Below are 130,000 nucleotides of genomic sequence, written 5' to 3'. Positions count from 1 at the left end.
AATAAATAATACAGACATGCGCCGAACCGTGAAACCCTTCCTATAAGTGATAACATGCTGTAACATAAAATCTTAAAAGTTGTTGTGACTGACTTAAAAATCTTAAAATAGACGTTTCGGCTAAAATACTATAACCTTCTTCAGTGATGAAATGAATGTTAATGGCGTCTAAATGTAAATGAGATGTTTATAAGAATGTGAGGAACTCGCTAGGGATTAATTTACCATTTTGTAAATGTCTGGAATATGCGCGTGGTCATTAATTGAGTTCGGTTCGCAAATGGGATGCCACGCTTCCAAGAACAATCTACGCAACCACAAGGGACAGCGGTCTATGACCTTGACATTATTAAAATCAAATTCGTGGTTGTTTTTCATACAGTGTTGCGCCAAAAGAGAGTTCTTGTCATATGTGAGGACGGCAAACCTTCACGTCAATCTAACATAAAGAAAGACCAGCTTGAAACATTGAAAGCACTATCGAAAGAAGCAAACCTTCACGTCAATCTAACATAAAGAAAGACCAGCTTGAAACATTGAAAGCACTATCGAAAGATCCATCAGTCACCATCCTTCCCGCAGATAAAGGCCGCGCAGTAGTAGTGATGGATAGCAGCGACTATCAACAAAAGATATATGGCCTGCTACAAGATGAAAACACGTACACAAAGATTTCAGACCAGCGCAAAAATCCCGCGTCGAACCCAGAGAAATCTCTGAACGTTCTGTTCCAACAAATCAAAGATCAAAAATCAATCCATGATCCCGGTGCGCAACAACTCGACGACAAATTGTACTACAAACTCCGAAGCACTGATGCCACACCAGCTACTTTCTATGGATTACCAAAAATACATAAACCCGATGTCCCACTGAGACCCATCACCAGGTCCATCAACTGCCCCACCTATCAGGCTTCCAAATACCTAGCTTCTATTTTGTCTCCGTTACAACGCAACCAATTCACTGCTACGAACAGCAACGACTTCGTGAGAAAAATCTCTAACTGCACAGTCGAACCGCATGAGATCATGGTGTCTTTTAATGTTGTATCGCTTTTCACATCTATCCCCACGGCACTGGAACTCGAGGTGACTAAGACCAGACTTGAGTCCGACTCGACCATCCTTGAAAGAACCAATATGTCCGTGGACAAAATCCTGAAGTTGCTTGAATTCGTGCTTGACAACAACTACTTTGTCTTTGGTGGCGTTTTCTACAAACAAATATTCGGCTGTCCCATGGGTTCACCTGTAAGCGCCATCTTGGCAAATTTGGTGATGGAACACGTCGAAGAGAGAGCGTTAAGTACTGCACCACACCCCCCTAAGTGGTGGTACAGATATGTCGACGATAGCCATGTTTGCCTCGCCCGTGAGCATCTCACTGAATTTCACTCCCATCTTAACTCGATCAACCAGCACATCAAATTCACAGTCGAAGAAGAGAGTGATAGATCCATCACATTCCTCGACACGAAGACAACCAGAAATGCTGATGGATCAATTAAAACCAGTGTTTACAGAAAAGCGACCCATACCGACAAGTATCTCCATTTCAACTCTCACCACCCTTTGCAACACAAACGTTCAGTGGCCGGAACCCTTCTTGACAGAGCAAAGAATATTCCGTCGACTGACGAAGACAAAAAATTCGAAGTACAACACGTGATGAACGCACTCAAAACCAATGGTTACACGGACCAATTCTTAAAAAGCTGCCAAAGAACCGAACCACCTAAAGCATTAAATCAGCCCCAAAATAATCAGCTTCAAAGCCACAGAGGCTTTGTTACTTTGCCTTATTTTCAAGGAATCTCTGAAAAAATTGTAAGAACTTTGGGACAATTCGACATTAATGTTGCTCATAAACCCGTCAAGACGGTTGGTTCGATCCTGAAGAAACCGAAGGACAAATTTGATCAAGACCTGTCAACTGGTGTCGTGTATAAAATCAATTGTAAAAAGAACATAAAAGAGCCGTCCTCACATGTGACAAGAACTCTCTTTTGGCGCAACACTGTATAAAAACAACCACGAATTTGATTTTAATAATGTCAAGGTCATAGACCGCTGTCCCTTGTGGTCGCGTAGATTGTTCTTGGAAGCGTGGCATTCCATTCGCGAACCGAACTCAATTAATGACCACGCGCATATTCCAGACATTTACAAAATGGTAAATTAATCCCTAGCGAGTTCCTCACATTCTTATAAACATCTCATTTACATTTAGACGCCATTAACATTCATTTCATCACTGAAGAGGGTTATAGTATTTTAGCCGAAACGTCTATTTTAAGATTTTTAAGTCAGAGACAACAACTTTTAAGATTTTGTTACTATGCCTGACTACAATTACAGTATTTTTATGCTGTAACATGTTATTTTATAACTTAATAAGTGTTTTTTGCGGTCATCTTCCAAACTGGGGATAGTTCTTGGCAATAAATTTTTTTTCTTTAATATAATTTTTAAAAAGGAAAGCCTTCATTGTCTTCACACTTCGCGCGCGAAATTTTAATATCAAATAACAACACGTATATACAATATGATGGAAAAATCATCTAAGAACAAGTGAATAAGAATCTTGTAGCAATTAAATTAAATAATGTCAGTGTCCCCTACACGTGCAATGTGTTTTAAATACAAATGAAGAACAATCGGCGAATACTAACGGGAAAAAGTGAAGAGTCATTTTCGTGACTGCTTGCCCGTTTACTTTTCTTGTCGCTGTTTGGGTAGCTAGTTGACATAATATGTAGAAATCAGTGTGTGTTCTCCCTTGAACATTGAAAACATATCAGGATGAAGGAACAGTTTGGTTTTAAGTCTTCTACCCTCTTTAATTTCCTTTTCCAATTTCTTGACCCCGTGAAGAGCCTGCGTCTTCGGAGGAAGCGTTTCAAAAATTAGCTGTGATTTGTCAACGCTCAGCCTATATCGTCCATTTTTCTGCTATAATCATAAAAATTACAATTTCTTAAATTGTGATTAGTTTCAAAAACTCCTATTTTCCATTAATTCACTTGCCAAGTTGTTATCGAACAGTTTGTTATTGGACAGTTTGTTATCGGACAATTCAATAGGCCAATCGCATTCAAAGTTGTAGTTACGTGCGTGAGGACGCGCGCCTGCTTTTGTGTTTTTGGCGCCTAATTGCCGGTAGGAGGCGCGGTGGCCTTAGGATGTTTACATCTCCTTTGTAGGTATTTTAATACAAATTTTTTCTGTCTTTCATAACTTGGCTATTCTTCTTTTCTCAGAAATTTTTAGTTTTTATGATTAATTGGTAATAAGACTTAGTGTCGTCTAATTCGGTCTGTAATCATACTCGTGATATAAAAAAATCGGACGACCGCGCAGCGGGAGTCCGATTTTGTCATCACTCTTATGATAACCGACCGAATTGGACTCCACTCAGTCCTATTACCATTACATGTTATAGTCTAGTCAGGTCAAGTTTTTTTTATTAGTTTAAATTACTATTGCCATTGCTATCAAAGTCAGATCAAGTTGTAGCTAGTAGTTTATAATACCTTCTGCTACCCAGAAATGCGACGCTTCAGACCAGGACCGCGGATCGAGAGCTCCGGCTAGAACCAAAACACAAAGTCAGCGAATCACGCACTGAAACAACAGGGACAACAATTGAAAGAAACTAACCTTACCGCAGTTACGAACAATGTGGTCCCAGTCACAACTCTCGATTCAGGGATTGCGGCTCTGGGAACTAGAATGTTTATAGTAGTATCACCACTGTTGTAAAAACTATATCAAGTTGAGTTCCTGTTTAATGGTAATATTTGTCTAGTCAACGAACGTCTATTACTACCAATAAATCAAAAGTTGAAATACAAGAATTTCAAATTATAAAGTGCAAAATTAGAACTTGTTTTTAAAGTTACTATTTCCTCACATTCCACACTTTTCATTGGCAAGATCTTTTACCATAAGAAATAAAATTGCAGGCTAATGCACATATAACAGTCTAACAGGTGGGCTATGGTGTTTCCATCAGGAGGGATTACATGCTGGCGAAAAAATATTTGAAGTCTTTTGTAAAAGTCATAAAAAATAATACAAAAATATCTATCTAAAGATCAAAGGTTCTTTACTGGGAAACTGATTTATTATGAGGATTTAATGTCTTGCATAGTAAGATGGAAGCAGTGGCAACATCACAATTCACGAGTTCTTTGTATCCCCAGTTGATTCAAACAACTAGGCACCTTTCAACAGACATTATTTTTTTGCGTATTCTCTGAGCTCGAGAAAAGCACGCGGCACGAGGCAAGCTTCTCCCCTCGCGTGAATCCCTCGCGCTTGTCTTGCCTGCTCGAGAAACGTATAAGAAAAAAGGCTAACGACGATAGACTGAAACGTTTATAGGTTGATATAAAGACCTTGACTCATTTCACGCCCTAAAGGCCGGCAAACGAGTTATAAGCTATTTATCAATTCCAAGAAATGCAATCAAAGATAGAATAGCTTGCAAATGCAAATCTGCAATACCCCTCCGCAAGTACATCGCTGTGACTGAATTTCACTTAGCCCAATTGCATTATAGCGCTTCTCGTTATAACGACTGCCTGGGTACACTCAGCAAGGCGTGTACCTAGTTCAGTATTTTAAGCTATTGCGGGCCGGTTGAAAATACTTCTGTAGCCTTAAAGTTTTGATTTAGAGTGTTTTTTATTTCTAGGACTGTCGGCGATTTTAACCACTTCGATGACAACGTCACCAAAACACCACTGGAACAACACCACAACGCCACCCACAGAGCAACCAACAAAGCCACCCATAGAGCGACCCACAAAGCAACCCACAGAGCGACCAACAAAGCCACCCACAGAACTACCCACAACACTACCTACACCAACTGAGACACAACCTCGCATTTGTAATACAGCAAAGTGCTATCAAGTTGCTGAAGGTTTGTTATTAAGTGTTTTTTAAAGTAAACTGGTTTGAATTGCGCGTTTTCTGCTGGAACTTTAGATTCAGTCGAGCAATATCGCTACACATCCTGTCGCCAGAATTAAGTCATATTTCTTGCAGTAACCATTTAAACTCTGAACTCTTTGTATGAACTTAAATTCTTACAATATTGTAAAAGCATGCATCTTAGCAAAACAAGAAATAACAACAATGTAATAAAATTGATAAGGGAGATTAAAAAATCAACCCGCAATTCTTTTTGTAGAAACAATTTACTGGTTTCTCAACAATTTTGTCGTAATTTCTTTCAAGTTATTTCCAATCAGCTGAACAAGACTATGGATCCGGGTGACGATTTTTATTCCTACGCATGCGGAGGGTTCTTCAAAACCCATCATCTCGGTGTGAATCAGAGTAACGTTGGTGGCTTCACTATCGTGAACGACGACAACATGGAGGTTTTAAGACGAGCTATGGAGACTGCTGCTTCAAACTATTCACAGGTATGGCATGAAGTTGACCTCAGTTGACGGAGTACGTTTCCTCGGGAGCTCAATTCTTCTTTTACACGAGCTGCGTCTATGATTTGACTCAAAAATGTCTTTTCTGGTGACGTAGTTCCACCAGGATCCGTGTGGTGTATTTGATTCGTTGTTTAATAATTGCGCGCGAAACTTCAAAACCGAGATAGAAACAACACAGTCGCATTGACAGACCAATGATCTCTACAGCAGCCAAATGCCAGTACCGTAAGTGGATTTTTTGTGTCAAATCTGAGACGGTTCTCAACGGAAAAATAATGAGTTCAATAGGAACGTCTGTTTATTCTGGTTAGAAGTATTATAATTGCGTTTGTGACCGCAAACTGTTCTCGATGATAACGTATTACCATCTTGAATACATACTTTTGTTCAACTGAGGCTGGTTAAATGTCTTTGGTATCTTGTAGAGCTCATCTATTGTGAAAAGTGCCAAGATCTACGATACATGCGTAGATACTGCTGCCATTGTGCGTCGAGGGATTTCACCTTTGGAAAACTTAATAAAGCAGTACGGTGGCTGGACAGTGACTGGGGGTGGAACGAACTTGTCGTGGACAGTGGCAGAGACAATGGGTGCCGTTCTAAGAGACTTGAATGTACAGACCTTGCTTTCGGTATCCGTTAGTGCAGACCCACAGGATTCAAGCCAACACATTCTGAGCGTAAGTATAATTACGATATTCCTTGTTTTTTTGTACCACATAGCTTTATTATAATTGAATCTACATGTATATCAATCTATATCTATATGGTAGGGTGTCACTGTGGTGAGGTAGGCTAAATCACGGCCCGCGGGAGGCGGAGGGGCAGAGTAAGTTAGAAAGAGTGTGTTGAGTAGGGTTGGGCGTGTTGGAAGGGTAGTTTGGAGTTGAGTGGGTAGGATGTGAGGTAGGATAAGGCAGGGTTGGATTGGCTAGGTTAGTGAACAACAACAAGAAAAACGTTACGGCATTGCAAAAGCCTGAGGCAACTAATGCTACACAGACAAATTAACATAACGGAACAACAACAAACAAAAAACAAGCACTAACTATGGACGGTGCCTTTGTGTCTTTGATGCAATTTGGTGGCAAATTTTGTTCATTTTAGAGGTATTTGTTGCATACGAATTTTTTCGATGTCGGTAATTGGCTTCTCCCCAAACACAGAGAGAACACTATGGACGGGTGATTGAGGCTTGAGTGAAGTGAGTGAGGTGAGTGAAGGGCAGCGCAGGGTGGGGTAAGGTATGATGTCATCCTTAATTCTACCTGGAATTTCTGAGGTTAGAGTAACTTACTCACCCTTCATTGTCTCTTCATTCTTATCTTCTGTTGTTAGATCAGTTTTTCCTCGTTGGGACTGGGTATTACCTACTACTTTGATGACTCAAGTGAGGGCGTAAAGGTTTGTAAGAAAATAAATTATTATCGGTCTCAAGTCGAAAAAGGAATAATCGAATTCGAGTCAATGAAATTTGTACAAGTCTATATGGGTGAGGTAAAGATGTGATATTCAAGTGAAATATAAACAAACCTAAACATACTAGGTACGAAATATTGCTTACACTCTATGCACGGTGTAGTAGATAACTCCATGATTCTCAGTCCATAATCGATCATCCAAAATCCGAAACTAACAAACGGTAGAGGTTACTAGAATGAACTAGCAATAATAAATTTTGCAAGTGAACTAAAAAGAGAACTGCGAATATCACCGCTTTTGAGTCCTTGATTTTGCGTTACCACACTAAGCGATTGGTTTATAAACCTCACGTCACTTTGTTATTCAATCAGTAATAAATCAGTAAAAAACCAATCGTGACACGCTCGGCCACATTTGTTTCCGTCGGGTGTTTTGAGGTTTCATTAGTTTACTGGATTCCGTGTAATTTGTGATAGCTGAAGTGATAACTTTTTCCCTAACAAAAGCCGCCTTTGTACTTATTCAAACCATAGGTCCGGAAGGCGTACAAAACATACATGAAAACCGTAGCACGTCTTCTTGGAGGAGGGACGGATTCCGATCGGAAGATGATGGACATATATGATTTTGAGAACAAAATTGCTCAGGTAAGTTTAAGAAAATCTAAAATTTAGTATTGAAAAGTTAATTTAAGTGTTAAGACAACGTCGATTAAATAACTTTGGTCTTCGTCGTGAAATATACAATATCTTACAATTTATGTCTTTAATGTTACACTGAACTTCTCATTTTATTTCATTATTTTCTTCCCTTTTTTCTTTTCTTTTCTTTTCTTTTTTTACAGTCCGTGAATCCAGAAAGAATATCAGGAGATATAATAGAATCACTCAGGGATGACCACCGATCAGGTCGATCTCTCGACTCCTTGGACAAAACATTACTTGATTTTTGTACGGACTCAACTTTCAGCGTACGTAAAACAGCAATTCCCTGTTCACTCTGTTGGTCAAAAGCCTGATTGAATCACTCGCATAACTCCGAACTATCGCCCAACGTAACAGAATGTAAAGGGTCATAATTCAAAACAAATCTTACTCTCTCCTTGCCATCAATATTTTCCTTATTTTTAATAACCCTCACTGAGAGGATAAGGAAAAGGGTTCTACTGTCATCTAGTACACTTTGGGGTTGTGATATTTCTGATTTTGACTAAATACATTTTAAATTGAAACACGACAAAGAAAATACATTTCACCTATGCCTTAAGTTATTTTCAGATTTTAACAACTTGATGTGCGTGTATTTTTTTCCCTCAAAGATGTTGGCGAAAAATTGGTCGAGTTCTTTCCTTATAAGTTTAAAAAGTAAACCTGTAGAAACAATATTTCCCAATACGCAGCGAAGGAGCTGGGTCAAAATAATTTTTTTTTTAATATTATGATGGCTCTTTTAACTTGCTGATAATAATTTTTTCCAGCGAGCGTTAAATTTGAAGATATACTGTAATTCGTCCCTTCTGATTAATTTTGGGAACACTCTTGTGAAAACTTAAGGTCCGGTGATACCGGCAACATTTTTCTTCAACTTGTCTCGCAACATTGTTGCATTGCAAGTTGAAACCCTCTGTTGCGCGTATTACCACGTTTGTGACCAACTTGTCTCGCAGCAAAATACAGTGTTGCAAGTCTGCGGAATTCTACACGTATAACTGATCAATCGTGTGTAAATAAAGATGGCTCCTTCTTTCATATAATTTAGCGTTTCGACGAACTTCCACTTCGACTTCTGGCCGTCATTTTATTCTTAATTTTCAGTGCCAGCGAAGTTCTCTCAGTATGAAGCTCAGTCTCATTTCAGATAGCTAGGCGAAAAGTTGTATTTTTGCGACAGCTCTTCCAAGCCTTTTGCCTTTTTTGCTGCTTGTTTTTGAAGGGACAAACGAGGTGTCCCAAAGACTATGATAGCCCTCGAAGTCTTTGTACAGGGCAAATTTATGACTTTCTGAGAGTTACTGGTCTATTTCGAATTCAGGCTCGACTTCACCGTCCGCCATGTTTTTTTTTTTATTTCCCGCGCTTCGTGTCAGCCAATTACAAGGGTCGAATTCAAATTTGTTGCGAGACAAGTTGTCGCTTCAGTGGTAATACGAGCAGCAAAACTAAAATTTGTTGCAGAAAGTAGAACTCCAGTCTACTTTGTGCAACATGTTGCCTCAACCTGCAATACTGTATTTTGCTGCGAGATAAGTTGGTCACAAACGTGGTAATACGCGCAACAGAGGGTTTCAACTTGCAATTCAACAATGTTGCGAGACAAGTTGAAGAAAAATGTTGCCGGTATCACCGGACCTTTATTGCAATTCGCAACCCGCAACTCCACAACTCGCAAAGTAACCAGTCCCGTTTAAAGTAGTTATGCTATTGTCGTGGTAAATTTTAAAGTCAAGAAAATGATCTAACTTGCAGTAACCAATATTTGTGCCCTTTCGTTTTACAGTTCAGCTTTATGGAGGATTTCCTGAACGTTGCGTTTTCCCACCAGAAAATAACTTTCAATAGATATGATTCAGTCTATTATCCATCGTCACAGGCGTACCTCAATTTGTTCCAGACTATTGCCAACGAATACCAATGGACGTGAGTTATTTAGCCCAAAAGGACCATGTTAAATGTATGGGTAATAATGTAGAGGACAATAAAGCGCACCCTATTACCCGTATTGTAAAGTGGCTGTGTTCGGTTTTGTTTTCTATATTGCGGCGCTACTGTGGAGCGATGACGAATGCATTCTTAACGCTAGAACTGTTCCGACTGCGTTTACACATTTCTAGGGACTACCAGAAACTCAAGGATCATAAGAACAAATTTAATAAGCCACTAGAAACTCCTACAACAAGTTGAGAAATGCATGAATGTGGTGGATCTATGCAGCTTAATTAACGTCTGGGCGAAAGGAATTTGTTTTGTTTGTTGAATAGCGTTGCGAAAACGATGATGAATTACCAAAACGTAGCCAACACGATTAACCATTTAAAACTTGTGATACGCGGGCATAAAGAAATATTTACACGCTAGGTTTTGTGAACGTTGATTCCTGTTTCCGTTCTACTTTAGATCCAAGGACACTATCAAGAACTACATAATGTGGCGTGTTGTGGACAAGTACGCTATGTCAATGCCTCCTCAGTTTGTCCAGGCTAAGCGACAATTCCAGGAGGCCATAATTGGAGTAAGAGAGTATAAAAGGTGGTCTTACTGTCTGGAGAGCATGATAGAACCAATGGGAATGACTTTAGGAAGATTGTTTGTGGATGCGAATTTTGACGAATCTTCAAAAACAACGGTAAGATGCAACTTTGACTAACATTCTTCAGGTGTTCTGATTGCTTCACAGGTATATAAATTATCAGTCTCGACAAACCATCAGCTTCTTAATTTGTTTCTGCAGTGTCTATCGCTTACCGTAATTTTCGTACGGAGACAAAAAGCGTTGATGAGAAAAACGTATTTCCCAGCAAATTACAGTCAAATGAATTAATCCTTGGAGTACTTTTGTTGTGTTAACGGTTGACGTAATTGTTCTTACAAGTGCTACTTTTCCAAACGACTTCTCTTTGCAACGTTTTTCTGGTTCTCTAGTAGCCAGAATAATTTTACCAGCCGAGAGTCAGTACTTAGTGTTTAATTTTAGGTTATTTGTTTTACTTTTTATGTACCACCATTGGAAGGGGAAATACGTCATATTGATTTTACTGCCCCTAATGAAAAGTTACAAATCACATTATAAAGAAACGTGGTCCTTTTTTTTATCAAAGAAGGACGAGTCTGTAGTGCCAGCGGCTACCCGCATTTTGGAGACTGATTAAACATAAACATACGTAGCAATTCTTATTAGACGCTTCTGTCCAAGGGGAAAAGGTGCAAAGAGGTTAACCCTTTGTGAAGCACCAAGCCGTAAAATAAGGCAAGACCAAAACACCGGGGACTCCGTACCCTATTCTTTGCGATGAGTGTGTGAGTTCTTTAACTTTCACTGCTAATCATGTAACACTGAAGATGCAGGAGACGGGGACATGACTGTTTCGTTTTTAACTTGGAAAATACTATTTTCTAAGTTGTTATGGTGAGGGGCTTTCACTCCATCACTCATTCACTCCTTCACTCCTTCACTTCCTGTTAGACATTTGAAACCCCGGAGGAGAATTCCCAAATGAAAAGATCAGGGATGCTCGTCGGAAAATTTGAATTTAACTCCTAAAGGAGACTAATGTGGGAGTTGCTCAAGCTTCATTAGACCCTCAAAAGATACCACTTAAAACGGAATAGGTTCGATTACCAGCCACTGTTCAATAAAGGATTTCGCGCGCACTTGTAGACCAGACTCGCGTACTCGAGAGAACAGCGAAAATCAAGCGTGAAAACAGAAATTAAATGAGAACGTTGCTTTTAATTGTTATTTCTTCGAGTGCACCCTAAAGGATACTTTGACAGCTAAAAATTGTGACGTCTCGACGTCAACACCATAAGTGAGACCAGAATCCTTGTTTCGTACCTGAGACGACGAGCATCCCCGTCCATTCATATAGGAGTCCCCCCCCCCCCACCCGGGGTTTTCAAACATCCGCTGTTTAAGGCCGTTTTACAATCGCTTGCATCGTGTCAAGTTCGTTATTCTTTGAATTTCTCAAGAAAGTACTCAATATCTTTCCGCAGAAATGCTCTACATTTTCGTACGAACGTTTTTGTAAATAGAAGCTGCCTGCAATTATATAAATAGCTCATTTCCCGAAGGTGCCCGCTCATACACTAGGTTTAACCATACTCGATTGCCCAAAAAGAAGACATTGAAAGTCACAAAATTGACGAGCTGTGTGAATTTTGGAATGATTCAAGCCGTGATCAAATGTTTTAGATGATCAACAGTCAAGAGAATTGAGGAGAATTCGAACGACGTGTTCCGCTGTTTATTCAGTTGTGCGATGAGTGTAAATAAATACACATAAAGAGGATCAAATGGTCGATAAATAGGAGAAACAACATTACACAAGACTGGGAGTTCTGCAGTCTTAAATATCGTCTTGGAAAAGGAAGGAAAAAAAACGAAATTATTACAACACAGGGTATTCGTACTTGGTTACCCATCCAAGTACCAACCCCGACGAACAGGGATTAACTTTGTTGAGCGGACGAGACGTGGTGCAGTCCTTGTGGCATCGTGACTCTACGCTGAACGCTTTTTTTTTTAGATGAGAAAAGGTAACAAAGAGAGAAAAAAAATCACTGATACTGGCTGAGAAAATAAAGAACGAGAATTATTACTTGCTTTGGTGATCGGAAAAGAAGCGGTACTTTCTTTATAATTGTTTCGGTCTCTCGGACGAGGATAACTCGGTCTTTTGGACCGATAACTTCATGAGTGTTTTCAACAGTGTTACATCTCCTCTTGTATTCTCTTGCCGTTGCGTTTTGAACTATTTCTTAACAATGCCACTGGGCTTTAACTTTAACTTAACCTACGAATTAAAACCTCAAGTCGGTGGCATCAAAATTGTCACTATTTACAGACGATCCATTTTCCAAGTTGAGTTGCTCATAGTCACTTTGATTATTATTATTATTATTTTTTTAGGTAAAAGATATGACTTCCCGACTTCGTAAAGCTTTCATTGACAACCTCAAGTCTGCAGACTGGATGGATCACGCGACAAAGAAATCCGCCAAGAAAAAGGTACAGAGAAGCCAAAACATTATCCAACAAATTCATAGGCCGTCTCATCATTTGACCATCTATAATCTTTACTGAGTTAGTTCTATTTAACCTTGGTATATAGAAGGCACCGCGAGATTCTTCTCCTCTATAAACATTACCAGTTTTTATTAGCTTTGCGGTGTGTTTAAACTATCTTGTCCACGCCAGAGGAAAAAAAATAGCAAATGGTAAACGCCATAGCGTGCACTATTGAGTTATGGATGCATGCGGGAGGTTGCTAAGCACGAAAGAAGCGTAAGAGTCGCACGAGGCGATAGCCGAGTGCGACTCTAGCTTCTTGAGTGCTTAGCAAACCTCCCAAGTGCATCCATAACTCAATAGTGTACGCTATGGCGTTTACCATTTGTTTTATAACATAACATTGGGACATTGGAACAACAGAAGTCCTTTTATTGAGCTACATCACAAAAAAATGTCCGTGTAGTCTTACATGACAAGAGAAAACAAGCGCGCGAAAATTCATTCATGACAACCGACTGCACACCAGTAACTCGATAAAGTTTCATCTTCAGACAACTGTGAAGACAGTTTCGCATTTCTGGCAGAGAACGTCGGCCATTACTTTGGAAACAATGTCTGTCAAAAGATTTGCTTTGTAAACATCAGCACACACGTCAGCAGCGTACACCCATGGGCAAATAGTAGACGCTAAATTAACCAATCAGAGCGCACGCTTTGTTTTAGTTATGTTATAAAAATTGTTATGTGTCATTTCAGGCCAAATATTTTGAACTTTAGTTGTGGGAACCAGAACTAGGCTAACTGCAGCATGGAGACTTTTTTACTTCTGTAGTGAGATATTTGTCAGGTCAGGTTCTGATTGAAAGAAACATTTCCAACGTAAATAATTTTTTAAGAATTACAATGGACGACCAGGCAATTCCCTGACGTTTATCTCTTATGTATGGAGTTCAACCCCAAAGAAAATGTTTGCCATATTGCAAACAAGCCATTTCCATGCACGTACAGTTGCTTGCTGTGTGATATTTACATCCGTCAATCATGCTACACGGCCAGTTTCGAACTGGAATGGAACTAGGCCTGGGTAAATTATGTTCGTATATTGGCACATTATCACTAACAGCTGGCATACAGTTCATCGATAACCTTGTTTATTTTGTGTGCAGTTCTGCTCGGAAAATTAACACTTTGGTCGTTCACTGCGAATAGCTCAATTTCCAAATGTCAGTGAGTAATGCTAAGTAATGTTGACACTTCTTTGAGTGTTCCCATCATTGTTTCATCGGAAGCAGTACGAAAAACGCTTTTAAAAGCAGTGAAGAGAATCTTAGCTATGGTCGACCACTCAAGTTTATACCTCGCCTACTACCAACGCTCAATTTGAGTGTAGACCTTTGCATAATAGGTTTTTAATCGTTTTCCCTTATTTCCGGTGGAGAAAATCCATGAGAAGCAATGAGAAAAACACAGACATAAAAAGCACAGAAAGCCAAGCAAATCTAACAATGGTTGTTTGATCTTAGGACATGGTACATTATTTAGGTTGTCAATTTATGTAATAAAATCTTGGTTTGTATTTCGTCAATCCAGGCTCGTGCAATCAAAGAGGACGTGGGTTACCCTCCTTATATCAAAGACGACAGCAAACTTGACACCCATTATTCAACGGTGAGTAATCACCCACACACTAGAATTATCTTTGTCCTTCTGGACAGCAGAGTCTGCATCATACATATGTCTTATCTTCTATGATGCTTCATTCATATAACTACTGTTCACTTGATGTTACTATAGTATGTTTGTTTTTTTTTCCTCAGTTAAACGCAAGCAATGATTATTTTGAAAACAGCGTGGCAATGAACAGGATGATTGTGCAGAAAAGTTTTGACGTGCTTCGCGAGCCGGTCAACAAAGATTTGTAAGAATGAAACTCTGTGGAGCTTTTATTGGTTAAGTACATACGATGGGGAAAATTTACTGGATTCGCTATTACATCTCCACGGCATAACTTGGAAGATTTGTGAAAATTGCAATAGGCCATTTTCGAAATATTCTGATGTGGCGTCGAGGCTTAGCGATCTGAGACAAGAGAATTCATTTATTCATCCCTCGATCTCGAAATTATTTTTTCCCTAAGGCTCGTTGCCATGTTAGACTTTTAATACTTCAACAATAGCTCATTGCACAGAGCCTTAAACCGAAGCCCTGTGTTTATAAAATTACTAGAAACCAGGTGTTGTACATTGCCAGTCTGTGCACTGAAATGATTTGAGAGGCTGTAGTATCTTTGGCTACATATTCAGTGAGAATCTTTGTTGAGTTAGTGACGTACGGCGCTGGCACATTTAGTTCTAACTCATTCTGACTCTGGTAAAAATCAGGAAGTAGAACAAGGAAACTCCCTCACTTGCTTTGTAAAATTACTTAACTGTGTTTGTGATAGAGGAGGGAAACATGTTGTAAAACATGCGAGCACTAGGTGCTCGAGTCTCGAGCTCGAGTAAACGTGGGTAAAGTTGACTTTCGCTTGCAGGAAACGAGAGTTAACTTTAACTAATACTTGTAGGAAACTCAGGCTGATAATTAGTTGATACCATAGACCTGGGTACACTCCGTCCATGACATTGAGGCAGTGAGGACGTACTATATATATTCCCTTCTCTTCTTCTACTTCTCTGTGCTTTGCTACCACTTGCAGCGTCATGTTGTATTTGTCATACCGCTTATAAGATTTACCATTGCACGCTCTCCTTAGATGGGCCGAAAGTCCTGCAGAGGTCAATGGATATTACAGTCCACAGCAAAACCGAATAGGTGGGTTAATTTTCATCATTAAAAAAATGACGTTTTTTTGGAAACTGGCCGCTGTACTTCAAATTAGGAGAATTAATATCAAAGATAGAGCATTCAGTCTACAAGACAAATTTTCTTTTTGTTTCTCAAACATTCTTGCCAAATTAAAGGCTTTGGATATTTACCTCTTTACAAATTGTTCAGCTAGATGATGCATTACGGCAAACGTCTAATTACTAAAAAATTGTTGGTAAATCTATATAATTAATAATTATTTCGTCTTATTATTGTTTTTTTCTTCGCAGTATTTTTGGCTGGAATCCTGCAATCTCCATTTTACAGAAAAGGTTACCCAAAGTAAGTAATAATGAAAACGTTCACTGGGATTCTAAGAAAGACTGGTATGGGGTCAAGAGATACACGAACTATTTTCCTTCCTCTTTTCTCTCTGGTCGAGTTAGTAACACGACAAACCTAGCTATTTTAATGTTATTTGCGCTATCAGAGACGTTGTTAACTTAAAAACTCTTTAAGTTAAGCTATTTTTGAAACTGATCTAGAAAGATGTTCTGAGGTGTTATGCTGAGGTGCTATGATCTAGAGATCAGAACACTTTTTATTAAAATTCAAAACAAATTCAGGCTGTCACATTCGACGTTCCCCATCACTGCTTTCCACTCAGTGAGATTCGTTCTTGTACAATCAAAGTTGAGTGGAGTATAAAAATTTATCTCAGTAAAACTCAGTGTGCGATGCTGTCCCTATAGATATCTCAACTATGGATCATTGGCAATGGTCATTGGACACGAAATTACACACGGATTTGACAGCACAGGTAGCTATAGTTATATATAATGAATGTCAATTAATTTGATCAGTAATTGGTGGGTTATCTGTAGCTGCAACCTATTTTTAGTTTTGCTCGCCTCCCATGCCTTCCCGAAATGTTTGGTGAGAGTGAGACACCCAGACTGCAAAACCTCTCGGTCAATTTATAACTAATATGTATGTTTTTCCACACCGCATTCCAAAGCTGACCGCTCAAACCTGTACTATGATTCAAACCACATTTGCATAAGATATTTGATCGTCTCTCTAGAAGTCTGATGGAAATTCGCAGAAGGCAATGTTGAAAGTTTTATACCGGGAGATTATTACCCTCGTGAAGAGCCGTGATATTACTCAAATAGTCAAGGATAAATTGTGGAATTTCTAAAAGCTGCTAATAAATAATTTTCGTTTTTAGGGCGATTGTTTGATAAAAATGGAAATGTGAAGGATTGGTGGTCTTTCAGTTCGACGCTGGATTTCGAGAGAAGAACTGAATGTCTGGTTAATCAATACAACAACTACCAAGTGTTTGGAAAATATGTAAGTAAGACAAAACGTCACGCTTGCACAACATATTAATAATCCTAACTCTGTACATTTTAATTGGTCACACATTCATTTGTCGATTCATCACACATTAACAGTTAGAACCACCTCGATTTATACATTGTACTTCCTGAAAATATTGCTCAATGGCTTTCATATTATCATTCCTGCCTCAGGTCATCATTCTCTCTCACTGAGAGCTATTAGAAGATAAATGGCCGTAATATATTTTCTTTGACATGCTTCAACCATGTAATAAATACTATCTTACATATTCAACCCGCATACTGAAAGTTAGCTTGAACCGCCTTGAAATTGTATACATGCTCAGTACCTTTTACTTTGGATAGTCGCACATTAGGATCTCATCCACAAACTTGTAAGTTAGACGTAAAACAGATTTGTCTTTGTCTTGTTTTGTTGTCTTGCAGATAGATGGCAAACAAACTTTGAATGAAAACATAGCTGATAATGGAGGGATAAAGCTTGCTTATGAGGTAAGCCACCATTTAAGCAATTTATTTTCTGATTTTAGTGAGCTGAAGATAATAGTTCACCAGAGAAAAATAACTTTATACTGCCCTAAAGCGTTGCTTCATTACTGAAAGGTCATATTTTTGTTTCGCACTTAACACCTTATACATTAACAATCTCCATCTTGATCCTCTCTAATTGAAAATTTAGGCTTATCAATCTTGGGTCAAGGACAATGGAATAGAGGGGCGGCTACCTGGCCTGGATCTCAGTGTGGACAAGCTTTTCTTTATCGGATATGCTACGGTACGTTTGCCACTTTTTGATATTTCCTTTGTGCTTAATTATTAGACGTGCTACTAGCGTGTAACGTACTCTGCGAAAGCCAAAAGAATGAAAACTGCCTTAAGCGTTCTGCAACCCCAGTTTTCCCTTGGAGGGTCCTGCTGCTTAGTAACGATTTTTGGTTGCGTAGTTGTTGGATCAAAATTAGTCTCGTTAATTTGTCACGGAAAATTCAAGATTCGAAAATGAGAATGCACACGCAGTTTGGACCAATAAATGCATACAATAATCGTTGTTAGGCCATCAAACTCTCCACTAAATAACTGAGGAATCGTCTCACTCATTTGAACGAAGACGCTTACTGGAACTTGGTAATAAGAAGGTGAACCTCGCATACAATCACAATCACAATCACAATCACAATCACAATCACAATCACAATCACAATCACTCCGACGAATGAACGTCGTTACGCGGAAAGTATTTTCTTTACATCAGTACCTAAAACATGACTCTTTTACTTCATGTTAGCCATGGTGTAGCGTCTACAAGAAGCAAGCTGCTCTTTATCAGTTGAAGAATGACGTACATTCGTACCCAAAATACAGGTATGAATCTTTCAACCTTCAATGCTGCGTTTTCACTTATTTAGCACAAGTAAAGAAAAACACGATTTGAAGGTTGTTAGCAGAAATTAAAGAGAGATGATCTTATCCTTAGAAAAGGTTATCTGGAAGCATTTCAACTCCGTATCCCGGCATTATGGTGAAATATTTATATGCCGAATTGCTGCCTGCCTCCCTGGTTTTAGGTTGTGTGATGGTTTATTCCTTTGAGTCTGTGCTAGAAGAAGTAGACACTCGGGTTACTTATTCAAATTGGTTGTACATACACTTTCTACGCCAGAGCAACATACCATCTTCGAATCATTTACCATTCATTTTAAAGTCCTGGGCGTTGTTTGTTTACATTCCTCACATTCATTCGCAGGGTGCTTGGTCCGCTGTCCAACTTTAACAAATTTGCAGACGCTTTTGGTTGTAAGCGTGGAAGTTATATGAACCCGCATACCAAGTGCTCGGTGTGGTAATCACGTGTTATTACTTTTATTTTTGCTTGTGATTAATCCTTACATCTTATGCAATTTAATGAACCATTTTTGTATTCTCGGTATTGAACTTGAACCAGATTGCAACTGAAGCTAATGCGGGGAATCATCAAATGCAAATGACGTTATTCTCTGTGAAAAGTGAGCTGATCAACATGACACGAGCGTGGGACAAGGAAAAAATCTGAGTCTCCGACAGGAATCGAACCAATGACCTCCCAAATACCGGGCCACTGAGCTACGAAAACTCGTAATACGTAAGGTTATTGTTGCCTCCGTTGACTTACCTACGATATTTTCAACTATAAACCCCTGTATACCATGCTGAATTACGTGCGCCAATTATTCAAAATCAAGGTAGTTTTCCACACGTTTTTATCTCTGAAACGAAGCCCGTGACCCCCCATTTTTTTTTTTTTTTTTTTTTTTTTCATTTCTGACACAAGTAACTCATTATCTGACTGCAGTAAAATTTGAAAAAAAAAACTATCGACTGGAAAATTTTCGCGCGAACGTCCTTAACTGAGTTCATATGTGACAGGCGTCCTGCATACTGCTAGGATTAGGACTATCGAAGTCACCGTGAGTGTGATAAATGAATAAAGATGGTGAATTTTAACCTCGGTAATGAAATGTGAAAAGTGAACTGATCAACATGACGCGAGCGTGGGACAAAGAAAAAACAGACGTTATTCAATATTGTTGTCGTTTTAACGATATTTGGCAGCATGAGCCTCCATTGCAAGCTAGTTCCAGTCCAATACCGAGAATATGAATATGTCTTGTTGCAACAACGCAGCAGGTACAATGTTACAGGGTCTGGAATCTAAGCTATAAATTCGGTCCATTTTCCAACTATCAGTAAATTTTGCAGCTGTCAGATTTCAGGTGTCATTTCAAAACCAGTCAATTCTTATTTGGAATAAAAAACTTTTTCAAATCTTTTCCAGACCCTCTTCTGCTAGAATGAATATACTGTAGTGAACTCACTCAAAACGGTCACCATTGTTTGAAGCTGACATCTGGCTAGTCTTAGCCTCTTCCAGGCGTCCAGTTAGCTGGGTCGCAGCGCGAAAATCAGCGCGGAAAAAAAATAAATAAATAAATAAAAGAAAAAAATAAAAATAAAAGCAAAGCGCGGCGAGAGGAAGCGTTTTTTTCTTTTTTTTTTTTTTTTTTTTTATCATTATTTTTTCGCGCGCTGTTTTCCGCACTCCGCCCCAACTAACTGAACGCCTGGAAGAGGCTAGGCTAGTCTTGGCCATATTATACTCCTTTGCTTCAAACTAAACTTTTTAAGACTTTCTAAGAGAGTTTCAAACTTCCGGCCGTTTTACACCGCCCTCATTTAGCAAGTGAATAGTTAATAATTTTGCTCAGTTGCCAGGTAACCTTGTTCAGTCTCGTGGCGATAAATGGTTGAATACGGGAGCGAAGGTCGCAGTATCCATCACTGTTCAAAAGTTGACTTTGACGTTTGATATGGATGGTCCACTTGATTTTTTCCGTTAACTCCCACGTGTTCAAGACCTAAACAGCCCGCCCCACATATCCTACTACTTATTGCCAGTTCGAAAGGTGTAAAATGCTCAAAAGCTTCGAACTTTGCTTTGTGAGTAGAATGTTTTCTTGAGGTACGCTACTCTACTGTCAAGAAAAAGTTTCCATTGACGTACAAGTAAAACAGTTCCCACATTTAGTTGTCACCCTTAGGTATTGAAATTGTGACAAGCCGGTAATTTCTAAACTGCATGACATTGGTTTCCATACAAACGAGCCATATGTTACGAGTCACGACAAGTAACCTTATTATCCTCTAATAACGCTAAATAGTTTAGCTTGTCATACGTTTCATGTGCTTTAACTAGGTGGTACAATGATAGTTTTTAGTTTTCAAGAACATAATACCCTAGGCTACACGGTATGGATTTCTGTAGGCCAGGTAACGTACGGATGCGAGTGCAATTAAGGATACTCACTACGAGTGTTATTAAAACATTCTCTCAAAAGCGTAAGACCCTTTAGGCGCGTGCAACTTGTGCGGTTACGTTTTTGTAGCTAATTATTTGTATTCTGCTCTTGTTATTTTCAATTAGGAAACGTCTATAGAGCAGTTTTCAATTGAGTGTCGTAAAACCAAAACCAAACCAGTTACTTAGCAATTAGAGTACTCAGTCAATCTTCAACCATAGTAAAACCAAAACCAAAACCAAAACCAAAGTAATTAGATGATTTCTTTCGTCACTCAATTTAAAATCGCTCTAAAAACGTCTTAATTAAGTTAATAAATGTGTTTGCTAATGTTAGTAATATAATTACTTAATAATTAGGGTTTGTGCTATATTTTATACGTTTCCTTTTTACTTTAGTTAGCAACCATTATACGTTGATTAGATTTCGTCAGATTTCAATAGAAAAATCAGTTAGTCTTGATTTTTTCATTTCGTATTATAGATCAATTTTTTAATGTCAGCAATCGTATTGCCAGGTATCTCAGCAAGTTCTCTCAAACGTTCTAAGGGACCTCTCCCCACCCCTCGAGATTTCGTATTTTGAATTTTTTATGTCGCTTAAAAACTTTCGACAAAACGGCAAGATTGCTTATTGGAACATTTTACTGTTGCGATTTAAATTAAGATAGTCAGGTAGGTTTTTTATTTACAGTGGCGTAAAATAGGAGATTGTTGTAAATGTAACGTATGAGCGGAGTTTGTTTTGAACATTAAAGACCGGGTAAAAGAAACAAAGTATACATTTGTATTTAATTGATTGTTATGTAAGAACAAACATTAAATTGTCATATTTGTTATTCTAACGGTTTTTTGTTTTACTGAACATAAAAGAATAGTAAGTTACGATTTTGGAAAACGATTGTATTCTTTCTTCCTTTCTTATGGTATCAATAAATGTTGGTGTTGTTGGTGTTGTTGTTGTTGTTAATGTTGTTGTTGTTGTTGTTGTTGTTGTTGATGATGATGATGATGATGATGATGATGTCGTTGTTGTTGTTGTTGTTGTTGAATACACCAAGACGAATTTATGTAAGCCACTAGGGAAAATGTAAGTGCTAAGTCCCGTAATGAAACCCTTTTTAAACATATAATAGTCATGTAACGCTTTCTAGTGGTATACCATGGAATATCCAACGAGTCACTTGTATTTTCTGGGTATATACACGAGCCTTTAGGCGAGTGTGTACACCGCGAAAATACAAGTGATACGTGGATATACCATATACCAGGGGAAAGAGAGCTGCATCACTATTTTATACCACGCTATAGAAAATACAGTGGCCAACACAATCAATGCGACATGCGCGCGACGCATGATGGGAAGGTTGAATGTAATACCGTCAAAGATACAACGACTCTTGTAATCTGATTGGCTATATTTTCTATGGCATGGTATAAAATTTAATATTTCTGAATTTTTTGCAATTAATTAGTATGAAAACAACTTTTTTTTGGTGAAATTCAAGCGTCTCGGTTTCTGTTTTTGTATAGGTGAAAACCATGCTTCAGTTAGTAACCAGACAAAAGATTGATGTTAGATGTGGCGAATGAAATATTGTACAGCGCCGTAAAAAATGTCAATTGTATGCTTTTGGAGAAGTCGCGACGGGTCCTGACAAAGAAAAAGAAGGCTGCTGACGCGATTAGAAAATCATTTCGAATCGAAGCAGAGCTGTGTTTATTCTAACCTTGATAAAGATTTCATTTGCCATAGTTTCAGGCAAAATTGTTTTTGATGCGGAATTGAGTGGGTGGTTTTTACTGAGACAGCCCCTAAATAACCAATCAGAAACGTTCCAGAGTTCCCTCCGGTGCAACGTGTGATTGATTTAAGCCCAATCTCCACTTCAAACGATTGTCGAGTCAAGCCCAGTTTTCAATATCTCATTTGTTCCTCAGACACGCATCTATTACAGGAGATTCATGAAAAAAAGGAATTGCCTACAACCTCGTTCCCAGGGCCTTCCCCTTACAGATTGGGGAAAAGACCTGGGAACGAAGTTGGGATTGTCTTCACATATGCGACTGAGGTGTTTTCTGGCAATCAGAAAAGCAATTTATCAAGCGACAACTTTTGATCAAATGCTACTTTTTGCGCTCGAATATTTATTTTAAAGCAATCGTTTTAGGAAATGTGCAAAATAAATTTTAATAAAATAGTCAATTAACATGTTAAAGGTATTAAAAACAATGATTTGATTTGTTTGTTGTTTCCCTGATGCTCGGTAACCCTGATGCTTGACGAGACCATGTGCAGTAACTATGCAACTGTTTCGAGAAAGGTCGTCGGGAAAAAAAAGCGTAAAGGTTCAAGCGACAATCCCGAAAGTTAGAATGGGTAGAAGAAGATAGCTGCCTCACTCGCTGAATACTTGATAAGATATTAACAAAAACTTGGCAAACATCATTTCTTGCGTTTTCTTTTTCTTCAGACTTGTGGAACTACAGGTAAGGCTCTTTTCGCCATCTGAGATTTAGAAGACTTTCTCAACTAAAAGTCATGTAACAGTAAAAGAAAAGCTACAGGAAAATGGTCTTATCAGTGGAAAATCTGATGTATCCTTGCTAATGCTTCACTTCCAAAAATACAAATTTGTAGATATCCTCTAAACCGATATTCCAAATTCCAACGAACACCCAGCCATGATTTACAGATATTTGGAGTCGTAAAAGTAAAGACTGATGCTCACTTGGTGCAAAATTCGAACTTTTCATTAATTCTGTTTTCAAAACGCAGTCATATCTTTCATGTAGATAATTATGAAGTGACTAAATTGCATATTTGCTTTAAAGCAGTCTTTATATTAGCAAAAGTAAATTCTGATTCTCGATATTTAAACGGGATTCCAAATATAATTTCGTTTAATTACAGATGATAGCAAATTTTAGGATGGACTTTCCTTGTATGTCATCAATATTTTTGAATTTTTTTGTTGTAAATTAAGTTATGTTCGGAGTAACGGAGACGGTACAGAGTCATGTTTATCAACCGAATCGCGTTAACCGAAGACGAGGTCCACAAACTAGCACACAAGAACTAGACCTTTTTTTCCCACTATGGCAATTCCTGTAAAGGCTCTTTTGAGACCCTAATGATACTTTAACATGTCCTCGTCATCCATTCTCTCTAAACTTGCGCACCAAAGTGAGGCATATAATTCACCTTTTCAGGCCACCATTGTGAATGCCGTAACGGATAGTGCCCTCCAGAGATAAAGGGCAAAAATCGTAGCAGCAAGCTGTTTTCCTTCGTGCAATTTTTTAAAAAAGCAACTCTTAGGAGACTCATTTTCGAGCGGTCTACTTCACCTTTCGGTGTTCGAAAATTTGGGCCGCTCAGGGAACTGATTCATTTCGTTGCGGCTCAGTTAAGAAATTAATAACTATCGATACAAGTTCGATTTCCAGCCGTTTTGACTGGAATAACGATCTCTTCATCGAGTTTTGTCAAGATAGGAACCTGCCTATCTAGAAAAAACTTTCTCTAAATAGTCACAGACAATATCAGATTTCCTTTCTTAAAGTTATTTATACACAAGAAGGCATTGTTGAAAAAGCTGATAAATGTTTCTCACTGACTTTTATTTTGTACTGGTGGTGTTGAGACGTCTAGCCTCTTAAAAAAAAACGTTAGATGTTGTTACGAGTGATTTAAAATTAAGAGTTTTTACTGCCCACGCCATAGAAAAAACAGCCAATCAAAATATAGGAAAGCCATCGTATACTTGACAGTATTACGCCTATCGTTTCCTTAGTGTACTGCATTGATTGTGCTGGCCACTGTATTTTCTATGGCATGGTATAAAATACTTATGCCTAAACGCTTGCAGGTACACCGAGAAAAGACAAGCAACTCGTAGGATATTCCATGGTATCCTACTCGAAAGCGTTGCGTAACTAGTATGTAGACTTGTGGTATCGAAACTAGTATATATCACGCTATAGTGACCGGTAGGTTAATAACCAAGTTTTTATTAATTCATTCAAAAACTCAATGTCGCTTAAATTCTATGTTTCGTGGATGAATTAACAATCGGAAAAAAGTGTTTATCTTGCTTAATTATGCGAAGCCAGGTCAAACAGGCAACTCAAAATGACGAGACGGTTAACAGACATATTTAACAAACAAACTCGCGCTGTTCCCTGTATTTTGACAACATGTAGACAGGAGGCAATAAGTTAAATCCTGAACGAAGGAAAAAGGAAATTTTGAAAGCAAATTGGAATAGTAGGCTAACGAAGATTTTTAGCCGACAACGATATCTCTATCCGAAATTCTCCCTGTAAGACCAAAGCCATGCAGCAGACTGTGGGAATATAACGAGACATGTGGAGTCGCCACCCGACGATATCGTCGGCTAATAGTTTGATTCTGGCTCCGCAAAAGGGAACCAATCCAGGAAAGATTTAAAGTATCTGAATAATCCAACAACGTTTCTTCCTCTGTCACGACCTCTATACTGTCGACAAAAACCGAGTTGATATTATTAGCAAACTAACTACAACAATCGAAATTGGGTCTCTGAGACTTTTCTCGCCCTTTTTCGAAGTTCTGATTGGCTTATTACAGCTTTGTTTGATTTTGTATAGTCATCGAATCGAATCGACTCGGTGATAATTAAATTGATTATACTGTTATGAAATTCATAAGAAAACAACCCTTTTCAGTAATTAAACAAATCTCAACATTTAATAAGTTACTATGAAAATGAAATGTCAAGTTTGCTTATTTTGCTAGGAACCAATTTTCAATTTTGAGATTTGCAGGTGAGCCAATTCAAATCGAGTGCTCGATTTTGAACGACATAAACTAAACGAAAGCTCTTGGCATAAATTTGATCTTTCCTGTGTTATGATTAGGTTGATTTCAATAGGCTCAACATTTTGCATACGAATTTTTAGAGTGTCTACTTGCATTTCGAGCTCTCTCTAACGTGGTAATGTTGGAGCCAACGACTTAAAGAGCCTCAGCCAAAGATGATTGAACCCAAGTGTGGGTCTGATAAGGTAAATCAAACGCTCTATTCACCCAGAAGTAAATATGCTCTCAAATGGGAAAACGACTAGGTAAGAAACAGTTAATTTTAAGTGTTTTTAGGTCATTGTGATTTTCAAATCAAAATATGTCCGCAACAACAAGCTATACGATTCCGGGGCCTGTTTTCATGTATGCGACATGCAAAGGGTTTATTTAATTTTTTTCTCTTCACTAAAATTTGCTTTTCATTTTTGGCTTGACTTATCATAACTTTAGGTTAGCATTCAGGGCCTTTGGTTTAAGCACTTATACTTGCCCGTTACCCCGCGAGATCGAGATTCCTTTTCTATCTTTTCAGCGAGAGACAATAGGGAAAAGGCTTTGCTCGTAGCCGTCAAATCAGTTAACTCGACGCCTTCCACAGAAAGGAAAAAAGAAATTTTTAGAAAAAATGTTTTTTGAAAAGTTTTAACCGGCTTAAAAACTTGCGCATGACATATAGCATTCAAAACACTGTCCGACAAAGTACGTTTAGCAGACTGCGGACAGTATTCACTGCCTGTGATGGGCTAAAACATGTTATTATTTGGTCATTATAAAGGCGACACGTGAACGATAGAAGCTCTTGATTGAATTGTTTTCATTGACGTAAGCCGAAGTGTTTGAAGAGAGATTTGGTTAGTCCCAGACTTCCAGGGACATATTAATCGCCTGATATTTGAAGATAAAGGACGCACTTGTTCAAATCAGCCTTTCATAACTCTTTCTGAAGGTAAGTTTACTTTTTAGCACATGTACACACATATGGCGGGGATGTTAAAACATTCCGGCTAAAATCTCTCACGAGGAAATATTCAGTTTACCGTATATTTCATTGGCAAACAGCAGCCAAACCCTATTTCGGTGTGAGACTATTTATGATACAGCCTGCGTAGTACCTCATTACTTGGACATCTTCCGCACATTTATCCAGCTTGATTTCTTTTTTATTCGCACAGTATACTGAGCCCTCAAAGGTTTACGAAAATCATGTTCATTTAATTATTTATCTTCAGCGTGCACAGCGATAGGACAGCAACAGGCAGAAAACTATTTACTGTTGCTGTGTTAATCACCTGAATTTTTGTTGCTTCTTCTGTTTAATTCTCTAATAGAATAACTGTTTGTTCCATGACTATTACAAGATTTTGCGGTCTAGAATTGGTGTTTTTACGCCTCTTTGCAGTAAACTACGTGAAGCACCTCGTGGCCAGGACAATATTGGTAGTTGAAAATAGTTTATTAGTCTTGTACAGCGACCAACAAAATTCCAATAATTTTCCAACACTTTTGTTAGGGCTATTTTCTATCCGGTTTTATTTAGAGAAACTTACCGAATGTTACAGAGAAAAAAATATGTTACTGACTGGCCTTCGCAAACTGACAACCCAGACTAGCGGGATCTCTGTGACTAGTGACATGAAGGCTGTGGTGAAATGAAAACATTTGGTATAATCTGAGTAAAAAACGGGCATGGAGTTCGAAACTCAAAATAATGTACAACATGTTCCTTATGAAAACGCCGCGCTGGTGAGTTTATTAGTCGAGTGTATAAGGAGCGAGAGAGGTTTTAGGACATTTTTGCTTAAACCTCCGGTGTTATCAGGGAAACAATTACTGGGGGTAACCACGGACAAACTGGCCCCAATCTTAATTTGGTTGACAACAATCATTTATAAGATTTCTGTCCCTGGTTTTGTTTAACTGGAAGCCTTAACTTCTTCAACACCGTTCTCAAAAGTACGCTAAATGGTAAAATCCACGTCGTTGGTTGACGCTTCGTAACGTAATTGGTAACGCTTGTGGAATACATTAGTGTGGGAAATACTTAGAAAATTCACTCACTCGTTACAGTTTTCCACCATCTTAGAGAATAACTCGGATACCTAGGCCTCTTTTAAATGCCTTTTCACAGGCTCAATCGGCGCATTTGAGATGAGCTATTTGTTTCTATCTTGTAGGATGCTGACCGTACTGGTACATGCTCAGTTCATTATTTTCAAAGGCAAAACAAATGAAAATGCAGTCGATCATCTCTGTGGCTGCCGTTTTGATCAATTTTTGTCCATCATAAGTTTGAAAAACGCGGAGAACACAGGCAAGAAGAAGGAAGTCAAGGGAGAAATATCATTAGGATTTGCTTCATTTTTGGTCAAAACGGTACGAAAATTATTAATAGCTAGGCAATTTTGCTTATTCAAGAAATAAGCTTAAAAACACCACTGGAGATGGAAGAGAGAGCAAGTTGTATTAGAATTTACCGTTTTTTTCCCCGACGCAAGGGTCAAATTTAGGAACAGTACTAGACTGCCCGATCTTTTAAGGTTGAAATAGCTTGAAAGGCTCGCGGACGCGCTTTGGCTTTTGACTTTTAAAAGTCATGCTTATGATACGGAAACCGGGAAAAACCGGGTTAACTCCGGCGGTATGGAGCACATGGCCCGGCCATACTTATCAAAGGAGTTGGATCGTTTGGTATGAGAAAAATGTACCTAAAGGTACCATAAATTAGATACATACATAACTACATAACTTTTATTTCAGTGTCTAAAAGATTTAGCCTTGAGGGCTAATTGTGGACACTAAATGAATAAGTACATCGATAATAAAGCGGATCGTTAAATATGTAAAACTGAATTATCTACAGCAGAGAAAATATATTCCGACCGCCACTTTTTATAACGTCATTTGTCTTATCCAAGACACTATTCTAAACGCGCGGTAAAAATGATAACTACCCTCCTTGTTTACTGCATTTTTTTGTTTTTTACTCAGGGCAATGAACGAAGAACGCGGATACGTCAACCGCATACATCCACAGAGCGAGGCCAACCTGATCTCTTTCCTCCTCTTCTGGTGGACAAACGATTTGTTCAAAACTGGAAACCAGCGTCCCTTGCAACAAGCCGACTTCTGGCCACTGCATGAAGAAGACCAAACGTCTCTACAGACAAAACGGCTGCAGTCACAGTGGAGTAAAGATTTGAACGAGGTTAGTCTTTCAGGAAAAGAACCAAGACTATGGAAAAGTGCAATGAAAGTTCTATCCCGCAAAGACCTGAGCATAATTTCTTTTGCCGGGCTGTTGGACTCAGTGGGTCGATTTCTTCAGCCATTTTTCGTGGGAGCTTTCATTTCTACACTTATGTCCGACACGCCGGGGCGAGGCTTGCTTTGTGGCTGTGCTGCATTGATGCTGTTGATTGTGTTGATGAAGAGTATTGCTGTACATCACAGCAGCTTTAAACTGTACGTGATTGGGATGCGAATGAAGGCCTCCCTTAAAGGTGTCATCTTCAAGAAGGTCAGTTTTACTTTCAAATGACACACTACCTTCTCTTGTCTAAGTAAGATTCATTTTAACGAATGATATCTTAACAATACAGAGGCACATTGGCAACATCTTATTTATTCGTACATTTAGAACAGAATGCCTGGTCACGTGACAATTCTCAACGTCATAAGTTTATGTTCTCCAACATTCCAGGCATCGCTACCACGCTTATTCACCGCTTTTTCAAAGATTCAACTGGTCAATACCAACGGTTGGGATTCTTAAAAGTTTTATGTCTTATTTGTAATATCCGTTTGTTTACTTGGTCCCCCATAGATGACATCACATTGTTTAACACAGACGCTAAAACATAGCTGATCTGTCAGATGGCACAGCAATGTTTTCTTGGATGAAATATTTCACTGCAGCTTTTCTCCTGTAGATATTGGTCCTTGGTCAGAACATGCTCAACGAGTTTACAAAGGGACACGTGATTGATCTGGTATCCAATGATGTTCAAAGAATGGAACAAGCTGCCAGGCAGTTCTTTCGCCTCCTTGTCGCCATCTTTGATGTCTGTGTGGCTGTTCCGTTGTTATGGTACTTCATTGGTTGGCAGCCGCTCATTGGAATCATTTTTTTGTTTCTTCTCGTCCCATTTGGTGGCTTTCTGTCATACCTGTCTGGAAAGCTTCGACAGAAGACCGCTGTCATATCCGATCGGCGAATAAATCTCATGACCGAGATGGTGGCTGGAATACGTGAAGTAAAGACGCATGCGTGGGAGTGGTTCTTTAGAGATCAGATAAAGGAGACTAGAAGGTTAGTGGAAAAGGATTGTCTAGTTGTTGCTTACTTAAATAGAAATGTTTAATCTCAAATAGATAGAATTCATTCAGTTAACTCTTGCAAAACCAAAAACCAAGGCAATCGCATCTCGCTCAGATAAGGCAGGCCCGAAGGCTAGTCAGCAAATCAAAGCAAATCTCAGACAACTCAGTAATATGAAATATGCTTTACAATTATTTTTCAGGGTTGAGATGAGAATAATTCGCCGCAAGAGTATTCTTTTGTCATGTGCAATATCTCTGATGTATTCCTCAGGACTTGTTGCCACTTTTATTTCTATTTTGACGCTTGCCTTTAGTGGATATCCCTTAACGCCGTTCGTCGTCTTTACCCTGCTATCGATTATTAATGTCCTCCGAAACAGCGCTTTGAGATCAATAGGAGAAGGATCACAGTTTATCTACGAAGCATACGTATCATTTGCTAGAATAGAGGAATTTTTGCTGCTGCCAAATGCCCATTGCACGACAGATAACAAACCTGCAACCAATGCTAGTGGGAATACATTGCTAGGCAAAAAGTGTTCTGAGACTGAAAGGATTGACAATGCTGATAAATTCTTACACTTCAGCGAAGCTCTGAAGGAATCTCACAGCGTGACCAAGGATGCAGATGTTCTAGGTAACAAAAACCAAGGATACGGGTCTTTCGGAATAACAAATCGGGGACTCAGCCAAGAAGACGAACAACTCGAAACAACAGCAGATGCCAAATGGCCATACAAAGGCAAAAGAATTACGTTAACCAACTTAACATACAAGCGAGATGGCCAATACGTTTCATTGAAGTCAATCAACTTTGAAGACGAGGATGACAATTTTGTTATTATAACTGGTCCAGTGGGAAGTGGAAAATCAACGTTGCTGTCAGTAATTGCAGGTCAGATACCAGTTACTGAAGGGAATATCCAATGCTGTGGTACCATCGCATACGTGCCACAGATGCCTTGGGTTTTCTCTGGAACACTGAGAGAGAACATTCTTTTCGGTCGGCCATTTGATTTCGATAAGTACATCCGAACCATCAGAGCTTGCGCTTTAGAAGACGACGTTGAAGGATTTCCTGATAAGGACCAGGTTATTGTTGGAGAACGAGGCGAGACGTTGAGCGGCGGTCAGCAGGTTCGCATCAGTTTGGCACGCGCAGTGTATGCCGACTGTGATATTTACCTGTTGGACAATCCACTCGCCGCACTCGACATGAATGTCAGCAATCACATCCTTAAATATTGCATACTTGGCTTGTTGTCAAACAAAGTTCGTCTAATGGTTTCTCACCAAGAGTCACACATGAAACTTGCAGATCAAGTGATTGTCTTGCACAACGGCTCAATGATCGATAAAGGGACGTTTATGGAACTTAATGAAAAAGAGACACTAAAAGAAATTCTAGGGCCGTACAACAATGCAGTCCAAGAGAAAAAATTGTTCCAGGAACAAATGCCAACCAGTAAGGTACATTGTTCTGATAAAAAGACGATCAAAAGTATGGAGATTCCAGACGAGGATCGGGTTATCGGAGCAGTGTCCTTCAAGCTGTACTGGGAGTACCTAACTGCAGGGGTGCACCCCATCGCCTTAGCTGGCTTGCTTTTCATCTTCCTTCTTTGTCAAGGTAAGGCTATATATCAAAACACAACGGATTTTACTCTATAGGGCGTTCCTCTAACAAGCCTCTTTAGATTAGACCAACTCGTAAGATTTGTAATTATGGCGATTAGAAATTTAATGTTTTCCTTAGATTTTAGCAACGCTATGGGGAAAGTAGGTAACTAATTTCCTCTTTCTTTACCGATGCGCCAAGCTAAAAAAAAAGCTGCTGTCTTGCTTATAAGTGACTGTATCGCAAAACAGTACACAGCCGACTTATTTCTCTAGTACTATGACACCTTTTGGAGCAGCGGTGATTTCTTGATGTGTACCTTTAGCCGAAGCCTATAACTACCTCTTTACTACATACTTTTGTTGTAGGAGTTATGGTTACACCCGATCTGTGGCTTTCCTTCCTAACAACACTCCCTCGCAACGACCAAACGGACATGACGAATGTTGGCATCTACGCCAGTTGTGTGGCGGCGGCTGTTCTTCTTACAACACTACGCGCCTATGCGTTCTTCCTGGTGGTACTGAAATCTTCAGAACACCTGCACAACGACATGGTGACAGCCATCCTAAAAGCATCGGTTCTGTTTTTTGATTCAAATCCAATTGGAAGAATCATCAATCGATTCTCTAAAGACATTGGCTGTATGGACGAAGTTTTACCCAAGACGTTCCTCTTTGCAGTGCAAATAGTGTTGTTTGTGTTAAGTGCAGCACTTCTTCCCCTGGTTGCCAATGCGTGGCTTGCAGCAGTTGTTGTACCGCTTATCTTATTGTATGTGTACATTGCAAGATACTTCATGAGGACATCAAGAGAACTTAAGAGACTAGAGTGCGTGTGCCGCAGTCCTGTGCTGACACAGATCTCCGAAACCCTGGACGGATTAGACACCATTCGATCCCGTGGAAGACAGAAGGAATTTGCTGACCTCTTTTTCAGGTGAAGATGGTTTTAGGTAATCGTGAAAAACAAAAATTACAAAGAAGAAAGAGACATTAATTTTGTAGATGCTGGTCTCGATGAACAAGGTAAAACATTCCCTTTCAGTTGAGTACTCAGTACCAAACAGTACCAAAACAAATGAAACACGTACCAGATTGTATTATTACGTCGCATCGTATGATCCTCGCAGTCGAAATGCATAAGTTTCGTTCCATTATGTAGAGAACGATCTCCAATTTTGATGTACGTCTGATCACTGTTGAAGTTGTTTTGTCTTGTTATAACGTTTAGAGAAACTTGGTTTATTTTGGGGACTGCCGTGCGGTACCCTTATATGAAAGTAGAAAATTCCAAACTCAATCTTCAAAATGGCACGGAGAAAATAACGTGTAATTTTAAGAAAGCCCAGTTCATTGTGTCATCTTTTGTTGCAGATACCAAGACACTCATAGCCGTGTATACTACATGGTATTGGCTGGAACTCGATGGCTGGGGATAAGATTAGATCTCCTCTCTGCTCTGTTAGTTGGTGCAGTGGCTTTAGTCGCAGCACTGCATTCTCATAATAGTGGTAAGCAATATTTAATAGCACATGGCACCTCAACTGCTGACAAATTAGACAGGAATGCATATCGGACGTCTGCAGGCAGGCTGGGTTGTTAAAAACATTTCAACGTCTTTCAATTTGGGTAGGCATTTGGTAACACAATTTGATCACAAACATTTTTAGTCTATTCGTCCATTGTATGAACTTTTTTCAGATATCCTCATAAATCATTTTGGCATGGCATGAAATAACATAAAGTCCATGAAAAGCTGTCATTGAGTTGTTGCGAACGTAATTTTTTCTTAAGTTAAAAGCACAAGTTAAGGATATGACGGTCCCTGCAGATATCAATAGCAACAGTCGCAATTGCGCAAGCTGCCGTTCGTGGTTGTGTTTCTTTTGTAGTTTGCTGCAATGGACAAAATTGTGAACGTCGGTAATTTTGACTATCTCATAGCAAAAAGAAATGAAAAATACGTAACAGAAAATTAAACGCAGAGGGCAATAAAGTAACATTAGATAGTGTTTGGCAATGCGACCATGTGTGTAGACATCTGGGTTTGTGCATGGTCCTGTTCTTGTGTTGTCCCTTAGTAAGACACCTGAAGCCGCGATTTAATTGATCACTGAGGTCTGGCGTGCCTGCTTTTTCTTTTCTACAGCACTGGTTGGCCTCGCTTTTGTCTACGTAATCGAAACTTCTCACTTTACCCAGGTGTCTGTTCAACAGTCCTCAGAGGTCGAGAATTTAATGACGTCAGTAGAACGAGTGATGGCAATTACTAAACTTGAATCTGAGCCAGGATACCAGAAAACAGCACAGCGGCCTGAACAGTGGCCAACGAATGGAAAAATAACCTTTACTGGAGTGTCGCTGAGATATTACCCAGAAGGACCAATAGTACTTAAAAATCTGAATTTGAATATCGATGGACAGTCCAAAATTGGAATTGTGGGTAGAACTGGAGCTGGAAAATCAAGTATCATAGCTGCTATTCTGCGCATGCCCGAAGCTAGTGGAAAAATCACAATAGATGGACTGGAGGTAAACGATTTGAACGTTCAGGAATCTCGGAAATGCATCTCTGTCCTTAACCAAAGCCCTGTTGTGTTCACTGGGTCCCTGAGAAAGAATCTTGATCCACTGGGAACACACAGTGAAGTTGAATTGTGGGATGCACTAGAGACAGTACAACTGAAGCCAGTGGTGGAAACCTTTCAGGGGAAACTAGATTACACATTGAACTATAAAGGAATGAATCTAAGTGCAGGCGAAAAACAGTTGATTTGTCTCGCTCGTGTTCTCTTGCAGGAGAGTAAAATAGTCATCTTGGATGAGCCGACTGCTCATGTAGATCCCAAAACCGAACAAATCATACACGAAACAATCCAAGAAAAACTGAAAAACTCAACAGTGATCACAATCGCACATCGACTCAAAACCATAGAAGACTGTGATAAGATTGTACAGCTTAGAGATGGCCAGTTGATAACTGAGTCGACTGGCGATTTCTTACTTAATGATGGGTTATAAAAAAGCCGTTTTCTAAGATATTTTATAGGAGAGCACCGAAAAAAGGAAAAGCTTCTTATTTAAAACTTTTATTCAATAGGTACTTTCTACGGTAAACTCTGTCAAGTCAAAAATTTATTATTTAAATAACCTTCGACAACTATTTATCTTCTGTAAAGCTAGTGTTAGTGTCAACGGATTGCATTTTAATGAAGGCTTTTAGGCCAAATAAACTGTATAATAATTGAACGTTGATATTCCAGACTTTCTTAATATTCATAAAGTAGCTATAAAAGCTGCAAAGATCTCCCTGTCTTTAATTCCCTGCCGACCCCAGTTAACACATGTCCTTAAATTCCGCGTATCACACATCAGTTAAGTCACCGGGAGTTTCAGTCATAAACTCACGAGGATCACTCCTAAACCTGTTTACTCAGCAGGAAACAAAAGCACGAAAAGAGGGCTATTCTATCGAACAAAACCGGCATTACAACCCGCGAAAGCCCGGGTTAAGTAACTATGACCCACGCAACATAATATGCAAGCCAACTTAAGGCCCATTTATAGAGGCGATTTTCTCACGCAACCTAAAGCAGTTATTGTCACTCCGAAATTGCAAATCCAAAATCGCTGAAATCCATTCGCGATGAGTCGCAGCGACGAATCTCATCAAAATCGCACTGGTTTACACGCGCGATTTTTGAATTTGTAATTTCGGCGCCACAAAATAGACCGTTTTCTTATTCTCGGTATTGGACTGGAACTAGCTTGCAATGGAGGCTAACACGGGGAGTTTTTTCAAATGCAAATGACATTAATCTCTTTTTAATGATATTCCCCCGCACAAGCCTCCATTGCATGCTAGTTCCAGTCCAATACCGAGAATACGAAATTCGTCTATTACATCGTTTGGTGGGTGACAAAAATCGCCTGTGTAAATGGGCCTTTAGACATATGACTACGGGACAAAAACAATAATGAGAGTGTGTGCTAGATGCAACTAAACTAATACTTAGCGAAAGACCGCTGGCAGTGGCAGACGGAGAATATATTAATTATATATCATTTAGTTTCTGGGGAAGAATTAAGGTAGGTTTTTTTTCCACATCATATTATATTACTCTACAAATACGGTAATGAAAATAGTAAAACGATTTCGCAAATTTAAAAACCGAAAAAATGGGTGTTTCTTATAATTATCATCTAGCACTACAAAACATGCCAACAGAATGATTAAAACACAAAAACAAATTAACTATCACCAGCAGTATTATAAATCTATATCTGAATCATGCGTTACTTATGTACCTCAATGTGAGTTCTTGATTATAACCAAACTTAACTTCCAATCTGCTTTGAGACACCGCTTACAGACAAAACAAAACTTGACTTTCCTAGAACACAGCAGTGGAACCATGTACCTTCTTAGTGCTGCGATATAAGCACTATAAAAGCAAAGGAACAAGACCGCTTTAAGGCCACAGAAACCGGTTTTTCCTTTAACCCATGCAGTTAAACTAAACAACTTTCAGTGGAGGCTTCTCCTGAAACCTTATTCAAATGGTAACGAAATAAGCCCGGTGACTACATTCCTCTTCTATGAGCCAAACGGAAATTCGACAGTTCCTTGCAATCTTGTTTCTGTTCGAAAGTTAGTCCTACTGCAAAACCTTTCACACATAGCAAATCGATTTCTATAATTTCAGGTATCCATATAGTAGGCTTTGCACGAGGCCTCGAATTGAAACTGAGGCACGAGACAACTCGCAAATGTTCTTTACTAGAGATCGAGCTTTATATTCTAGCATGCGGAGAGCATATACTTTTACAGCCAAGAAACTGGCCTAACCATTCCCCAGCAATTAAACCTTGTCGAATACGTCGCTGACAAAAGACTATAAAAATCTATGGGGATATATCCGTAGGCAAATATTTTAAAATTTAAAAACAACCATTGACCCTTTTGAAACACTTATAGAAAAGTACCTTCAGTTAAATATTTTACAAAGCTAAGAAAATAGATTTAAAATTTAGATATTTTTAAAGTTCCATGAAGGGCTTTTCTACAGCTTACTTAGATGTTCAAATCTATCAAAAGTAAATGTCTATATACGAGTGCTACCATGAACAAAACCGAACTGACATTTTACACCAATTAAGGGCTTGAAGTCCAAGTATGCTCCTCCATGTGATTTTAAATAAACATCTAGCGGCGCCAAATTTAAGGTGAACTGGAGAAGTAGACGCCTTTGATTTTTTTAATGTACTTCTTCACAAGTCGGCAAACTCTGTCACGGTCCACACTGCTACTGGACTCTTTAATCTGCAGACGAGAACAGAAGGCTTTGAACATTCAGTGGCTTCCGATCTTTTTACGAACTTTTTATAACCTTCGAATCGTTTACTAAAGATGACACTGAATAAACTTAATACTCGTCACCTTTAAAGGAGACAAGTACCTTCACTTCGCAAACGAGGCATTGGAGAAGCTTTCAATTTTATTTTTTTGTTCTCCAGCTTCTCAGCAATACAACCGGAATCCTCAATTGAATCTGCTTAGCTCATTACGCGCGCTCCAGCGGTCCGGATTTTGTCATCCGGATCCCGAATTTCAAATGTCAAACGCACAGGTATGCCACATTTGAATTGAACGGCATTAATTAACTGATTCAACACAATAGTTGCTTTCAAAGCAATACCGTAGAGAGATAAATAAACACGGTATTTGCAGCCCCTGGACGGCCCGCATGGAGAAAAATTGTACGGACCACGGACCACGGTAAAGAACGTGTTTCGCTCGTTGCACAACGCTTCTCTGAAGAGTAGCGTCACCTGAGCTCGCAAGATACCTGATGTAGCTTCAACAGCGCAGGATTCAGTTCGTCTTGTCCCTTCAAGAGAAGCTTTACAGGAAGGGTGCAAAGAAAACCAGTTTTCAAGCTTACCCCTCGGGCAAGCTGTGACTATGATGTACTAACCCGAAAGTCATTCCCAAGAAACTTCTCTTGCCAGTCAGGCAAGTGAAGGACCACTAACTCCAGTCTATCGGACACGACTCTCTTTGCACACTGACAGCCAATTTCTTCTACAATCGTTCTTTTTTTCTTAGAACGTCACAAGATTATGAAGTAGCCAGGAGAAAAGAATGAACAAAATTGCCGGCCTGGTCCCTTTTTCGATAGTCCCGGTAGTTACCGGTTCCGAAAAGCTGTTTTTTGTTTGTTGTGTCTACATTCACAATCAAGACATTCATAGTTTTGAAATTCAGACAATAAAAATATCCGGAAACAAAAAATGAATCCACTGATTTTTGAGCTGAAACAGGCCCCACTATTCCTTACATTTAGATCTTAAAATATGGCTTCGGGTTCGTAAAGTTACCAGGACTTTTAAGAAAGGGGTCCCTGGTGGATACTGTTAATGCTTTGGTGTCCCACCTTCTAGAATGAGACCGAAGCAGGACATCATAGAAAGATCTTCCACAAACCTTTTCCACACTCTTTCGCATTATTAGTTTGTAGTCATCTTTGTTGATTTCTCCATGTTTAAAGAATGGCTTCAGTGCTAGCTTCACTTCATCAACTATTTGTTCATGTCGTTGGAGTCGCGCTATTCCCTGCAGAGACAAAAAAAACAAACAAAAAAAAAGCAATGCAAGTCATTTAGATAAGGCAGAAAAAAAGTTCAATCCACTAGTGGGAGTTAATAGGGCTTAAACTTAGAAATTTCGAGCTACAACAACAACACTCTAGACCAATCGGTGACACCTCCGCAAAGTCAAACGTGGTCCACTTGAGCAGCTGACGTTTTGAGGATGTCGGCCATTTGAAATAAACCTCCTAGAATCGTTCAGCGTCTACTCTAAGCCAATCAAAATGAAACTTAGTTCACACAGCCAATAAACTGTAGAATCAAACTAAGCTCACGTGACTTTTCCAGCGTGTATATGATAATAATTCACAATACTACTACTACTACTACTACTACTACTACTACTACTACTACTACTACTACTACTACTACTACTACTACTACTACTACTACTACTACTACTACTACTACTACTACTACTACTACTACTACTACTACTACTACTACTACTACTACTACTACTACTACTACTACTACTACTACTACTACTACTACTACTACTACTACTACTACTACTACTACTACTACTACTACTACTACTACTACTACTACTACTACTACTACTACTACTACTACTACTACTACTACTACTACTACTACTACTACTACTACTACTACTACTACTACTACTACTACTACTACTACTACTACTACTACTACTACTACTACTACTACTACTACTACTACTACTACTACTACTACTACTACTACTACTACTACTACTACTACTACTACTACTACTACTACTACTACTACTACTACTACTACTACTACTACTACTACTACTACTACTACTACTACTACTACTACTACTACTACTACTACTACTACTACTACTACTACTACTACTACTACTACTACTACTACTACTACTACTACTACTACTACTACTACTACTACTACTACTACTACTACTACTACTAATTAATAATAATAATAATGATAATAATAATTAAATTTATATAGCGCTAATTATGAATGATTCTTGTTTCCCTAAGGGCTCTGTGATTACCCTTGATGTTGACTTTTGGGCAGTCATGAATTAAGTATCCTTATAAATTCGTCTGTGCAAATGTGGTATAAAATCCTCACCTGAAAGCCATGCTCAGCTCCACTAGACATGGTGTGCCACCAAAATCAAAACTAACAATTTGACGGACTAAGCGTTTCTTTGCCCTCGCCCCTCCCTCCCCCCAAAAAGAATCCGTAATTAAAAGTCGCTCGTCAATCAGAGTTTTATTGTACAACACAAAATTATTCCCTACGATTGTTGATGCCCCTGCCTTTCTTCACCTAATGACGATAATTTATTAAGTTATTATCAAAGGTATCTAGCTGAAGTGACTGCTTCATAGACGCCATTATAGAGTCCAGTATCTCTACAGAGGCCACCCCGAGACAGCCATTGTCGAGAAAGACTAGGAAAGTTAATCCCCTATATAACCCTTACTCAAGAGGTAATCCCCCTCGAGTTATTTTACACGTGGTACCCAGTTCTTCGCGGATGTTTCCACGCGTGTTACGTGGATGTTTTCGTGGTGAATGAAAATGTGTGTGAAGCTGCTTGGGGTCGTCCACGCGCGTGGATTGACTATTTAAGGGCCTTCCTGGGGTTTTCTGGAATCGGGATTGATCTAAAAATAACTTGAGTGGGATTACCTTTGGAATAAGGGCTGTAAAGTAAAGTCTGCGTCGAACGAGTGGTCCATATCGCTGGAGTTTATCTCGGTGTCTGTAGCATTAGCTGACTAGGAGTATCTCTACTAGCTCCTGGATGGGATACTAGTCCATCGCAGGATCCTAACAGGCCTACAAGGGGATTAGCATCCTCTCTTACCGTTGTAGCTAGCTCTCTATAAGGAGAATGCGTGGATGGACGCACACGCACTGTGGGACAAGAGTTAGCTGTTAGTAGGGAAGTTCACCCGCGGTTACAGCAAGTTTTCTGTTTGAGACAAATTGCTTTTTTGACCCCATACAGATGCATTGTGTGTAACATGGTCACCCGTTCCCTATTCTTACCAGTTTTCTTTGTTGCTCTCTGTCGCCATTAGTTCTTGTCGCCGTCCCGTCCTGTTTCCCTGCTGTCATTTCATGTCCACCGTAAGAACCGGATGCTGAACGCACTCGCTTGAATTCCCACGTGTTAGAGCTGTGGGCATCGATAATCCCACTTGCAATACTCTTTACCGGCGAGTTCTGCATACTGCTACCCGGAATTACACTTGACGCATTTACCGCCAGGCTTGGAACCTGAGGCGATGGCTTCACTATGGCAACTGGTAGCGAAACTCCGCGTGAACAAGTCGAAGATTTATCTGAAACGTGAATTCCTTTCCTCGGTAACGCGTTCGTGTCTACCTTGCCACTGTGTCCGAGGCGAGAGCTAGTTGAACCTTTACGATCACATGACAACTGCTGCCTCATGTTTTTCTGTTTCTCTTGCAGCATTTTTATGATCTCGATATTGCTGCGACGTTGTTCTTTTCCTTCTACCGGTTTTAAATGATCTATTAAAGGCGTTACTTTAGTCAAGCTGGATGAAGTTTTGCTGTGAGTGGGAAGGATATCGCTGGCTTTCGCTACGTGACATGCCGTCGCTGTACCCGAACTCGTTACTCTACGTGCGGTAGTACTCGCGGTAGACGTGTGACTTTGCGTGACATTCTTTGCTTGACATGTAGTCACGCTACTTGAATTGGTCACGCTGAGTCCACCAGCAGCGCTACCACCACCACTAACAGGAGGGACACATGTTGTTGTTGAAATGGCAGCACCCGAGAGAGTCGTGTTGCTACTTATCGTCCTTATCATTGTTGCGTGACTTCTCATGACGCTACATGAATTGGTCACGCTAGGTTCAGTACTAGTTGTTGATGAATTAAAGGAATTTTTCCGCTGAACATTCTTTTGCACCATAGGTCTAACACTATTTGTATACGTAAGAGAACTTTTCGCAGTCTTTGACACCGTGACACAACTGGAATACGTAACGCTTTTGCTCGGAGAGGTAAAACGTAACGACGACACTTTTTGGTCAATCCTGCACGTTAACGACGACACTTTTTGGTCAATCCTGCACGTTGAAGACGCTGGGAAAGTCTGTCCAACAGATTTTCTAACACCAGTATTTGAGCACTCTTTTTTTGAGCTATCATCGCAAGACATACTGTTGGCTCGTTTTGGTATCTTAAATTTCGAAATAAAGGAATTCGGGCTTGGGTCTTGTTTAATGAGAGGAGAACCAACATCAAAGCTTGGTGACGCTGGATTCGGCTCATCTTGCGATTTCGAACTCCGCTTTGGAATTCTAAAACTGGAAAGCGCAGACTTCGACGATGCAGGTATTGACGGCGAGGAAGATCTCCTTTCAGTTACAGGCGACGGAGAAAACGTTTTCTGAGGGCGACTTGTATCTGAGAGCACGCTACGCGAGTCAGCATGCATGCTAGCAGTCCTTGATAATGAAACCTTTTCAAATATATTTTCACGAAAACACATGTTATCAGAATGACGTTCGTCTTTTGAGGAGTGCATGGCGACATCAGGTTCTTTTGAGCTTTTGTCGGTTTCCTTTAAACGTTTTCCTTCAACGGCGGTTCTTTGTGTAATCTCCACATCAGAGCTAAGTTTCACTTCGTCTTCACAAGAAGCTAAGCTATCCTTGCTTGCCTTAGCATTTGAGCTTGAAGATCCTTTAGAGACCGACTGGCCAGCGCTTGTTAATAACTTACCATCACGTGCAACCTTGGTACTGGAACTGAGTAAAGAATCCAGGCCTTGAAATATGGATCCCAGGACATCTGGGTTGGCTGATTCCGAGCTGCAAACCAAGTAAACTGGGTCATGGTTTTGTCTTGCCATGTTTTGTTAGCGTACGGATACTGCTAAAAAGGTGAATAAAACTGCGACGGCCACAGATGAAAAGCAATTTTGGGTTATTTTACGTATTTTCTGGGCAGTTTCAAATCACTTATCGACTGTCCCTCGAGGAAAGCAATCGACATTATTTTCCTCGGAGCCAGCCATGGAGTGTGATAGTTTCTTACCTCCAAGCTGTAGTCTTGTCTTCCACCTCTGATGCTTCTCGAGTGTCTTCCTCTTCATCAGCGAAATCATGTAAAGCATACGCGTTCCCAAATAACGAAAAGCTCGAGCTCGCTTCGACTCTGCTAGGGAACGGCACTCTCCCTAGGGACGCGGATCGCCCGGACTCCGCAGTAGGACCCGGTGAGTTCAAACTTTCTAGTAGTCGAGCATGAACTGTTCTGCCACGCCTTACAGGTTCATAAATAAACGGGGACACTTCATCTTCCTCGGCTATGCGTCTCCTCTTGATTGGCCTAAGAGTTTTCGTTTTGCAGGATTTTCTGCCTCGTTTTGTACGTGAAGAACCCGTCTTTTTTTTACTTCGACTTGATTTCTTTCTTCGTCTCTTTTTCCGTCCTGTTGTTGTTGAGCTTGGTCGACCTCTTGTACTTGACCGCCGTCCTCCTCGGCCGCGGCCTCGACTGCTACTCTTTCCCCGTCCTCTCCCCCGTCCCCGTCCGCGTTGAGTTCTGCCTCGTCCTCGTGTAGAGGCAACGGTTCGAGCCCTTCGAGTTGTGCCTACAAGGACAGAATTATACCATCAGGTTATGCTAAACTTACATGTACCTCATTTCCAAATAAACGTACTCCGTTTCATAATTCAGGATGACCAAATATTTTCTCCCGTGAACGGACTGGTCTACAAAATTCACAAAGTTTTCCTTGAGCAATTCTTCGATCAGGAAACGTCCTGTAAAAACGTATTTTTGCACAAAATGTGTGCTAAACAAGGCTAGGTAAATTGAACAACGACATTCTAATGTTCAACTGATTCCGCTATTAGTTAAAAGAACTGGGAGTTACAGGAGAGCTATCATTACTCTAAATTCTAGGATTTCCGATAAACATGATCATACACATGTAACCAAACCTGTTCGTCCCAAATCGGAAACGCGCCTCGCAGTACTTCCTCGTGGTCTTCCACGCGTGGCCCGCACACGTGGTACATCCTTCAGACCGTCCTCTGCGTGTCCCTCTCCTGGGAGTTCCTCGGGATCTTCGTGGGACTCTAGTTGGGAGGAACAGGCAGGGCAGTACCACTCATCGATGGGAACATACTCAACAGGCGGAGTCAGACATTCCATGTGAAAACTACGCAGGAGGGAATTAAAAGTACGTAGTGCACAGTGGGTACAAACGTCCAAAACCGAGCCACATATATTTATTTCAAAGAAGCTATTTCTCGTCGTATTATTCCCTGTTGATTTCTATGTAACAATTAGCTTATTCTCTCTCGATATCTATCGCGTGACAGTTGACATTCTCGAGATCACAGCGGCCTAGCAACTTTTCAGTACTGATGATTTTAAAGCCTGGTTTATGTAAATGTATGCACATTTTATGCTTAGTAAATAGCGTGTAGTTAGAATGTAGTGAAAACATTGTCTCACCCTTGATCACACTCATCACACAATAGCATTCTGTCTTCTCTATCATAGCCACCACACACCTGCATGATGAAACAAGAAGGATCAATAAATATCTCGCGTCCTAGAACCGCAATGCGTCCAGAGAGATAGAGATTACAGTATACCTGAACTTTTACTAGACAGGTATACTCTAGATCGTTCGGCTTGTCCGTAGTTTCATTTTGATTTATTTCCGGTATCATGTGGTCTTAAGTCTTGTGTTAGGTAACCGGCTGTTTCTTAAATTACAACTGAGAAAAGTCTAAAAGCCATATTTAGTGCTAGAAAGTGTCGTCAAATTCCACACACCTAAGGCAGCGTTAACACTACAACGAAGGAAATTGAAAACGGCGGCTTTTCGTTCCCATGATATCCCTAACTGAGTTTTCCTCAAACACAAAACCAAAATGACCGGTGATTGCTGCGTTTTTAAATTCCTCCGGCACAGTGTAGACGAAAAACATCTGATTCGCTTTAAGCGTCAAAACTCCGTTTTTAAATTCCTTCGGCGTGTAGTGTGGACGGGACTTAATTATTCGCACTGAAACTGGCGACAACAAACATAAACAAGCTAAATATACTGAACAGGGAACCAAATGAAATATAAATGAAGCAAGCAAAAAATAACGGAAAAATAACGAAACTTACAAGATTTGTGTGGCGACTACGACGACTACAACACATTGACAACAACAACTAAAAAATTAACGGCAGAAGATGCTATACAGAACAATAGAAGCAATAGATGAAGAAAATGTGCACCAAAATATGAAACGTTACGTAACCGAAAATAACTGGGAGTGACGAAACTAATTACAATAACGAATATCCACGAGAAAATTGAGAAACGGAAAACAGAGGACTAAAACGCGAAAACAAAGCAAAATTGAGGGAGGCAAGGTAGCCGAGTGGTTTAGGGCGCTGGTGTTGTAATGCGGGGGTCCCGGGTTCAAAGTCTCCACCCTGCCACTAGCAGGATTTGTTCCTCGGTAGTCCCGAGTTCAAATCCTCAGTCCTGCTTTGTAAATAGCCAACTGGTCTGCCTCTTGCCAGTTGGGATTTTTAACTATGTTACGTTATTTGAAATACTTGTTTCCTTTGTTTCAGCGGCATGCCTATAAACTAGCTAAGCTAAGCGCTTGTATACCTAAGTGCATGACCACTATATTTTTACATTACATCACATTACATTGAGGCTCCGTGGTTACGTAAAGCTCTGTTTCAAAAGTCTCCAGTTGTTCTTATTCACTCCTCTCCTGACCAGTGCGTGCACCCTCTGGTAATTCAACATTGGTTTTAATAAACTATCCCTCACCTCACTTTCCACTGCTAATTTGCTAAAGAGAAATCCGCGTTTTCTTAGTGACAATTATTGGCTGTAAATCACTACACAAACAGTGTCCAAAACTGCTCTCTGGTTTAGACTCGTCATTATAACTTGTATAATCTGAAATTATTTAGTTATTTTGACTAACTAACAGTGGTTTTCACAAACAGACAAAACTTTTGGAATTTCTTTATGGGAGAACTTTCCTCCAGATGGTCAAACCAGGCGGGCAAAATCACCCTCACAGCAGGTCAATTGCCAAGCCCTTAATGAAACCCGTAACTAACACTGCCTGCACTCATCCAATAAACACACCTCACAGTATGTAGGATCTTCCTCCACTTCATCAGCACTGACTTTTCTTTCTTCGACTGGAATCTAAAGTATAGACAGTTCAGTTCATTAACCGCTCTTATACAACTCCTGTAGTTACTTCCCTGGAAATTAAGGGCACAGTACAGGTTGTAAGGGCACAGTACAGGTTGAATAGGTAGCCCCTTCCTACAGGTGTTGTCCAGGATTCCCACACTAACAGACATCACATGCACAGGTTGTCACCAACACAGGGACACTGTTTACTAGGGTCTTTAATTAACTTTCTCCCCATGCACCAACATTTCCTTTACTGAAATGACAGACAGTGTCACTGTGTTGGCAGAGCTCACCCGGATGGTCACTAACTACCACTGTCACAGTCATGTAGTTGTAAAGTAACCCCCTCTCCCCAAACCCTGGAGACTGTCTGAAGGTCGTTTACAGCCACAAAGGCAGACTCTGTTTGGAATTCTTTTTTTCAGGTGGGTGCAGAGGGCCACATGAGGGAAACAAAGCCCTGGGGTGGGAGGGAGGGTGAGCAGAAACCTGAATAGCTGAGAGACTGCGAAGGATGAGCAAAGGTTGGCTAAGAAGTGGTACATGTACATGTACATGTAACTGGATTCACTGAGAAGATTACTGAATTACTGGTAGGATCTCTGCAATGTCACAAGTCATTTAATTACTCAATTAACTGTTAATAATAAGGATATGCATGTCAAAGAACGTGATGATCATAATAGTTCACAAATTGAAAATTTTCAATGATTTTTTTCCCATAACTACTAATTGCAAATTAATATTCCATGTATAGTACTTACCCTTTGTAAGACAGGCCCCTTCCTTGTAGCATGAACCAATATTTCAGTGAATCGTTCGCGTCCCACTGGGCAAGTTGTGGCATTCTGCCCAAAAAAATAATGTTGTCACTAAAAACAAATTTCATCATCCTGCAATAAAGCCATAACCTTGTGATAATTATTCCTGTCTGCCCGAAACAACAATTTAACAACACTTACTTACTTTGCAAAAAGTTTATATGACAGTACAGTACTTAAAGACATTTATTGTCCGGTTTTGAATTAACCAACATCTTTTGCCAGGCCACCTTCATGTATTATATTTTGCTGAAAACCCATGCATCATCACTGACAAGAGATGGTTACAGGCAGCTGACTTTGCTATAAAGTCAGCTGCCTGTAACCAAAGTGACCATTGTGTACTCCTCACCTTAGCCCACTCCTGGATGCACTCAAAACAGAACACATGTGGACAGTTGTTGGGTGTTCCAAGCAGTTGCTCCTTGAGAGACATCAAACACACAGGACATTGGTCGCTATGGCTGGACAACATCTCATCACCAGAATCTTGTAAGCTTATGTCACCAAGTGCATCATCCACTTCATCATGTTCTTCATGTATTGATTGCCAAGAGGTTGAAAGTAAAGGGGATTAAATTAATACCACCCTGTATATTTTAAAGTACAGGCAGAGCTTTTATCTTTCCACATTTGTTGACTATAAACATTGTAAAGGGTCACAAGCACTACTTAGGTTGAAACAAACTGATTAACAAGGATAGAAAATCTACAAAATCTTCCACAAAGTTGTTGTTTGTTATTATGAAAATGTAAATTATCTATTACACCAGCTTCAGTGGCAGATCCACACCTTGAGCTAAGGGTGGGGGGAGGGGGGGGGGTGTTGCTTGCCCTGCCAGCTTTTCTACCTTCTGCAAGTTTTGGTTTGTAAACCAAAAATAAGGGGGGACTGCCCCCGGGCCCCTCCCCTAGATCCACCATTGAGCTTCACAATTAGTTCAAATGATTTATTTAATTTATTTCCTCACTACTGGCACCTGGAAATTTCTGCTTGTAGCCTCAAGCTACCTAGGTTAAATCCATGCAGTACAAGAATCCTGCATAACAGAGCCCACCTACGTTTTAGACATTTCCCCAAGCTCATCTAAGCGTATTGGTCATGAATTTAACAATAGTTACATATACACTGACATACTTTTATTTGAACATAAATACAACGTTTACCTTCATTTCCTTCATCCTCTTCTTCAGCAGATTCATAATCATCATCGTCATAATCATCGTCGTCCTCCTCCTCATCATCCTCATCACCACTCACATTGTCTTCACTATCACTGTTGTCATCAAATGCCACTGAAGCTCTTCTTTTCTTTGTCCATATTTTATAGCTCGCCTTTTCTTCTGGACTAACAACAAAACCTTCAAAATCCTCCCCATCACTGCTATCACTGTCAAGAAAAGCTGCCATTCTGTATTAATAATGAAGACAGAGAGAGCAAATTTCAAGATCTTTCCTTGCTGATTCCACTGTCATGTAACAAATAATTATCAGGAGGAAAGGAAATACGTGCACATGTAAGCATACCATGAAAATGTCACTGTTAGTACATGTACTTCTAAATGGTGTTTTTCTACCTAAGGAAACTATAATCTGGGATTTTCTTTAATCTGAAACAAACAAAGCTCCTTAGTTTGCAGATTGGTGGATAGTTACAGGAAGCTGATATGGCAGTGTGGAACAGTGCCCATAGCAACCTATCAACAGCAGTTACCAAACAACTGCTAACACTTTCAAGCAACCTATCAACAGCAGTTACCAAACAACTGCTAACACTTTCAGTGATGTAACTCCCTGAAAACCAGGAAGTGATTTTAATTGACCTACATTTGCAAAATCATCTGCATAATATTTGTGGTAATAGATGTCCAACAGTAGCAATTAAATAATGAAAGAATGAGAGATGTGAATACAGCCATAACACTACTGGAAAAATGACCTGCAAAAATTTCAGGCTCTGAATGGGATTCGAACCCACGACCTTTGCATTACCTGTGCAATGCTCTAGCAACTGAGTTATCAAAGCCACATGAGAGCGGTCGTGTGTAGGTTTGGCTCTATATGTTCAGTGGACGTAATACTCAGCTCAAGTATATGAATTCCGTGGTAATAGATGTCCAACAGTAGCAATTAAACACTACTGGAAAAATGACCTGAAAAAATTTTCCAGTTCAGAGCCTGAGTTTTTTTCAGGTCATTTTTCCAGTAGTGTTATGGCTGCATTCGCATCTCTCATTCTTTCATAATATTTGTGGCTTTGAAGAGTGAAATTAAATTGTTTCAAGTGGTCAAGAGTATATTTGGGGTGACCTTTCTCTTACAAACTGAATGGCCACTACAGAAACCTGTTTTGCAACCTGCATGAGTAAAGCAAAGGCAAAACAATGTCACTGGCCAAACTTGGTTTAGATGTCTCTCTCACAATCAAGTGACTAACAGACATGACAAAACTCTGCCAACATTGAAGAGTAAGAGAACATAATCGTATATAATTATACATAATAAATATCAAAGAACCTGTTGTTTGAATTGCCTGTACACAATAACCAGGGAAGGAGAGGAGGGAAAACTAAAGCGAACGAACTAAATCTGCAAATGTTGCTTGAACTTCAGCAATGCTAAAATGTGATTTAACTCTGCCAGGAGTAGACTATATCACTTGCTATCCTAAAATTATGCTAAGAAATAGTACAGACCATACAAAGTAGTGATGTTGCAAGTATCACAAGGTTGATGCAACGAAACTCATGCTCAAAACTATTACTAACTTGCTGTACAAATCCTGCACCGCAAACCAGAGCTACAGTTTTATAATTTAGAACTGCACCAGTCTGATAAACCAATGCGTACCAACTGCTGTGCTCCATGACTAATGGACTCAAAATAAGTTAGCAGTGTCATATTATCAAAACTTGTAGCATAAGATTTATACATGCATATGACCTGATGTTTGGAACATGTGCATGTATGAACTGGTACTGCTGTGCTATAGTTACATAAAATTTAAAAAAAATGCCAGATATAAACACTTCACTGACTCCAGACATTGTCTGAAAGCCACACACTTCTTTATAACATGTAAATGACATGATTAAAACAAATTAACATATACATAGTTTCAACTCTCTCTACAGTTACGCACTCTACTTTCAACTGACAAAGCAGTTGAGGCAGTAAAATCAAACGGAATGGTCACATGTTTTCTGCACGGAACATAAGGTTAAGCTCACTTATAAGACAAAGTATGTGTTGTATCGTATTACCATTCCATCCAGTGCGAATTAATGCTATCTATCTTTTCCCATCTAAAACTACAGCTGAGTTTCACAAACCAAAAAAATACACAGCTTAATAAAACCCATTTAATAATGTCTAAATAATATTAACACGCAGGAACTTATAACACAAACAAAGTGACTGCATTCCACATGCGGGCATGTGGAACTCAAGTAGTATGCCTTTTATATTGTCTTTATTGCGTCGAACATCAATGACTTTATCGACATCAAACACCTAATAACACAGAAAGACGACGGTTTTAAAGTTACCTCATCACACAATGTTTGGAAACCCTCTCAGCGGACTCATTTCAGATGAACACACCATGTTCTGTCACGACGAAGCCACACAGGCACGACCGGCCGCCATTTTCTTTAGCCACGTAATTTTTCGATTGCAACCGCTGAACAGATAAACAGGAAGTGTGCGGTAGAGTGGTGGTTAAGTTTGACTAGTTTGGTGGGGAGGCGGAAATCTTCTTTCTTTTGCGGAATTATTTCAGACCAAAGGCCAGACGAGGCCTGATATCTTGTGACGGGGAAAACTTTTTCTCTTTACAGTAACTCCTCTACTCCTTTTTTTTTAATATGGGCAATCAAGAGACGGATCGGAACTTACTGCCCGGAGAGAGGGCTGGGGAGTGGGCGGGAGGGAGGGGACGAGGACACATGCATGCTCGGGTCCTCACTTGCGACACAAGCGTAAGTAAAGCATAAGAAGTTTATGCGCTAGTGGGGACGGCTGTAACATAAGCATAATAAGAACGCCAGGATTTGATATTCTTATGGTTATGCTTATGCTTAGTTCGGGCGGCCGTTCCAGAAGCCTATAAGCTTCTTTAATGCTTATGTTTGCGTCGCAAGAGGAGGTGTAAATCAAATATTTTGGTGTTACTTAGGGCATTCACGACGAAACAACACTATGTTTTAGCTATTAAACTATTTCTAGGCTCGATTTCTGCCGCTATCGAATCTAGTCTACTACCCTAGGCCTCTATCCTGAACAACGGCTGGTAATCAAGCCTATACCATTCATCCGGATCCGGAAACTGAAAGACAATAAATAAGCAAATAACAAAATTCGCTTTGACTTGTAGCTTTCCAAAGGAGATTCGGACGCTCGCATTTAGAGGTCGTAAAAAATTCGGCAATTCATTTTATCTCAAAATTCCTTTTCATTAGACTCTCATTTGGACTAACTGTCCCTAATCCGTTTAGTTGGGGCCCAGTGCCCGCAGTGTTGCAGGCCTCGCCCTGTTGTACTCGAGAAATTGGATGACTTCAGTGCAGTTGCAAATAGACCAATTTCGATATATTAAAATTCCGCTTAAAACAATAGACTTCAATACGAGGCTCTGGGGAATAACAAGAGTTTGTGGGGTTTATTTCCCAGAGCCTCGTGCTGAGGACTATTGTTAGGCTGAATTAAATTGGTCTATTAGGCCATTTCTGAGTTGCCTCTTGCCCGTGTCAAAACGAGTCTTCATTCCAAACCATTCATATGAATAATCATTTTCATGCAAATCAAGAAAGGTTTTGTACGAAGAATCGTTTTGAAACGGAGGCAAAAGGTAACGGCCTTTTGTGGATGGCAACCTAACCATCAACCATCCTAGAGGCAAACAGGCTTTGTGAATTTTGTTGGTAAATCTGCATTTAGTGTCTGAGTGGGAATTTTCAAAGGACGTTTGCTGGGGACAAATTTCTCACTGTCTAAATGTAGCTCAGAAATGAAATCACTTTCAAGAGCCTCATCTTGCAGTGTCTTGTGGGACTGTTACAAGATAAGAAGCCATATTTTGTCCCCGGTAACGGGGAGACGCCCAAAATATTTCCTTGCCCCTTAGTGGTGAATTTTCTTCAACTTGTAAATAGAAAAGGTTTTCATAAGTTACTACAATTATTAACTGGCAATTTATAATAAAGTAATCAGGTAAATCTGAGTGGTTGAATGGAACTTGCGAACAAAAATGGTGAGACCACATTTGATCAACAGGAAAATCTGCTTTTTAATGTACAGTGCAATCTAAGCACTTTCTACATACTGTAGCTGAGTTAGTAGCCTGGTATAAAATAATGCACTAAGATGTATTTGAATTGAGTAGTAGCTTAAAACCATGGGATTCACAACAGGACCCATCACTGGAAAACTTTGCAACAACAAATGGGAAACTGACAAACAGCTTACAGAGTTTAAATTTTATACCACAAAAAATACTTTCAGGTAACCAACAACTGAAAAAGCAAACAAACAAACAAAACAAAAGCAAAAAAAAAAAAAAAAAAAAAAAAAAAACCGATATTTTTTTCCATTAGTCAGTCACAATAATAATAATAATAATAATAATAATAATAATAATAATAATAATAATAATATTGATAACAGCGACAAATCCAACTGTCGAGTAAGTAGAGTTTGCATGTTGTCGAAAAGCGCAGTAAATTGAAGTTTTGATTACTAAAGATAAACTTTTGTTAACAAAACGTTATTGCCACTTAAAGTAGTCCAGCCACAAACTTGAATGACTCCTATGTTAAAACCATTGTGGAAAACAAATCTGATTAATTGAAGAAAAAACAAGTCTACTGTAGGATAAAATTAGTGTTCTTAAACAAAAGAAATACAGTGGAAAACATTATCCAGTAGACCAGCAAGTCACTAGATCCCTTGCAAAATACATTGTAATGCACAGTTTTGCATTGTGTGCTTCCAGAGAATATCCATACCTCCACCAAGGATGGTTATTTGGTTTATACCCTCCCCCTCCCCCGTGGAATTTTTACTTTACCTTTACACTTTCCCTTTAAAAATCTGGCTATTGAGACCCCACCCCCCTCCTCCCTCAGAATTTCTCATGACCACCATTGGTGTAGGTATGGATATTTTCTGGACATGCACAGTGTAGGTATCTATAAACTAGTATTTCTTTTTCAAATAACTGCTTATCGCAAGTACAGTTCTCAAGAAAAACGCTTTCTTTTCCAAGACCTATTTTTTGTTTGTTTTACACCACTTGCTGCTAGGCTATAGTTCCTACTTTACTCAGATTACAAAAGGAGAGTGAAGCACATAAGGACTATATATACAGTCAAGGTCAGTTACCTATATACAAGTTGTACAACTTCTTTTACATACTGTAAGAAACATTATTAACAACTCTATGTTGAAAGTGGTTTATGTCCATAACAATATGGACAAAATTATTGAAAATTCATGCCATAACCTAAATTCTCAGCTTCACTTCTTTGTTACGATGAGTACTTTAGGTTACACAGTTTACTAAATGAGCAACCCAGGTAATAATATTAGTTATTATGACCTCTCACTTAATTCAAACTAAAAACAAAGACAGCAGCACGGGATTGTTGCAATAAAGTCAGCATCATTTTGAACATAGTGGTATCGATTTTCTCAATTAAAGTGGCAAACTGGCCAACAGGCAACTATATCACCAGTCAGACTTTTTTGCCTCATTGTTCCTGGATACATTATTTTACTGTGACTCACTGTCTCCATCAGCACTAGCAAAAAGCAAATAACTAATAAAATATTCTTGAGGGCAGCATTTGTAACATAATAACTTGTCATTCAAACAGGGAATTTGGTTTACCTCACCACCTTCACTGTCCCAAGCCTGCAAACAGGTTCCCAGCAAGGACGGAAAAAACCTTCGGTGAGCGAAGCGAGTGGGAGTCCACGAGGGAAGCAAATGGGAGTGCAGACCGCTCTCGGCTCATCCCGCTTGCCCTAGACCACACTTGGCTAGCTCATACAAAACCTAACCAGGAGCCTGTTCGCAGGCTACAGTGTCCCTTGACTATCTCCATTTCTACATTTTTCCCAAACCTCAAGGATTTTGCAGGTAGCAGTCAGAAACTCTAGATGTAGGTTCATGAATATTACAGTATGAATGGTAAATGCCAAAGAATCATCTTTCCTGTGATAAATTCCTTAAAACAACTGGACAATAAAATGGACTGTAAGGGCAGTGTACTAATCAGGAAGAATGGGATCGTTCACCCTTGATTTTAGCCACATACTTCTTCACTAGGGATCTGATTCTCTCTGGGTCAATGGAGCTGTTGGAGTTGGTCACCTGAGTAAAAAGGAGTGGAAATATTACTGAAAAATAATACACAATTTAGTTGGAATACAATTAAATTACACGGAAAGCACAATAAATTATTAACATGGGTTATTGGCCAAGCATGAGGTCAAGATGGCTGAATATTGGCTAAGTTCTGTTTTTACATATTTATGGACTGCAATAGAGTGGACCATAAATGTACAAATAAAAAAAAAAAGAAAAACCTTGCCCAAACAAAAACCTTGAAAACTGGTTTTCTTCGCACCCTGCTCGGGGGGTGAGATTGGAATAATTTGACAAGGCCACACCGGCATTTGCTAGAAGCAGGACGTTGAACCAAATCTTACAGTTCCAAGTATCTATGGGACGGCCACATGTATAGTACAAGGGTTAGTGTACAATTTACATATGGATGCCTGCGACAAACCTGTGGAACTGCCCTTCTGAGGATACTCTTGTATTCCTCTTTGTCGATATCCCTGTGTTTGTAGTATGCTTTTAGAACATGTTTCACTTCTTCTTCAACTCGAGCTTGGCGATGAAGCTTGTCAATAAGTTCCTACAAGAACACAACCATGACAATGGACACAAATTAGAAATAAAAAGGAAACATTCCTCTACATGTACTGCGATAACAGAATAATAATAAAATGTAATGCTTCACTCAGGATCAGGGAAATTATATATTGGATTTTTCTACACTTGTCAGTTGGCAACTAGTTATCTCAGAAAACATAGAAGTCGTCTACTTGCCCAGGTCAAATTTGACTTTCCATGTTGAGTAGTAAATTATACTAGAACTACATTTTGACCAGTATACTGATTGGAAGCCTCACCCTTTCTTTATCTTACCAACATACTGTACACTGTAGTCACATGTTTTCATTACACATGCAAGCAAAAAAACAAATGACATGGAAAAAATAATAATAAAAAAAAAATCGAAAAATTAAAAAAAAATAAAATAAAAACAAGAAAAGTTGCTTCCTAAAATACCGACATGTCCACTGGGTGAGTAAGTTGTGCCACTGACAATGATGGCATCAAAACAAATGGCTGCTCTTTGCTGAACATATGGCCCTTTCTTTGATGAAAAAAGGTTACCATTATAGCAACAGTAACCCGTTATATTTGCTTTGTGGGCTTATAACTCGAAAACAAGTGGATTGAATAAATGATAAAAATGAAAACTAAAGAAAAACAAAAACTAATAACCAAAACAAAACAAAAAGAAAAAAAAAATTAAGGTGGCTCTAAATGCACTCCAATTTATTTTTAACTTGAAAAAAGTTGAATCTTCATAAGCCCTTGAAGCTGAAATATAAAGGGTTAGACGTAAACCATTGCTACCTGTATGGTGACTTGTCTAGAAAATGACTATAATTTAAATTATAACTTGTCCTCCAATGACTATCAACTGAAAAAAGAGTTGCACTATCAATTTATCAAAAATAGAATTGCTGTCTATATACATGTTGGAAACTGTTGCAAACCACCTTACATGTTGTTGGAACACACACAGACCATCCTACAGTTTAAGTAAACCAACTACTACTAATTCATATCTTTACCAGGAAGAATTCTTGAGTTTCAATTATGACAAGTTCATTTTAAATAATGGAGAAGTTTTCATCAGTCATTTCATCAAAAAAGAGATTAAGAATAAGTTGCTTAATTAATCTTACCTGTACTTTAGTCTTCTCTTTTTGCTGTTCTTTTTGTCTCCTTCTCCTTTCTTTAGGATCAGTTATGTTGGTCAAATCCTCGTCATAGTCTTCAGTAATAATTAAACCAGATTCAGGTTCATAAGGCTCCTCAAACAAGGACTGCTTATTAATCACAGGCTCCACAAACATTTCTTTGGGCTTTTCTTGCTTGGTTTTCTTGACACTGCTTTGATTCTGCTGCTGCTGTTTCCAGAATTCTTCATTCAATCTGTCAATGATGTCCCCTTCTGGCGATGACATTTCCATGTCCATGGGACTTATGACTAAATTAAAGTTGTTTCTTCTTTCTTCTTTCCTTGTTACAAATGGCTCGAATTTACCTTTCTTCACTTTATCAATGTCTTTTTTACCAGAATAAAGTTTTTGGAGTGTCCCAGGTGTTGGAAGAAGGCCCTGAGAACCTTTTGGGATGTTACCACTCGTAACAGCAGCTAGATTTCTAAAGCCTGTCCATGGCCGGCCATCGAAAGTAGGAGTGGGTAAGAGGCCCATCTGGGTCGGAGGGGATCCTAAAAGTCCCAATTGAGATGTTGCTGTGGTGTTAGGATGTTCCCGACCTCCACTTACTGGGGGAGGGGCAGGTGGGGCTTCATCCAAGAAAGGAATAGTTTCAAGCTTGGAGGACAAAAATGTCAATTTATCAGATTCCTCCAATGTCTGAGCTGAGGCTGCACTGTCATTTGTCATTTGGACATGATCTGTTTTATTTGTATCCACAGACATAGTTTTTTCTACTATATTGTGTACCAACACAGAATTGTTATCTTTTGAATCTGCAGGTTTTGATATATTTGGTTTGTCCTTCACAACAGAATCCTCAGGTTTGGACTGCATGCCAGAGAACCCAGACTGCTGAGTTTCCATTTCTTGTGGCACATCATTTTCCTTACAAACTTTGTCTTGTTGGTTCCCATTCAGGGTTTCTTCTTTAGTTTCTTTCTTCTCTTCACCTTTAAGTGGTTCCTTCCTCTTATTTTTAATGCTGCAGTGACAATAATGAAACCTTATTATAGTCAGAATGTTTCTTAGGAAATATCTGTTATCAAAATGGAATAAAATACATGTACATGTATCCTAAACACATCATTATAATTTTGTGATATTGTGAGGACAAAATAATCACAATGAAAAAGAAAACTACATGTAGTGAGTTCCTCGAATTAATTTTTCTTATATAGTCAGCCAGCTCTGTAATTTTTGAGCTTCATATTGACATCTTTACAATAAACAAAAACCACATTATTATACAATGGTTAATTATTATTAATGATTATTATTATACAGACTGATGGTTCTACAAGTTTTGACACTGGTAAAGCACTTCAGATTCATTACTCTTCACTTGTACGTGCTATGAATAACACTTACATTGCGTCACTCATTTCATGTTACAACCACAGTTCATACACCCATTATGTTTAAACCATTCAATAGATCTATAACATTAATTTCTCCATGAAAAATGAGCTATTTTGTAGACATGTATAGAACAAACACACTTACCATAATTATTTACTCGAACAAGCGCTGTGGCACTTATTAAATCTTAGCGTCTCAAGTGCGGCGCTTATTTGAGGGAGGTGCTTATTCCAGGGCGACATTTATTTGAAATGAAAATAAATGAGATAAAGAACTTATTTTATTGTAATTCAAAGGCACATTTTCAATCTGTGAGAAATTTAACAGTAACAGGCAGAAGCATCTTTGTTATTGTCACCATCCGTCCCTTCGTGCAATTTTCTATTGGTGTCTTTAGTCATCTTCGAGAATTTTAAACAGAAAAATCAATAGACAAGCAGTGAAATATACTCATTTTAAACTGAAGAATGTCACTTTGGTTGAAAATAAATTTCCAATGCTGTGTTGGACTTGCCTTGTAATAGATTCTTAGTCACAGCTAACTCCTAGATAAGCACCACATCTGGGCTGCAACGTTTATTAACTTTTTTATCCCAAATGCAGCGCTTATTCGAGTAAATATGGTTTACATGTATGCAAACTGTCATCGTTGTTGTCGTCAACATTGTCACTGACATTACTATCATCAAACAACATGGTGTTAGAGTGATCCAAATACACCATTCATGTATGCTATAAACAGAGACTTTGAACAATGTCTTGTAATGTCGGATATTAGAGAAATAAATAAATACAGGTCTGATGTTTGCCCCTGACAAAAGGAAAAAAAAGAAGTAAAATCCGAGAAAAATTGAGATGTCAAGACCCCTGTCTGAAAAGGACTGAGAATTTAGAGTGATTTTGGACTCCAAGACACAAAGAAACACTAAAATGAGACTCTGGGACTTATCACAAAGGTTCCAAGATTTCAAAATTGGATCAAAAGGTTTTGACAACCCAAAGTGTCTAGTACAGTATTGTGCAAAAGTGACGAGAGCGAAATGTGTGAATTTCGTTCTTTGTCTCCGCAAACTTTCAAAGAAAATTCACCCGAAAATTCGAGGGTCTTTTTGTAATGTCTTGAGCATTATTTCTTTAAAACAAAGGACGAAAATTACAATCCACCACCCCTAACAAATTTAATGCAGCCTAAAATAATTGAAATTGCTCACATTTTATCTCAATTATTATTCTCTTCAATTATCTTGAATTTAATTGTTGGAAAACAATTACTAACATACTGATCGTCAATCGTGTCACATTAGGTGAGTAAAGACAGTGCGGATATCTCATTCGGCTAGCCTGCAGAACAGGCAGACTAGCAGGGCATAGAGTGAAATACAATACATGAGCGTGGTGCGCGACCACTTGCGCAAAGCACGAGTGGAAAAAAATCCACCTGTAGTCACACCATTGTTTATGCTCTACCACCCCCTTAAAATGATTAGCATGAAAGAATAAGTGAAAACAAAGCAATTCAATTTATTGGCCCCAAAAAATGAAACCATGCAAGCTCTGACCTTGACAGTTCAACAGCTCTACTCTCCTTTTAAAAAAAGTCCTCCTGATAACATAACAACTTTAAGTTCCCTTCAGAAACAAGTGAGGAGCAATATGAAAGGTCGAGAGGCTGGAATTTATAAGAGAACAGCAAATGTATAAATGCCACTAGCTGTAGGAGTCTGTGTAGGCCTGTCACCCCAATTTAACCCATTTTGCTTTTTCTTGTGTCTGACATCACATGGCTTAAAGCAACTAATCGGCAAAAACTATTTGCCAGGCAAACAGTTGGAAGAGCATAAACAATGGTGTGACTACAGGCAGATTTTTTTCGACTCGTGCTTCGTGCTTGTGGTCACGCTCCGCGCTTGTGTATCACGCTATGCACTCGTGTATCCCACTTTGTGCTCATGTACATGTATCACGCTTCCCAGTCTGCTCTGCCAATCCGCCTGTTCAGCAGGTTACATTCAGCAAGCTTACAATGCAACTGAAACCTTACCTTTCTTCATGAGTTGTTCTTTTAAAATCTGGAGTCTTTGGATCTGACAGATCTTTTCCAAAAAGAACGTCCTCTACACTCTTGTCAGCTCCTTCTCTGGGTGACAAACGTTCAGTGAAAACAAAATCAAATTCATCTTCCCAGGCTTTAAATGGGCTGCAAGAAGGAGAGCGTTGCTTCTCCAAATCTTCCAACTTCGGTGCCACACTGGATAATGATTCTTTCTGTTTTTCCATTGCTGGTGATTTTTCTATTACAGGTACGTGTTGTGGCGACTTTTCCATTGCTGGTGACTTTTCCATTGCTGGGGACTTTTCAATTGCTGGCGACTTTTCCACTGCTGGCATCGTTTCTTTCACTGGTGATGTTTGCACTGCAACCTTGTCTTCAAATGAAAGATCTTCTGGTTTGTTTGTCTTAGACAGAGGGATGTTTGTGAAGTGTCCAGAGTCCAAGCTATCTGAAGCTGACGAGGTACGATGAGATGATTTTCTTGTTGGTGAGGGGCTGCCTTTTTGTTCCCTTTTGTCTGGAGATCTGACCTTTTTGGCTGATGACTTTTTATTAGGCGATCTCCTGTTTTTCTCAGAAGGAACTTTTCTTTTCATTACTGGTGAAGGGGAACGTCTCTTTGGTGATCTACCTCTTCTGTGTTCAGAAGAGGGATCTCTTTCTTTATGAGGTGATATGCTTCTTGAAAACTTCCTCTTTCTTGATGATGATGAATCTCTTCTAGATGAGGTGGTTTTAGAGGTGGACGAGCGGCTTACTTTCCTCTTATTTGATGGGGAGATGCTTCTGTTCCGAGACCTACTCCTGGATCGGTAAGATTTTGAATGTTTATTTCTTTTTGAACTTGATCGTTTCTTACTAGATGAACGACTTCTTGACTTCCTTGATTTCTCTCTGTTATATTTTGACTTTTTCCTTTTTTCTTGTGATCGACTTCTACTACGATGACGGCGATGCCCTGAACCTCTGTCTGTGCTTTTACTCTTGGACCACTTTCGAGACTTCTGTTTAACCGATTTCAGATTGATTTTAACTGAACTTTCCTGGCTTCTACTCCTACTTCTACTTCGGCTTTTAGTTCTGTTCTGTTTTCTTTCTTTCTTTTCCTTGTCATCTACTAAACAAAAATGAATTAAAAAATAATAAGGCCCATCATGCTGACAGTAAGAAGAGTTTGTGTACCCTTGCGTTACCATTCTGTACACTATCCTTTAAGGACCCAGTAACCAATTTAGGCGCATGTTCGCGTGCATTGCTAAGGAGGTGAAATTTCACTTCCGGCTGCTTACGTCAGCCTGAAGGTGGAAAATAGAAACAACTCAATACCTTGCAAATTCGCTTACATTTTAGATGTTTTTCTTTGTGTTTCACAAAATGCAAAGTAAAAAAAGTACAAGCAAAGGCAAAATAAGAAAAAGACAGAAAAACAAGCGGTACAGAAAGAGAAAAACTAACTCCTCGTGGCTTTGTTTGATCCTACCAAAGTGCACTGGTAGTGTTAATTGGGCACGCGTTGATAGGGTAACTTCCAATATATATCGGGCACACTTCCGGTTTCTTTAAATGTTAAAGGAAATGCAGTTTTTCGTTAAATCCAGCCTTTTTCGACAGATTTTGATTAAAGCCAACGTTGGAAAGATAGCTATGCATTCCTTTTTCAAAATCATGTTTTTTTCAGAAATTACGAATTTTTTTTAATAATTATTTTGAAATTCTCTCAAAATCTGACTTTTTTAAAGTGAAACAAAATCTATGCGTAGCGTAGTGAGGATTTAAACTAAAATATTAAATCAATGAAAAAAATCCCGATAAAGTAATTTGCCTGGGAGCCTTGGCGTTTTTTCAGTATTAGTCACATGACCATGGGCATGGCCTGATGATGTCATCACTAGTGTTACTGATCATGAAAAAGTTAAAACACATGAAATAACTCTGAACTAACTAAAAATGATGAGGTTGTATGAGAATAAATTTTCCTTAGCAATGGCTCGAAAGGATTGGTTAATGAACCCTTAAGCATACAGGGTGAAGGGTTTTTGGCACTGTGGAGAGTGAAAAAAAACAAAACAAACACACAAACAAACAAAGAAACAAACAAAAGAAAAAGGAAAAAACAGGGCAGGTCAACCTAGGTCTGATTGCCCAGGGCAAGTAAATTTTGCTCTTGGGCAAGTAAAAATGGAAGTTTGGTGGTCCTGTTTGGTGGTCCAACTAGATTCATTAGTCTCCTTAGTGATAAATTCCAATAAAAAAACAATGTGCAGTTCCAGAAAATATCCATACTCCCCCACAGAAGGGATTGGAATTTCCTGGGGGGGGGGGGGAGGGTTGGGAGTTCTGAAAGACCAAAAAATTTAAAGATATGTATGAAGCTTAACTGGAATTTTCAGAGGGGTGGGGAGGTGTTAGAGAAAATCCCTTCCATGGGGGAGGTATGATACTTTCTGGAACTACACAATGTCAAGACTTAAGACTGCAAGATGAGCAAAACAATGGTTTGAACGCATGGATTAATTTTAAAATCCAAGGGCGTTTTGTTTGGGTTGTTCCTCCAATTGCCATATTTGCCACCATATTGGATGTTGCATACAACAGAAGTCTTACACTACTAAAAAAGCACATGGTAGATTCAAAATTCAACATTCTGCCTTTCTTTTTGTCATTGTCCAATTCAAGTAAAGAGCCAAAGGAGCGAAGTGAATCAGCAGACCACTGGTAAAACCCCAAGGGCTCTTTTAAGAGAAAACCTAAAAAGTTCAACTTTTCACAGTTATAGCACTTTTTCAAGGACTCTTCAAAGCCTGTACAAGCTATATTCTTTCAAAACAACATTTATATATATCAGTATGTATGACTACAGTATGTACTCACCACAGTAACATTGACTGTTCACTTTACTAAGGTACTTACCTTTACTTTCAGATGGGTCTTTCTTTTCAACTACTTGTTTCTGTTTTTTACGTTTCTTCTTCTTTTTCTTCCTATCCTTCTTTTTGCTCTTGTCCTTTCTATCTTCTTTTAGTTTCTTGGAGTCTTTTTTGCCGTCAGATGACCTGTCACTATCACTGGAATCAGATGCAGAAAGTTGACCCTCTTCCTTGATTTTCTCCACTTTGGCTAGACTGTCATCTAGCATTGCATGAATATCAAAGTCATTGAAATCGTCTTCTTTCTCTTCAGTAAGAGAAATTTTGTCATCAGAGAGACATGTCTCCCTGGAAACCTCACCGCCACTAGCTTCAAGCTTGTTGGAATTTTCATTCGACGCATTCACTTCTTTTCTTATGGCATGTTCAGTACTAGAATTTTTAAGAGCTGAGATGTCAACTGCTTTCTTAGTTTTTTTAATAGGCTTTTTCACTTTGGCTATGAGTGAGTTCCGTATCTCTTCCTCAGTGTCATTTCCACTGTCAGCATATTCACCAAGAAGTGACAATCCAGGCCTAGGTTTGGTTTTATCTGCGAAAGCACCAATACCTTTCACACCAGTAACATTATCAGATCCAGAATCCACAATATTTTCTTCATACAAGTCCATAAATATGCTCTTATTTGAGCTGCTAGGGAGCTGGTTGGTGTCTTCAGATGTTGAACTGACCTCAGAAAAATTCACTTCACCTTTCAGTGTGCTTTCGTTCTTCGTAACAGAACTAGTGGTGCTGACACCTTCAATTTCTTCATCAGTGTATAATGACAGTACGGATTCCTTCTTACTAGAGTTCCCCTTTTGCATATTTCCTCTGGGTAATTCAAATTATCAGACCTGCATTTATAATAAAAGAAATAGATCTTTATTTGTTTACAACTGGAATAAAAGTAATTTATATATGAGATGGATAGTCCCCTTTCTGAAAAGAGAGATACACATGTACATGTACGTAATGCAAGAAGCTACATTTTCTTGCACATTTGGTGATCCTGTAACACAGCTACACTCCATTTCGAAAAAAAAAAAAAAATGCTCCCAAACACAGAAATAATAGATGAACTTGTTAGTATTGTTCACATGCCATGTTTCCAAATGTTTAGAACAGGGCTTGACACTAGCTTTTCAACTTACTAGCCTAGTGGCTAGTGACAACTTAGATGTTACTAGCCAGAAAAATGTTTTACTAGCCAAGCATTGATGTTAGCTAGGTCCAATAACAGCAGAATTACTAGCAAGACTTGAAAGCACAATGCAAGCGAGTCACTTTCATACATATTGTTGGTAATTGCATTGCACTTAAACGAGTTCCAATAATAAAACAACAAGATATGTCATATTTATAAAACAATGTGAAAAATGAAAAAGAGTGCATTAGTAGTTTGGCGGTGGACATTTTAGACTAACACCTTCTTTCTGAGCAGGTCGTTTCTTTTCAGAACTCTCATTTCTTGGCTTTTTCTTTTTTACTTCTGGTATAAAACTCTCTTATAGCCATTATGGAATTTTAAGAAAAATGAAACAATGCAAGTTTGCATCTGAAACCTCTTGACCAGTTGATATATAGTTGGCACACCTTGTGTCATGCTTGACTGGTAGCGTTAAACGCTAGGGCAAACCAATTATTTATAACCGAATTACGCCAATTTTAATTTTGTTTAATTGCCTAGTGTTTTCCTCACATAAAATCTCTCAGGCCCACAGATCACAAAGAAAACACCAGGCGAGCAATTTTCCCGAAAAGACTTTCAGGACTGTTTTTCTTTGGGACTTCCTTGGAAAGATATCAAGACCCCAAGACGTCATTGTAAAAACTGTTGAGACTTCTTCAGTCTCTTCACAGACAGGAGCTGCAGAACTCAAACTGTTTCAAAAGCAGCATTCATGAACTTGATTGCTAATAAATGTCAAAGGAAATAAACCTTTCTCATAAAATTATTTCTGCAGTGGTACGTTTTGTCAGTATGGACACAATGACAAATCACCTATGTGTTGTTGCGTTAAATGAAATGTTATCCCTTTACAGTTCCGCATGATTTTTCAGATGATTTTATCAGGATGCTTATGTCTTGTTCTACTAATTTTGTAACAATAAAAGAACATGGATGTGTGCTTTCAGAAAATGCTGTCTCGTTTGTCAAATATTTCTTTCAATATAATAACATGTTCAGCTTTTATACCCTTTCAAGTACCACACAGCAAAAAGTAAACATGATACGTCCACAATGAAATTCTGACCTTGTTTCTGAGTAAAGTGTTAGTGTTTGACTTCCTTGAGGAAGACAGATACTAGTTCAGCCAATTTCATTTTGTTTACTATCCAAAGTGGCTAGTGGAAGTCAAAAACGTACTAGCCAAAACTAAATTTCTACTAGTCTGTGGCTAGTTGACTAACGTTAGTGTCGAGCCCTGTAGAAGGAAATGCCATAAGATTTTGATTTTGTCTGCAATAAAAAAGGGCAAGGCCATGTCTTGAGTTAGCTTTTTGCATCCAAATATCCGTCTAGTTTTGGAAATCTCCGACTCATTCAAACCATCATTGCATTTCTTTATCAAACATAAGCTTACATGTATCTACGATTCGGAAACTACATTAAACGCAAGTCACATGATACACTTCGTACTGCAAGCAGACAATTTATGATTTCTTTTCATTAACTAACTTGAATAAGAAAAGACGAAAAGAGAACAAGGATGTAATTTAAGGAAAGATCAAAACACTACACTCATTAAGAGTCAAATGGAGTAATTGAATGGACTATTACATCGCAATCTGCACGTTTGATCAGCCGACAGTGGCATAAAAAGACAAAATAATAATAATAATAATAATAATAATAATAAAAAATCTAGCAATTTACGGCGTCACTGTTTACAAGTATGCTTAAACTAGCTAAGCTCGTTTCGGATCGATCCACGTACTGTCTAAAGCTTACTAACAGCTTCTAAATTAAAGCGTGGCCACGATTGAGTGAAAGTCTATGTACCTCTTAGCAATTTGACACTCCAATAAAAGTCTCGCTTGTCTTTAAACTGTAACTCTCAACCTTATGACTTACCGTTTTCGCTGATTCATGCAACGTTCAAGAGACTATTTCGCAAAAAGTTCTCCAGTTCACTCTGACTACTGTCGCCATGTTGGACATGAAAGCGTCCCAGCATGCAGTTGAAAGAGTTCGAGCCTGCTGCATGACCTGTACCTGATCAGCGGATTGCCTATCTGAGTAGACTGCATTCTTAGACATGCTAGACATGTGTCAGTGAAAGTCGTCGTAAAAGGCAGAGTCAGTGAAAGAAGCTTTGTCTCTAGTTTTGAACAAGCAGAGGTGCTAATCGTTCGCCCTTAGCGTTGGTTGGTTCTTTGATTGCAGTTATAACATCAAATACCACTACTTTACGTCGCAAATGAAGGTAACGAATGTACGAGAAGTGATTTATACCGAACAATTAGATTATGCATAATTTCGAGATTTCTAATGCGCGAAAGCTTATCACGCAATAGAAATAGAGAGCGAATAAATCTAGCAGTCGTAGAAAGGCATACAGTGCAGTGTAAGCGCAGTATTCTACAATACTGTCTCTTATAATCGTGAATTTGTTATTCTGAATAACTGTTCATTTCGCTGGTAGATTACTGTTTCCTTGAGTTTACTATATTATTATGCTGTAAAAGTAATTCCTGAATGTTTTCTCGCCAGTGTTAATGAGTGCACTATGTCGTTTAGCCTCCAGGTTGATTATCCCCTAGCCTGTTACCCCGCAACCAGAAGTCGATTAGTCCCCACGTCGATTAGCTCTCCTCCCCTGAAAAACTTTTCTTTTACACGCAGTAAATATGTTTGTTGCCGAGCGTGTGTTTTAGAATACTTCGGGTTTTGTTGTTGAGCGACGCCTATGATAAACAAAAAGATCTGTTAGATCTTATAACCGCGCTTTTAAAATTTAACTGTTTTGGTAGCGCTACAGTTGCAATGCAATGCACATTCCAAAGCAGTCCTTGATGATTCTTTTCTTACTGTAGACATCACATCACTTGATCAACACAAACTCTATTATTGCACCATCAGTCGTAGCCGTTGTCTCCGATGACGTAATGGTCTTAATTTGGAACTTTCTTCGGGATATGTATGGGCATGAAGATGCGAACACTAAACTCTATCCCGAGCGTAGATTGAAAACGTGACAGAAAATTGGCGTTACTTTCGATTCTCACCAAATTTGGACAGTGGGATGATCTCATCATTAGCCAATGAATGAGTTGCCAGTAATCGGATACCTGTGTTTGCGCAAAGAACTCTGGGATCGTCAGGGGGCAAACATTGCAAGTCGCTAGAAGGAAATGTATGGTGAAAAGTTATTTCGACGCCCAAAAACGTGGTTTTGGGGAGAGATCAACGCTATTTCGCTGTTGTTTTATCGCGAATGGATGTTGGCAATGTTGATACATGGAAAATGTAAGTTTTTGTTTGAATAACCGTGAAATAAGTGATAAAATTTACCGATAAACTCCCTTTTGCTTGCATGAGGTTTATAGTGAAATACATTGAAGAGAATATTGAAAATTTCAATACACGCCCGAGAGGCTACCCGGAGCAAATGGTAGAAAAGACCCTCCGAAAAGTTAAATATAAAGACAGAAAAGAAGCTCTAAAACAGAAATCGAGAACTGCATAAGGAACTACTACCCTTTGTGTTGGGCAATTTCACTCAACCGTCAATACCAAACTTTGGAAAGCATAATCACACACAAATGGCACTTTTAAATACAAATACTCGGAGATGTATTCAAGGAGCCACCCTTGATCTGTTATAGAAAAGGAAAATCACTGAAATACGTGCTTGTAAAAGCAAAACAAAGGCTTTGAGCAACACAGTAGCCACACAGCATGAGTCGCGCAGACTCATTTGTTATTGAATCAACCCCAGACAGTACAATGATCGCCACCAGGCTTATTTTCAGTATTATTTGTATGACTGAGCTTTCAAATAAGCCAAAAGTAACCTGTACATAACTTAAAAGGCTTTACTGGGTTATTTCCTCTCAATTTATACCTAATTAATTGTGTAATATTTTCAGACCATTACACGATGTAAATTTCACAATAAACTTCACGCAAGCAACGGAGTTTATCGGTAGATTTTGTCACATATTTCATGGTTATTCAAAGAAAAACTTACATATTCCACATATCAACATTGCCCAAATCCACTCGCGATAAAAATGACGGCGAAAAAGTGTTGATCTCTCTCAAAATCGTTTTCTTTTACCTCGAAACAACTTTTCGCCATTCATTTCCTTCGAGCGACTAGCAATGTTTGCCCCCTGACGATCCCAGAGCTCTTCGCGCAAACACGGGTATCCGATTACTGGCAACTCATTCATTACAGGCCAATTAGCCAATTACAGCTCTTTTCGTCATATCCACCCTTGAGAGAATTTTGTCAAGTTAGCTAATTTAGTATGCAAGCCACCGTAATGGCGGTAGCTGTTGGCGAAATGTTTATTTGCTCAAAATTGGGGCAAAATATTTCGGAGGTGGAAGTCAGGACATTTGTAAGGATACAGAAAGTAATTTGGGACCAGTTCCTGGCTTCTAAGGCTGAATTTATCCAGAGGTAAGCTGTATTTTCGTTTTCGTGCCGAAAGTCACCCGGTGAAATATTATCAGCTTGTTATGCTCTCTTGTTCTGTTTTTTCTCTTGGTCTTTTTGGTAGCCTGCCGAGGCCAGTCTTTTGTCTAAATGAGTTGAAAAAAGTGCGAAAAAGATGTTCCCATTCAAGTTTAAGCTCTCAGGTGATAATTCTGGAGTTTTTTGGCCAAAACGTCGGCTTTGTTATGTTCGTGTTTTTTGGTTGCTATGGGCGACCGTGGCTTCCTTTGTTAGGTCAAGTCTGGGGAGTGAGGTCACAAAAAAATTCTAATTAATTCTGGTTTTGTTCGATTTCGCTGAAATTTTAACATGATAAAGCTGGATTGTTAAGGAATAGATTTACTGCCTGCCAATGTGTGGTAGCTATTAACGCTTAAGTGATATATCGCTTCGAAATCAGGGTTTTGAAGAGATTTTTTTGCAACGTGTGGGTTTGGCGTGATTTTGTAATCGGAGGTTTTCGTTGACTCCGAAGGAAAAAATATCCGGAAAAGGTCATTTCATCGATGATTCAAACGAATATAAATATGTATATGTTCTGAGCGAAATTTCTGCTGAAAAAATATAATTTTTGACGAACGCTGGGTTTTTAATTTTTTTCCCGCGAAAGTCAGTAACGGAGATGAGATTTATTTATGTTTCAACAGCTTTTGGCGAGTAAACATCACAGGTTGCGTGACTCAAAATTTGGTCGAGTGGAAGCTTGGGTCTGGTCGCCTACAAATCGAAAAAAAATCCACGGGTAAACCATGAACCGCGTTCGGCCCATGGCCGCGCGGTTAAAAAAACTACGGGTAAACCATGAACCGCGCTCGGCCCATGGCCGCACGGTTAAAAAAACTACGGGTAAACCATGAACCGCGCTCGGCCCATGGCCGTGCGGTTAAAAAAACTACGGGTAAACCATGAACCGCGCTCGGCCCATGGCCGCGTGGTTAATAATAAACCAAGGGTAGATTATGAACATCAAGGACATGCCCCTAATGTGATACTTAAATTATCTGGCAAAAATACCCGAAGTATTGAGGGAAAATTTGTTGTTTCCAAGACGCCGGCAAATCGCTCTCACCAAAGTCATCGACTTTGGTGCGAAGCTGGGAAGTGCTCAGAAGGGCATGCGCAGTGAGTATGTCACGCAATCTAACGGTGGCGTCATGCAAAAGTCGTCGATTCGTAAGCTCCCTATTATAACATCGATGCCTACGTTTGCAAATGTCTGCGTCTGACTAGTGAAAACTTTGTTTTGGCTAGTGAATCAAACCTGTCACTAGCCACTGGGCTAGCAAGCTGAAAAGTTAGTCTCAAGCTCTGCCTTATAAAGCAGCCACCCTAGGGGAAAAGGTGGGGGTGGCCACTTTTAAATACCGGTAATCCAAAGAGTTGCAAAGCAGAACAACGTTGAATGTTTAGCATTTACACCGAAAAGATGAATTAAATTTCGCCTTTAACGGATCTTCAGTCGCCTTTCCAGAGATCTATCAAAACAGCATGAGAGATCGAGTGAACTGAAGCACATTGTAATATTTGCCCATAATGCGGTTCAGCATTGGTACAAATGCTAAATGGTACAAAATGCTGCCAAAGGGAAGGAGGATGAAAGGAGTGTCAATGCAGAGCAGGGTTGTTCCCATACAGAACTCAGGATTGTCGGTAACAGTAACAAACTGGTTTATTTAACTACTTGGATTACAGCACTCAGCCTTGTTCTGTTACAGGCAAAACTCACACTCTTATAGAAGTACACCTGGAGTTTCCAGAAACTTCTCAAAGGAATTAAATAGTTGCAAGGTTTCTAAATTCGAATATTGCATGAGAAATACAACATTCCAGAAGGTTTTAGGTCACTGCTGAATGACTTCCGGCTCGAGATGTTTAATTATTTTCAACAACAAACCGTAATTTTTGTGAAGGATTTGAATGAAGTATGTTCTTCCCTTGTGTGATTTCCAAAATGTTGAGTAAAGTTGTACAGATAAAAAAAAAAAATCTATAAAATCTGCGATTTTTTAAGATAATATTAACTTCTAATCAGCAGATCGGATATAACACTTGATGATTATAGGGAACTCTGCTAAAAACTATAAATCGTTTTCACGTGACGTCATCACTTTCTTAAATCCAAAACTGAAGAGCCACCAAAGTTTTTATGATCCTCATCAGGCATAAGAGGTGGTATATTTATATCATTCTGTTTACAATTTTACAGCTCAATAGCATGCTTTGTTTCGAAACCAGTCAGAGCATTTTGAATTTCAGGGTTTTGGAGGTGGGTGACACAAGGCTACGATTGAGTTTGTTGAAAAATAGATACTTATCGCATGATTTTGAGCCTTTTTGGAAGTTAGAGCATTAGGAAAAGTGCTTAATATGTAAATGCTTGTTTGTTCGGTACTGATAATCGGTCACCTAGATAGCCAAAGTAAGTTCCAGATGTTTACACCATTTTCCAGCTGCCATACTGGTGTACCACGAATGTACACCAACATGGTGTTGTCATACTGGGCTCTGTAAATTTCTGCGAAACATTTTGACAAACACCTGAATTGAAGGTGGGACACAATTGTGTAGCGGAGAATCTCTGTTCTTCAACATGGTTTGCCATTGGAATTTTGCATCCAAAATTCTTCTGTGGCACCAAAAACAAACTTGTATTTCACTTCTCCAATTGGCAGGAGCACATTGTCCTATGTTGACAAAACGATGGAAGGAATCCCAGGCTCTTCCATCCCTTCTTTTTTATCTTTCATGACGCTTTGAGTTAAGAAAAAATGAGAATAAAAACATTCCCACACATTTGTATTTCTTTTGTCCTTGGGTAGAGTTCATATATCAGACTTTCCCCAAAGTCAGTCAGCAAAACTGCCACTTGAGTAACAACATCCTTCAACAGAAGAAGATGAGCGACAACCTCTTTCTGTTCGATTCTATCTGCATGTTCAACAACTGAATGAAAATACGAGAAAATAGAGGAATGTGAACAGTCTGAGCTGCAGCTGTGGTGTTAACTAACCCAAAAGTCATTCTCTTTAGCCCCTTGAACATTTCATCGCTATGGCACTTGTGTAATTTTGTCAATAAAATTCACCAAAAAACTCTGGATCTTGGACCCAGGGGTTTCATTAATGTTTTGAACAGGAAGCAACTGGTTTTCACAGGTGCATGCATATGTAAAGCTTTTCGAACTGAACTTCTTTCAGAGAAACTTTCCCACTCAGTGATATGGTGGCCCAAGGCTGCTGCCTAATGGGTGCCCGGTCGCCTGAGGCGCCTAACTTATGAGTGTGGGCGACTAAAGTTTTGTTCAAGGAGCCCGAGTGGGCACCTAAACATGGAGTTTTGTTTCCCATGTAATATGTCCGATGACTTCAATCTTCTCATGAAATTGGTCAAAAATCGTTCACACAATAAATTAAACGGAAAACAACAGCTACTCTGGTTCTGTTTTGCTTTTATCACGAGCCATGTTTGAAAATCGCCCTATAATGCATTGCAAGCTCAGTATTGAATAACTGTACATCATGTATGCCAATGCTTGTGTCTCTGTTAATGCCTTACTGATTCCAAGTTACAAATTAACTACTTTGATAACAAATATTTTTGGAATTGGAGTGATGATCCTGCTAACATTATATTTACAGTTGAAAAAAGATAAATGTGTCTAAATATTTGTCTGATACTTCAGAAAACTTCACTTAGGTGTACTGAATGAATTTCTTTAGGTTCTGAAAGGATAATTCAAGTAACTAGCCACCAAAAAGAACACATCATTGCAATTCTCTTTGCATACTAGGGTTCTATATTTTAAATTATCAAATCAATTGTCGCGACTCCGCCCAATATACAAGAATTTATTTTCTCCAAAGAGGTGGCCAATATTGCTGTAATGCTGCCTCAAAATCACCTTTAGTTTATACTAATGTCCCAAGCCTGGGGAAGGAACGCACATTTCAGTGAGGCCAAATTCAAACCCCCCCCCCCCCCCACCCCCCCAAATGCCTCTTTCATTTTTGTTTGTTTTCATTTGTGGCTTGCATTTCATGATTTGTACAACATATTTCGTCTTTTTAAAATAGAATTGCAAAACTCAAAAACAAAAGTAGCAATATAAATTTTTATAAAAAAAAGCTGCAACACCTGCATGGATACACCAATAATTGAGTTTGACCAGAAATAGTATTCTTTCTCAGTCATGACCTGATCACTTTGCTAAATGCTTTATTTATAACATTTCATTGATATTAGACCATATTAGTGTCTCATGGAAAATCTCTGCCCCAGGACCCCTCCCCAAAATTTCCACAATTAACCCCCCGTCATCTTCCTCAACCTCCCCAACTGCCCCCCGGATTGACCACGGAGAATTTTATTTGGACTCCTAAAACAGTGGCTTAGGCTCCTAACTTTTGGTGGAAGAAGCCCGAAGGGCTCCTTAAAAATTTCCTTAGGCAACAGCCTTGTGGCCATTTATTTAAAATTCTATTATTTCAAATAGCTACCAGTATTATGAGATGCTTAGGAAGCAAATACATACTAATTTGGGCCCCCCCTTCCTCCCCCCCCCCCCCCCCCAATGAACTTAAAACAGCTATTTGAAACAATAGAACTCAAAATGGCTACAGTATCACCATAAAAGTGCATTTGGTTGGTGCCTGGCCATTAATGAAACCCTTTGTTATTGAACAGACAATCAGGCCTGTGTACACTGTACTTTTTTTAAAGCCATTGCATCTGTCAAGGTGAAGGCATCATCCCTTCATAGTTAGTGCACTTGACCTAGATTGAGTAGTCCAGGTTATAGGCCTGACCAGGGACATTATGTTGCATTCTTGGGCAATTAAGACACTTCATTCCCCCAGTGCCTCTCTCCACGCAGGTCTTTAAATGGCTGTCAGTCAGCAAATATAATGCTGGGGGTAACCCTGCAATGGACTAGCATCCCATCCAGGGGGAGTACAAAATACTACTAGTCACTTCATGCTACAAAAACAGGAGATAAGGGCCAGCCTGATGGGCCACTTGGGTATATGCAGACTTCACCTTACATCTGTCATCACTAAGTGCTTCTTTTTGGCTCAGGAGACTCAACAAGCCTATTGACTACAATGACAGTGATTACTTTCTAAGGAAAAGTTTGTGTTTTGTCAATGTAGTGAATTTGGAGGAGCTGATGTTTGCAATATTAGCAATATTAGCCCTTCGTTGATGATAATCTGTCTGAAGTATGAGTGAGTGACCCAGCCCTTTCACAGAGATGCCAACCTAAAAAAAATCAGGAGATTCCCAATTTTCTATTTTTTTTTCACCCTAAAAAAGAAGCTGGTAAATGTAGAGCTCTACCTATTAAATGGAGTTATAGCAATTTAACGGAGTTAACAACAAAGAGCACCTGTGTTCCTGTACTTGTCAGCAGTGTTTGGATATGTACATGCACCAGAATTCCAGGTGCCATACACAGCAAGTCTTGTTTTGCATGGGAGCACATCTTCAAACGTTCCCCCTCCCTACCCTCCCTCTCTCCAGTGTTAATTCAGTGTGACGGGTGTCTGTCTCCCCTTCTGCATGGGGGCTCATTGCTCAGTTTCCAGGATTTGCCAGCCATGGGAGCGGTCTCCTTCTAGGAGCTGACTGCCAATAGTGGAAGCTCCTGGATGTCTCAGGCATTCAACCTCCATTTGGCAATGCAGTTGTTAAATGGCAAAAATGCATCAAATTTCTAAAATTTTCTTCCAAAAATATTAAAAATCAGCCAAAATATGTCTGAAGATTTTTCTTCAGTTTCTCATTTGTATTAATTTAGTGAATATATATTTTCTTTAATTTCGTTTACTTAGGTATTATTATTATCATTATCATTATCAATATCATCATTATTATTACTATTATTATATTATTTTTGTTTTACCTGTAACTTGCAGGAGCCTCACTAAAGTTGAATTTAGGGCTAAGTATGTCCCATGTGTATTTCAAGGGATATACTGGTCAGGGTTGTTGATTAGATGCATGCATAATAATTATTATTGTTTCATTCTTATACAAATTTAAATAATTATAAAATTTTACTTGTAACGGGATGGACGCTGACATTAATTGATTCTTTCGGTCTTTGACTTTCTTAACAGCACTACATCAGAGAAATGTTTTATAATAACAGAACCTCCAAGCATCTATCCTTTTCTATTGATTTATTAGACTTGAAAGCCCGTAAAAATTAAAAACGAGTTGAAATAAATCTATTACCATAAATCTACGCTGATCGAAATGTTCTTAACTTGAGCACGCGAGGTGTGCACATACATAAATCTAAACAATACAAATATCCTTAAGCATGACAAATCTGCCTTCGATTAAGTGGTATACATTTCCGGGTCTCAATTAAAAGGACAAACGACGTAACACACCTCTTTCTCCGTTCTATTACAATGGTACAATGTATATTCGACGATCCTTCGATCAATCTTCTTCTACATGCGCTTGTAACTTACACATGTCCGAATGAAACGTAATGCCGACAACTAATCGGTATGTCACATAAAACAAAGAGGTATTGATGGTCACACTATCACAACAATAAACAGTATTCGTTACATTACTGTATAATTTATCTTTCAGGTTTAAAAGGAATGTACATGTGAGGGAAGCAAGAATATCAAGACCAAGAAATATTGGGCAAGCTACTAGTGATTATTTTTGTGGACAGAAGAAAAAAACGGATGGCAGGTGAAAGTGTCAAAGCACCAGCAGAGGTAGCCAAGACAGCACTTGATTTTGCTTTCAGTTATTCACTGACAGGCTATTCATGCTCACTTAAAATTGAGAGCACGATTTTGGCTGGTATAATTGCTGTTGGTAGCCTATCCTTAGGAACTTATTATTTGGTTAACAAGCTATCTTCAGAAAGAGCAATAAGAAATGCCTTGGAAGCAAGGAATCAAGCTGGTGATGTCGACCCGCAAGTCAGGAATATTGAACAGGGTTCAGTTCTGGTGGACTTGCGTTGTTATTCAGAGAAGAGCTTCCTGGAGTTTGTGAAGGACTTTGAAGCTGGAAAAGTGAGGAATAGACTGGCAGAAGAGTTTACCAAAATTGGATTTGAGGGGAACTTACAGGTGACGATCAGGAATGCTGATGAGGTGTACGGGAAAGTGAAAGAGATAAGGTAAAAGAAATTCAGAAGGCTTTTAATCCAGCCTGACTCGTGATATTTGAAACAGACATGTTTCATAAATACTTACTTTTTGGGTGGAATTCATTGATTTCTATTAATTTCTGAAATGTGAATAATTATTACAACATAACAATTACAAATAACTTAATTCTACTAAATGAATACAATTACAAAATGCTTCTGAGGGGAAGGAGGATGTAAGGAGACTGTCAATGCAGAGCAGGGTGAACTCGTTTCCATACAGAATTCAGGATCGTTGGTAACTCTGTAACAAACTGGTTTATTTAACCTCTCGGATTACAGCACTCAACCACACTATGCTTCATTACATTTTCATTTCTTTGATCTTATTGCTGACCACAATTCCTTGCGTGAAAAGCAGGGTCCGAAATAAACTTTTTTCATTTAGCGCCAACTGGCAACTAAACCAAAATTTTTGGTCGCCAGATGAAACATTCTGGATGCCCATTTTTTTTTTAAGTTGAACGAAAATAACGTGTTTGGGGCCGCAATGGCAATTTTTCCGCTAACAAATAAGATTGAATGATACAAACATGCTGATTATTTATACACCAATACGCACCTCTGAAAAACCACATTGAATGAATTGAATGCCAGCCATATACGCAGTTTTGTGCCAAGTATTCCAAGTCAACTTTATACAGTACCTTCTCTTGTTTCCACATTTTTGAAAACCAATATAGTATATCCAACTGAAAAACTGCCATTTAGTCCTTTGATCTAAGTTCAAAACGATCTTTCCTGATCTGATCTGATTGTAGCTGTTGATGTTGAAATGTTGTGGTGGATTACACTACGTATAAACCTCACTCAAATAGTAAACATCCCATTAAAAAGTTGCAAGAAACCCATGAACCCATTTCTCATGGCCATGAAAATAGAGATTCTCTATTTCATGGTCTTTCTCAAGCCCATGAATTTTCCATGGAATTTGAACTGATGTGATTAATGACCCATGAAAAAGTCTTCATCGCCATGAAAAATTTGGAACACTGCAAAGTTGCTTTTAAAGGGTCATGAAATATCTGGACATGAAATCTGAAGTGATATAAAATATGACCCATGAAAAGTATTTTCATGGGCATAAAAATTTAGAACATACAGAACAAAATGGAAAATTTCATGGGGCATAAAATTGCTCAAGTTTAGGCTTCTTTGTTCTGCAGACATTTTTTGAAAACATGCCTCGTGAAGCCAAAACGGGGAAGTCTCAAGGTCTACATCATCTACATCTACATCTGCGCTTGACTCTCTCGTTGGGGAAGTTTTGGAATCACGTCTGTTCTCCAGCAATTTCCGTACAACAAGCATTTGTTGTAGTTTGTCCTTCAGCTTCATTGGCAGGACTAGTGTCCTCAAGTTCCTTCAACCAGTCTTCGCAGTCGCTCAGAGCCAAAGATCTTGTTTGACTCTGAATCTGTGGGTTCCCAAGGCTGCTGCCTAATGGGCACCCGGTCGCCTGAGGTGCCTAAGTTACGAGTGCGGGCGACTAAAGGAGGGAGAGCGCAGGGGCCTATTGTAAACCGAAAAACCATGCAAATAATCACTGAAAAGCGCAAAACCACAAGACATTTCTTCCAAAACTGAAAACTGAAATAAAAGCCCTCACCAAGAAAGCTTTGGTAGTCTTCAGAATCTCTCTTTCTGTTATTTAAGTTTTATACGTCTAAATTTGTTTTACTTTCCGAAGTTCTTTCTGCATATTCCCTCGTTAGTGCAGAACACATCGTAGTCTAAAAAGCTCCTTTTTTGTGTAAATAGGCTCCACAGACCTATAGCAATGTGAAACTACAATCCCGGCCAAAAGTAGTGGGGACACTTGAGCTAGATCACATATCCCCCATCCCCCCTAATCAATGGTTGGAAAATATCGCGTTTTTTTCCAACAGAAAGGGAAAAAAACACCTGATTGTCAACATTGTAAGTGGGGGGGAGGGGAGAACTTGCTTGCCATCCCAACTTTTTTGTGCGGGTTTTGTAGAAACAAATTGCACGATAAAATGATTTTAGGTGATATTTTTGTTTAAAAGAAACACCACATTCTGAAGTTACTTTTTAATCACCATTGTCAGAATTGTCATTTGTGTAGGCACAATGGCCACCCCATTTTACAACCAAACTACTTTATGGTCTGCCAAGGAGACGGCTGCACGGTCCACTACTACTTTACTACTACTTTATTTTATAATCAAACAGTCTCTCCTTTGCTTTTATTCCACGTGAACAGAGCGAGTGAGCACAATGTTATTCCCGCGATGGAAAGGGGAGACAACCCGTAAAATTGAGCTATAGAAACTCGATGGTCTGCAGTGTAAGGTCAAAGTCCAGAGGATATTATCCCAGCTGCGTAATATTTGATAAATTGTCTTTTGCTTTAATGCTGGGAGTTTCTTTAGCTTTTCATAGTCTACTTGGCAGCTGTTACAACCCAAATAATGGCTGCTAAAGAGACTAGGCTTGTCATGCATTCCTCTAACTGTAAGTGGTCCCGTAGAATTAGAGTTTTAGCGCGACTGTGGGGTGTAACTTCCTTGGTAAAATCAGAAAAACCGTAAAATGCATTGGGCAGAAAAATTCGAAAAGCCACCATCATAGTTGACAAAAACCAAAAACCAAAGACTAAATTGGAGAAAACCCACAAACTGCACAAGACACCAAAACCGAAACACCGCAGTTTTTAAGTCCAAAAACCGAAAAACCAAGCCAAAAATTGGCCAAATCCACAACTCCCCCCTCTTAAAGTTTTGTTCAGGGAGCCTGAGTGGGTGCCTAAACATGGAGTTTTCATTCCCATGTAATCTTTCCGATGACTTCAATCTTCTCATGAAATAAGTCAAAAAATCTTTCACACAGTAAATTAAACGGAAAACAACAGCTACTCTGGTCCTGTTTTGCTTAATCATGAGAATTGTGGGCCAAAACAGGGCAACAAAGTGTCTCTCCGCTCACAAAACAGCCGAAAACAGCCGTATTTGAAAATCGCCCTATAATGCATTGCAAGCTCAGTGCTTATTGAATATATGTGCAATATGTATGCCAATGGATTGTGTCTCTGTTGATACCTTACTGATTCCAGTTTTAAAATAACTACTTTGATAACAAATATTTTTGGAATTGGAGTCATGATGCTGTTGACATTATATTTGCAACTGAATAAAGATAAATGTGTCTAAATTCTTGGGCTTTTTTTGTCCGATACTTTGGAAAACTTCACGTAGATGTACTGAATTAATATTTCTTTAGTTTCTGAAAGGATTATTTACGACTTAATAGTTGAAATATTCAAGTAACTAGTCACTAAAAAAGAAAACATCATTGCAATTCCTTTTGCTTACTAGGGTTTTACATTTTAAATTATCAAACGAATTGTGACCCAATATGCGAGAGTATATTTTCTCCAAAGAAGCGGCCAATATAATGCAGTATTGCTGCCTCAAAATCACCTTTAGTTCACATGTATGCTAATGTCCCAAGCCAGGGGAAGGAAAGCACATTTCAGTGAGGTCAAATTCAAATTCCCCAGATGCCTCTTTCATTTTCATTTGTTTTCATTTGCAGTCTTCATGATTTGTGCAATGTCTTTTGTTTTGTAGAATTGCAAGACTCAAAACAAAAGCAGCAATATATTTTTTTTTGTACAAAAAAAAAAACATAGCTGCAGCACTTGTATGGATGCGCCAATTATTGAATTTGTTTGACCATAAACAGTATTCTTCCTCATTCATGACCTGATCACTTTGCTGAATGCTTTATTTCAAAAATTTGATTGATCTTAGACCATATTAGTGTCTAATGGAAAATTTCTGCCAAAAGTTGCATATTGTAATGCTTATGAAAAGTTGATAATATAAAAAATATTGGCCGTGCCGTTTTTGAACTATTGGCCCCCAAAGCTGTAATTTAGGGTGTTTTTAGCAGGTCATACTGTTGCTATGGTAACCTATTGTGCCATGTTCACCAATAATTGGGCAGTGTTTTGATACCAGGAATGTAGCATTAAGTGATAAAGAGTGGTTGTAATGACCCATCATAATTTATCTGCTGGAAACTGTTTTGAGCCACCTTAAATATTTCCAGTAAGACTACAAGTAGTCCCTCTTTCGCTTAGTCCATTGTGAATGACACGAAAGAAAACCGCGAGAAAAGAATGGCCGCGTGAAATCCTGGGGGTGAGAATCACGCAAAAGGAGGGATTACCGCCTAAGCCTAAGAGTTTGAATTATGCTTTGCTCTCACAACACAAAAATATAATTGGCTTATGCTAGGAACGTTGACAACACATTGTCATCATTCAAGATAGGTGTTATGTCTTGCAGGAATATTAATCTCGCTCTCTGAGAATTAAAAACTTTGGAACCAGAGCAAATCAAAGCGTTGGAATTGCGTCTCACAGGCTGTAATGTTCTTGCGATTCTGCCAACAGGTTATGGAAAGAGTTGAATTTATCAAGTGGTTTTTTGGGGGGGGAAGCTTTTCGCCTCAAACCCAAATGCGAGTGTGTTCGTGATCTTGCGGCTTAACACTAGGTCAACAGCATCATCGAAGAACAATGCTGTAAAGATGAATTGACTCAGCCTGGCCTTTCTGCCGTCCATTTGAAAGATTGAACCGGACTTTCACTTGAAACTCTCCGCTGCTATCGGCAAACATGTCACTGCAGTTGGATGATCTTCTATGTCAAATACACATCATGTAAACTCTTGGTTGAACTCTGCATTTGAAAATTTCCCAAAAGAGTCATTACAAGATGCCTCCTTTGCCGAATATTTGCTGTCTTCTTTTCGAAACTTCTAATTAGCAGTTTCGCCTAACGAACACCGTGACGAAGATATACTTCTCACGGCATGGTTTTGCCTCGCTACTTGAATAAAAGAACGATTTTATTCAAAACATCTCCAAGGGTTATTGACAACAGGCGATAATAAGAGTACGTCAAGATGAGAAATCCTACACCGAAAAATCACTCGGCTGTGAAAGGGCAAACTCTTAGGCTTAGGCGGTAGTCCCTCTTTTCGCGTGCTTCTCGCCCCCAGGATTTCACGTGGCCATTTTTTTTCTCACGGTTTTCTTTCGCATCACGCATGACGGACTAAGCGAAAGAGGGACTACTCGTAGTCTAATTTCCAGTGGCCACGAATAGTTCAGTCTGCATCCATCGAAGGTCAAAATTGAATCGATGAAAGAGTACTCTGAAGCCAAGACCTATAAGAGTAAGCCAGAACTAAGGAATAGCAATGTAAATGCTGATTATTTTTATTCATCTGCGGAAATAATAATTATTACACTGGAGTTTGTTTACAATAGACCATTTTACAGTTGTCTGCTCAGTGACCTGGCCTTTGTATGGCAGCGAGGCTAGAGTTGACCTTGTTTTGATACAGACCTCACTGCTTTTGTCATGTAAATGCACCTAGTTAGCATCAGAACAACTTGTTTTACACAACAAAAGCAGTGAGGTCTGTATCAAAATAGCTATTCAGCTTTATCTATAGGTCATTCTGATACTGGTCTATACCTGCTCTAAGGTCCTGCGACTTTCTTGACCTTCTATTTTTTCAAGTGATTATCGGTATCAAATGCAAACGCAGCTAGCTCCGGAAAGCAATACTTTCAGTCAAGATAGGGCTTCAGTCAGTGGGTTTATACATCAAGAAAAGTGAATGAAGTAAAAGAAGAGAGGGATCTGGGGTAAAGGCCATCTCTCGAGGCTCCTCTGTTTTTTCTTTGTCCACTTCTAGCTTTGTGAAAGGTTTCTTCACAAGAGCAAGAAAACTGATTTACAGCCATCAGCAGTATCGACATATGGGCAATGTTAAGTGTTGTGATGTGTTTATTTTGTGGAAAATTGTTGAGGTATAAAAGTATTATTTTAAGTGTAGATGAACGAATCATGGCGCTAAAAATATGTGTTGCGGTGACAGTGTTTCGTTGTCTTTTCTTGCGGTGATGCGGTGTTCGTTAATATTTTTGCGGTGTTCAGAACCCCCATGTCCCCCTCCTGTAGTTTGGCTGTGTGTTGTGTACCCTCTTCTCTTCGACCGAAACCAACGCTGCTTTCTGCTGAATAAATCAAACAAAGGAATGAGTTTCACTTCACTGGCTTAGATTTCTGTGCACAAACTATGTAACTTAAACCCAACAGAAGTGTTTACATAGGAATAGAGTTCAACTTGCACAGGGTTGCTTTGGTACACCAGCATGTCCTCCATTTCATTGTTTCAGAGGTGAAAATGCTCTGTAGCTGTTACCCCAATGCCAAGGCGATTCAAAGTCGTGTTCATAAACAAAATAATTGTCCTAGTTTTGGTACTAAAAGCATGTTGTCTCGCATACCAACGGAACAAACATGGTTGGTGTCGATTTACACGGTCAATATAAAATATGCACTGGGGACTGCGGACTGCAGACTGGACTACGGACTGCAGACTATGGACTGGGTATGAAACACAGACTTAGATATAAAACGCAGACTAAGTGTTACAGACTGGGCATAGAACGCGCGCAGACTCAGGTATAAAATGGGAACTGCAGACTAAATGCAGCCTCCCGACTGCAGTCCATGTTTTTGTACTGACCGGTCGTAACTAATATTACACAAATACATGTATAAACGAGAACAAACCCTCTCATATGAACGTGCTTTGCGATCAGTTCATTTGTTTTTGCCCCTGTTGAAGGGAGACCAATTTCATGCCTACTTAACACCTCGGGCACAAAATGCTCTCCCTGGAATTTTTGTTTTTTTAACATACCAAGCCGACCAAAACTCAAATAGAGGGTGTAAGTTTCTAGAGAAGCTGTGGTGCTGTGTCGGTGGGGAGTATAACAAGATAATTTGGTTTTATCAGCTGGGTTGATAATGTGAATTGGCCACTGTAAGGAATCTCTTTATGGTGGCCAATTCACATTATCAACCCAGTTGATAAAGCCAAACTACCAAAACTCGAACACACTCTTTAATCTACGATTACTACTAGTTTTTTTTCTAACTGCAACACTAAAGAAAACTCAAAATTTTAGTGGTATTGTGAATATCTGGGAAAGTCGATTTTCTTTTTGCTCAGATACATGTATATTATCTGGTTCAAATCAGATTTGATACACTTTATGTAAACGTGCATTGTGGGAGGCGTGGTGGCCTCATGGTTAGTGCACTTGACTCCGGAGCAAGCAGTCCGGGTTCGAGCCCTGTTGTGTTCTTGGGCGAGACACTTTATTCTCATGGTGCCTCTCTCTACCAAGGTGTACAAATTGGTACCACGAATTTAATGCTGGGGGGTAACCCTGCGATGGACTAGTATCCCATCGAGGGAGGGGGGTAGAAATACTCCTTGTCGTTTCATGCTACTGAAACTGGGATAAGCTCTGGCCTGAGGAGCCTCTTGGCTCGTATGCAGACTTTACCTACCTAAACGTGCATTAAAACTCAAAGTGTGTTGTGATTGATGTTTGGCAATGAGTAGCAGTGCGTACATTGTAGTTATGTCAGGCAACTGCGATAATTTGAAGCGAACAAAATTTATACTTCATTGTAATTCATTAAAATTGTATTTGCTTTAATTACTTAAAAAATGCAGAATGCTGCTTATAATGTATGAAATGCTTGTTGTCCACTATATTAGTTTTGAATCCAGCACAAATCAAACAGAACTGATTAGAAACTTTATTTATACCCAGAAATGATTCTGGCCATAAATAGCAACCTAGAGCCTAGCACACTAACCATTGACCCACCACATCACCACTATGACATTGCTGTTATGTTTTTGATGCAGGCTGCAGGGAGTTAATTATAATTATATGTATTCATTTGACAAACTAACTGTATTTTTTAGGCCTACATGGAAAAGTTATAGAGCAGAGAAAACTGAAGATAAAGAAATCCTGAAAGCTGGTGAGTATTGAAGTTGGGCCCTGAATAGAACACTGTAGAGGAGATCTTGGTGGCATCCCACTGCAATCCCTCTGAGATTTTGGCTGCCTGGCAGGAATCGTAGCAAAATTCTGGGGGAATGCTGGCAGGATTTGCAGCAAGAAGTAGAATTCCTGGTGGCCAATCCTGCTAGAAAGCAAAATTCCTAGTTTTAATTTTGATATTTTGCTGACAATTTCTCATTGGAAGAATCTTGCAATCTTTCTTTAACATTTAAGAGTGTGTTCATGGGAAAACCGGGCAGAATCAGGCAGGAGGTGATACAGCTCAAATCACTGAACTCACTCAAACTTGGCACAAGTGTTGGCAGGGTTGCCACAGGTCAGGAAAAAAATTCTTCAAGGTCAGGGAAAAGTCAGGGAATTTTATTTTGTCAAGGGGTGCCTCTTGTGTGAACTCTGTGAAATTTGTCAAGGAACATCCACCACACCCTGCCTCTATCTTCTTTGTACTTTCTTTCCACTTGTTACCTTAGATGGTGGGTAAGTGAGCTGCAAGTTTTCTAATTGTGGAGTAATTATCGACTGCCTTTACTTGAGGGAGTTCGTGGATTCTTGTGTCATAACAAGGAAATCACGTAAATCTTATCCCCGTAGGATTCATAGATTATAAACAAAAGGATTGCCGAAACATGCTTTCATTACTTTCCTAGCTCTCTTGGAAGCATCGCACACACCCTGTTGATGGGAAAAGCAAAAACTAAGAATGGTGTGAATGGGTCAATTTCTGTAGCATTGTAAGTTAAGCATCAAGCATTGATTTCTTTTTTGGTTAGCTGGGCATTTGTGCACTGGAATTTTCTTTGATACAATTTGCATGTAGGTACCCTATCTAAGGATCACTTTGAGAGGGCTATTAAGGATATGGTGGTGTGGATCCGCATGATTCGGTAACATCCGCATCTGCATAATAAGGGCTTATTTTCACATAACACAGGAAAAAATGTTCCATGTTAGTGATAAAGCAGCTGCCTACCATCCCCACAAGTAAAAATTTAGAAGAGATTGAGCCCCAGGTTGACAGAGTCAGAGAAGTTATACATGCAAATTGAAATGGGGATGCTGGCTATCATTTTCTTGTTCGAACATTTCTACCAGTATACCTTTGGTCATCACGTCAGTGTAGAAAGTGACTACAAGCCACTGGAGGTGATTCTTCAGAAGCTGCTCTCATGCACAACATGGCGATTGCAGTCAATGATGATGATGCTACAAAAGTATGGCTTCACGGTCTGTTATGAGTGGGGCAAAAACATGCATCTGGCCAACATGCTGTTGCAAGCTTTCCTTCCATTTGAAGGAGATGATGAGGACCACCTCAAGTTCATGAACATGGTCAGCTACCTGCCCATTTCCAACAAGTGTATCGATGAAATGAACGCTAAAACTTGGAGAGCTTATCCAAAATCATCCTCAAGGGTTGGCCAGAAGAAAAGAAATTTGCCCGTGAACTGACTCACCCATATTTCGATATGCAGAATGAGTTGACTCTTCAAGATGGATTGATTTTCAAAGCAAATGTTGTGGTGATCCCTAAGAATCTTTGTGCAGACATGAAACTGCCACCTGGGAACAGAGTCATGTCTAAGAAGAGCATGTGAATGCATCTACTGGCCTGGAATATCATCTGAAATCAAACAATACAGTAACGAGCAGAAGAAACCTGACAGGGAACGCTTGACAGAACGTGTTCTGATGCTGTACCACATGCGTTCCTGTTCCCGTTCCCATTCCCGTTCTCTATCCATTCCGTATCCATTCTGTATTCGTTCCGTACCCATTCCATATCCATTCCATATCTGTTCTCTATCCATTTTGTTCTGTTCTGTTCTGTTCCCGTTCTGTTAGCATGCCATCAGTAAGCATTCTTGGAACTCATTGAGAAGAAAGAGGTTTCCAATAATGTGTTTACAAGAGCGCTTCCAAGGAATTAGTGACACCCGGTTAAAACTGTTGCCTTATGCAGGAATACAAACAATAAACTTACCTTTTAGTGGAGAAAATGTGAGTCCAGTTTCTCAAAAGATATGGGAAGAAGATGGTATTGTAACTTTAAGGCCAGTTAGGGAGTTTTTTTCCGAAACGATACAAAGCAACTGATAGCCTGTGTGATTGCTCAAGGAGAGGAAAAAGTAACAAGATTGCCAAGCACTTTCAACGCCATTGATGAAGAAATGCAGGCAAAAGATGAACTTCTGGCTCTTGTATGTACACGAATACATTAAGTGGCATTCAACATTGAAGTATCACTGAAAACTGTTTGGCGAATGTTGCAGAAACTTGGCTGGAGGACAAGATACTTTTAGTGATGCTACTTTATCAGGCGAACGCTCTTAAAAGACTGACTGTTATCTTCGCCGATCCTTCTGCAAAGTTGGTGAACATAATAAATGTCAACCAAAACACTGCGGTTTTGTTTTGTTTCTTTTCATGCAGAAACTTTTCCATCTCAGTCTAACTGGACTCGTCCATCCATATCCTTATTTGGATGTAACTTAGGCTTGTTGACAATAGGGGAGTTAAGATTTCAGTACAAGTACAAGATCGAGTACGAGAAGGACTTTTCAGTTCTACTTTGCAGGCTTCACATCATCAAATCACATACCCATCTCCTCCCATGAGCTACCCTCTCTACCTAAAACCAACATGAAGAGCGAGGGCTCTGGAAATGTCACTGGTTTGAAATTCTAAAAGCGTACTCGCACTCAATCTCGTACTTGTAGTCCAATCTAATGGTCTCTAATAACAAAATGGCTGCGATGAACATGACATGGACAAGAAGATGCAGATAAAATGCTTGCTTAGTGCACATAAAAAGAAATAAAGAAGGGCATAAGATGATTCGTTCTGTCATTTTCTCAAGATCGCCAGGCGAGACAAAAATTGAATGAATTTACATTTAAAGTTGCATCGTTTCCAAATCCCTGGTAAGCTCTCTGATATCGTAACTTACTAGGATGCATTCTGAAGAAGGTGTTCTCTTATAGTTTGCATCCCAGAGAACAGTTTTTTCCATTTTTATGATCCGTTTCCGTTCCATTTCTGTCCCGTATCCATTCTGTACCCATTCTGTTCACGTTCTCATACCCATTTTGTCTCCGTTTGCGAACATGTTCCCTGTTAGGTTTCTTCTGAGCAGTACTGCACATCTCCGCATGTGAGATATGTGGGGAGCTTGATACAGCCTCTCAATTCAAAGAGTCCTTGATGAGGCATGAGGTCCTTTCTTGCTTCTGGGAGAGGGTAGACACGGAAAAATTGTGCTTGAGGTCCAAGTGGCAAGGTACTAGCAACACTTGGAGGAGCATTCTGTTATGCGGACCCGAAGCTCTAGAACAATCTACCAAGTGGCATATACAGTCTTGACTCTCTTTAAAGTTTCAAGTGCTATCTTAAAACATATCTTTTTAAACAAGCTTTCAATTTGTTATAATTTGCTATTGTTCACTTTTTAATTTTATCAATCTTAATTACTTGCATAATTTATTTATTTTTAATCATTTTATCTAATTGTAAAATGCATTTGATCATGTATGTCATGGAAAATTGCACTATATATAAGTTTTAATTATTATTATCATTATTGTATCTTCACCCTGGATGGCAACGGACATTTGATCAACAATCGACTACTACAGCAACTTTTGCCAGGTAGACAGGTTACGTGATACCAAGGCAAGTACAACCATGCTAAAACTAAAAAGTCACCTCACCCGTTTTGGAGTACCTGACCAAGTCATGGGTGATAATGGCCAGCAGTTTGCCTCGAAAGAGTTTGCTACATTCGTAGAGACCTGGGACTTTGATTACCTAACCAGCAGTCCTGGAAACAATAAGACTAATGGCAAGGCAGAGTCTGGAGTGAAGACGACCAAGCATCTCTTGTGGAAGTCTATCAGGGCTGGGACAGATTCCCACGTGGCTTTCCTTGATTATAGGAACACCCCTACACAAGTGATGACTACAAGTCCTGCACAGTGCTTGATGGGCAGGAGAACCAAACTGCTCCTCCCTCTCCTTACCAATTCTCCTTATGCCAAAGACAGCCCAGCCTGAAATTGACATGAGTCAAGTGAAAGAGTGCCAACAGGCCCAATATTGCAAGCCAAATATTGCAGTAGAACTGCAAAGGATTTATCAAAACTGAGTGAGGGAGATGTGGTCTGTATAAAACCCTTCAAACTAGGACCCAAATCGTGGCAGAACGCCCAAGTAGCAGCAAAATTAGATGAGCAGTCATACACAGTGGAGACCGAGAATGGAACTGTCTATCTGAGAAATAGGCAGCAGCCGAAAGAGACACCAGATTCTCCAATTCAGCCTATTCAATTAGATCAAGTAGATGACCCTAGCATTCCCAAATCAGCTGTGTCCAGCATTCCTACCTGAGCTGCAGAACCATTTGACAAACCACTAGCATCAACCTTAGATGAGAGTGGTAGCAATCAACACCTAAGACCACAACGTAACAAGACCACCAGTGTACCTGAAGGACTATGTTTGCTCATGAATAACAATCTCAATTTACCAATAGACTATAAACCCTCGTTACAGTTTGTAGAATGATTACAGTTTATTTTATTTCAAATGTTTTGTTGAACTTTTGATTTTTGCTGCTATTTTGTTTTAACTAAGTGAAGAACAGTTTTTTTTCCCCTTTTCTTTTCCTTTCTGACAAAGAGGATGTTACAGTACAGTGTATGCATGCGCTTTATAATGAGCAACTAGAATTATCCAATGAGATGGATCTCAAATTTGGTGTTCTGATTTCTAATAAGGATAAAATAAATGGAGTTTGAAACAGCATCCACCTTTTATAAGCGACCATCTCTCCTCAGCGACCAGTGTTCCAAAATAGCAAAAGTTTTCAAGTCAAATCACTATATTTGGAACCTCTTATAAGCGACCACCTCTCGTAAGTGACTGAAACCACTTTTAGAGCTAAAAGCAGAGGTTGGCTACGTGTCGAACTGCATTATGGGTAAATATTACAATGTACTTCACAATCTCTCATGTTGTTCAGATCTCTGGACGGGTGCCTGAAGATCGGTTAAAAGCGGAATTCTGTTCATATTTTTGGTGTAAATGCTGAACATTGAATATTATTTTGTTCCACAACTCTGGATTACCTTACCTACACATGATGATTGATGAAGACTATAAAAACGTGGGTGTTTTTGTGTTTGAGTCCCAGAGTATAGAAGAGTCCACGCGCGATCAATCGATAATGCTACACACAGATGAATATTTGCAGCCATTTCCTCCATATTCCCTGCCACTTTGTAACATTTGGCGATACTTGAATAATTGAAAGGCCACAGGCAAGAACGTCCCCTAGATATTTTGGCCATTGTGAAAGTGCTAAAAAATAGCTGAATTTGGCATGTAGGCTTCGTTTTACCAGAGAAACATTGCTCTGAAGTTTTTTTCGCTGGGGTATTCTTTGTTTTCAAGAAATAATGTATGCGAAAAAACTCATTTAAATTCCAAGCGGCATCTTTTGGAGATCTTTTGTTGAATGAAAAACGAAAGAAACATTATTTTTCGCTGTAAAGTTCGATTCATTTTCAAGATATTACGTATGCAATAAACCACTCGGTTTTTCCAACCTGTGTGCCTTTTGTGCATACATTATTTCTCAAAAACGAAGAGCAGCCCAGTGAAAAAAACTTCAGATCAATGTTTCTCAGGTGAAACGAAGCCCACATGCCAAAATTCAGCTATTTTTGAGCACTTTCAAAAATGGCCAAGAAATACAGGGGACGTTCTTGCCCGCAGCCTTATTGTACATCCCAAGTAATACAGCTTTACGCTTCTCAACCAACAATATATATAGCATGATGAAATCTTCTTACTGCGTGTTATTGTTTACATTTTTGCTTATAGCTTGAAAGTTGTGCTTTATTATTTTACACTGAACTGGGGAGATATATTTTATTTAAGCAAAATTTGTCAGACTTTTTGTGCACTGTGTAAACGTATTTCGTATTTGTATCAGAACCTGAGATTATAGTGTAATATCTCACTGTACTACCGAAAAATAGCTAGTCTAAGAGTGAGATGTCTGTGTACTCTTTCATTTCTGGTCAATGGGGTGAAACTCTCGTATAATTTGGAATACTCTGCAAAAGTACCTATAAACAGGTCATCAGAAGTGAAGTATGCCATTCATTAATTGAGAACCCAGGCCTTACATCTAACTGTTATGAATTATTTTAAGTTTTGTTTTTGCATATTTACGCAAAATGTTACGGCCACAGCTATGTAGTTAGTCAACAATGATGTGAAAAAGAGAAAGCTCAATTTGATGACGAAACTTAGAAAGCACTCTAGCTAGGGCATGCAGGCATCCTAAATGGGTGGTCCTTGATCATGTTATGAATGGAAGACATTTTCCTTAATGAGTAGGGTATTACGGTTTGTCACAATGAATGGTTGCTTACCAGCGTATCACCACATGCACTCAATTATCAGTACATTAGGCAAAATCGGCTAGGTTTCCCTCAGTGTTTGGCGATATTGCTGTCTTGTTTGCTGCTAAAAAAAACCTCAAACTTTAGGTGAATATAAAACAAACACGGCTCTTTCAGGAGCCACCAAACTTGTAAAGGCAATGATCAATGCGTATTCTGATATTAGTTGTTTTACTGACTTCTAAATTTGCGATAGAAAGTGTTAATGAAAACTTATGGCGTGTCGTTCAGATGTTCTCGCAGATAAGCCACATCCCCGATTCTTAAGGACAGTTTTGAGTAAAGAGGTGTGGCTTATCCGCCAGTGTTTACAGTAATAAATTTTTGCAATGATTACAGAACATACATTTATATTTATACCTGGCAAAACTTGCCCATTCTGCCACAGAGTGCTGATGCAGTTGCATGTTGACAAGTATCAAGCATTTTCTTCTCCATAATTATTTTAAGTTTTGATTTCAATTTGTTTTAATCTCTCATTTCTAGAAACAACAACAAAAAAACGCTACATCACCAGCCACCATGTGTCCAGCTTATGTTTGACACAATTGGACAGTACATCTCTCTCGCAACAAGTACATGTAGATCTACTCAGTCTCTTGGACTTAATTTGTCCACCCATCACTAAAATATTTCAGAGTATATTTACTCGATGGTACATGTAGGTTGACTTCCATACCATCTGTGAAGAAATTTTCACTCTGGTCAAACTGCATAGAATACAAAAGAAACGTAGTGTGAGCGGCAACAAAACTAAAAGATGAGGCAATTCAAATTTCTCGCTTGAAGTATTTTACTGCGCCTTTCAATCACGTGGATTTTAAAATTCAAAGCTCAACCAACAAATGCGTTTTTCGCTACCATCAATCCAATGTTCAGCAGCTCCTCCCAGCTTCCGACTACTTCCGAGCACGCAGTAATCAGATCAAATCATTGAGCACAGTTCAGACAACATAGTCGGAAGCTGGGAGGAGCCACCGGACATTTGATTGACGGTAGCGAAAAATGCATTTGTTGGTTAAGCTTTGATTTTTAGAGTCCACATGTTATTGAAAGGCGCAGTAAAATAAGTTTAAAAATTTTCCAATGCTAACACAGACAGAATTTCAATGTGTGTATACAAAATAAAACAATAAAGAAACAGTGAAACCAAAACTTGCATGTTACAAGAACTTAAGCTTACATTGGACTCTACAAGGAGAGAAAGTGGGTGGAAAGCATCAAATTCTGTTGCCAAGAAAAAAAGCGATAATTTTATGTTAAACAGGATCTCACTTGCTGGCTTTCTCTGCCCAGGTTTCTTGTATTAATTCTTTGATCTTGCCAACCATGCTGTTATGACCGATACGTGAACACAGTCATAAATGTGAGCAAAAGCCGACAGGCAAAAAAACATTTGTGAAAGAAAAACACTTAAAACCAAAATGGCTGACTTCAAACTCATACCCAGGCTCTCCATTTATGGGACAAAAATGTACACCCTTCTAGTTCCCCCTCGTCAAAAGACAACTGAACACTCTTGGACAAAAGCGATACTTAGTAGGGGAGGTAGGTTTAATGAATGAATTAATCAGAATCGAGTGAGTGACTAAGCTCATGGATGACGTCATCCATGAGCAAAAAGGAGCTGTGGTTTGTCATATTACTGCCATCTTTCCAGCGAATTGGGTGCAGATGTTCTTGAATAGTTTCTCATGGCAAGACAGACAGACGAGGATCAGTTCTGGAAAATATGACAAAGGATCCTTCAACAAAATATCTGGCACTAAAAAAGCTTTGGGGAACACCCGACTACTTTCCTGATACATGTTCCATGTGGAATCGCATGAACAGGGCCTATGGAAAAGCAAATCTCTTGTCTCTTAAAATTTGTAATGACATGACAAATAAACACCTTTGCTTCCTCGTCCGTTTTCACAGATAGAACGCTTGTTGGCAAACAAACTAGTAGCAACGCTATCAAGAAGCGCATTTTTGTGATGTTTACCATGCTGGTGGCAGCCATCTTTACTTGTAAACCTCACTCCAGTTTTCAGGCCCCAGTATTGCTCTGCAGCCTCTTCCCCAGGGCGCATTGCGAGCCCGCGGATGCCCATCAATCCATCAAACTTGCGATACATCAATCCATTGATCTATTGATCCATCGATCCAATGCAATTGATTCAACGATCCAATGATCCATTGATCCATCGATCGATCAATCCAATGCAATTGATCCATCGATCCATCAATCTATTAATCTGTCAATCTATTGATCCAACACCAGTGACAACTGATCCATCAATCTATCGATCCATTGATCCATGAATCCATTGATCTATCGATCCATTGATCCATTGATCCATCGAGCTATTGCCCCATCAATCCATCAATATATCGATCCCTGGATCCATCAATCTAACGATCCATGGATCCATCAATCTAGTGATCCATCGATCCGTCAATCTATCGATCCAACACAATCGATCCATCGATCTACCACAGATGTAGTCATCCCCTCTCACTGACTGGCTGATAGAAGTTATTTCACTTTTATTGTAATGTCAGTTGTGAGATTTTTACACCAAGAATGAGCCCGCCATTTTGGACTAGCCAGAATTGAATTCCAGTAGTGGCAGGAAAATTTGAGAAAATGGTCAAAAGAAGCGACACATTGAATCTACATGTATAGATCTTTACCTTCCTTTTCCTTTAAACAACTGGATCACCAAGTTCGCCAACCTCAAAAAAACATGCAAAGCAATCCTCTTCTTCCTTCGAGTGACGATTCCTTCTAAATCAACTTGTAAGAAAGTACACACACCAGCCATAGTGCAGTTTAGCACGCGTCAAGCCTCCTCTGAGCTTAAATTTTGAAATTTTCGTTTGTTTTTAACCTCCTGTAAGTGACCACTCGATAGATAATAGGGTGGAAATTGAATAATTAGGTGTTGTAACATTATTGCATTCCTGGGTAGTACAAAAGACGGAAATTTCTCAATGTGAAGAACTTTTTTTTCCTTAAAAATTTAAAGAAAAAATGCACATACACTGTACCCTATTAGTCTTATAAAAGATGACCTTAAATGTCTTAAAATTACCATATGCTAGTGAGGCAGAATTTTGAGCCAACATGATCTAAACTTCCATAAACTCCCTGAGTGACCACTTGATTTGATATTTTGGGTGGTTGCTTATGGGAGGTTCAGCAGTATTTTCAAATTCAGAAGGCAAAAATAATATTTAAGAATCGGGAGTTCACCTCAAAAACCTTACCCTGTCCCGCAGGGATGCTTGTACATCATGTGTTCTCTTGTGGTTGAGAAAGAAATATTAGAGTCGGAAATTGTTGATGACCTTTCTTCTTCTCTTGAGTCAACGGGTTTTTTGCTGCTTGTAAAATGATGGTGGCATTCAATTCCGGGTCTTGAGGTATTTTTTGAATTGCTTCAGCCACAGATAGTCCTTCATGTAAGTCCTGCTCATTAAAATGCTCTAGCTGGTTATGCTGAAGTTTCAATATTATAAATATTAATCTTGCCACCTGTTCATTCCCTGGCACTTTTTTAAAGAATCTTACCTTGCTTTGAGCTTGGCTGCTTTGATTCTTTGTGAGTATGTTAATCAAGATTTTTGTGTGTTCATTCTGTGATGGGAAAGGCTCGCCTGACTACAAGAGTCATTAGAAACTGGGAGTGAGCAGAAGCAGGGGCTTGCACCACTACTGTGTGCCAGTGTACTATATTTCTTTGCACTATTGTAGATTGTCTTGCTGGTTAGAATTACACACATAACAGGTTTATCAATGGCATATGTACATCGTTGCATATGTGGATTGTAGATATTAATGTTGCTTTTTTATGAATAATTGATTGGTTTTATTTTTTTCCAACACATAGGTGCTGCCAGTGTTGTACACAGTAGTCTCAACCTAAGCTCCATCCAAGAAGGACAGCGTGCAGCACCAAAAAGAACGGCATCAGAAGCCCTTACCTCAAGTGAAGGTTAGAGCTGATCTTATAACTATGCAGACAGTTATGGCTGAGTCAACCTATCAGCTACAGTGTATACAGATCTCAGGACTGTCACAAAGAGAGTTCACGCCTCATAAAACAAAATGAAAATCTAGGTTTTTTTCCTCAAATTTACACATTCTATTCATATAACTCACTCACTTTTGAAAGTCGAGACCTCAATCAAAGAAAATAGCACCTTGAGTAACACTAAACAGCTGTCAAAAAAAAAAAAGAATTATTAAGTCGGAAGCAAAGTGTATGTTGTCAAATATTGAGATTGTCTCACTAGTCTCAATTGTTGTATGACAATGTGAACCATTCAAATTGGTCAGACCAGACATAGATTACTTAGCATCCAGGCTCTCCTTGTCAATAAAGCTTGGTTATTGAGGTCTCATGATACCTGGGGTAACAAAACCTTGCTATGCAATAGGCATGAGGTCACACGTTGTATGAAGGAAAAAGTCAAGCCAGTTTCACTTTTGGCTGTTGTCAATGTATATGTGTAGGCTCTTATTGAAAGAACTTCATTTTTTTTACTTGAAATCTCGCCCTCCAATTGTAACACATATAGCTCATAAAGTGAGCCGTTTGGACTACTACATCAAAACAGATGATTTCAATCTTTCTTGCAAACAGTCAGGAGAGCACTTTTGAGTAAAAGTGATGAAATATCATTGCATAGAAGCAGGGATCCACATTCGCAGTCGTCTGTTCGTCCAAGACGACTAAATAATCATGTCGATGACCAAAACAATATGAAAAGTCTTCTGCTGGATGGGTTTAGGCTGACTTCACCAAAAATGAAACAGGTCTTAAATTTTCTTATGGGCTCCCTGCATTCCAACTACTTGTTATCCATTTGGAACTTTTAGAAACCCGAGAAAGATTTGCAGCTTTCTTTCGAAATAAAAATCATAATTTTGTTCCACCTTCTTGGATGGTCCGGTATTTTCCAATTTTCATTTCAACCGATGGCTCTCTGCACTGCATCTGCATCCGCGGAAACACGTAGCATGATCGCATCAGCTGTTTTGATCAGGATATGGTGTTTAGTAATGTTAACGCTTCGGGAAAACAATCCAAATATGAGCAGGAAGAGCGAAAGCACCTTCATGGCAGTTGAGGAGGCCTTGGTTTTCATTTGTACCTGGATTTTCTGTGTCCACTGACTCCACAGCATCAACTGCCACGACTATGGACATGATGTTCTGCGAGACTTTTTACGTGAAAATACTAAAAAAGTAAACTTTCTATTCACATGTTGTTCTATTGCAATTCTTATCGAACAGGCAAGTAAAATATTGCCAGGGCAAGTATGCCAGATGACATACTTGCCCTGACGACCTGGAGAAAAAAAACAATATGGATCCCTGTGGAAGATCATTTTATTTATGCATGCTATTTTATCAGCTGCAGAAACAAAGTTTGGAAAAAATTCAGGAATGATTTGAATTCTAAGGCAACCCATGACCACATACTATGGGCCATAATTAACAACTCTGTCAATATGAACATCATTTCCAGTTTTGTAAACATAAATAGAGTCACAGAGAGAGAAATTCCCTTGGATTGATTTGAACCAAAAGCTACTATGCCAAAATATAACTCTGTGATGCCAAGTGACACTTAACACAATTTAAGATTACACGCTGGAACTGAGAAAAATAATTATAGGCAAAGCAGCAAAATAGTCTATTTTTACCACCTAACAACGGAAAACACTGCAGATTAATGCAAGAGATATGCCACTGATTGAGTTCATTTCAATTCATGTTAACAAAAAGTGCAAAACAACACAGTGCGAGACTTCACATAGTTCAAGATTAGGCATTGCATAAATTAGACAAATAGACAAAAGCGGTACTGACAACTACTGAAGGAAAAGCACAGAATTAAGTAATTTTCTCTCGAAAGAAAAAACGAAAACAAAAAAACAGAAAAGACCGACTGAACTGGAGCAGAATTCATTTCAATCAAAGTGAAACTACTCTTTGAAAATGCTAGTAGAAACTTCCCCGTGCCGAGACCCACAGTTAAAGATAGTGCATTGGAGAAACTGAGAAAAATATAAACGAATGAATAAAAGTTTGTTTTGACCTGTAAAGAAGGCAAAAGAGAAGATGTCACTGAATTCAAGCTTAGAAATTATCCATGTTACCTTCGACACATGTATCACTTGACTTACGAAGAAACCCAGCCATTGATATTCTCTTGCCAACTGCCCAAGAAACATTTATCCACTTCTCAGAGGAAAGACCAAAAAAAAGATGCTAAGTAACACTTTGCCAATCTGTCTTCCCACTAATCGCTAAACTAGCTAGCAAACACAACGAAACGTGAAACGAAAAAACATATCACAGTGCATGAACCTAGCGTGACCAGCATGAGGAAGAGTCTCATTTGGATATGCAAATTTGTCCCAGTGTTTCCTGTGAATTTCACTTTTTCCCAGGCCCTCGTGACTACATCTCTTCTAGCTATGAAGCAGCAAAGAAAGAGAAATACTTTTTATGCTATTGGAAAGAGCCTATATCGGAAGCTTTTTAACAAGTTTCATTTTATTTCTAACTTTCAAAGTCATCGAACCATGGGCAATCAAACTGTTCAACTGCAATTTTTGACTGCAAGCTTTCTTAGGAAAAAATAATAGTGGCTGTTTTCAACAACTGTATTAAAAAATCTACAACTTTACCCAAAAAATATGCTTCATTAATGAGCAGAAACCCAGTTTTAAAGTCATCTGAAAGATTCTGCACATTCTAATCACATGAGCAATGACGTCACAACCACAAGGTCATACATAGTGTATCTTCATAAAAGTATTTACCAACAAGCAAGTTTACATTTTTGTAAGTTTTAACCAAGAAAAGAAATACCCCTCAGCCAAGTCCCCCACTTGGTCGCTCCTGCGAATAGCCCCCTTAACTGATAGATGGTAGAAGTCATGTGACCATTTCTAAATGCTTTATAGCATTATCCTTTGAAAAATCTGAAGTGCATTCCAATTATTCAATGCCAGTCCTCACACAGAGATAAAACACATTTTAGACATGGTCACGTGACTGATGACATCATCACACCAAACTTGCAACAAATATCTATTTCATGATAAGTGTTTTTTCATGTAATTCAACAACCTCCCAGACTTCGAAACTGACAAAGTTATTTAAAATTCAAATTTTTCAGCTGCAAAGGATGCTGGAAAGATTCTTATTAGAATTATTATACTATCTTTAATTATTATAAGTATATAATCATTAAATTATATGAGTAATAACGAAGAGGCAAGATTTGCTGTTACTCCGAGTTTCGTGCTTACGCACTCATCAGACAGTATTTAATGATAAGCATTCCTATCAACTAGATATATATACACGGTATTAAACAATAGGCTAATTGCTGGACTAGTTGCATTAGCCTATTGCAATTAGCCTATTGTTTAATACCGTGTATATATATCTAGTTGATAGGAATGCTTATCATTAAATACTGTCTGATGAGTGCGTAAGCACGAAACTCGGAGTAACAGCAAATCTTGCCTCTTCGTTATTACTCATATACTCAGCTCTACACTATATGTGTATTGAGCACTATTTTAATGGGATCTGCCACTTCCTCATATGGTTATGGTTAATCATTAAATTATTATTTTATTCATTATATCATCATCATCAGTGGCATGCGAACTTTTTGTGACTATCTATTTGCAAAAACAGACAGAGTGATATACTCTTAGCATAACATTTGCTCCCATTTGTATAGGTGTGAAAGGGAAAAGGTTTGACTTTGGTGATCACAGATATGATAACGATGAACAAATGGTTTCCATGAAAACAGAAACATATCCATCGATGGAAGAAGGAAAATCATCCCTAACCTCTGAGAGCGACAGTAGTTGGAAAGGTACAAGTGAATAACATTGTACATTTTAAGTATCTTGTGGCTCTTTTTTACTGCTGTTTTCAGTGTTGAATTTAAATTCATAATAATTGAAATACATAACAGTTCAAATACATAAGAACCTAACGCTCAGCCTGACGCGGAAAATTCTTATATGTGGGATTTTACTGTATTACTTTGTTTAGTATAAAGCAATGTTTGATGACCTGCTGTCCAACATGGCAATGCATGGCAATGTCATGTGGTGTACAGGCATGGTGACCTTTCAACACACAGACCTACATGTATTATATACGAATGCGTCAAGTAAACGTCTGGAGTTTGAAACTGAACATAATGAAGTGTAACAAATAACAGTACTGAAAACCCCTTGATCTCCATATTTATCCCAGGTATTCAATTTTGACAGTCTTCGTCTGTTTCCAACTGAAAATCCTTAGGATGACTGATGGTGGCCATGTTGATATACTGTGCAAGTTGAATGAATTTGCAGAGAACTTATCTTTCTGATGCTTAATGCAATCACTAATAGTCTTTCATAGTTGCTATTCAATTACTTTTTTGTTGCAGAATTCAATGCAGACATTGTCTTCGCCATAGACTATTCTTCGTGTGCGCAAGAAGACAAAAAGAAGCAGCTTGAATTTGTTCAGCGCCTGGCAGAGTTGCTTGATGTTTCACCTGGAAAGTCCAAAGCCTCTGTGATTGCATATGCAGAGACTGCTGATGTCCTGCAAGACTTTGAGTCCAATAACCACGGACCGTTCTCTGCCCGAACATTGAGAACAGACCAATTTATTCATGGAAATAGCAGGAGAATAGATTTGGCTTTGGCAAAAGCAAAGGATAATCTTAAGGCAGAGGAAATGACCTCGTCGACTGAGCAACAGAAAAAGGTTGTGATTCTTCTTACATCTGGAAACCACAGTGCAGAGAAAGATGATGTCCTATTGTCATCTGAGGAAATTCACCAGCTTGGTTATCAGCTTATTGTTGTACCAGTTGGTATTTACATCGACTTAAAAGAGCTCTCTATGATGATCAAGCGTCCGCAGTCTTTGTTTCCTTTTTTGTCCTTGGATGAACTGCTCTCCCATGGTGTTGAGAGAATGGCAATGGAGATCAGAAAGAACTCAGGTTTGGTTGCAGTCTTATTTGTATTGTGTGTTTTTGTTTCCATCTATTTTGCAATAATGCTGAATGTTTGACCTTTCACACCACTTAACTTTCGATCAATCAGAAGTTCTGTTATGTCGGAAACAGATTCTTGAAATTCATGCATAAGTTCAGCACGCATGAAGTTCAAAATATTTTAAAACACACTTAAGTTGCTTAACATGCACTTATTAGAAACATTAAATTTAACACATAATACGTTTGAGGACAAACGCTCCATGTAAGCAGTGCAGTGTTTAGACTTTTGGGAATGTTGAAATTTGCACCTCGCTATATGGAACATGTTCTGCATGTGGGCAAAACTATTAATTTAAGGATTGGGTTTATTTCAAATAACTCTTACAAAAAAAAAATTCAATATAAAATTCAACGATAAGAAACAATGCAGCAAAACAGAGAATTCAGCACAGGCAATATTTTTTTAAAGCTATTACCACCAATAAAGGCGAGAAACCGTGTGCGGCTGCGACGATTTTAGTGCCCAATTCGCGTTGTTTTTTGACGAGGTCAAAACATTACTGCATTTTCTTAGTTTTAGCAGGTGCCTTTTAAGGGCCCATTAACTAATCTTTTCGAGCCGTTGCTAAGGAAAATTTATTCTCATATAACCTCATCATTTTTAGTTGATCAAACAGAGCCACGCAGAGTTAGTTTTTCTCTTTCTATTGCTCTCGTTTTTCTCTATTTCTCTTATTTTGTCTTTGCTTGTACTTTTTTAATTTTGCATTTTGTGAAGCAGAAAGAAAAACATTTAAAACGTAAGCGAATTTGCAAGTTATTGTGTTGCTTTTATTTTCCGTGCTCAAGCTGACGTACGTAACCGGAAGTGAAATTTCACTTCCTTGGCAACGCGTGCGAGCGCGCTCATGAATCGGTTAATGGGCCCTTGAGAGGCTGTCCAAGTAAGAACCGACCACTCGATTTTCGGCGGAAAACAGAATTTCTTTAAATTTTCTGTGTGAGACAGTCAGTCCATATGATAAACAAAAATAGCAATAATTTGGCTTTAAAAGCTATTTTTCATTATTTCTTGTGACGATTTCCGAGGAGGGTCCAAAACCGTAAAAATCGTTCTGTTTCGGTCAAATTTAGGTGTTGCGCTGAAGGCGCTGAAAAATTATGCTTTTACCCAAATACAATGAAACTTACAGATCATTTCATTTCATGTTTCTTCTTTCGATTAACGGCAAAATATTTGAAAGCGGACTCAAGAAAAATTAATTGGGATTTTTTGAAAATGTCCCACAAACAGCCTTCGCAAAATTTAAGCGGACATGCTGCTGGTTGGAAGAGTGTCTCTTGAAAGTATAACGTTATGCATAGCCCTGACAAATACACATGTTTAGTACTAGGGCTAGGGTACCGGGAACAGGAAAAAAACTTTGAGCACTAACCCTTTGGAACTACAGGAGGTCGGTCAACATAGCTAACATTCATCCGCAAAAGTGTGCGTGACACAATTTTGCACCAATTATTGTTCTTAAGTCTCCCACATAAATTTTTAAGTCTCCCGCATAAAATAATACTACCTTGAAGCAGATATTCTCCAAACGTACTCTTTGCTCGGAATAACGCATGAATAGCCTTAAATTCACCAAATATTCCTCCGAATTTGGGAATAAAAAGCTAAAATGAGCGGCTGTGGCGTGAGTTGCTTCAAGTTTCGCCTAAAAACAATCGCTCAAATTGGGTCAACGTAAGGTTTGGACTATGAAAAAATACTTTCCATGTTTAACATATTAAAGAAGCAAACGTGTTTGTCATATGATTAGTGACAAGAACAAAATAATATCGTGAATTTACCTTAGATGTACAGATAAGAAGATGTCGATTTCAGTCGGCAAACGCGCTGGAATGTCAAAGTTATTTTGGCAGCTCTCCTTATCCACATTTTGTTTATTTTGCATTGCGCGTTAAAAAGCCGTGCTAAATCCTGGGTACTTGAGATATAAATTATTTTGCTGTTGATATTTGATATTAGAAATGGCTTGCAAGCTTTACCTTTTTTATTCAACACTTTTTTTGTTTTGTTTTGTTTTTTTTTTTTGTTTTGTTTTTTTTCATGTTGCCATTTTGCATAGCCCTTAAGTACTAAATGTCTCTTGCAAAAAAAAAAAAAAAATTGTCCGCTTTTTGGTTCCTAACCCATGTAAAGATCGATTTACGATGAGATCACGAATTCCTCGTACATTTAAGGATAAAACATTACAGCAAATGTTATCCATACAAGTGAATTGATGTTTCATTTCTAAAAACTTGATAGTGAGCAGGATATGATAATAGGGTCTAAGTGATTTAAATTTGTATCTAAGAGCCTGCAATGAAGCTACATGTACATAAAACGAGAACAAAGACTGAGAGCGGAAAAAGATGAACAAATCCCACATACCTTTTGCTTCAGAAGAACTGTTTATAAGCACAAACAACCGCCTTATACATCATTCAACCTGAACCCCTTTCACCGGAGTGTGAAAAAAATCAAACAGGGCACGCCCATGAGGTGTGAAGTAAAATGGGCATAATGGATAAAGTAGAAAGTATCAAATATAGCAGGAATTTTCAAGTACTTTCTAAAGTAGCATTTTCTCGGGAAAATAAATAATCATGAAAGCAACGTTAACCCAGATAAACTTAATTACATTTTACATTTTGACGTATTTACCGTTGATGTAAAGTTTGTCGGGCTCTGGTCTACTAAAGCATGCACGTTTGCCATCCTTCTTGGCATTCTTCAACTTCTCCATTTTGAGCTTTTGCATCTCGTAGATTTCTTATGGGAGGTCTTCATACATCTTGTATCCTGTGTCCTTGAGTTTCCGTCCGCATTTGAGCACCTATTCTCTGTCTGAAAGGCTTAGAAAACGCGCAATAATGATCCTTTGTCTTCAATTTTCCTTTCGCAGCTTGCCCATTCAGTGTACCCGTTGATATTCAAAACTCTGTGTATCTTCTATTCCCAGAACTTTCTCTAAGAACTCAGTTAACACCGCTTTTGTATTTTCGGTGGACGTTTCGCCCTGAGGAATAGCTCCATCTTCTTCGCTCGATGCGAAAGTTTCAGGGATGCCTTCAAATTTCAGATTACGCCTCCAAGTATAGCAGTTTTCTGCTTGTGTCGCTGACGTCGTCATTGTTTTAGTTCTTGTAGTTGCTTGTCAACAAATGCAGTATTTGTTTCCATCAAAGTGAAGTTATCGTCTATAAGGCTTTCTGTTTAGCTTTCACTGAGTCTACTTCTGTCTCCAAAGACATTACCTTGCTTTGTAGTCCTTTGACTGCTACGTTCAGTTCTTCCATTTGGATAGCTTCGATAACACTAAGTCCATCTTGGGTCCGAGTACTTCCATGACCTCGTCCTCGTCACTCATTAGGGACCTTAAGATATGAGGACGGGAAGGCCAGGACGGCAACGGCAGTGGAAGCAGGAAACTTTGGCGGGTCCCGTCGTGTCGCAAAAAACGAAATGCTTAAGGCGTGCATTTTCGCAAAGGACAGCGACGTCAATAATTCGAACCTCGCACAAGCTATTCACAGAAGCAATGACATCCATTAGACTATAAAAGAGATGGTAGAAATCTTATCCTATTAGGCTTAAACGATAGTGAACAGCGATGCTGAATTTCTTTTTCTTTACAATTGAGCGAAGCAAACATCTGTCAATATTTTAATAGAGAATCCAGAATTTCCGTATGAAAAAATATTAAGCGAACAATCTGATCGACCTGCTTCAGATGGCTTTTTACCACCAGGGCGTTTGAGAATTCTCTCGCCGAAGAATCCTGACTTTTGGTGAACGTTTCAATTTCCATCTGTAATTGTAACAAACATTATAAAAATAAAACAAACGTTGCATCAAGTTCCGGGTAGTATAAAAAAACAACTAAACATCAGTTTGAAAATGTGTATTTTATTTGCTCGATAGATGTTCCATGGCATTTATTCGTACAACATTTTCTCGACTCTACTTACACTGATGTATTCTCAATGCATACAGCTTGTATTGAGCTTGCACACTCGTGATAGCGCCTGAACAGTGACTGCAGAAACACAAACGAACAGACGAGGAATAGTTTTATTCACATTTTCGTATCTCAGCGTAGTATTCTACACTACAATCACGAAAAATGTGAACCTTATTAACATTCCTATCAATATATCTGAAAATAAAGTCGATTGGAACAGTTATCGGGGCAAAACAAGTGCAAAATACTCACGTTTTCGATACGACGGCTAGTCGGACGAAATGGCGTCCTCGACGAGGTGAGAACGGCAGAGAGATGAGTCGAGAGTTCTCGTGCGCATGCCCAGTTGAGTTAATTTACTTCCGGTAGTCGTCCTAGCTCGTCCCGTCCTGATATCTTAAGGTGCCTAATATCTTTGCCGGAGAATTTGACTCTTTTAGTCTTTTATCTTCTGGGGACAGCTCCTGCCGACAGCTCCAGAGCACATTTAGTAGAAATGTTTCACACTTAAAAACAGCCCGGGTCATGTGCACGGTGTTGGTGATCACGGCTGTAACAAAATGGCTCAAAATTACTTATCGTGCATCTTGCCTGCACGATAATCGAGGATAAAAAGTTGATAAACATGCACTGAGTTAGCATTCCATTGATGGTACGTAGATCGTGCCTGAATCGTGCATTTATCATGCACTTATCGTGAATCAATCGTGCTTTAGTATCGTGCATCGATCATGCCTTTTTCGAGCTGCAAGAAGGCCATCACCGTGGGTTGGATCGCGCATGCGAACTTTTGACAGGTGTTGCTAAAACCAATGTTTTAAGAAATGCGAAATTAATTTATGGCCCAACATCACTTCACAGTTAAAAAACTAAAAGCAGGAAGGAACTTTCCCTAAAGAACACTTTAACCGACATAACCTTACCCCGCATTGGATGGGAAACCTTTTTACAAGTTTTTAGTGATACATTTGGAAATGCTGAGAGCTCTTACAGAAAAAGGATTCTCTTTGTTAAACCTTCGGTCTTCACATTTATTTCGTGAATATTGCAGAAAGAGAACTCCAGAGAACAGTAGTTCATCGTGTCCATCTGAATAGCCCATTGCCATCAATGTCACAGGCCAGCTTTCATGTCTCCTCTCGCAATCCTGCTTTCATTAAAAGTTTTATCGTGCATTTGATCTGCATCGAGCATTTGATCGCGCCTTCACTGAGCCTTTATGGTGCCCTCATCGTGCTCACTACGTGCCCTCGTTGTGCTTACTACGTGCCCTTATCATGCTCCTGGCAATAGCCCTTTTCACGGTTAATTTTTCTCATTTACATTACAATGTAGTCGAACGTGGATGCGAGGCAGTTTCGGGCTAAAACTGCAAAATAGGCCGAAATTGCCTCACATACATGCTAAATTTTATTCTAATGCAAATGAGCAAAGGTAACCGTGAAAAGGGCTATTACACACGATACAACACGCAACAACGCACAATAACTGAGCCTCGATGCACGATAATTTATCGAATTTCGGCCATTTTGTACACTTCAAAAACACAGTCTAACGCTGGAAATTTGCCTTTAGTTTGATTGTCATAAACGTTTCAAAATTAAAATGATGATTGAAGGAAATTTCAGTTTATGTGCATCCCCAAAATAGCTGTTTGAAATGGATATAAGTTTTTTCTGTGGAGGTAAGTGAGATCGAAACTGTTCGTTTTTGAGAAAAATAAGGCTAAAATGGCGACTATTTAGTTGGGTGCGATTTGAAAACAATAGCTTTTATCTTACAAACTTCGTCCATTTTATATATTTTTCACACAGCGTAATGCACATGGGCTGTGCTATCTTTTTGTTCAAAATCAAAGTTTTATAAAAGCATAGTGATAATATGAAGGTAAATCTAGCATTGAACTGTGTCACGCAAAAAGGTGATCACGAACATAGTGCACATGGCCCCACATCGTCCATATAGCAACGCAGAGTTGACATGGCATCTTTGTGTACTGTTAACAAAACTTAAGGAAACTTGTCGGAATGACCTTGCAATGACATTAATTAATGTTGTTACGATAAATGTCTGCAGAGAAGACTCTGATTTTGTCTCGAGTAACATCATATAAAATGAAGAGTTCTGTCTTATGGCGCAACAAGCCTGTCGCGTACCATGTTTTTAAACCAAACCTGGTTTGCCTGTTCGTTTCCAGCCATCTCCATCTCTCTCCTTACACGTCTCTTAGCCAGTGTATGACGTTACGTTTTGTATTCCCTCCTACATCCTACCATGCGCCCACCCTCTTCCATCTTGAACAATGACGTGAATAAGCCACCATCTTTTGAATTCGTCTCTGGGTAATAAAGCTACCATCTTGAATTTGTCCTAGGGTGACAAAGCCACCATCTTGAATTCGTCTCAGGGTGACAAATCCGCCATCTTGAATATTCAATTTGTCCTAGATTGACAAAGCCGCCATCTTGAATCTTCAATTTGTTCCAGGTTGACAAAGCCGCCATTTTGAACATTAAGTGCACCCAAGGGTATCGCCCATACTACTTTTGGTTCTGTGAGCTAGTAATGTTTTGGTGTAAATCAAACACAAATACGCGAAGTTTAACCATTTTTCGTATCTATAAGATATCAGTTGACGTATATGCTTTTGTGCGATACGAGGACACTAGAACGTCTGATTGGTGGATTCCAACTGCAGGAATATCGCTAACCCGTGCCCTTTCTATTTCAGATATAGTTACTGTCACAAAGGAGAAGGTTAAGAACTTCTCTGGCTTTAACCCAGCAGCAGGACTTGGAGAGAAGACCAGCGATTGCTTAGATGTGATGGAGGGAGCTTGTTACTTTCTGTGTGAGGAAAAGAAACGAAAATCAAAAGGTGCCATTAAAAACACAACAAAAGTGGAAAATTTAATTCAGGGAAGTGTAAATGATTTTAATAGCATACTTGCTTCAAAAAGTGATGTCACCATTTCTGTTGCTGTTTGTGGGCCAACTGGGGTTGGAAAGAGCTATGTACTTAACTTTCTTCTTAATCATGATTTGTTAGATGATAAGGTCTATGGAGTACCCCTACCTTCTGCTGACGGTGATAATCAAACGCCGCTCCCAATTAGGTTGAAGTACAGAAATTCTGTAAAGGTGTCTTATTTCAAGACAAAAAATGATCCAAAACCCGAAGTATGGCATAGCGAGGAGCTTCTAAGTAAGACAACACCCTTTCGCATAAATAGTCTTCTTAAGGAAAAGTTTACCGACACAGAAGTGAGTGAATCTGCAGGCATCATTGAAATTGAGGGTCCTTTCCCAATTTTTCGATTTTTGAAGTATAGAAGAATGACAAGTCGTGGTCATCTTGACATAGAAGTTAACACTGAATTTGTAGACTTGCCAGGACTTGGTGCTGAGGGCGACAGTGGAACAAGAAAGGCTGAGATGAGCAATGCAGACGTGGTGCTGTTCTTCCAGTGTGGTCAGTCTGGCCGTGGAGTTACACCATTAGATCTAAAAAACGTATTCTGCAATCACCATCTATTAGAGTATGCATCAAGACCAAAGCTCGCTCTTGTTGTTAACTGCAGGAGTACTCCCCCTGACTTTTCTCGTCTGTCTGAGAAGACGAAAGAAGACCTATCGGCTGCCTGGAAACCATTTTTGAAGTGTGACGAAGATGCAAATGCTGACTACCGCAATGCTGCAAGAGCCAAACTCCCTCATATTGGTGGAGAAGAGTTGCTGGAAAGACTAAGAGATGAATGTGAAGTGCTCATTTTTCACCCAGAAAATACCACCTTTCCTCAGCGTTTAAAGGAAGTGATTGAACACCATGTAAATCAAGTGATAGTCAAGACGCAAATTCATCCAGTTCTCAAGTGCATCCATCCTGTCGCCAAAAAGCTTAAGAGACAGACGTCTTTAACTGCAACCTTGGCTTCAAAAAGGGAAAGTGATTCTCCCCCAAACTTTGAGTTATACAGAGACAAGATCGCTGAAGAGGATCTTGTGGAGTCTTTCAGATATGATAAAGTCGCACTAGAGGATGACAGCTTTGAGAAAGTATGCCAGATTGTCTATGAAATGTTTCTCTATTCCCCAGAAACTATCTCTTTCCTTTTAGGCATGCTTCAAGTCTCACTTGAACACCTCACTACTAAGTTGAAGGTAGACCTTGCAATGAGACAAACATCAAAGTCTCCAAAGAAGTCCAACGTTTTCCAAGCTGTAACAGAAATGCTGTGCAGTAGTAGAGTACAGACATACTGTCAAAACAATGCCCTGGATTACTTGCGTCACGTCCTAGACAAGGTAAAGAATAAAAATCCTTTGGCAACGTACAGGAAAGAATGGCGCGTTTCTTGTCAGGAAGACAGGAAACACCTGCCTTATAAATTCTCGCGCACTCTTTTAGAACGTTCTATAGAATTCCTCGCGAAGTCTTCACGTGACTCTCAAGACCAGCTTTCGCCATTTAAATTCAAGGACATTCTTTGGAAGGATCTGACTGATCTTCCTGGTCTCCTTAAGTTTGATGCTCCAACGCCGCAAGAACTCCTCCAGACTGTAAGAGACAGTGTAGAGATCGTTGTTAAATTTTGCACAGATACTCTTTCCAAGATCAGTCCTCATCCCAGTGTAGAAAAGGTGCCTCTACCCGAGACCCCAAAAGAAGCCTTTGATGCCAAGGACATTTCAATGAAGCGCATCGACTACAGCTTAAGGGAAATGAGGCAACTGCTTGAGAAGGGCTCCCAAACGAAACCTGTAGGGAAACTTGAAAAAAAGTTGAACCTTGCCAGTGGAACCTTTTCCTATGAGGGTGTTGACGAAACACTCTGGGCTAAGTTGTTAGTGGATGTCTTGTGTGATGATGATCACTTTCAGATTAATCTCGGTACCAGACTACTGAACACATCAAACACTGAAGTGAGGACTTTCCTTCCACTGGCCAACAAATACTTGTTTGCCTACCAACGGTCCCGTGTTCGTTGCAAGGTCGTTGAGGATCGAGACTGTCCTGATGATCAGATCATTTTGACGAAAACATTTCAAGAGGCTTCCCTTGAGGCAAGAATCTCCAAGAAGATGCTCACAACAACGCAACAGATCGTCACTGGGTCATCAGATATCACCGATCAGATAGCACCAGTCTTCATCCCCCTTAGACACCCGGGACCAATCCCCGAAATGACTGGGAACGTATTTTTACAAGATGATCCTTGGGCAAAGGAAATTGATGACAAAAGAGCGCCAGACGAAGGGTCTGCTGAGCAAATCATGGACGAAGAAAATCAGAGTGTAAATATCTTTTTGCTAGTAGAGCCACAGCACTTACAAACGTGTAAAGATGCTATGGGTGTGATGAAAGTACCTTCTACAACTAAGGTGAATTACGTCGTTTTGCCAGGTGATGGATGTGAAGTGGGTGTTGTCAAAGCAATCGTCAAACTCCTTGCTGACTGCTTGAATTTTCAACTGTTTTGGATAATTGACGACAACATCAAATCCATGTATCAGTATGATCAAAACTCTTGCACGTGGAACAATTGTTCTATCCACAGAGGGCTTTTGTTCGGCCAAAGTGTCTTCCACACTTGTCGCGAGAACACCCTCAAAGCACCATCTGAGGAAACGAAAGACAAACTGTGCGAGTACATTGTGGAAAATTGGCCAAAGGAGGCGACACGCACTATGAGAGCGGCATTGGCTCTCTTTTCATCTGAAGAGGAAATTGCAGATATTCAGAGAAATACGTGGAAGTTGTGCTCTCCCTTCTCAGAAAAGTACATGGCTGTTGATTGTGAAAAGGGTGCTACTGTGAGAGCAAGGTTGGATGCACTGAAGCCAGAGTTTGAAAAAGAGTGCAAGAGTAGCCTGTTTGAAAATGTATCCAACTATATCGGCAGTGTATCAATTGGTCAGTTGTCAACTAGGAAATATGATTATAACACAAAATTTCCGACATCCCACTTCAAGCGTACAGACCAAGGCTACAAAATGGTTCTTCTCAACTTGGAAGCTCTAAAGTGGATGAATTTTGTACCAGATGACATGATATTTGACGACCAGGAATTGAAAGTGTCCGATTACCCTGGTATCAAGAACATAGAAAAATCATTCAACCAAGCTCTCGCTGCGAATGGTGTGAGTAACTTCCAAGTGATCTGTTTCACTCATGACGACAAAAGGCTGGCCAGTCCTTTGCCCTCTAGATGTTAGTGTTGATATAAATAATCTGAAGAGAAAGGACAATACAATTAACGTAGCGTGCTTCTAATCACAACTATTTCAGCGTGCTACTTGATTTTATGATATTCTTTGAAGGTTTGTAAAGCTTTAGTTGCCTTGTAGTAGATATGCTTGCAAATGTGTATTTTAAGTATTTTAGTGACCTTTATAACCACGTGTATATGAGGATAAATGCTACTGAATAAAGTGATGATTTACGTTCAGACCAGTGTTTTGTATAATAGTTCTTCTCAGTTAAGTCCATGCTTTTAGTTGTTGTAATTTATGGAGATCCAGGGGATGTCTTCTATCTGGTCACTAACCCATGATACACCTGTCCGGCTTGGTAGAACCTGCCAGGGGCATGAACCCTTTCCGGCATTGCTGATGGTATCCCATGGCCAGAAATACTCAAGATCCTACACCACAACCTGGTATATGTAACGGCCCGTCAATGTTGAACCAGCCTAAATGTTTGCCTGTGGAATGTCAAAGAAGAGTAAATTTACTGTCAACACCACGTGGTCCCTTGAGGAAAACGTCCATCCTTCGCAACTGCTACTGGTATTCGAAAACGTTGAGTTTTTTAACTGGACGATTTTCAATAAACCTCAGGACAATGCTTTAGCCATAATCAAAGGAAATAAGTGATTTAATTTTGAGACGACTCTTGGTCTTCTGGTTCACACAATATCATAGAATGTTATAGACTGCAAAATTCATCTTGAAAAATGACATGCATGAATTTTGACGTAACCCTTTCTCTCTCTAAGATTTTAAGAATGAGTGCCATCAGGAATTACTTTTGTCTTATTGGTCAAAACTAGTCAATACGTAATTCATAGCACAGACATATGGCTTGTGATTACAACTTGGTATTATATGTTTTGTTGTCAGTAAATTATCATTACACCAAGATGGATTCAAGTTAAAGAGAGTCCAGATTTTTTGTCACTAAAAAGAGATCGTCAAATAATCCAAAATGTAACTGTCAACCCTCAAAAAAACTCAAAATGTGACTTTCTTTGAACTGTCGATCGTCATTTTGGCGTCCCCATATTTTGACATTCAGTTTGCCACTATGAACCAGAGATAGCCCGTCGCTTTCACTCTCATTTTGACACCATGAACCGTCAAGCAATCAAAACTGAAAAATGTCACTGTCTACCCGAGGAAAGGGAACTTTCTGAACTGTCAATCGTCAAAGCTAACCCTGCATTTTGACACTCGTGGTATGCACTCTTTTTGTAGTTAATTATCTTTTTATAGTATTACAGTTAATATTATTTTTGTTACCAACCTTTGGTGGGCCAGCAGCAAGCTCTAATACCACTTTTCTTTATTTTGGCTTACTTTTTCAGTAAACTAGGTAATGAAAATTTCATATAAACGGTAAATAAAATTGCAAACAATATTTTTCTCGTGAGATTAGGACAAAATATCAATGTCTGGTTAATTTAGGAGCACAATTCCCACACAAGGAACTCGGAACTAAACTGAACGCATTCCGAGAATTTGTAGAGATGGTGACATTACATGATTTATATATTTTTTCTTATTTGTCAATATCACTTAAGTGTATGCTATATTCTCGTCCTCAGTTTCTTATTTTCTTTAACCATTTTTATTATTTTGGAGCAAAAGAAGACTATTAGTTTTTTATTCGTTTCTATTTGACTCTATTTTTTCTATTCTTTCCTATTATAGTCCAGTAGCCGGTTTCTAAAAAAAGGCGGAACAGAAAGTACTTTAACAATTCATTTTGTATGCAAAAAGAAAAAGATACGATTTAGACCAAAAAAATAGCGTTATTAGTGATTATTAGTGATTGCTTTCCTGCAATTTGATTGGCTACTTTGATCAAGCCTTGAAATCTGATTTGTTGGTTTGTTTAAGTGTTTCATTCTCATTGGCTGGGAAAAAGACTGATTCAATAGAGAAAAAAAAATGCGAATCGTGATTAAATCGCACTGCTAAGAGCCGATCAGATTGCCAGGACCATCATTGATTTCAAAATTGATGTAATTAAGGTTTTAATTTTTCGCCTTCTCCCGCCTGTTGAATGATTACCTTTGTTTTAGTAGATAGATAGAAACTTTATTAAGAATGTCATCAACCACCTAGCTGGGGAAAAACTCCCCTACTAATACGGGGACATAACAAAAGCGAGTTAAATCCGCAGAAAATACCTCCTTAAAAAAAAAAAAAAAAAAAACCTATAGCTATTTACAGTAGTAAAATTTAAATCCAAGTTAAAATATGTTATGAGACTATGTACAATGGATTTTATAATACAATGATACATACTTAAAAAAAATTAGGAGGAGCAGAGCGGACAGCCTCTGCAGCCATCATCTAATAATGTATCAAGATTGTTGAGATTTCTGATGTGCGTCTTAAAAGTGCTGAGAGATGTGGCCTCTCTTATGCTCTTTGGTAATTTTGACCACAATTTGGGTCCTAGTTTAGTTAACGGAAACTTGAATAATATAGTATATCTACTTTGTAGAGATGTGAGGTCTTCAGTTAGACTGAGCTACAGCGGCAATTAGAAAAATAGGGCCAATTAAGGCCAATTAAGTTTTTAGCAATTAAAAAAGTAGGGCCAGTTGGAGCCAATTAGTTTTTAGCCAGTGTTAAGGAAATTCGCAGTTCAAGACAACTTAGCTTCCACGTTGTGGTGTTTTAAGGAGTCAAGTCGAGCCAGCTAGGCTTAAAACAAACTTCGGTTATTCAGTTTTATGATCTACTCCGGTGATCAATTCTTTGTTTAGAAGTATGATTTAAACTTCGTTTTTAGTGATCTCAGAGCAGCTTTCAAATTGTGAGAGGAAATGTTGCGAGACATGTTCCAATTACTCCTAGTTACGTTTGCTTTGCGTTTGAAAGCTACATCACTTGGTATTGTGCGTCAGTTGATAGTGTTATTGGAGCTAATTCCGACTTTTTCAGTTTTGTAGTTTAGTACTTTATCACGTTTTTGAATGAAACATTTCTCATTAAAGTATTGTTTATTTCTTAATAAGTGTTGGATTAATTGGTGGTAAGAAGGGACGTGATGTCCTAAATAGTCCTCAAAGAACACGAGAAGTTACAAGTTGTTGCTGTTCATTGAGATGAATATTGATCGATACTGGAAATCGATTACGAATCGATGGCTCATCTTTTCACATATCTTCCACTGAATGCACTCGATCAATTATTACCGATTGGTATCAATTGTTTTTGTAAAGTTGAATAGTTGTATCATGGCGGCGCCGGAAGGAGAACGCATCGTAGTTTCGTGTTCTTCTATTAGACTCGCACGAGCAGCAGCAGCAGCCTAAATATTTGGGCAATGATTCACATTTTACACCTCAGAAATAAATGTATGTATGTATGTATGTATGTATGTATGTATGTATGTATGTATGTATGTATGTATGTATGTATGTATGTATGTATGTATGTATGTATGTATGTATGTATGTATGTATGTATGTATGTATGTATGTATGTATGTATGTATGTATGTATGTATGTATGTATGTATGTATGTATGTATGTATGTATGTATGTATGTATGTATGTATGTATGTATGTATGTATGTATGTATGTATGTATGTATGTATGTATGTATGTATGTATGTATGTATGTATGTATCTAAACATATGGAAAAGTAGCGAAATTTGCGGCCCGCTGTTCACTTTTTGAGATGAGTGGAACGTGCAGGCGAGACAGTTTTCTTCCGAAATATCCCTAGCCTATTCTCCTCTTAGGTTGTCTATATATAGATTTACTGACACGTTACGTGACAGTGCTAGTTTCCGTACATTTTAAATGATTGCATTTGCCTTCAACTTTTCTGCTATAAAACATTTTCAATGTTAAAGTATGCGCGTGACTCAAAGGTTAGGTTGCTTGCAGGCTAAACTGGCTACGATCTCCTCAACAGATAACTGATAAGATTTACATTGCTGTTTTTAGGTTGAGGATTACTCTTGTAGGCCTTGACTTCACAGTACTTTTCCATCGATTCCAAACAATTCGAAATTTGCAGGAAACACATTCTGCAAATGTCGTACACCGCACCTTCACTCTGTTGAGATCATAACCTTCATCTTGCAGCTAACAGTATTTCATACTGAATGTTGGTTAGTATATATACCCAACCTGAAAAACATCCATCCACAGCAAAGTTCAAACAGAATTCGTAATGGTGTACTATTTCTTAATAAGCATCAAATACACTTGCAACATTTAAACCAGTCTCCCGGTTGAAATTTTGTAATATTTTCCGACTTCCAATATGCCCATAAATTTTTAGAGTCGGCGACAGCCATTCTATCATAGAGGACTCCCCCAGAGGGCCAGTTCCCCTCTTTAGATTTTTTCATTAATAAATGCCGTCACGACATCAATAGACTTCATTTCAATCGTAACACCAAATTTTCCAACCTTTCTTTGGAAGAGAGGGCGGCGTTAGAAAATCTTAGTAAGCGCAGACATAATTGTCAAAGCGGCAGACAAAGGCGGCGCTTTGGTTGTTTGGCAGGCCGGCCTCTACCAAAAAGAAGCTTTGCGGCAACTTTCAGAAACCACTTTTTATGCTCAAGTCGATAAAGATCTCACTTTCACTAACCAAAAAATTGTCAAGAGCACTATTAATGACCTTATAGTCAAACAAGAATTGCCGGCTACTGTTACCAATCTCGTCTTACCACTCCTAGAACTTCGTGTATTTACTTTTTCCCTAAAAGTCACAAACCTAACAAGCCAGGTCGACCTATCGGCTCTGCCTGTAGTTGCCCTACCGAACTCATTTCCTTCTATTTAGACAAAATTATGGGACCTATCGTCAGATCTTTACCGTCATACGTTAAAGACGTCAACACGCACTTCACACTTTTCGCGATTTCAATTTCCTGGGCGAAGACAAACTTATTTTCGCTGTGAACATTACATCTCTTTACACCGTCATCCCAAATGGCGCAGGTCCTCTAGCCCTCAAACATTTTTTTCTTTATTTACGTACTGTTAAGGAACCAAGCTCGGAAATACTACTCCGCCTGGCTGAACTAGTGTTAACACTGTTTTTCATTTGCGGACAATTTTTATAAACAAATCAATGGCTTGACCATGGGTACCAAAATGGGACCCAGCTACGCCAATCTTTTCGTAGGTTAAATTCAACACCAATTTTCCAATCAATACCACGGCCCCAAACCTGAACTCTATCGGCGCTACCTCTTCTACCAGAGAGGACGTTAATCAATTTATAACTGCTGTCAATTCGTTTCATCCTGGAAAATTTCCGATACTTCTTTAGCACTTCTGGATATCAAAATTTCTATCGAAGGCAACGGTTTATGTACCAGTGTGCACTACAAACCCACAGATTCTCATAGTTATTTGTTGTATTCATCTTCACATGCATCACATGTCAAGAATTCCATTCCCTATTCTCAGTTTCTTAGACTTCGTCGTCTTTGTAGTGATGACTCTAATTTTTCCTTTATTTCTTCGACAAACGTGGCTATCCTGCTTCTGCTAGTTGTTCAAGCGGGCCATCATCGCGCCCAACAAATTGATCGACAGTCAGCACTACAAACGTCACAAAAAGAAAATAATGATAGAATACCATTCACCCTCACATTTCACCCTCCGAACCACGCAGTAAAATCTATCATTCTAAAAAACTTTCAATTACTTCAAAATGATCCCGATACTGGTAGAATCTTTTCGCAACCTCCATTAATTTCATTCAAACGCGACAAAAACATAAGTAACTTTTTAGTCAGAAGTGCATTCCAAACAGGTGATCAACCCGTAACTTTTAAATGCTCACGCGCGCGATGCAAAACATGTCCTTTCATTCGAAACGTTGAGAAAATATCGGGACCCAAGCGATCGATCAAGATCACTGATCATTTTCCCTGTACCTCAGCCAATGTCATCTACTGCATAACTTGCACTCTTTGCAAAAAGTTATACATCGGCGAAACAGGGAGACGACTAGGCGACCGGTTCCGGGAACACCGTGACGTAGAGAAAGACGACAAAAGTGCATCTAAACCGGTCGCGAGACACTTTCATCTCCCTAATCATTCTAAGCAACATATGGCAGTCTGCGGCCTTTCCTAACATCAAGGAAGCGCGGAAAGCCGCAAAACTCTAGAACAAAAAATTATTTTTCAAATCGGCACTCTTAATCCTCACGGTATCAACGAACGCTTTTCATTCAACTGATTTATTCTGTTGTTTTTCACGTTACCATGCACCAACAAATAGCGTAGCTCTATCGTTCTGTATATAAACCACACACAACCCACAATTCCTCGATTCGCATCGACGAACGGCTAACGCTCGAAACGTCAGCTTTCGAATCTGTTTACGGTGGCAAATTCACATTATCAACCCAGTTGATAAAACCAAATTATCTTGTTATACTCCCCACCGACGCAGCACCATAGTTTCTTTAGAAACTTACCCCCTCTACCATTGACAACCAAAATGACTTGAGCAATTAATCGCTTACTAATTCGAAAGAAAAGTACAGGATACTGTCAAGAGATTTAGATAACGCTTTTCGTCGAAAATCTCTTAGCATTGTTCCCAGCTTCCGCGATTATATTCGCTGCGTAACATGAGCAATCCACGCTACAGTCGTTTAATTTTTTTTTTTTTTAAATCAAAAAATAGACGCTGTAAGAGCGTTTACTCGGCTTCGTACCCCAATATCAAATTGTACTTAACAAGTAAGCCTATTGAAAAATAAAAACAAATGAAGGAATCAGGATACTTAAACACAAGAGTTAGCTTAGATATTTACTATTCAAGTTTCTTTGTTGAGTATCTTCTTTATCCAATTGTATGTTGTTTGCCTCATCGGAGTTCTTACGACGATTCTTGATTTTTACACTCGTGGATACGCGAAGCGTAGAAACGTGTTTGTTGCCGGGACTCCGATATGTAACGGTATCACTCGCCTACTCACTCAATCTATCACTCACTCAGGATGTCAAGCATTACGAATACAAACTGGAAAATATGAAAATAAAGGAGCATCAATCCCAGTAGAGGAAAGAACATGCTTAGTATGCAAAGAAAATTGCGTAGAACACGAACAGCATTTCTTGATGTATTGCCAGGGGTACGCTACCATCAGAGTTGAGCTCCATTCTCACACTTCAAACAAAGATGCACTTTACGCAAATCTGAGCGATAACGAGAGAACTAAGTACTTACTTAGAGCTGACAATAGAGTTGCATCAAAAATAATAGGTAAATATATCAACTTAATGTTTAAAAAAAGAAAAGAGATTCTCAACTTACAAACGAAATGAGCATTATAATTTTTATTTAATTTTATTTGAATTATAAAAGAATCAAGTGAATGTTATTTCTTATTGTACTAGTTAAACCAATACCTCCCTTTGGAGAGTAAGGCGCAGTAAAGATTTACTATACTATACTATACTATACTATACTATACTATACTATACTATACTATACTATACTATACTATACTATACTATACTATACTACTCAATCACTCACTCACTCACTCACTCACCCACCCACCCACCCACTCACTCACTCACTCACTCACTCACCCACCCACCCACTCACCCACCCACTCACCCACCCACTCACTCACCCACCCACCGATACGAATTCAAAGAGCACCCCAAAATAAGTGATCCGACCAACTTCCCGGAGCACGAAATCTTGTATAGGAGTGAAGATAGCATAGATTAAAAACACTGACATTTACTATTCTCTTGTTATCCTCGCTTTTCGCAAACCTGGGTTATCGTCACACAACTTGTGACCTCAGAAAGGACATCGCTGCACTTAGAACTAAAACGTTTAGCCTGGCTCAAATAAAACACTGAGGCCCGGGTCAAACGCCGTACACCACATGAACCGAACCTAATGACAGTTTGGGTCGACTCAAATAATTAAAATAACGCCTCTTTGAGTCAAATGTCGAACTTCAGTTGAACCGAACTGCTACACCAAACAAATAACAAAAGCACTCTTGTTGGTCAGTGGTTTTTCAAGGTGAAGCCAAAATTGCACCAAAAGACCTTTGACTGTGCGTTTGGTTCGACTCATGCGAAGATCGGCGTTTGACCCAAAGCTGGTCTTCAGCCGTTATTAACGGCTGGCCGGGCGTGAAGAACGCCTCAGCCGCTCCAAATAAAATCAGACGAACTTGGATTGGGTCAAACGCCGAACTTCACGTCAGCCTAATTGGTTGAATTGGGTTCGGCTCATGTGAAGTACGGCGTTTGACCCGGGCCTGACAACCTAATATCACTAATATTCATACTCATACTCATACTCATACTCATACTCATACTCATACTCATACTCATGTACTGATACTTATACTAATACGTATATGTAATAGGACTATATGCTGTCCAATTTGGAAATAATTGGCCTCATCCAATTTGGCAGTCCGAAGAACGTTTCTCATCCAATTATTTCCAAATTGGACAAGCATGTAGTCCTATTACCTATTAATGATATAGCATCCAAAAACAGACCAACAAGGCAAGTATTTGACCCTCTAAAGTACAGTAAAATTTGAAAATACACATATCCTTGAATATCCAACGTGGTTATTGCAAATCACACTCACAGTCTAGAGAGCCTTGCATAACAGCAGGGCTATCTAGTTCGTATTCATTCTGTTTTTGTTTTGTTATCTCTGCTTAAAGTCAGCGAAGAACGTCATCAAGCTCGTCTTCGGGAATCTCGCGAAGGTTTCTGACTTTGCTTCGCTCAGCACGTCACAGGTCAAACACTTTCACCCACGTTTTTGTGCTTCTTTGAGTGTTCTTGCACTGATTATTCTCCCTCATCTCGAGTTAAGGTGGCTGAACACAGTTTTTGATACCTGTGTTTCATTCACCTTCTTCTCTAAAACCCTTCAACCCTCGGTCGCCAAAAATGGCAGCAAGCAAGTTTTTTTTATGGTTTTTTTATGGTTTTTTATGGTTTTTTTATGGTTAAGCTGACGTATGTACCGTTGCCATGGCAACAAGAATAAATATAAACAGGCCATTAAAATCGGTTTTGTTTATTTGTAGAAAATCTAGTCATTAGATTTTCTTTATAATTTGCATGCAACAAGCTTGTAACGATTCTCACAAGTTAACGCCATTTTGCTAATAATTTAACAGAGAGATCTTTAATTATACCTTGTTGAAGGTTCACTGTAATATCTAGAATTTCCTTTGTTAAAGTTCAATTTTTTTCAATGCTCCAGTTACTTATTTCCTAATGTATTTTCGTTCCAAATTTCGTGAAATTCTAATGAGTGGTTCTCGAGAAATAGGCGTATTTCCGAGAGTGCAATTTTTCATTCAATCGCAATTTTTTGACTTACTACGCATGCCCTGCATTTGACTGGGTTCTTTCGGTAACAAAGAAAAACCTGAGAATTGCTGGGTTCTTTGCATCGTTACCTTTTCTAACATATCGTTCTAATAAAAGACTGAAGCCATCAATACACTGCGTTCAATTCTAGAGAAAAATAATACAGATAGTGCGGGTGTTGAGTAAATAAAATGATCGCTCTATTGACGGCATGTTTGTTTTTTGCAATCCTTGTGCACACGCTGAATTGCATCAGCAAAAGCGCGCGCGAAAACTGTGTTCGGCCACCTTGATCAGTAGTATCTATCTCTGGAAACCTAGCTGAAGACTCCATTTGAAAGTTTGAGACGTCGAAAAGGCGGAGAGAAAAGTCGGGAAATTCCGCCATTATCAAAACATAATAAAAATTAGCGAGCTACAATCGCTGGCTGACGTTTGATGGCAGTGATAATAGCTGCAAGCTTATTGGCCAATACTCGGTTCTTTTATTTATCTTGAAATTTGATTGGTTCATGGAAAGTATCCAGATCTTTCTCAAATTGGACAGTTTGTTCAAAGCTAAACTAAACGTTCGAGCAAAAACTATCCAATTAATCTTAAATTTGGACAGTTGGCAAAAATTAATAAAAAATAGAATCACAATATTGGATTTTGATGCACCTATATAATACTAATCCTAATACTAATAAGAATAATTTATTAATTTATATTGCGCTTTACAACAGAAAATGATCAAAAGCGCATTACAATATTAACATATACTAAACATGTACATGAAATAAATTTAGTCTAAAACACACACAAAAAACATACACAAATTAAAAATAAATCCCGAACCCGACTTTCCACAATGGCTAATTTTGTTATTCCACTACAAATTTTACCACCTCTTTACGACCAGTTCGCCATAACACGACAACTCAAGAAGCTCAAAAACCACCTTTTAACTTTCCATTCCACTTCTGCCGGAAATAGGCGACAAAAAAGCGCTACTCATTTATGAACCGCTCCTAGGCCCCGCGCGGTTAATAAGATTAACATCAATACATCAGCTCCAAACATTATGTGACTTGCACGGGTTCGAAACTAGAGAAATGATGAAATGAAATGATTGCCTTTTTAGCGAGAGGAGGAGACAGGAGTAAGTGTGGAACCGTGTCTAGAAATTCTTGTAATATGAGGGCGGTTAAGAATATCTGGTAGTGATTTGCAACACCATCAGTGTGAACTAGTGTTGTTCTCGAGTTAATCTTGTATGTTGGGAAAAACAAACTTTTTAGGGGAGGCAACTTGACCTTTGCATATAAAGAGTAAGAGAGGCGACTATCGAGGCACAGGTTGCTACCAGTGACGGAAATCCGGTCCCCTTTGACATATTGTTCAGTATTTACTAGACATGAAGGCCAAATTATACCTTCCACAAATTGCAGATCACGTAATTAAAACTGCAATTACCGGCAAGCTTACTTCAGTTGCTGTCAGGGTGCATAGAATCAAATTGTGATACATGTTAGTTAAGATTCTCTTAACCATAGCGTTCAATAGATATAACGCTGCACGAACTTCGACAGACGGAGTACCCATGTTTCAAAAGAGGTGAAGTTTGAGGTCCCTTTTATTAGCCCTTTTTACAGGCAAAATCTATGCAACGTAATTTTCGCGTATTAGAATATCTTGTTTTCTTTGATTTGTGGATTCCGGATTCCCCGAATCCGATTTCTGTGTTTTACGGTTGTCGCGTTGAAAGATTCATCGCACGCAAACATCGTTTTCACAATAATGCTTTGACTTTTGCGCTACTCACCAGGTCTTCTCATGGCAGTGTGAGCCTGGCAAGAACCGCGCTCTTGTTGGAGCCAGGTTGATCAAAGGTCGTCAAAGTATACACCCGAAACAATCACCACTAAACCCTGACTGGATAATGATTAATTCAATGTACGGCGCTATCCACCTTTTGGACAACCGGACCGAATGTATAGCTGGGGAAGGGGGCTTGTTCAAAACTAGTTATGTCTTCACAGGCAGTATATTTATTTATCAAACATTGCCGAAGTTAAGTATTAGGATTATTATTATTGCTATGATTAGCAATTGTGTCACGAAAATGATAACAAATATATCGTCCACCAATCATTGAGATTGGGCAGTTTTTTTTAATTCTACTCAGGTGATAAAGAGTGGTTATAATGCCTCATTAAGTAAACGTGCTGGAAACTGTTTTGTTCACCTGTCTGGCTGGTCCATAACTTATCTGCAGTTTTCAGATGGGACGCCATGAACACGCCAGAGAAATTCATAACATGCATAGAACAGTGGTAGATCTTGGGAACGTGAGAGAGACGTTTTGGTTGGGCGGTTTCGCTTGAAAAAAAAATATTTGCGTAGCCTCTTTGGCTACGTTGTTTTGGCTCGTCACCCGTTCCTCCTCAACGAACGTTCCTTGGGGAGGGATGCGTAACAATCAAAATGAACGTCATTAGGGATGGACACGAAAAAGCACAAGATAATAACGACAAACACATCGTGCACATACGCAGCAAGTTGAAACGCTCGTGCACTGTTTCAGTTCCACAACCTGGTACTGAGAAAAAGAAGACACCAAGGGCTGTGAAACAACAAAATACGACTCATTTTCTTTCTTAATTAAAGTTATTTTATTTTCCTAATCAATCTATTGTGGTTAGAGACAAAGTTTAAGAACGATGAATGAAAAACTGCTAGGAAAAATGTCGGTGACCATATCTTGTTTTCCTGAGGCGCTTGATCTTCAGAGGAACTGATTTTATACAAACTGGTTTCCATCAATTGAAAGTATTTACTATATCAAGACATCATTGGCACAATTTATATACACTACTACTAAGTGAATATGACAAATTCTATCAATGAAACCTTTGTGGTTATTAAGGATGCTGAAACCTGAGGCTCTTGATCTTAAGAGGAACTGACTATGTGCATGCGGGTTTCCATCAATTTATCATAAGTATTTACTTTACAATGATTTTTATCATTGACACAAATTTATATAAACTACGGCTAAGAAAATATGATCAATTCTACAAATTAAACCTTTGTGGTAAAAGACAAAGTTTGTGAATACTGCTGGAAAAAATGCCTGGGACCATATTGATCTTCAAAGGAACTGACTATGTACAAGCAGATTTCATTAATTATGCAGAAGTTACTAAACAAACATACTATTGCCAAACAATTTACTTACATTACTGTCAACTGAATAATTCCCACGCATCGTGAATTAAATTTCAGTGGTTTCTTTCTACTAAAGAAAAAGTGACAATTTCAAGGTATGACGCGTTCTCTTATCTTAACCAAATGTTTTGTCCTTATCGAAACTAAGTAAACTACAGCGTCCACCTTATTCTACAAAACAATAACATCTCACTCTCTCTCTTATGAGCTTTCTGAGTCATCAGTGATGTCATCATGTTGCACATTCACGTACGATTTCTAAAAAAAAAAGAAAAACAAAGTAGATGAAAGGCTTATTATCATCTTGGGCCAAGTCGTTTGTGAATAAGTTTTAGGAAGTTTAAGTAATTATAGCAACTACGTCTACGCCGAGGACAACGTCGAGTCAAAGAATTAATTTACATTTTACCTACGCATATCAGGATAATCTAACGTCATTTAGTTTGTCTCTCTTTCTCGAAACTGAATATGGAACACAGCGTAAAATTCGAAATATACATTTCAAAAATTCGCCGTCGAGGTTCGCGTTCTCCACACAACACAAAATTTGGCCCTTTCATATTGGGGAGCCTCAGTAAACCACAACGGCAACGGCTACGAGAATGTCATCAAACTAAAGGGTTAATGAGTAAGACAATAGCTGCGCACCTGCGTTATAAATCTTTAAATAAATAAATAAATAAATATACATTTATATAGCGCCATTTTCCACTAATTGTCCATGGCGCTTTACAATACTTTAAAATTAAAATCCTAATTCTTTAAAAACCTAAAATCCTAAATCCTAAAAGTTAAAATCCTAAGAATTAAATACGCTATATAATACAATTAGGCTACAGATAAAAAGTAAAAACTACAAATCAAATGCACGCTTAAAAAGATAAGTCTTAAGATTAGCCTTAAAAACTGCCTCTGATGATGAAAGTCTGATCTGGAGGGGTAGTTTATTCCAGAGCCTTGGTGCCGCCACGGAAAAAGCCCTTTCACCATACGTTTTAAGATTTGCTCTAGGCTCATCAAGCAACCTGTTGTTTGAAGATCGTAGTGTCCGACCAGAAATGTTAAATCGCAGTAGGTCTCTAATGTAATCAGGGGCCAGTCCATTCAGAGCTTTGTAAGTTAACAACAATATTTTGAAAATAATCCTAAAATGAACTGGCAACCAATGTAAGCTCCTTAGTATTGGTGTGATGTGTTCCTGCCTTCTAGTCAAGGTAACAAGGCGAGCTGCTGAGTTCTGTACAAGCTGAAGTCTATTAATCAGATACTTTGGGAGACCGTACAGTAGGGCGTTACAATAGTCCAAACGCGATGTTATGTAAGCGTGAACAATGGTCTCAGTAGTACTCTGGGATAGGTATCGCCTAATTTTAGCTATACTACGAATGCGGAAAAGTACGCTCTTGCAGGTTATTTTAACGTGTTCTTTGAAATCCAAACATTGATCGAATGCAACTCCTAAATTCCTGGCCTGTTTACTAGACTTGATTACTTCATCACCAACTCGTATATAGTCGAGGGGTGGTCGTGGACGATATTTAGAACTAATAACCAAAAGTTCAGTCTTATCCCGATTTAACTTAAGTTTGTTGCGCAGCATCCAGTCCCCAATGTCCTTAACACATAATTCTACTGCCATCTTTGAGCTTGATAGATGATTAGGGCAATTGGACGTAAACGACAAGTACAACTGTGTGTCATCTGCATAGAGATGAAACGGTATGCTATGCTTTCTGGCTATGTCACCCAGCGGACTTGTATAAAGGGAATACAACAAGGGTCCCAGTACAGAACCCTGTGGTACCCCGTAGGGTAAATTCTTCTTTGATGATTCAATTCCATTGACAGAAACAAACTGTTCGCGTGAGTGAAGATACGAATGAAACCAATTAAGAGCAGTGTTCCTAATACCAAAGCGATTCTGTAGTCTAGATAACAAAATCGAATGATCGACAGTATCAAACGCAGCCGATAAATCTTTGTACATTTATTTGCAGTCCTCTGCAAAACAATGACGTGAAATGACTAAGTTCTCCGTATTATGGAGAACGTGAACCGCAGTGGCTAACTTTTCTTGTCTTCCTTTGGAAATGAACGTTGTCATTGCATATTTTGCCTGAGCAAGTTTCTAGACCGATAGGCGTACTGAACAAATCTACGCGGTTGTGACATTGGAAGGTAAAATTTAAATCCATATTTTATAAGGCGTTGTCCTGGCATCCATGTCGTCATTGCTAAAGCTCCCTATTCTTGTTTTGATAATGGGAGGACACCAAAGAAATGTACTAAGAATTATAATGCACTGGTACGCCATTGTAATCCTAGGTAAACCTTTTTCCCGTTGCCGTTCTCATTGTGATTTTTTTTAAACTCATTAATGACGTGTCCACGGGGTGCTGAAAATAACCTGCTTATATCGACATAGTCGAGGTTGACACGGCAATCACGACGCAAATAAATTTGTTCTCTGCGTATATTAGAATGTGTTTGTATGCATCGTCTGCATATGCAGAATAATAGAATAAGGGTGCCAAAAGTCACTGGGATTCCACATGGGCTCGGTTGACACGGGAAGAAAAAAATGTTCGTTGGCTCCATATATCGGTATGTGTTTATGTTTATCGGCTTTATATGCAGAAAAATAGAAATTATAGACGCCGAAAACACGGACTGAGATTTCTGATTTCGTACAGCATAATTATGTTCTGGTTTACGTTTCGGTATTCATTTCTTCTAACATTACAAGTCATGGGTGACTTGGAAGTGACTCGGAATCGGATTCTTTTGGTACGCAGAATAGTGTCAGTGGCTGGTGAAAGGTAAGCAGTGGGCTAAACTAGGTACTAGTGACTAAACAACCTCGACGACTGCCGAGTTGCTTAAAATGCATTTTAGGATTTCAGAGGTAACAGTTGGGATGGGTTTTAGTTTTGAACACATACAGAGAAATGTTCAGATATCCCATTAGCTTGTAATAAGATAAAAAAAAAATTATCTGTATTCAATCTAATTGCTCAAATCTTGTCAGAAATACTCCGCTACGCGTCATATTTTGAACGATCTCATCGGTGTCTGGAGATGTGATCAAACACGGTCTTGCCTATTTCAAACACCGAAATGAAAGATGAAAATTCGACACGCAGCGGAGAATTTTTTGACAAACTTCGAGGTGTTTGGTAATGTGGTCAAACACGTTCTTGAGTGTTTGATATTTCTTCTATCCGCCATCAATCGAGGGAGAAAATTGAGAATTCAAATCGTAAAAATCTACGCTTATTAAGATCAGATAACCAAACACCGTCACCGTCATATTTCCTTTGTTTAAAATTGATGGATTATTCATGAGTTTCAGAAACGTTACAGACCACATGGTAGAAATTTACCAACGAGATCTTTTTCATTAAAGCTTGTATAAGAGTGCAAATGTACAGAAACAGAAAAAGGGAGAAAAAAACACTATAGAATTGTTAGAAGCACTGACAGTTACCGTAACAAGTAAACCAGCGACACATACCTTAAATGTCTTCAAGAGACATTTGATCCGTTTTGTTATGTCTTCAAAAGTAGGCCTCATCAAGGGGTTTTCCATCCAACAGCTTTGCATAAGTGCATATCTACAAACAAAATAAGATAATACTTTTACATCACTTCACATCATTTGACAAGAGATGAGATGTCATGATATTGCATAAAATAACATTTAATGGCGTTGCATTACATTGCATTAGCTTGGAAGAAGGAAGAATGTGGGCGGAGAACATGAGCGCTGCCGGCGATAAATGGACATTAAATGTGGAACATAGATTATGTCATCGTCATGAAATAGCTTTTCACAATAAATATAGTGTACTTTGTCTTTTATTATCATTCATGTTTGGAGAATTTGGAAAAAGGTCGAGTTAAACGCTAGCTCTTTATGCGAGACTTTTCTGCAGTACTAGTAGACGATAGACCCGAGTTCTTGAAAGTGCGGGCCAAACACAAAGGTCAGTGGTTAGTAATTTGAAATAATTGTAGCAGCAGAATACTGAACTTACAGTTCCTCAGTGCAATGGTCGGGACGAGGCATCCGTCTTCCAGAGGAGAGGAAACTTACAAGAGCCTGTGGTGTTGCTATATCAGGGTAGGGGAGCTGACCTGATAAGGCGATGAAATAAGGTTCAGCTTCGATACATGCACAAGTAATAGAAATTAGAATAAGTTGAGTTCACTGTAAAAATAACTGAAACGAATAAATTTAAAATTTAGATACCTTTTTAAAACAAAATTGAAAACAAAAAGGAAAAAAAGCATAAGCACAATTATTATTTCGATCTGTACTGAACACGAGGCCTAGTCACCAATTAATCGAATCAAGAGCGAAATGCAAACAGTTAGAATTTGAAGCGCGTGTCCATTCCTTGTTCCAGTTGCCAGAGGTTTTCGTTTTCAACCACCTTTGAAAATCTCGAGCAGTAAATCCAATTGTACTTTAATCATTTCCACGTGCATAAAAATGTTCACAGACTTACCAAAGGTGGTAATTTCCCATAAGACAATACCAAAAGACCATCTGAAAAAAAAAAAAGAAAAAAAAAGATAAGAAAAAACAAGACTAACTCACAAGTCTACTCAGACTATGTGGAATTTTGAATTTTGTTGTGTTTAAAACAATGCTTCAGCTTTATTCCTGTAACTTTCACATTTTTATTCAGCTCTTTTTTTTTTTTTTCATCCGTTTTGAATATTATCGAGCCATTTCTATAGTTTCCTGACATTTAATAGAATTCCTAAGCTAATCCAAGATATGACAAATATTAGAAAATGACGGCGTCATTTCCGCGTCGTTTGACGTCATTATTACATGTTATGGACATTAAGAAAAATATTTTTTTTACTTTCTATTAATCCTTCAAGTTTCATCGTAATGATTTCAATTCACTTGGAGTTACAGGAGAAAAACCTCAAAAGCCCCTCGAGCTTTAAACAATAGCGGAGTAAGATGACCAAATTCTGCCTGCACTGAACAATGTGTTCTTATTTTTTTATTGGTTGGAAGTCAATACATACGCCGAATGCATCAATTGCAAGATTCTTATGTAAAACATAAAATGCAGACTAAGCCTCTCCCAGGTGTTGTCCTGGATGTCGCTCAGTCCTCGTTGCAGAAGGTGTGAGAAAAGGCGTGACAATTTTAAAACAAGCAAGAAAGCTCACTTATTCGAATTTGACGCACACAGCATGATTCTGATACTTACACGTCACTCTGTGATGTATAGACTAGATATCTCAAGGATTCTAAAGACAGCCATCTCCAGGGGACCTTACCCTGTTGAAGAAAATGTACTCGGGTTTTACTAACTGACATGAAGGTAAATGAATACATCCTAGTTTGATTTCTGATGATAAAATATATTGGCTTATTGAATAGGACATATATTGCATGCCCCGGGGAAAATAGCTTTCGCCAGTATATATCGAACCGAAACCTGCTTTCCATATGTTGAGCTATTGCAATTTTCAACGTAATTATAAGGTTAATATCAGTAACATACAGGAACTAGAGATCACTTCTGTTTAAAAGTAGACTCGTCAATATTCATTTTCCGCGTTGAAGTCTTTTAGAATGAATTACAGTTTACTGACAAAGACCAATTCCACCTGTTTTTTGAAAAAAAAAACAAGGTTTGGTGTTCTTTGTTTAAACACTCGCACTGTCCATACCGATCCATTCGACTCATTCGCCCGCGTTTTTCGCCCGCGCTTGACAACAGAGACGTGCAATTTCTTCGCGTTTTTGCGTTCACTGGTGGTGTAAAGTAGCCGTGGTTTTTTCGGTCTGCCAGCAGCGTGCTCGGCGTCTATCCTGCACTTACATTGGACGTCTTGTTGTATATGCCACGATCTGAGATATCTCTTGCCAATCCAAAGTCTCCAAGCTTAGCAACTTTATTTTCGTCAATAAGGACATTTCTTGCTGCTAAGTCACCATGTATACACTATAGAAAAAAACACATGAGGCGTTTCTATAAATTCTGGAACATGCAAAATAACCTAGCCCAAAACAGCAGCAACCGGTAAAATGAAGTTACGATATTCGTTTTGTAAAATACACGAAGAATATTTCCCCAAAACCCAGGTTTTGGCAAATTGAAGAACAGTTCTTATCTTATCTTACCCTAAACTCTAATATTGAAACTTAGGTCTTTTAAATTTAACTTATTCGTTTATGAAGTCAAACGGTTGCCATTATGACGAAGCGAGCAACTTTGAGTCGTCATAATTACAAAATAACCTCATACGAAATGAAGGTGCAGGAAATTCCATAGCTGAATGACTAATTTTGTCCTCAACAAGAAACAATTTTTTGCATTATATTATTCAAGACAGCTTCCGTTTCAGTGAAACTATATTTACATACACTTAGACATTTATTGACAATTTGTTGCAAATCGGAGAAGATGAAATGCATTTCCTTTCTTGGCATTTGACACAGCATAAAACTTGGCTATGTTTTCTTGTAGAGCCAGAACAAGACACTTCGGAACTATATTTTCATAGTACAAATACACTGTACACGATGTATCACGCACCTTCTTGCTTTCCAAGTGCTGCATTCCTGAGGCGATCTGCAGAGTAATTTTTATCAGCTCGCGATCATTCAGCGCACATTTGATATTCTCGTACTTGCCGTGCTCACCAGGGGCAGGCTTGGAAGTCATCAAACTTTCAAGGGTTCCTCCGGGAATCAAATCAGTGACCAGAAGAATATTTTCTAACCAAATTAAAAATAGCGGTTAGCTTTATTTAGCCTGGTCTTCTTTAAGACCCGTGAGACGGGAGGGTTCAGACAAAGTCCTGTCTCTGTATATCTTGAACAGTATCCAAGTTTCATGAATATTTAGTCATAAATCAGCGCGGACACTTTCTCGCTGTCCCGGTGCTCCACTCCCTGTTCCTGATTTTCATATTTTCATATTCCAAAGTTAAAAAATACCAATACTTCTGAGGTTCTAGTTCCATCAGATGTAAGACCCTCTAAGAATTTGACATTTTACAACGTTCGAGCTCGACAGGGTTCGAATTTGTTTGAATTTCCAAATTTTGCGTTGGGTGATAATAAAATGGCGGCCCGACTTGAAGGTTATTACGTAGGCCAAACTATGAGTTATCGCTCACGTTTTTGCTAAGTAAACAGTTCTGAGTTTTGAAGAAGTATTAATTTCAATGTGTCGGTGCTTTGGAGTTCTGAGTTTTCGTTTCAGTAGCAAAATTCAATGACAGATGTTTCCGTTACTTTACGTCTCGATACAATGCTCTATAAATTTGGCTAACACACTTCTTCGAATAAACTTCTCTTCTCCGAATAAAGCGCGAATGAAAACCGTACAGACCTAAATCTTGGCGACAGTGTTTATAAATCAATCATCTGCTATATGCCAGATTCTTTATTTATTGAATGGCTAAGATTTTAATTTTTGATGGCTCGACAGTGAAACCACCATAAGAGTGTTTTTATACCACTTTTGTTTTGTATATTTTGAGATTAGTCCAGTCAAGTAGCAGCCAAATGGATTATGCGCTGGCGTAAATGCTCTGGGAGCGAGCCCTGACTGGGGCCATTCTGTTGTGTACTTGGGTCAGGCACCTGTGCCTCTCTTAGTAACCCTGCGATGGACTAGCACCTCATCCAGGGGCTCAGTCGAAACACTCCTTGTCACATCATTCTACAGAATGACGTGACAAAAAGCGGATATAAACGTTCGCCGGATGGGCTTAGCTCGAACGGATACTTAACCCCTCTTCATCTTACCGAGTCAAAGCTGAAGGGCAAAGGAACTGAAACGTTACAAAAATGAAATGGAAATTTAAGTTTGTCCTGGATTAGCTTAATCGTGCTTTGAACATCCTGGCACTAGTATAAAATCATTGAATAACTGCTAGGTGGCTGGAAACGTAGAGACAGCTCATTTTATTATCAAGTTTTATTAGCTCATGGTCACGTGATGATTTCTTGGCAACTTACCACGCTGGGTGCACGCGCCAACCAAGTTGACTATATTAGGATGCCGTCCAGCCCGCTTCAAAATCTGTATTTCACTGAGTAGGGCAACTTTCTCGGTCTTATCAGCCGTGTCTATGCATTCACAAAAAAGAAAGGTAAACTTGTTTAGTAATTCACTCACCATTCTCAAATAGGCCCCTCCGAGTTACCTTGTGCCCTGGTATCAAAACCAGTCTGTGTGCAAAACCATTCATATGGAAATGTGTTCCACCCACAAGTTTATTTTCATGCAAATCAAACTCATTTTATTTGAAAGGTTTGGCACGAAGACTCGTTTTGAAACAGAGATACAAGGTATCTCGGAAATGGTTTATTTTAGATTAATCAAAACTATAACAAAATTCTCGAACGTGATTGGCTGTCAGCAGCCCGATTTGAGCATTAATCGGACAGTGTAGGCGTCATGCTTGTAATTGGACAATACGCGTCATTTTGCGCGCGCTGTTGCGGTGCACTTTGTCGAGTAAACTGCTGGGTTTTTCAGCATTCATAACGACGTTTTAAAATCGTTCAGCGCTCAATCGATGGTTTGCTCGTTTCTCGAATTTTGTAATAGTTTTGATTAATTGGTAACAAGACATCGTGTCGTCCAATTCGGTCTGTAATTATACTCGTGATTAACAAATCGGACTCCCGCTTCGCGGTCGTCCGATTTTGTTAATCACTCGTATGATTACAGACCGAATTGGACTCCACTCAGTAGAGAAATACATGATGTGTTTAAGAGCGCTTAGGTGATCTTAAATTTGATTTCCATTTTTTTCTTCACAAATATTTACAGTTAAGGTGAGTTAAATTCGTACAGTGTGATTGTGTGATCATCTGGGTGAGGGAAGTTCTGAAAAGAACTGTTATTGCCGTCTGACTTTTAGACAACCTAAAAGGAAGTCATCTTCAGAGTAAAGTCTGGTCAAGTGTGGTCCGTTGAAACCGATTGGTCAGTTGAGGATTGATGGTATAGGTTAAAAATATGATAAAAACAGTCATGAGAACCAGACGATTTTGTGTTGTGCTGATTGATATGCAGTATAACCGACGCAAGGAATGAATTCACTATCTACATACATACCTTTCAACTGTTTCACTGCTACATCAATGACTTTCGTATCCTTACAATGATAGCGTCCTTTATAAACAATTCCAAATTCCCCTTCTCCAAGCACTTCATCTCGGACTTCAAGTCTTTTTAGGTCGATTTCATAGTCTTCCTCGATCTCTTGGGAATTGCTAGAAGAACTTTCATCATATTTTGTGCCCTGTTTAGTTTCTTTGGTAGGCTTTGGAGGTCTGGGAGGCGTGGCTTCAAAGTCCGGTGTTGGCAGCAACTCTCTAACTTTTGGGGGCTCATGGGCAGGTGAAAA

The 130,000-nt window shown here is 39.0% G+C and overlaps 6 protein-coding genes across 8 annotated transcripts in view; 3 read left to right on the top strand and 3 right to left on the bottom strand.

Annotated features, from left to right (window-relative positions):
* The window catches only part of LOC145491552 (endothelin-converting enzyme homolog), a 24,112-nt gene extending 3,337 nt beyond the window's left edge, over positions 1 to 20,775 (top strand). Inside the window, exons 2-20 of the mRNA XM_081470795.1 lie at positions 4,702 to 4,932; positions 5,250 to 5,440; positions 5,887 to 6,141; positions 6,800 to 6,865; positions 7,417 to 7,530; positions 7,728 to 7,853; positions 9,380 to 9,519; positions 9,997 to 10,225; positions 12,512 to 12,610; positions 14,204 to 14,281; positions 14,431 to 14,531; positions 15,369 to 15,427; positions 15,712 to 15,763; positions 16,174 to 16,241; positions 16,653 to 16,777; positions 17,215 to 17,280; positions 17,468 to 17,563; positions 18,074 to 18,150; positions 18,533 to 20,775. Coding sequence (XP_081326921.1) covers positions 4,702 to 4,932; positions 5,250 to 5,440; positions 5,887 to 6,141; positions 6,800 to 6,865; positions 7,417 to 7,530; positions 7,728 to 7,853; positions 9,380 to 9,519; positions 9,997 to 10,225; positions 12,512 to 12,610; positions 14,204 to 14,281; positions 14,431 to 14,531; positions 15,369 to 15,427; positions 15,712 to 15,763; positions 16,174 to 16,241; positions 16,653 to 16,777; positions 17,215 to 17,280; positions 17,468 to 17,563; positions 18,074 to 18,150; positions 18,533 to 18,632 — 2,273 coding nt within the window. The 3' untranslated portion in view covers positions 18,633 to 20,775. The remainder of the gene's footprint in view (positions 1 to 4,701; positions 4,933 to 5,249; positions 5,441 to 5,886; positions 6,142 to 6,799; positions 6,866 to 7,416; positions 7,531 to 7,727; positions 7,854 to 9,379; positions 9,520 to 9,996; positions 10,226 to 12,511; positions 12,611 to 14,203; positions 14,282 to 14,430; positions 14,532 to 15,368; positions 15,428 to 15,711; positions 15,764 to 16,173; positions 16,242 to 16,652; positions 16,778 to 17,214; positions 17,281 to 17,467; positions 17,564 to 18,073; positions 18,151 to 18,532) is intronic.
* Positions 20,776 to 26,714: 5,939 nt separating this feature from the next.
* LOC145491489 (ATP-binding cassette sub-family C member 4-like) lies at positions 26,715 to 34,427 on the top strand. The gene is made up of 6 exons (XM_081470725.1): positions 26,715 to 28,983; positions 29,396 to 29,775; positions 29,987 to 31,416; positions 31,773 to 32,343; positions 32,781 to 32,917; positions 33,556 to 34,427. The coding sequence occupies exons 1-6, from the start codon at positions 28,459 to 28,461 to the stop codon at positions 34,425 to 34,427; spliced, it is 3,915 nt and encodes a 1,304-aa protein (XP_081326851.1). The 5' UTR covers positions 26,715 to 28,458.
* A 193-nt stretch (positions 34,428 to 34,620) lies between these two features.
* LOC145491492 (uncharacterized) lies at positions 34,621 to 51,623 on the bottom strand. 2 transcript variants are annotated; one of them, XM_081470730.1, is made up of 11 exons: positions 49,625 to 51,623; positions 47,243 to 47,487; positions 46,428 to 46,609; positions 46,019 to 46,102; positions 45,198 to 45,260; positions 43,538 to 43,596; positions 43,018 to 43,238; positions 42,107 to 42,665; positions 40,080 to 41,880; positions 37,894 to 38,022; positions 34,621 to 36,729 (listed from the first exon to the last, which is right to left on the bottom strand). In XM_081470730.1, the coding sequence occupies exons 1-11, from the start codon at positions 49,627 to 49,629 to the stop codon at positions 36,628 to 36,630; spliced, it is 3,450 nt and encodes a 1,149-aa protein (XP_081326856.1). In that variant the 5' UTR covers positions 49,630 to 51,623; the 3' UTR covers positions 34,621 to 36,627. The 2 variants fall into 2 exon arrangements, with proteins under 2 accessions (XP_081326856.1, XP_081326857.1); XM_081470731.1 differs by lacking the exon at positions 49,625 to 51,623 and adding an exon at positions 47,819 to 48,195 and having other exon boundaries at positions 47,243 to 47,773.
* Positions 51,624 to 52,836: 1,213 nt separating this feature from the next.
* Positions 52,837 to 64,658, bottom strand: LOC145491493 (uncharacterized). Of its 2 annotated transcripts, none has more exons than XM_081470733.1 (6): positions 64,567 to 64,658; positions 61,492 to 62,344; positions 58,570 to 59,695; positions 55,128 to 56,151; positions 53,870 to 54,001; positions 52,837 to 53,451 (listed from the first exon to the last, which is right to left on the bottom strand). In XM_081470733.1, exons 2-6 carry the CDS (start codon positions 62,312 to 62,314, stop codon positions 53,353 to 53,355), a joined length of 3,204 nt encoding a protein of 1,067 aa, XP_081326859.1. In that variant the 5' UTR covers positions 62,315 to 62,344; positions 64,567 to 64,658; the 3' UTR covers positions 52,837 to 53,352. The 2 variants fall into 2 exon arrangements, with proteins under 2 accessions (XP_081326859.1, XP_081326858.1); XM_081470732.1 differs by having other exon boundaries at positions 52,840 to 53,451; positions 58,570 to 59,698.
* Positions 64,659 to 64,827: 169 nt separating this feature from the next.
* Positions 64,828 to 96,675, top strand: LOC145491537 (uncharacterized). The gene is made up of 5 exons (XM_081470781.1): positions 64,828 to 64,918; positions 73,769 to 74,315; positions 82,181 to 82,239; positions 92,629 to 92,733; positions 96,511 to 96,675. The coding sequence occupies exons 2-5, from the start codon at positions 73,870 to 73,872 to the stop codon at positions 96,663 to 96,665; spliced, it is 765 nt and encodes a 254-aa protein (XP_081326907.1). The 5' UTR covers positions 64,828 to 64,918; positions 73,769 to 73,869; the 3' UTR covers positions 96,666 to 96,675.
* Positions 96,676 to 119,644: 22,969 nt separating this feature from the next.
* LOC145491553 (uncharacterized) overlaps positions 119,645 to 130,000 on the bottom strand; it is a 20,194-nt gene continuing 9,838 nt past the window's right edge. Inside the window, exons 4-12 of the mRNA XM_081470796.1 lie at positions 129,709 to 130,000; positions 128,601 to 128,711; positions 127,168 to 127,349; positions 126,451 to 126,573; positions 125,833 to 125,903; positions 125,107 to 125,147; positions 124,633 to 124,732; positions 124,110 to 124,209; positions 119,645 to 120,853 (exon numbers count right to left, since the gene is read on the bottom strand). The exon at positions 129,709 to 130,000 is cut by the window's right edge and continues 510 nt beyond it. Of these exons, the coding sequence (XP_081326922.1) occupies positions 120,797 to 120,853; positions 124,110 to 124,209; positions 124,633 to 124,732; positions 125,107 to 125,147; positions 125,833 to 125,903; positions 126,451 to 126,573; positions 127,168 to 127,349; positions 128,601 to 128,711; positions 129,709 to 130,000 (1,077 nt within the window). The 3' untranslated portion in view covers positions 119,645 to 120,796. The remainder of the gene's footprint in view (positions 120,854 to 124,109; positions 124,210 to 124,632; positions 124,733 to 125,106; positions 125,148 to 125,832; positions 125,904 to 126,450; positions 126,574 to 127,167; positions 127,350 to 128,600; positions 128,712 to 129,708) is intronic.

This window comes from Orbicella franksi, chromosome 6, assembly GCF_964199315.1.
Source record: "Orbicella franksi chromosome 6, jaOrbFran1.1, whole genome shotgun sequence".
In the NCBI taxonomy this organism is placed as follows: Eukaryota; Metazoa; Cnidaria; class Anthozoa; order Scleractinia; family Merulinidae; genus Orbicella; species Orbicella franksi.
This window is presented reverse-complemented; position numbering and strand designations above follow the sequence as displayed.

Bases quoted from the DNA above. Each gene is read 5' to 3' on its own strand.
- LOC145491489 (XM_081470725.1), top strand. From the start codon at position 28,459: ATGAACGAAGAACGCGGATACGTCAACCGCATACATCCACAGAGCGAG. The intron at 28,984-29,395 runs GTCAGTTTTACT...TTTCTCCTGTAG, and splicing joins AAGGTGTCATCTTCAAGAAG to ATATTGGTCCTTGGTCAGAA. The intron at 31,417-31,772 runs GTAAGGCTATAT...CTTTTGTTGTAG, and splicing joins CATCTTCCTTCTTTGTCAAG to GAGTTATGGTTACACCCGAT.
- LOC145491492 (XM_081470730.1), bottom strand. The intron at 45,261-46,018 runs GTAAGTACTATA...TCTATACTTTAG, and splicing joins AGGGGCCTGTCTTACAAAGG to ATTCCAGTCGAAGAAAGAAA. The intron at 41,881-42,106 runs GTAAGAAACTAT...CTTGGTTTGCAG, and splicing joins GACAAGACTACAGCTTGGAG to CTCGGAATCAGCCAACCCAG.
- LOC145491493 (XM_081470732.1), bottom strand. From the start codon at position 62,314: ATGCAAAAGGGGAACTCTAGTAAGAAGGAATCCGTACTGTCATTATAC. The intron at 56,152-58,569 runs GTAAGGTTTCAG...TTGTCACTGCAG, and splicing joins AGAACAACTCATGAAGAAAG to CATTAAAAATAAGAGGAAGG. The intron at 53,452-53,869 runs GTTTGTCGCAGG...CTTTTTACTCAG, and splicing joins TCAGAAGGGCAGTTCCACAG to GTGACCAACTCCAACAGCTC.
- LOC145491537 (XM_081470781.1), top strand. From the start codon at position 73,870: ATGGCAGGTGAAAGTGTCAAAGCACCAGCAGAGGTAGCCAAGACAGCA. The intron at 74,316-82,180 runs GTAAAAGAAATT...TGTATTTTTTAG, and splicing joins GGGAAAGTGAAAGAGATAAG to GCCTACATGGAAAAGTTATA. The intron at 82,240-92,628 runs GTGAGTATTGAA...TCCAACACATAG, and splicing joins TAAAGAAATCCTGAAAGCTG to GTGCTGCCAGTGTTGTACAC.